Source organism: Oryx dammah, unplaced genomic scaffold (genome assembly GCF_014754425.2).
Source record: "Oryx dammah isolate SB20612 unplaced genomic scaffold, SCBI_Odam_1.1 HiC_scaffold_3, whole genome shotgun sequence".
Taxonomy (NCBI): Eukaryota; Metazoa; Chordata; class Mammalia; order Artiodactyla; family Bovidae; genus Oryx; species Oryx dammah.
In genome coordinates, this window is record NW_024070187.1 from 66406110 (window position 1) to 66550288 (window position 144179).

General features: G+C 39.4%; 2 protein-coding genes across 4 annotated transcripts in view; both read left to right on the forward strand.

Moving 5' to 3' along the window:
- The first annotated feature begins 10162 nt into the window (after nucleotides 1-10162).
- Nucleotides 10163-86289, forward strand: SLAIN2 (SLAIN motif family member 2). Of its 3 annotated transcripts, none has more exons than XM_040238162.1 (9): nucleotides 10163-10836; nucleotides 41970-42118; nucleotides 46715-46879; nucleotides 50155-50316; nucleotides 53134-53493; nucleotides 53861-53998; nucleotides 60448-60525; nucleotides 81475-81793; nucleotides 83272-86289. In XM_040238162.1, exons 1-9 carry the CDS (start codon nucleotides 10448-10450, stop codon nucleotides 83336-83338), a joined length of 1827 nt encoding a protein of 608 aa, XP_040094096.1. In that variant the 5' UTR covers nucleotides 10163-10447; the 3' UTR covers nucleotides 83339-86289. The 3 variants fall into 3 exon arrangements, with proteins under 3 accessions (XP_040094096.1, XP_040094097.1, XP_040094098.1); XM_040238164.1 differs by having other exon boundaries at nucleotides 10185-10403; XM_040238163.1 differs by lacking the exon at nucleotides 60448-60525 and having other exon boundaries at nucleotides 10181-10836.
- Nucleotides 86290-139208: 52919 nt separating this feature from the next.
- SLC10A4 (solute carrier family 10 member 4) overlaps nucleotides 139209-144179 on the forward strand; it is a 6028-nt gene continuing 1057 nt past the window's right edge. The window contains exons 1-3 of the mRNA XM_040238165.1: nucleotides 139209-139912; nucleotides 140664-140874; nucleotides 144058-144179. The exon at nucleotides 144058-144179 is cut by the window's right edge and continues 1057 nt beyond it. Of these exons, the coding sequence (XP_040094099.1) occupies nucleotides 139263-139912; nucleotides 140664-140874; nucleotides 144058-144179 (983 nt within the window). The 5' untranslated portion in view covers nucleotides 139209-139262. The remainder of the gene's footprint in view (nucleotides 139913-140663; nucleotides 140875-144057) is intronic.

Genomic DNA, 144179 nt, shown 5'->3' on the forward strand with positions numbered 1-144179 from the left:
CTCTGCTGGGTCTTCATTGCTGCCCAGACTTTCCCGAGTTGTGGGGAGCAGAAGCTACTCTCTAGTTGTGGTACAGAGGCTTTGCATTGCAGTGGCTTTTCTTTTTGTGGAGCATAGGCACTGGGGCATGGGGGTTTCAGTGGTTGTGGTGTGTGTGCTTGGGAGTTGTGGTTCCCAGGCTCTAGAGCACGGGATCAACAGTCGTCGTGCACGGGCTTAGCTGCTGTGGCATGTGGGATCTTTCCAGACTAGGAATTGAACTTATGTCTTCTGCATTGGTAGGCAGAGTCTTTATCATGGAACCATGAGGGAAGCACCTCTTCCTCGCCTTTTTTACTTTCGATTTCTCTTTCTTAAGCATGTCGATATTTACATGGTTCCAAAGTCAAAACTATGTTACAAGATAAACTCAGATAAATTCTATTTTGTTGATGAAAAATTAATCAGTCAATCTAAAGAAGAAATGGAAAACTTATTCAAGCCAAACTGAGGATTGTAACCTGGGATGAGCTCTTTAGAAAGCTCTGAGAACTGTTCTACCTGTTGCAAGTCAAAGCATAGTTATGTAAATTTTTTGAGATAAGAGGGCTGTATATTAAATGATATATTATTCACAGCTTATGCAATCCAAATCTGTAAGTACACAGTGATGGGTCTTTCAGACCCCTTTAGAACATCAGGAAGGAATGTTATCTTTAAAGGAGTTGTCTTCTTGGTCCAGACAGAATGTTGTTCTTTATGGTTGAGCAGGTGTTTCTGCTGATGGGGAGATTTGGTCAATGCACAATTTATATACACAGTGTACAGTGGGGGAGAGGGGAGGCCAAAGGGCAGAGAAAATTTTTTCCATGTTTAAATTTTTATCTTGCCAAAATTCATAAAATATGAATATTGTATCATAATTTCTATTTCCTTCACTCTATTTCCTCCTTTTTCATTGCGTGCATGAGCACAAAGTCACTTCAGTCATGTCCAACTCTGTGCTACCCTATGGGCTCTAGTTCATCAGGTTCCTCTGTCCATGAGATTTTTCCAGGCAAGAATACTGGAGTAGGTTGCCACGTTCTCTTCCAGAGGATCTTCCTGATCCAGGAATTGAACCTGAGCCTCTTATGTTCCTGCTGTGGCATGTGGGTTCTTTACCACAAAGTGACTAAGTGTTAGTTGCTCAGTTGTGTCTGACTCTTTGCGACCTTATAGACTATACCCTGCCAGGCTCCTCTGTCCATGCGATTCTCCAGGCTAGATTACTGGATGGGGTTGCCATTCCCTTCTCCAGGGGATATTCCTGACCCAGGAATTGAAGCCAGGTCTCCTGCATTGCAGGCAGATTCTTTACTGTCTAAGCCACCGGGGAAGCCCTCTTTACCACTAGCACCACCCTTCTCATTGGGCCACTGTTTTTCGTCTTTATCATTTTTGTGTTAGTCTTCCGTTGTTTCTTTCTGAAAATATAAGCACATATGTACATACTTTATATCTGTCCCTCCTGTTGACACTAAGCACCATTCTAAACCAGTTATCTTGGGGACCAGTTATCTTTCTCTTCCCTTTTACTGCACAGTCCTCCACTGTGTGGCTGCCTCATGATGTCTCAACCAGTCCCATACTGACAATGCTGGAGTTGCTTTCAGTCTTTTGTTATTACCGATAATGGCATAAAAATAGTAAATTGCCCTGTGCATATTTCTGTTTAATATTTTTTTCCAGTTTACTTTTGGAATATATTCTTAAAAGTGAGATGAGTGGATAACCCCCTTTTTAAACTGAGATGGTTCAAGTGGTTTTCTGCTCATTACAACCAACAAGTTGAGATTAAAATAGCTACCTATCCCTGAAGGCCTATCTGAAATCACACTTCTTCTGGGAAAACTCAACCCACTTCTATTCCCTTAATTCTTTCTTCCTCTCTCTCAAAAAAAAAAAAAAAAAAGAAAGAAAGAAAGAAAAAGATGAAAAACAAACACACAAAAAACGCCCTTGTATTCTCTCTTGTCCATATGGCTCACATGGCACTTTTCACAAGGTTCTGTGTATGCATAGTTATCTGTATACATTTCATCCCCTTAATTGGACAGTAAGCTGCTGCAGAGTAAGGGGCACAGTCCTTATATGGCCTTTATCTTCTCTGGCCCTTAACAGTGTACTTTGAACTAGTAACAAAGACCGAATGAATATATAGAGTGTAACCCAGCATACTACAGTGCCCATATAAAGCTGTCCATTTAGAGTTAAACCTTACTGAGACTTCTCTGGCTGTCCAATGGCTAAGACTTGGGGGTTCCACTGCAGAGGACACAGTTTCCATTCCTGTCTGGGGAACTAAGATCCCGCATGCCACACTGCTCAGCCAGAAAAAAGAAGGAAAAAAAAAAAAAAGCAATAGATTTATGCCTTACACACCCACCACAATAAATCTCATGTCAACTGAAAAGCTGAATGTAAACATTCTAGGAAACTATAAGAAAAAAGATCTGATGTTTAGCATTGTTTGGAGGTCAGGGAAAGGACTGTCTAAACTTTGGGCATTAAGCTAGATTGACCCAATAGAAATGAGCCTGGAGCTCTCTTGCACATCACTTTGTATCCTCTCACATAGCTCCAGCTCATATTCTCTGCTCATGGTACTAATCCTGGCTGGTTCACTGCTGGGCTGACCCTACAAGGGATGACTGAATGTTGTTGCTCAAATATAAGACTCCAGAGCCATGCCCATTGCTACAATCACTAGGAAGCTCTGGCAACTACATTATTGTGCTCAGGGAGCACATCAGCTTCTGTGTGGAGGTGGTGGCCTTTATTAGCCTTTTGACTAAGTGTAGGAGGAGTTGTTTTTTCTGCCTGAACTCAGGCTATGCCTATTCTTGGAGGGGACCTTGTGCAACATTATGATGTAGCTCTAAAGGTATCTGAGGTGGAGATGTAGAAGAGCATCTCTTTTATCCTGCCTGGTGGACAGGTTGGAGAAATTCATCACCTTCCATGCAGCCTGTAATTCTATTTATGAGAGCAATACACATTGCCCTGCCAGCCCATAGTACACATACCCTCTCTCTGCCAGGATCATGACAGTCAATACCATGATCTGTCCTTCTGCCCACGCACAGCAGAATCTTGGTGGTTTTCTCAAGATATCATATCATCATTTGGGTCCAATATTCAAAGGAGGAAAAGGGGACAACAGAGGATGAGATGGTTGGATGGCATCACAGACTCAATGGACATGAGTTTGAGCAAACTCTGAGAGATGGTGAAGGACAGGGTAGCCTGGCGTGCTGCAGTCCATGGGGTCACAGAGTCGGACATGACTGAACAACTGAAAGGCGAACAACATTCAAAGACCAGCAGGTACCTAAGCAGAACTGCGAACTGACAGCTTTGTGTCACAGAAGGTTGCCTAGATACCTGGCCACACCTCCTGATCAACTGAAAGGGGGTTGAAAAAATAGGTAATAGCAAAAGTGCAAGCGATCTGGGAGAATGGTGATGACTGAAAGGGGAAGCAAGTCTTCCCATAAGCAGGGGTAGACAACCATGCCGACAGACAGAGCAGCTCTGTTTGAACCAGGAGTCGTCTCTTCACGTGCAGGTGCTCTATCTGAAGCCAACCATACCCACTGATAACAGGAACAACCTGTGCCCGGCTTCTCATCTCCCTGCCAACACCCTACCCTCATTTCTCTAGACAAGGGTACAGATGTGAGATGAGGGCTATCTGGTTTCAGGGAACTTTGGGGAGATGGAATCTGTTTACAGATCGGCACAATGGTGGACTCTTGTGCATCAGGGACTCTGTAGAGCGGGCCCTGGTCCAGCATATCTGGTTACCAATGTGTCCCAAGGCTAGAAACACACAACCCAGCCAGGCAACAGGATCACTGGCCCTTTAAATGCAACTCTTCCTCCTACACAACCTGCTACTAAGCCTGCAAACACTTAATTTTAATAGAAACTCACCCTCTCATCTACTGTTGAGGCCACGCCTCCTGCTCTCATGTGTTTCCTTTGCTTTATACTTTGTCTTTTGATAACTGCGTGATGATGGACAGGGAGGCCTGGAGTGCTGCAATTCATGGGGTCGCAAAGAGTCAAACACGACTGAGCGACTGAACTGAACTAAACTTGTCTCCCTTATTTCAGGACCTGTTCAAATTTTCCTTCTCTCATGTATAGGCCTAGGACTCTTGCCATTAAATTCTGGCCTTTAAATCTTCATGCTTTGTTGACTGTGGTGGTATTACTGCTCTGGGTAAAAGACTCCCTCTTGTCAACTTCTTCCCCATAAAACTCCTATAGAACTGGACTAGTCTACCAGCCTTTCTCTTGGGTAAGAAGCTCAGATGCCGAAGCTTCATCTAAGTAAAGTACTGACTGGGGGCAGGAGGGACATGTCTTTGGGACCCTTCCTCCTGCTTCTCAAGTATCCGGAGTACTATCAGCAAAAGTGAAAGTGAAAGTCGCTCAGTCACGTACAACTCTTTTTGACCCCAAGGACTATATAGTCCATGGAATTCTCTAGGACAGCATACTGGAGCGGGTAGCCTTTCCCTTCTCCAGGCAATCTGCCCAACCCAGGGACTGAACCCAGGTCTCCTGCATTGCAGGCAGATCCTTTACCAACTAAGCCACAAGGGAAGCCCAATACTATTAGAGCAAATGGCCTACTAGGAAGTATTTTGAACAAGAGATGGAGGAATTACTTCCCTCTCTTAAGGAACAGATTGTTTCCATGTGTCAAGTCCCAGGGTCTCTGAGACTACAAAACTGGCAAACTTTAGAGCAAGAGGATCAAGTTGTTGGGTATCATGAAAGCAATAACCCTTGCTCCCAGTCCCCACTCCAGATGGTAGCTGACTGAGGTGTCAAAATTCTTGGAAGGAAAATAATGGAGAACTCATCTTGGTCATGAACTATGGGAGATTTGAGTGCAGATTCTAAAGTCAGACCACCTGGGTTCAAAACCAGCTCTACTACTTCTAGGAAGTTATTTAACATTTTTGTCTTGGTTTCCTCATTTGCAAAACAGAGATGATGATACTAATAGCTGCTGCCTCAAAGGACAATTGTGAGTTTTAAATGAATTATTATGTGTCATAAAAGTGGTCAATAATTGTTAGCTACTATTTTTTGTTGTTCTGTTTTCAGGGAGTTTTTTTGGGCCACATCTTGTGGCATATGGAACTTCTCTGACCAGGGATTAAACTAACAACCCCAGGAATGGAAGCATAGAGTCTTAACCAGTGGTCTGCCAGGAAAGCCCCTTGTTAGTCACTATTATTGGGCTAATTCAGAAAGACCTAGATATTTACAGAATTACACTTCCAGGGTACATATAACTTTGTTTATATAAGGGTGATGATGAATAAGAAAGGAAATTTCTAGATGTGCTTCAGTAAATTGAATAGTTGATTATGTCTGTCAGTCTGTGTGATATTCCAGGAGTATCCCAAAGACTTAGGAATAGAATTCTTTCAACTTCTTAGATAGAAGAGTAACTGTATAAATGTCTAGACAGCTTAATTTATTTAAGCCTAATCCAGCCCTTTATTCACAGTCTACTATCTCTCTAGCATCTCTAAGTTAGTCCTCAGAACAACCTATTTTAAATCCTAGACAGACAACTGGGACTTGTATCAACTTGGAGATTTGGATGATTCTTAATAAGTTTTCTCTTATCCTTGAATGGTAGGTTCCCTAGAACATCATTGATATTCAGAAGTGATTCACAGTCTTCTTTTCCAGCTTCACTGTTCTGCTGATATACTACTTTAAAAAAGGAAGAAATAATAAATTTTATTTAAAATCTTATCTTCCCTTTTGCTGCCACAAAAAGGGTGGGAGATTAAGTAATGTTTCATTTGGGGCTCAGACAATAGCTTCCGAAGACTATAAGAGTATGTTCACCTCTGCCCTCATCATGGGCCTTCCCATCTTTACATCAATATAATACATGCCCCCAACAGTGAGATAGAGGGCCACTCTTGACCACAGGACCTTCTTAAGGAAGTGATGCCTGACATCATGGCCACTTTTGAGGCATCCCATAACTGTAAGGCCTAATCAATGTTGACTGGAAAAATTTTAGGTCCAAATCCTGGGCTCCTCTTCTTTTTGTTCCCAAGATTTCAATTCAGAATCTCTTATATGCATAGCCTTTTAAAGTTCCTGAGATTCCTTCTTAAAGTAGTATGTGTCAAGACAGTAAAGAAAAGGCCCCAAGATAGACCAGAAGGAGGTAGATCTCGGGGGAAAATGCTGGTGAGGATTAGGTGCGAGAGAACATCTAGGAAATGACTAGCCCAGTGTGTGCCTGTGATGACAAAATGGATGTGCTAAATAGACAAGGTTTCTTCAAAGAATTTGAGCATTTTTAAAACAAATGCAAATATTTCTGTAAGTGCCCAGTAATTTCTAAACTCCTTTTGGGCATATGCTCATACATACACATACACATATTGGTTTAGGATTTTAGGACTGCTGAATATCTTTAAACCATTGAGTAATAGTTTTTCCTTAAATACTTTTGGTGGTTTGTAATATTTTCCACTTTGTTAGGAGTTTCGCCAAGAACTAACATGCAAGTAGAAGCAAGTTTTGGAAGGGGCCACACCTGCTTAGAAAAGAAGCAACTCCTTCATTCAGGAACAAAGCAAGCTTATCATAAAAGACAACACCTGAAGAGCTAGTTGGGCTAAATGTGATGCATACTACAGACACCTCCCAGCTTTACGCCTCATACTTACATGAGGTCACTTTTAGAGTGACTTTAAAAATATGCTGTAACAATTCAGAATCACCAGAGCAGACAGTATTGCAGTTAACCTGAAAGAGAAAGATAGTTTTAGGATGGAATGTAATATTCTTATCCTTATACTTCTCAGTGAAAACCTAAGATTTTCTCTCAGCAATTTGTAAGGGCTGTTGGCATTCAGGACATGTTGAAGATGACATGTGTGTATGACATGCTGCTCTTTTGGAAGAGGAAATATAATTAAGAAAAAATCAACCATTCAACGTTATTAGGAATCTCCACCTTAATGATCTGAAACATAACAAATACATTTATCTGAAATCCACTTGACCTAAGTCCATTCATTCATTCATTCAACATTTATTAACATCTACCATATCGTAGGCACTGTTCTTGGTACCAGGCATCAGTGAATCCTGTTTTCACACAGTTCATATTCTGCTGGGGAGAGATAGGCAATAACCTAAAGGAAGAAATAGATGATGTATCCGAGGAAAAATTAAAAGGTTAAGAGGGTAGGGAACAGTAAGGATGCTGTTTTGTGAGGGTCATAATAATGAAGATAGTGAACTCAGGTGGTTATATTTGAGCTGAGACCTGAGTGAAGGGAGATTAGTAATGTGACAGTGTGGAAGAAGAATTGACCCTGGATAGAGGGAATAGCAAGTGCAAAGTTCCTAAAGTAGAGATCTGCATGGCATGTTTGAAGAACATCAGAAAGGCCAGTGTGGCTGGACTAGAGTGATAGAAAGGAAGAACAGGGTACTCAATGAGATACCTGAAGAAGTTGCCAAGTATCCAATCTTACAGGAAAAGGAAAGGACCTGAGATTTTTAAGTATGTTAAGAATCAAGTAGAGGATCCCCAGCAAAGAAGTGGCCTGGTCTGACTTAAACAAAGGATCATCTGGTTACTATGTGCATCACAGATTGTAAGCAGCAACGTGGAACAACCCATTAAGAGAAAACCACAAGAAAAGATAGCAGCTTAAACTAGAGTTGTACTAGTGGTGGTGTGAGGAAGTATTCAAACATATTTTGAATATAAGGCCAGAGGTTAAGGTCAAGTAGGTGGTGCTATTGGTAAAGAGCCCACCTGCCAATGAGAGGTGTGGGTTTGATCCCTGAATTGGGAAGATTCCCTGGAGAAGAAAATGGCAACCCACTCCAGTATTCTTGCCTGGAGAACCCCAAGGACAGAGGAGCCTGGTGGGCTATGGTCCATAGGGTCGCAAAGAGTTGGAGTGACTGGAGCAACTTAGTTAGCACACTTGCACCATATTTATGGTATAGCTAGAATCTGCCACCCAGTCTTTTGATGACCCATTCATTCCTTCACATTGCCCCCTGAACTTCATAATGTTATATGAACTATTCTTTGCAAGGAATATATTTGGAATGCTCTTGTTACAGAACCTGGCTGGTTGAGATCTATTTTGCAAACCATTAAATGCAAGTGAAAGTGCTCTATGTAAAGCAACCATGATGTTTAACCCTGCGGTGACTAATTCAGATGTGCCAGGGACAGCAATGATATTTAGATGTGCATTATACAGGTAATATATACTGCTTCACAGTTACTGTGATGCAGACATTCTTTGACTAGGTGTACATAGCTAGGAAAATATTCTACTTGTTTATAGTTAGCAAACTTTGAAAATACTCAATGCTTTTTTTTTTGGCTATGAATAAACATCTATCTGGTCCTTGACCTGTCAGAATTTACATTCCTCATAACTTTCAACAAGCCAAATATTGAATGTCCACTGTGTCAGGCACTTTACTAGACCTGGAAAACTAAAATGAATGGTCCCTTTTCATCAGGTACAAAGACAAAAAGAATTGAAAGTGACTTAGAAAAAGAAGCAAATTTTTCAAAAGTGCAAATACCTGTTGAAAATTATTGATCAGGTAATACTGATCAATGTACATGAGTTTGAGCAAGCTCTAGGAGATACTGAAGACAGTGAGGCCTGCCATGCTGCAGTCCACGGGGTCACAGAGAGTCAGACATGACTTAGCAATGGAACAACAGCAATGCTACAGTAAACAGAACAACTAGATCTTCTTGGAATTGTCAGGAAAAGGTTTCCTAAATGGGTGAGCAGGAGTTTTAAGAAAAGAATCAGACTTGGCAAGTAGAATATTCAGTATAAGGGAAATACAGCGCAGGAGGACTAAAGGGTAGAAGCAAGTATGACAGGGAATGTGAGTCCACACCCAGGTGTAGCAGGACTGCGTCATTATTAGCAAAGGGTGGAGGAGGCAATTAGAGGAAAGCTGCAAACACAAACCAGTAGTGCACATCTGAGGTCTCAAGAGCACTGACTGTGATCAAAACAGAGTATGTGTGTGTGTCTCATTCATCTCCGACTGTTTGTGACCCCATGGACTGTAGCCCACCAGGCTCCTCTGTCCACGGGTTTCCGGAGCAAGAATACCGGAGTAGGTTGCCATTTCCTTCTCCAGGGGATCTCCAGGGGTCGAACCCAGGCCGCTTGTGTCTCCTGAATTGGCAGGCAGATTCTTTAACACTGCGCCACCTGGGACAAATTACAAACGGGTGCCACTGAAGACAAATTTTTAGTCATACTTCTCTCAGCGTTTATCAGTATTCGTCAACATGTTTATTAAGTACTTTCAATACACAACCTTTTAAAGGCAAGACACAATATGGAAAAGTTTTCAGAAGAAAACAATAGAAAGAAGAAATTATGCATCGACTGACAGACAAAGTTGAGAAAGGAGCAGTTTTCTATCCCTGCTTCCATGAGTGTGCTGAAAACAGCAGTGAAGTCGGGAAAATTGTTCTAGATAACGCCTTTATCTAATGCACAGTGTCTCTTCGTAGTAAGCACTCAACAATTTATGGTTATTCTTTTTTAGACGTCTCTTAACCATTTGAGATTTGGCTTTCTCATTTTCAGAAGAAGAAACGGGTCGCAGATGGTCTGCGGCTCCTGCCAGACCCGACAATCCCCTATTTCAAGAAGGCATCGACTAAGTATTTGCTAAACACACGAAGTAAAACTCTTTCCATGGGGCCAGGATCAGCGCCCACCAGAGAACCCGCTTAGAAGAACAGGAACGGACGCTGGACCCACAGGCGGTTGTTCAACCAACGCCAATTGGTGGGGCTAAGAGTCTTGACTTGCAATCTTAGTCCCACCCGCTGCCTGCTCCACACTCCCTCTCGTGCCCCGCCTGCGCCCGGAATCGCCCGTCTCATCCAGCAAAGCAGTGACCCGCCTCCGCCAACGCTCCGGACACGCCCCTTCCGGCTTAAGGCCCGCCCCCACGCGGCCCCGCCCCACCAGCCTCGCCCATGGCCACGCCCCTCCGCGAGAAGTGAGCTGGGTTGCTGGTGCCGGTCGGCGGCCGGTCCACCCACGACGCTCTGAGGTCACCCACTGGGCCGGGCTGAAGGGGGCGGAGGGACGGAGGGAAGATGGCTGCCGAGGCCGGATATTGGCGCCGCCTCCCCCAATCCTGGAGCCGGCGCAGATGAGGCGGCTCGGCTGGGTCCGGCGACGCTTGGGAACCGGAGCAGGAGGGACACAGGCGGTGGGGCCTGGCCCTGCTATATGCCGGCGCCTCGGCTAGAGTGAGCGGCGGCGGCGGCGCCTCTTTCCTGCGGCTCTTTGCCTGTCGCTGTGAGTCCGAACGGGTGGCGGGCGGCAGAGGCAGCGGGGCCGGGATGGAGGACGTTAACTCCGACGTGAACGCGGACCAGGAGGTGCGGAAGCTGCAGGAGCTGGTGAAGATGCTGGAGAAGCAGAACGAGCAGCTGAGGAGCCGCTCCGGGGCCGTGCAGGGCGCCGGCTCCTTCGGGCCCGGCAGCCCGGTTCGGGCCGGAGCGTCCACTCCCTCCTCCGGCACGGCGTCTCCTCGGGGCTTCCCCTTGGGCCTCAGCGCTAAATCGGGCAGCGGGGCCGGGTCGGGCCCGAGGCGGACGAGTAGCGAGGAGCTGCGGGACGCCACCTCCTTGCTGGCAGCGGGCGAGGGCGGCTTGCTGGACGAGGTGGAGCCGCTGCGGCCCGAGGAGCTGGAGCGCCTGTCAGGCTGGGAGGAGGAGGAGGAGAGCTGGTGAGCGCGGGGCTCCGGGCCGGGGCTGGGCGGGGACGGGGGTCCCCCGGTAGGACACCTCGCTTTGTGTAGCGGGGTCCGCTCTCTGACTCGTGGTTTTCTTGCTTTGGCAGCGGTAAGGTCAGCGAGAGTTGGGGATTCGAGGCTTGCGAGAGGAACAGGGTTTGTAGCTAGTTCTCCTGTGTTGGGGGACCCTCTGGGCTTTGGGCCCCGTTGGGGTCTGGGGACTGGCACAGCCTAGGAAGGGCTGCTCGCCGTGGGAGGAGTCGGAGATGGGAAACTGCTCTGTGGGAAGGGATCTTGCTTTGTGTGAAATCCTGGCTTTCGGATGCTGGCCTGGGTATTTTGGGTGTCGGGGAGGGGTTCTGCCTGATGAGGTGTCACCCGGTGCGGGGAGCAGACCAGGGTAATCGAAGTCCGCGCAGTGGTCAGCGTTTTGGACCAGTGGGAGTTGGGTACATTTCTGGCGGCGATGGGGAGACCGTGTGAATCAGCACTCCCCCTTGGGTAGTGGGGTGAAGCTTGCTTTGTGTGAAGAGGGCAGAGGATGGTGCCGCTTTGTGTAAGAGTCAACGGTGGAACAAGAGCCCTGACTCTCATTTTTTAAACAAGAATTAGGCTTGGCGTTTTCCTAAGCTGTGAAGTGACAGTTTTCCATCTTTCATTTCCATGTCATGCTAGAGGCAGAGAAAAAGAGCCCTATTTAAAAATGTGAACCGAACTGTATTGTCACAAGCTCCTCGATAAAATTGTGACCCACGGCATAATATCACTTCCATATATAGAGAGGACACGAGAGGCAGTTTCTTTCGTGTTTTATGACAATTGCATAAAAATATCTATGGGAAATTCTTAATTTGTCTTTTTTTTTTTTAAGTTTTCATCTTTTAGCTAAAGTATCTCTGTTCTTTGTTGAAATTGAAACTTCTAACTTAGTGAAATTGAAATCCTTCATAGACTCTGGTTTTGCAGGGCTGCAACTTTACTGAATGTCCTGATATAGTTGAGAGCTTTGCCTGGATTCAGGCCCTGGCTCTGCTACTCACAGCTGTATGACCTTGGGCAAGTTACTCTGAGCCTCACTTTCTTCCTCTTATTTGATGAAGAAAAATAATAGTTCTTTATTCTATAGCGTTGTGAAGATCATGTGAGGTAATCCATGTATCCTTTTAGCATGGGTCTGGTATATAAGCTCTCTGACACTAGCTGCTATTACTCTTAAGCCAAGTTGTTAATATCAAGAAATATTTATTTAGTGAGTGCTTCCAGGATCTTGTGGGAGATTCTTAAATTTGATCCCTGTTCATTAAGGCAGTTACAGTCTTGTTGGGATAGGGTTGCGAAGAGTCAGACCCGACTTGGCGACTGAACAACAAAATAAGAAATAGGCTGGGAAATACATTGTGAATTGCTTAAAAGATTGATAGGGACCGAAAGTACTGAGAGTGCTGAGAAATTGGGAAGAAAATAATGGTCTAAGGTAGTTGGGAAAACTTTGAGGAGAGGTGGAGCCTGAGGAGTGAGGTGCATTTTATGCTCTGACAACTGCCAGAGCAGAGTCAGAGATATTTGTAACTCTCGATTAGAAAGGTTTGAAATACAGAGATACTCTTGAATATATGATGTCAGGCCTTTATTATACTGCCAAGTGATACCAAATATAATTAGAACTGACTGTGGTAGTGACAGTTTTCATATTAGTGTGAAGTCATGTCCTCACAAAGGAATCCTAGGTATGTATACACTTTAAAAGAAGTGAGAATCATCTAAATACCATCGCATGCCTCTTCCAAGTGATGATGAGAATGATGCTCTTAATAATAACGAGGATTAGCTGCACTCATCCCCCATTTTAGATTACATACTCTTAGAACACATTAACTCTGCTTGGAGAGGCTGATTAAGTCTTTTGCTGCTTTGGTTTCTGAGCATAGGGTTTGTTCAAGTAAAGCAAGTCTTTTAAAATACTATGCCAGAAGTTTCTTTTGGCCAGTTGGTTCCTGGTTACATGTTTTGATGTTACAGATGTCCTACCCTTTTTCTGAAAAGATTTGTGTGAATTAAAAGTTTGAAAATCATGTTTAAAGTGTTTTTGGAGTATGTGTATGAAGTATTAAGTTATAAAGGGTGGTGGGTGTTAGCAGCAAGAGGAAGATTTGAAATCAGGAGTTTTTCTTAGCAAACTAAAAATCTACTTTCTGTAACATACACATTTCTTTCTCTTTCATTTAGGGAAATGTTTTTTTCCCCAAATGTATAACACAAAATGCCACTCCTGAAGGTGTTAGTAGATATTGTGTGAAAAAATAATTGTTGGTCTGAGATCAGATATATCTGGGGAAAAGGTTCAACAACAACGAAAAAGTTTTCTTTTATGCTGAATTTTTTTGATATCCTAGTATGTGTTGAATATAGTGAATCTCTTAAGTGGTATGGTTTGTCTCCTAAACTTATTTGAGCTCCCAAGGAACTAGTTTCTGTAGAACACATTTAGTAACCAGTATACTACTACTTAGTGGAGACGGAACTGGCAAACCACTCAGGTATTCTTGACTGGAGAATCCCATGGACAGAGGAGCCTGGTGGGCTGCAGTCCATGGGGTTGCAAAGAGTCGGACATGACTGAGTCACACACACACACACACAAACCCACTGTACTTTTAGCAGGGACTTTCACTCTTTTTAGATCCATCTTCATAATAAATACATTTTATACCACAGTTTAGTACACATATGTATCTGAATAATTGAAACAGTTTCACAAAACTATACTTTGTATATATGTTAAAGTGCTAGGATTTTCTGTTTCTTTAGGGTAAAAATGCTGGTTACAATTCACTGAGCTGATTTGGTGACCCATTAATGGTAATTATTAGTTTGGAAAATACTCTTATAGAACAACTCAGAAAAATCTAGAGAAGGAAACTTACATTATTGTGAATCCCAGTGTGTCATGCGATGCCAGGCAACGTATGAACAATTTTACACTTAATTGCATTTAATTTTTTATCCATTTATGAGGTAGGTATCATTTTCCAGGTAAGGAAACTTAATCACTCTCTAAGCATCAAATGGCAGACAGTAAATGATGGAGCCAGGATTTGAATCCAGGTCTTTATGACATCATAGCTTGTGTTGTCCCACTTTATTTTGCTTTCTCCAAGTATAATTCCTTTTCCACCTGAACAGCCCCTTACATTATTTGAGTACTACCATCATAACCCTACTAACTCCTCCCTACCACACACTGAGCACTCTAATCTCCAGAGTAAAACAACCTCAGTTTGTTTCCTTCTTGTTATTTAGCTCCTAAGTCATGTCCAACTCTTTTGCAATCCCATGGATTGTAGCCCACCAGCCTTCTCTGTCCATGGGATTCTCTAGGCAAAAATACTGGAGTGGGTTGCCATTTCCTTCTGCAGGGGATCTTTCTGACCCAGGGAGCAAAGCTGCTTCTCCTGCCTGGCAGGTGGATTCTTTAATACTGAGCCACCTAGAAAGCCCTTTAATCATTCCTAACTTAATGTAATTCTCTGATCCTTCAACCGTAGTCATTTTTCTCTTAATAAATTGTAGTTGTTCCTTGTCATTACATGTGTTATCCAGAACTGAACTTGGAATTTTAGATGATATTTGACCAGCGTGTGGTGGATATATTTTGCATGAGCTAAATGCTGTTATTTGGAACCAGGTATTTCATTAACAGTTTTGACTTCTGTTACTTAATGCTAATATGACCCAGTAGTTTCAATTACACGCTGTATTTTTATACATAAGTAGTTAAACCAAGTCTTCCTAACCCTGGTTTTCTGTAATTATTTTTTTAGCTTAAATATTAAGTTTTTGTTTTTTGTTAGTCTTGATTTAGGCATTTAATATTACCTATTCCTTCCAATTTTTTTGGGTCATTTTCATGGCTTCCCTAGTGGCTCAGACAGTAAAGCGTCTGCCTGCAATGTGGGAGATCCGGGTTCGATCCCTGGGTCGGAAGGATCCTCTGGAGAAGGAAATGGCAATCCACTCCAGTACCCTTGCCTGGAAAATCCCAGGGACAGAGGAGCCTGGTATGATACAGTCCATGGGGTCTCAAAGAGTCGGACGGGACTGAATGACTTCACTCACTCACTCACTGATACTTCATAGGAATACTTAATGGGTCTTCTTTCAGGTTGTTGATGAAATATTAGAATTATGGAATAAAGGGCTCTGAAGTATGCAGCGCAACTAGACTTCCTCCTGATTAACATCACTAGTCAACATACATTGTGGTTATTCAATAACTGTTAGTACTATTTCTTCTTATCAAGCCTATATGCCATTTTGCCTGTATGGATATTATGAAAGATTTTGCCAAATGTCTTGCTGTAATTAAGCTATATGGTGCCTACAGAGTTCTTACCTACAGTTAAGTGAACTTATCAAAATAGAAATTGCAGTTAATTTGATTTCACTTGTTCATGATGAATCTTCTGGCTTTTACCTTTTCTAACTTTACATTTTGTTTAACATAATTTTGAATTTTGCAAGAAATCTATCTGTGTGGAATTTCTAGACATGGCTTCCTTTTCGCTTTAGAAATTCTAATATTTCCTCTTATTCAGGCTTTTGACCCTTCCATAATATTTTGGATCAACAGCAGTAATTTGGTGATACAATTTCAGTTCTTTTCCATTATTTAGAAGAGTAGAGCTAACCTTGTTTCAAGCTGCCTTTCAGCTTACTATCACCTTGACTCAATTTGGACTTCAGTTTCCCTCAGTTTAGCCTCCCAACAAGTCCAGGTTCGTAGTTGAGTACTGTCAGCTGCATACACATTGCTTCTGTGCAGCAGATCCCCAGAGCCCTCCCATCCTGCGTGACTGAGACTTTACACTCACAGAACAGCAACTCCTTACCCCCAGGAACCCCAGCTCCTGGCAAGTACTGTTCTATGTACTTTATTTCTGTGAGTTTAGCTATTAGATGCCTATAAGTGGAATCACAAAGAATTTGTCCCTTTGTGACAAGCTTATTTCACGGAGCATAATTTTCTTAAGGTTCATCCATGTTGTAGCATATGATAGAGCTTCCTTCTGTTTTTAAGGCTGAATAATAGTCCATTCTATGTATATAACACAGCTTCTTTATCCATTCATCTTTTGGTGGATGCTTGCATTGCTTCCATTTCTTGGCTGGTGTGGAAAATGCTGTTATGAATGTGGGCCTACAAATAATCTGTGCAAGTCCTTGCTTTCACTTCTTGTGGATTCATAACCAGAAGTGGAGTTTTTTGATCAAATGGTAATTCTACGTTTAATTTTTTGAGAAGCCACTGTATTGTTTTCTACAGCAGCTAAGCCATCCCGCATTCCAACCAGCATTACACAAAGGTTCCAGTTTTTCCACATTCTTACCAATGCTTACTCCGATTCATTCTGAGTTTTTAAATTTTTGAATTATTTTTGGCTGTGCTGGGTCTTCATTGCTGCATGCGGGCTTTCTCTAGTTGTGGTGTGTGGGCTTCCAGTTGAGGTGATCTCTCTTGCTGCAGGCCACGAGCTCTATGGTGTGTAGGCTTCAGTAGTTGCAACACTTGGGCTCAGTAGTTGTGATTCACGGGCTTAGTTGCCCAACAGCATGTGGGATCTTTGTGGACCAGGGATTGAACTAGTGTTCCCTACATTGCAAGGTGAATTCTTAACCACTGGACCACCAGGGGAGCCTTCATTCTGAGTTTCTATATGGTGTGAGGTAGGGGTCCGACAATTCATTTTGCATGTGGACATCCTGTTGTCTCTGTACCATTTGTTGAGAAGACTTTTCTGTTCCCATTAAATTGTCATCACACCTTTGTCAAAATTCAGTTGCTTATAAATGTATGGGCTTATTTCTGGACTCTCAATTCTATTCTGTTAATCTTATCTATGACTATCCTTATTCCAGTACTACACAGCCATAATTACTATAGATTTGAAATTGGAAAGTGTGAGACTTCTGATTTTGTTTATTTCAAGATTGTTTTGGCTCTTCAGGGACTTTTGTATTTCCATATGAATTTTAGGATCAACTTGTAAATCTCAGAAAAAAAAAACACCTGGAATTTTGATAGGGATTATGTTAAACCTGTAGGTAAATTTGGGATTTTAACTACTGAGATCTTAACAATATTGATTTTTAATTTTTTTCAACTTTTAAAAAATTTTCCATGTATAAATGTTATGTTCCTTTTGTTTATTTTATTTTAGTCATTTTATTCTTTTTTGATGTCACTGTAAATGGAATTGTTTTTCTTAATTTCATTTTTGGACTCATTACTGCTGTATAGAAATACAGTTGATTTCTGTGTATTGATGTCATTGTCTCTTGCAGTCTTACCGAGGTTGTTTATTAGCTGTGATAGTTTGTTTTTTGGTGTGAATCCATAGTTTTTTATATCCATAAAAATAAAATAATAAAAATCCATAATTTTTTTTATATAAAATTACATCATCTGCTGATAGAGATAATTTAACTTCTTTTTTCCCAGGCTGGATGCCTTTTATTTCATCTTCCTGCCTAAATGCCCTGAAACTAGAACAGCCAGTATCATGTTGGGTATAAGCAGTGAAAGAAGACATCTGTCAATGGGATTTTTATTGTTCTTTTATTTTTAATAATTACTAACAATTATTTATTGCATTAACATATGATGGATACTATACTAAGCACTTCATATACTGTAATTCATCTTTTTAATAACCCAGTATGATCATTCTATTATTAATCCCCATTTTAAAGGTGAGGAAATTAAAGCTTAGATTAAATAACTTGCTTATAGTCACTCAAATATATGGACAAACTAGGATTGGAACACAGATACTCTGACTATATTGAAACATTTTCAACCGTGGTGTGTGTGCATGCTTAGTCATGTCCAACTCTTTGCGTCCCCATGGACTGTAGTCTGCCAGGCTCCTCTGTCCATGAAATTTTCTAGGCAGAATACGGGAGTGGTTTTCCATTTCCTCCTCCAGGGGATCTTCCTGGCCCAGGGATCGAACCCACAGCTCTTGTGTTTCCTGCTTGGCAGGCTGATTCTTTACCACTGTGCCACCTGGGAAGCCTTTACCTAATTCTAATTATCTGTATTTTTTTAATGTTACTTTTCATAGATTTGTACTGTTATTCACCTTTAGCTGTTCTGTATTCCACCTAATTTGTTTGATCATTTATCTTTTAACAACCTGAGCCCTAGGTACATTTTTGATTTCTTTATCTGACGACCTCTTTTGGTACTCGTTATTGTTGTGCTGAAGTGGCCTTTAGAGCCCCAGGAGTCAGACTGTAGCCCCACCCTTGTCAACTGCATGACCTTGTCAACCTACTCTCTGTGCTTGAGACTCTTCATTGTTTGTGGAGTTAATTATTATACCAGCCATATAGAATTAAATATCTGCAAAGCATTTACAAGTTCTTGGTACAAATTAAAAATACAAGTGTTAGGTTTGTCATCATCATCACCATTTTATTTTAATTCTACACTGGCCTGTCTTTGCAGTGAACTTGAAAAATTTAAACATGTACAAAAGTAGAATGAACAATGAAACGAACCCTTACTTATCACTCTCTTTAACAGTTACCAGCTCATGCCATTCTTGTTTCATTGTAGCATTAAAACCTCCACCTTTTGGACTGTTTTGAAGTAAATTTCATCTCAAGCATCATATCATTTAATTACTAAATGTTATAGTAGAAGATATGGACTCTTTTTAAACATAACTACAATACCAGTTTCCCATTTTTAATATCATCAAATGTGCTGTTAATGTCTTTAGATCATCACTATTACATCTTTTCTTTGTATGGAATTTGTATTAGGTAAGTAACATCATTCATATTTTTCTTTGGCCTATTGGCCTGTAGTCAGCTCCTGTAATATCATCATTAGTTTTATAATTAGTTAACATTTTTAATTAAATTTAGTTTTAGTGTCTCTGTGCTTTCATTTCTTAGTTGTTCTTTGGCAGGTGGAATCTTCCAGGACCAGGGATTGAACCTGTGTCTCGTGCATTGGCAAGTGGATTCTCATCCACTGTGCCACCAGGGAGGTCCCCTTAAAAGTTTTTGAGATTGGAAAACTAAATTGTTCCTCATATCCTGTTAAATTTGCTTTACTTTAAATCAGTTTTAAGTTTATGAAGACACTTTCACTCAGACTGCTCATCAATAAATTTTATTGATAAACTTTCCCCAGCTCAGCAATCGATAGGTATGTAGTTTTTACTTACTGTATTTTTTTTCTCATAGCCCTTCACTTCTGAGAATGGACTTTATTACCTGACCATTTTGTTTTATGTATCCTTTTTGTAGGAGACTGTTGGTAGAATTTGTAATTTAATATGATGAGCCCAGGTTTTTTTTTTTTTTTTTTGAGCCCAGGTTTATCAAGCAATTTAATTTGTATACTTGCCACCACTTATGATTTGGCAGTGGCTCACTGATTAAAATCTTAAAGTTTTGTCTTCTGGATTCTTCTGTACCAAGGAGATGTTATTTTAAAGTAACATGGTTTGTGTGTGTTTTAATTGAATCGGAAGTTATACATCAGATGACCATTTTATTCCCTTCTTAACTCTGGTTTCCCAGTGATTCTAACATGACTTTATATTTTCTTTTTTCTTCAATGGAACAAATTCTTAGAGCCTGTATGTGTGAGCAGCCCAGTGTTAGACATAGTGATGCATTTTCTTGCTTTCTTAAAAAATTGAATTTGACCAAGAAGGGCCACGTGATTGGTAAAATACATTACAGTCATTATTGTTTGAGCATGGTCTTTATACCAAGGCATTTTACGCATGTTAAATCATTTAATCTGTTTTGAATTGTAATTGTATTTATCTCCCCCCCTTTTTTTTCAATTAGGGTAAAATATACAAAACAAAAACTTCACCATTTTAATCACGTCTAAGTGTATAGTTCAGTGGCATATTAAATACATTTATGTTGTTGTGAGGTCATCTCCACTATCCTTCTCTAGAACTTTCTTTACAAATTGAAATTTTGTATAGACAGTAACTCCCCATTCCCCTATTCACCCTGCCTCCAGCCCCTCACCACCAACACCATTCTACAGTCTGTCTGTGAATTTGACTACTCTAGGTACCACATAGAAGTGGAATCATGTAGAATTTATCTTTTAGTGTCTGGTTTATTTCATTTATTGTTGTGTCTTCAAAGTTTATCTCGATCATATTGATAAGAAGGTGTCATGTTATCTTACTTGTCCTCTTACAAGTAAGGAAATTAAACTCGAAGTCACACAGCTAATATAGTTCATTGGGATTTATACCAAGCCTTAAAATCATACCTGATAAATAACATTTTATCTTGATTTGTTTAACCTGTAGATAGATTGATTTTTTAAGATTTATTCTGTATAACTCTGGAGATCATCACTAGGACAATAGGTATACATTGTTGTTGTTCGATTGCTCATTTGTGTCCGACTCTTTGCGAACCCATGGATTGTGGTATGCCAGGCTTCCTTGTCCTTCACCATCTCCCAGAGTTTGCTCAAACTTATGTCTGTTGAGTCGGTGATGCCATCCAACTCTCTCATCCTCTGTCATCCCCTTTCCCTCCTGCCTTCAGTCTTTCCCAGCATCAGGGTCTTTTTCAATGAGTTGACTCTTCACATTAGGTGGCCAGGGTATATATTAGAGGTAAGCAAATATTTAATTAATAGAAGGAAAATGTTCTAGTGGAGCTGTTCCTAGACAGTATGAACTGCCTTTAAAAAGTGTAACATTTAGCAGTAAAAGTTAATTGTCCTGTGGCAAGGGATGTTAGAAAGAGGTAAAAGTTGAATTTGATTACTTCTAAGTGTTCTTTTAAATTGTATTTCTGTGATTAAAATATTGTAGTCTTTTGGGAACATAAGATACCTTCAAGACAAAGTGCTAAGCTTAAATGTGGGAGAGATCTTTAAGCATCATGGAGTTTTTATAAATCTGTGGGACATTTCTTTGAATATCCTTAGTAATGGCAAATTCTTTTCCTGTTGAGGGTAGGTTTGAGTTTTGAAAACTGTCTAAAGTCATTATTATGCCTAGTGAATAAAAATGGGTTAGGAAGATATTTGAAGCTCTCAGCAGTTCACCTTTTTCCTAGATTTACTTGCTGTTGTCAGGAAATTTCATGAACGTTCAGGCCTATTACCTTTAAATCTTTGTTCTGTATAGAGTATCTTCTTTTTCTCTCTGAAATTCTAAATTTCCCACTTTGTTTACTTCCTCTTCAATGTTACCTACAACTGTTTATGTTTCTTTTTAGAGCACGTGTAACATCATAACCTCCTCTTTGGTCTGTCTTGTCTAGGTTGTGAGCATTTTAAGCAGAGGGAACAGTATCATATTCGTCTTTGTGTATCCAAAACAGACTGTCAGAATCTTGTGAGTTCAGTTATATTAAATTGAATCAATCTGATTGTCAATGATAAGTTGAAACTAGGTGAAGCTGAAAATAATGAGACCAGATTTTTTGCATGACTTGCATGCCCCCAATGCCAGTTAACAGTAAGGAATTTCACATGTAGCCTGCATAATGGCAGTATTGAAACTGTACTCTCCCATGAATTAATTAAAATACTGTCAAGATACATTGTCTTATCTCAAAAATCAGCTTCAAAATTGTCTCTTTGGTAGGATAACATATTTTATACGTCTTTGTATATTTTTTGATTTCTCAGTTTTCTGTTATGAACATAAGTTGCTTTTATAATTAAAAAATCCTGGTGATAAATCCTACTAATTGAAGTCAGTTTCATTAGTCTGTGGTCACATAGAGTAGGGATCGTAATACAACGTGATGGATATTTTTAGGTCACTTCCATGTCTCGGCTCTTGTGAATTGTGCTGCAGTGAACTTTGGGGTGCCTGTGTCTTTTCAAATTACGGTTTCTCTGAATATATGCCCATAGTATACCCATAGTGGGATTGCTGAATCATGTGGTAGTTCTGTATTTTTTTTTTAAGGAACCTCCATACTGTTTTCCATAATGGTTGTACCAATTTACATTCCTACCCACAGTGTAGGAAGGTTCCCTTTTCTCCACACCCTCTCCAGCATTTATTGTTGGTAGATCTTTTGATGATGACCATTCTGACTAGTGTGAGGTGATACCTCATAGTAGTTTTGATTCACATACCTCTAATAATTAGTGATATTGAGCATCTTTTTGTGTGCTTTTTGGCCATCTGTATGTCTTTGGAGAAATGTCTGTTTAATCTTCTCTTCCCTGCCCCTCCCCAACCCATTTTTTTGATTGAGTTGTTTGGTTTTTGTTTGTTTGTTTTATTGAGGTACATAAGTTGTTTGTATCTTTAGAGGTTAATCCCTTGTTGGTTACTTCATTTGCAAATATTTTCTCCTATTCTGTGGGTTGTCTTTTTGTTTATGGTCTCCTTTGCTATGCAAAAGCTTTTAAGTTTAATTAACTCCCATTCGTTTATTTTTATTTTCATTAGGAGGTGGATCAAAAAAAATTACTGTGATCTGTAGTCTGTTTTTATTGGGGGGAGGGATCCAAACAGCTTAATTTTCCAAGGATACCAGATAAAGAATTCTAAAGCTTGGAGTTCACATTCTGTGAGCCTTCTGGGTCACTGATGTTGCTTGCTCTCCTCAGTCTCATTTTTAGGACTACTGTTCATGCAGATCCCTGTGCCAGACTTCCTGAAGTACCTGGCTGGTGCTGATGCCCAGGTAGCTCAAAAAGACTCTTTTTCTCCCAGATCCCTGCCTTCTTGCCTTCTGTTGGGAGCATATCTATATATCAGTAAATTTGTTTAATTTTGACATGATTAAAAAAATAATTTGGATGGTAAATAGCATTAAATAATGTCTTAATGTAAATGCATTGAGTTATATTAATAATAATGTACTATTCCTAATAATGGTCTTCCCAGATGGCTCAGTGGTAGATAATCCTGCCAATGCAGGAGATGTGGATTCGAAGCCTGGATTGGGAAGATCCCCTAGAGAAGGAAATGGCAACCCACTCCAGTATTCTTGCCTGGAAGATCCCATGGACAGAGGAGCCTGGTGTGCTACAGTCCATGGGGGTCACAAAAGAGTCGAATACAATTTAGCAGTTAAACAGTAAAACAGCAACAAATTCATTATGATAATGACTTGTGCTAGCCAAGGCACTCGGCATGTTGACTCCTGTTAGGATAGTTTAGTAACAAAAGTGAACTTGTAAAAACATTTAGGTTTTAAATCTTTCAGTAATACAAGTTCTTATTTTGCGTGTTCTGTTTACTCAAAAATCACATCCTCTGTGATCTTTCATTTGGGAATCTAATGGAGGATGTGGGCACCTTTAGGAACAAACTAGATTATTTAAGAGGAAGACACAAAATGCAAAATATACAGTTTGCTTTAATCTTGGAAAAGGTTCAAATTCTGGAGTAAAATTGCAATTTCTTGACAATAGTAAAGAACTATAGGGAGGAAAATAAAAAGTGATTATATCTTCTTGAAATGTGAAAAAATAGTAGATAAGCAAGATAATGCAATACCATGAAGTTTGTGCAAATACTTAGAAATAGAGAAATAATGTTTAGTTAAAATTTAGAGGTTTAGAATTCATGAGGATGAATCAAACCATATCCCACTTCTAACAGTTTACTAGAAGGAGATTCCTCCCACGCATAACCCTCCACTACTCCATTCAGGAACTTCTGCTCATCTGTCTGTGAGAGAGTCAGAAAGTACCCAACCATGTGTGGCTGTTAAGGGTTGTTTTGTTTGAAAAGTATGAATTAGAAGCAAGGGGTGAGCCAGGCTAAGTCCACAAATAATCTGTGAGTCTGATAAACTTGAGGAATGGAATTTAATAGATGCTATCAAGTTAGTGAGGAGGTTTTAAGTATATGCATTTAGTGCCTAATTAGTGCTGTATTTTATAATTATAGAGATTATATTGTATGTCTCTATTAATAATTAGTAGATATAGAAAGAGTAAATTAATAGTTTTAGGATGTGACTATCTTTTGAGTGAACCTGCTAATTTCCCCCCTAGGAGGAAGATAATGGGTTTTTCATTGACTTGTCATAGTGAAACTCTTGTTTACCATTGGTTATTTTTCGCTTGGGCTGATCTGGAGGGGATTGAAAAAACAAAATCCTCCCAAGAAAGATGAATCCTAGAAACCTGAATCTGGAGGTTTGAAACTTGATGAATAGGTGCTGTAGGTTTCGATGGTAGTACTGCCTATGAGAGAGCTAACAAGTATTGTGTTAGGTACCATGCCTGGCCAGTGGTAGCTACCACATAAATGTTTGTTTAAATGACTGATTGTGGTTTTATACTAAGCCTTCAAGTGCTTGGAGTTTAACTTGGAAACATTATGAGAACAGAATTTGATTTTCTGTAAAACCAGCAGTGAGAGTTCTTAAAAAAAATTTATGTGGACTTGAATGTGAGAAAGTGAAAAAGTGAAAGTCACTCAGTTCTGTCCGACTCTTTGTGACCCCATGAACTATACAGTCCAGGGAATTCTCCATGCCAGAATACTGGAGTGGGATTTTCCCAACCCAGGGATCAAACCCAGGTCTCCCGCATTGCAGGCAGATTCTTTACCAGCTTCCAACAATGGGTACAGATAGATCAAAGGGTATGTCTTGCTGTTCTTTCTGAATCAAAAAGTACAGGGAAAAGAATGAGTGCCTCATTTGAGTTCAGTTCAGTCACTCGGTCGTGTCCGACTCTTTGTGACCCCATGAATCACAGCACACCAGGCCTCCCTGTCCGTCACCATCTCCCGGAGTTCACTCAAACTCACGTCCATCGAGTCGGTGATGCCATCGAGCCATCTCATCCTCTGTCGTCCCCTTCTCCTCCTGTCCCAAGTCCCTCCCAGCATCAATCTTTTCCAGTGAGTCAACTCTTTGCATGAGGTGGCCAAAGTACTGGAGTTTCAGCTTTAGCATCATTCCCTCCAAAGAACACCCAGGGCTGATGTCCTTCAGAATGGACTGGCTGGATCTCCTTGCAGTCCAAGGGACTCTCAAGAGTCTTCTCCAACACCACAGTTCAAAAGCATTAATTCTTCGGTGCTCAGCTTTCTTCACAGTCCAACTCTCACATCCATACATGACCACAGGAAAAACCATAGCCTTGACTAGACGGACCTTTGTTGGCAAAGTAATGTCTCTGCTTTTCAATATGCTGTCTAGGTTGGTCATAACTTTTCTTCCAAGGAGTAAGCGTCTTTTAATTTCATGGCTGCAGTCACCATCTGCAGTGATTTTGGAGCCCCCCAAAATAAAGTCTGACACTGTTTCCACTGTTTCCCCATCTATTTCCCATGAAGTGATGGGACCAGGTGCCATGATCTTCGTTTTCTGAATGTTGAGCTTTAGGCCAACTTTTTCACTCTCCTCTTTCACTTTCATCAAGAGCCTTTTTATTCCTCTTCACTTTCTACCATAAGGGTGGTGTCATCTGCATATGTGAGGTTATTGATATTTCTCCCAGCAATCTTGATTCCAGCTTGTGCTTCTTCCAGCCCAGAGTTTCTCATGATGTACTCTGCATAGAAGTTAAATAAGCAGGATGACAATATACAACCTTGACATACTCCTTTTCCTATTTGGAACCAGTCTGTAGTTCCATGTCCAGTTCTAACTGTTTCTTCCTGACCTGCATATAGGTTTCTCAAGAGGCAGGTCAGGTGGTCTGGTATTCCCATCTCTTGAAGAATTTTCCACAGTTTATTGTGATCCACACAGTCAAAGGCTTTGGCATAGTCAATAAAGCAGAAATAGATGTTTTTCTGGAACTCTCTAACTTTTTCCATGATCCAGCGGATGTTGGCAATTTGATCTCTGGTTCCTCTGCCTTTTCTAAAACCAGCTTGAACATCAGGAAGTTCACGGTTCACGTATTGCTGAAGCCTGGCTTGGGGAATTTTGAGCATTACTTTACTAGCGTGTGAGATGAGTGCAGTTGTGCGGTAGTTTGAGCATTCTTTGGCATTGCCTTTCTTTGGGATTGTAATGAAAATGGACCTTTTCCAGTCCTGTGGCCACTGCTGAGTTTTCCAAATTTGCTGGCATATTGAGTGCAGCACTTTCAGAGCATCATCTTTCAGGATTTGAAATAGCTCAACTGGAATTCCATCACCTCCACTAGCTTTGTTCGTAGTGATACTTTCTAAGGCTCACTTGACTTCACATTCCAGGATGTCTGGCTCTAGGTGAGTGATCATACCATCGTGATTATCTTGGTCGTGAAGATCTTTTTTGTACAGTTCTTCCTCTTACTCATTTGAGCAGGGTGAAGCAAAGCCTGTGAAGATAGAAGTTTGTTAAGGAACAAGTAAGAAAGTTGGCTTAAAACTCAACATACAGAAAACTAAGATCATGGCATCTGGTCCCATCACTTCATAGCAGATAGATGGGGAAACAATGGAAACAGTGAGAGACTTTATTTTTTTGGCTCCAAAATCACTGCAGATGGTGACTGCAGCTATGAAATTAAAAGACACTTGTTCCTTGGAAGAAAAGCTGTAACCAACCTAGACAGCATATTAAAATGCAGAGACATTACTTTACCAACAAAGCTCTGTCTAGTCAAAGCTATGATTTTTCCAGTAGTCATGTATGAATGTGAGAGTTGGACTATAAAGAAAGTTGAGTGCCGAAGAATTGATGTTTTTGAATTGTGATGTTGGAGAAGACTCTTGAGAGTCCCTTGGACAGCAAGGAGATCCAACCAGTCAATCCTAAAGGAAATCAGTCCTGAATATTCATTGGAAGGACTGATGCTGAAGCTGAAACTCCAATACTTTGGCCACCTGATGTGAAGAACCGACTCATTGGAAAAGACCCTGATGCTGGGAAAGATTGAGGGCAGGAGAAGGGGACGACAGAGGATGAGATGGTTGGATGGCATCACTGACACGATGGACATGAGTTTGAGTAGGCTCCAGGAGTTGGTGATGGACAGGGAAGCCTGGCGTGCTGCAGTCCATGGGATCACAAAGAGTCAGACAGGACTGAGAAACACATAGCAAAACTGGAATTCAAATCAAAGTACTGAGTCCATGATGATGGTCTTTCCATTTCATCCCAACCACTTATAATTGATTGCAAAGAGAACAGTCATATCAAGCTAAATGATTCAAGATCAGATTTGTTTAATTCCTCTTATAAAATATTTGTGTGCTTAGTTGCTCAGTCGTGTTCAACTCTTTGCAACCCCAGACTCCTCTGTCCATGGGGATTTTCCAAGCATGAATACTGAAGTGGGTTGCCATGCCCCCTTCCTGAGGATCTTCCCAACCCAGTGATCAAATCCAGGTCTGCTGCATTGCAGGCAGATTTTTTACTGTCTGAACCACCAGGGAAACCCTATAAAAGTAATATCAAAACAATATTTTTAAGCAGTGTAGATGTTTTATATCTACATTGCTTTTAAGAAAGTTAATTTACATTGCTTAAAAATAGCATTTTGATCTTACTTTCTTATATGAGAGAATTGATACTTTGGACCACATACTTCTATGTTGTGAGGGCTGTCCTGTGTATTGTATGATGTCTAGCAACACCCCTGGCCAGGCAGAAATGTCATACGTTGCCCGATGTTTCCTAGTGGCAAAATCACCCCAAGTATTGCACTAAAGCATACTTACATTGTCTACTTAATCAGAAATATTTAGTGCTGTATTGCAGGAATAAGTATCTGATTTAGTAACTTTGCTTCATACACATGTCTAAGTCATAAAATAGTAATATTCTGAACATTAGGAAAAACTACTGTGTGCCAGGCAGTTATCTTTGGGAATAAGAGTGGACCATAGAGATGATATGAATATTTCTGGCCCTGAGATGCTTGGAGTTTTATATGACAGAGAGTTAAATATGTATAACTTTTATGTATACATACAACTGCAGGCTTGAACAGTAGAGGACTAGATTGGGTTTTCTCTCAAGGACATTGTTAAATACTTTCACCATCCCCCTAAAATGTATTTCATGCATTCTAACCATCTTGCTATACAGTACAGTTTAATAATAAGGAACCCTCACATACTCATTCCTATCTTTCTATATCTGTCTTTTCAAAAGAAAAAGAGAAGAGAATGTCTGGACTGGCCTTAATGTTAACTTAAGTTCTAAAAGCAGAGTATAATGTATTACTTACTCTTTCTGCTCTGTCATGTAACATAAAGATATTAGCACTGTAATTACCTAATGTTTTAGGCTAGTCTATTGTTGAGGTTAAATCCTTATGTTTGAATATATGTTTATCTTAATATATGTATTTTGATTTCTTCTGTTCCTATTTGATTCGTGTTTTCACAAAGTGGACAAAATATTCTAATTTTACAGTAATCCAAAAATCTAATTTCAGAACTTGTAGGAATACTGCAAATAGGAGATTCTCTGAGCAGACAGTTTGGTGTTTATTATGTTGATGAATCTTTGTTACCAGTGTTTAGTAAATTCTAACTTGCTGCTTTCACATGTTTTCTCAGATATTTTTGCAGAAACCTTCCCAACACTAAGAAAAATATATATTAATTTTAAAAACCTAAGCTTGGTTGATAAACCATTAAAAGTCAGTATACATTATTATTGGGCTTCCCTGGTGGCTTAGATGGTAAAGAATCTGCCTGCAATGCAGGAGACCTGGGTTCAATCCCTGGGTTGGGAAGATCCCCTGGAGAAGGGAATGGCAACCCACTCCAATATTCTTGCCTGGAGAATCCCATGGACAGAGGAGCCTGGTGGGCTACAGTCCATGGGGTTGCAAAGAGTCGGACATGACTGAGCAACTGACACACACACACATACATTATTATTATTTAGGATTTGAAGGACATGTTGTTTGCTAAAAGTTAACTTTTTAGCCGTAAGAACCATGGTTTCTTAAACAGCTGAAGTCTTGTTTAAGGCCTTTCACAGATAAAATTAGCTGTTGACAAGCAAAATACTCTTAAGAGAATCAATATGAACCACACACACATATCATGAAATATATAGATGTGATACATGCTTTTGCTACAGTTTGCAGCAGCATCTGGTATAGTTTGAGACTTCCAGTCTTCCTGATGTCTTTTCTCAAAAAGAAACAACTCATTTTCTGATTGTTACACTCCCAGTTGATCTCATGGTTACTATTGTTTTCCAGCAGTACATGATTATGTCTCAACACTAGATGTTTGCCTTTTTAAAGAAGTAATTTCCAGCCCAGTTTTGTGGCATCCCAAGGAATATCAAAATGTTTTTATTTTCTTAAAATTAAAAAACTCATACCACATCAAAATGAGAATCAAGAGACTCATGAAATGAAAATGGAAGCATAGCATGTCACTGTCCAGAAGTTTGAGATTGACTACTTTAAAACTTTTCTTCAGTCTGTTCTACCTGCTCTGCCATTTTTTGATTCACCCTGTTGTGTTTTGCTGACATATTAGCAATTTATATTTGTATTCTACCCTGCAGCTGATGTCATTTTGGGGCTTCTAAACTGTTCTAAGACTTTATTAATGAATTTGCCTTGCAAATAATTACCACTGTTATTTACTAAAATTTCAAAAAGACTTTTATTGCATATAAAGTGAAGATACTTTTCTTCAATTGCATAATTACATATAAACTGAAGATACTTTCTTCAGTTGCATTGTGATTTTTTTCCCTTGTAACAGTAGGATCAATTACAGCTTTATATTTTGTGGTTCATAGGGCTTAGAAGAAAGCAGGGAATAGCAGAAGGCCATTAGGATGATTACTATATTGAAGTCTTTACAAGTATCTTTTGCATTTTTTAAAGTAATGGTATTAGTTGGAAAATATGATAGTTAAGAGCAATTGTTCTCAAGCAATCATGGTTTTGCCACTTAACAGCTGTGTCACTTTGGGCAAGTCATCTCACTGTGCTTCAGTGACCTCATTTATAAAACAGGGATTATAATAGTACCTGTCTCATAAGAGCTGTGCTTTCGGGGTGGCTTGGTGGTAAAGAATTCACCTGCCGTTGCAGGATATGTGAATTCAGTCCCTGGGTTGGGAAGATCCCCTGAAGAAGGAAATGGCAACCCACTTCAGTATTCTTGCCTGGGAAATCCCATGGACAGAGGAGCCTAGTGGGTTACAGTCCATGTGGTTGCAAAAGAGTCAGACATGACGAAGCAACTAAACAACAGCAACACAGTCCTAATAGTTTATTATATTTAGATGTGGTAGGACAAAAAATCTTGGGCTTCCCACATGGCACAGTGGTAAAGAATATACCTGCCAGTGCAGGAGATGCAAGAGATGCAGGTTCGATCCCTGGGTCAGGAAGGCCTCCTGGAATTGGAAATGGTAGCCTGCTCTAGTGTTTCTTGCCTGGGAAATTCCATGGACAAAGTAGCCTGGTGGGCTACAGTCCATGGGGTCAAAAAGAGTTGGGCACGACTGAGCAACTAACACTTTATTCAGGATCAAATACTTAATAGTCTGGAAATGTCATTACTATTGGAGGGAATATATATTGAGCTTTGTGAAGACAGAGGCTCTAATCTTTTGCTTTGAGTATGGCTTACTCAGTAAATAGAGAAGGATGATTTTGAGGTATTCAAATCTGATTTTCCTTAGCTTGTAAAAGTTTTCACACCAATCTGCAGAAGTGTCTCAGTAATAATTTTAATACAGCTTTTATTTTTACTTTAAGTTAAATCTTAACTTTATTAGCCTACTTTCAGCTGACTGCAACATGAAAAGTGATTATTGTGGTTATCTTAAATTCAGCAAAGTATCTCCAGTCTCCCGTCTACCCCCATCTTTTAATTATGTGTCTGCATAGAAAAGTCAGGAGAAACCTATGCAAACTATAAATATTAATAACTTCAGAGGACAGAATTGGTAGGGGGAAGATTATTATCACTTCTTGTTGTTCAGTCGTTAAGTCATGTTTGACTGTTTGACACTCCATGGACTGCATGCAGCACCCCAGGCTTCCCTGTCCTTCACCGTCTCCAAGAGTTGCTCAAACTCATGTCCATTGAGTCAGTGAAGCCATCCAACCATCTCATCCTCTGTCATCCCCTTCTCCTCCTGCCTTCACTATTTCCCAGCATCAGGGTCTTGCCAGTGAGTTGACTCTTAGCATCAGGTGGCCAAAGTGTTGCAGCTTCAGCATCAGTCCTTCCAGTGACTAAATTCAGGGTTGATTTCCTTTATGGATTCACTAGTTTGATCTATTTGCTGTCCAAGGTACTCTCAAGAATCTTCTCCAGCACCACAATTTGAAAGCATCAATTCTTTGGCACTCAGCCTTCTTCATGGTCCAGCTCTGACAACTGTACTACTGGAAAAACCATAGCTTTGACTATACAGACCTTTCTGGCTAACTAATGTCTCCTTTTTCATATGCTGTCTAGATTTGCAATAGCTTTTCTTCCAAGGAGCAATCGTCTTTTAATTTCTTGGCTGCAGTCACTGTCCACAGTCAGTTCAGTTCAGTCGCTCAGTCGTGTGCGACACTTTGTGACCCCATGGACTGCAGCACGCCAGGCTTCCTTGTCCATCACCAATTCCTGGAGCCTACTCAAACTCATGTCCATTGCGTCGGTGATGCACTCCAACCATCTCATCCTCTGTCGTCCCCTTCTCCGCCCACCTTGAATCTTTCCCAGCATAGTCTTTTCCAGTGAGTCAGTTCTTCGCATCAGGTGGCCAAAGTATTGGAGTTTCAGCTTCAGAATTAGTCCTTCCAATGAATATTCAGGACTGATTTCCTTTAGGATTGACTGGTTGGATCTCCTTGCTGTCCAAGGGACTCTCAACAGTCTTCAACCCCACAGTTCAAAAGCATCAATTCTTCGGCGCTCAGCTTTCCTCATAGTCCGACGCTCTCATACGTATGTGACTACTGGAAAAACCATAGCTTTAACTAGACGGACCTATGTTGGCAAAGTAATGTCTCTGCTTTTTAATATGCTGTCTAGTTTGGTCATAGCTTTTCTTCAAGGAGCAAGCATCTTTTAATTTCATGGCTGCAGTAACCATCTGCAGTGATTTTGGAGCCCCCCAACATCCCCATGGAAAAGAAATGCAAAAAAGCAAAATGGCTGTCTGGGGAGGCCGTACAAATAGCTGTGAAAGAAGAGAAGTGAAAAGCAAAGAGGAGAAAAGGAAAGAGGGCTGGAAGAAGCACAAGCTGGAATCAAGATTGCCTGGAGAAATATCAATAACCTCACATATGCAGATGACACCACCCTTAGGGCAGAAAGTGAAGAGGAACTAAAAAGCCTCTTGATGAAAGTGAAAGAGGAGAGTGAAAAAGTTGGCTTAAAGCTCAACATTCAGAAAATGAAGATCATGGCATCTGGTCCCATCACTTCATGGGAAATAGATGGGGAAACAGTGGAAACAGTGTCAGACTTTATTTTGGGGGGCTCCAAAATCACTGCAGATGGTGACTGCAGCCATGAAATTAAAAGACGCTTACTCCTTGGAAGGAAAGTTATGACCAACCTAGACAGCATATTGAAAAGCAGAGACATTACTTTGCCAACAAAGGTCCGTCTAGTCAAGTCTATGATTTTTCCAGTGGTCATGTATGAATGCGAGAGTTGGACTGTGAAGAAAGCTGAGCGCTGAAGAGTTGATGCTTTTAAATTGTGGTGTAGGGGAAGACTCTTGAGAGTCCCTTGGACTGCGAGGAGACCCAGCCAGTCCATTCTAAAGGAGATCAGCCCTGGGTGTTCTTTGGAAGGAACTCCAGTACTTTGGCCACCTGATGTGGAGAGTTGACTCATTGGAAAAGACCCTGATGCTGGGAGGGATTTGGGGGCAGGAGGAGAAGGGGATGACAGATGATGAGAAGGCATGGATGGCATCACTGACTCGATGGATGTAAGTTTGAGTGAACTCTGGAAGATGGTGATGGACAGGGAGGCCTGGCGTGCTGCAATTCATGGGGTCGCAAAGAGTGAGACACTGAGCAACTGAACTGAACTGAAGCATCTGAATGCAGAGTTCCTAAGAATAGCAAGAAGAGATAAGAAAGCCTTCTTCAGTGATCAGTGCAAAGAAATAAAGGAAAACAACAGAATGGGAAAGACTAGAGATCTCTTCAAGAAAATTAGAGATACCAAGGGAACATTTCATGCAAAGATGGGCTCGATAAAGGACAGAAATGGTATGGACCTAACAGAAGCAGAAGATATTAAGAAGAGGTGGCAAGAATACACAGAAGAACTGTACAAAAAAAAATCTTCATGACCCAGATAATTACGATGGTATGATCGCTCACCTAGAGCCAGACACTCTGGAATGTGAAGTCAAGTGGGCCTTAGAAAGTATCACTACAAACAAAGCTAGTGGAGGTGATGGAATTCCAGTTGAGCTATTTCAAATCCTGAAGGATGATGCTCTGAAAGTGCTGCACTCAATATGCCAGCAAATTTGGAAAACTCAGCAGTGGCCACAGGACTGGAAAAGGTCCATTTTCATTCCAGTCCCAAAGAAAGGCAATGCCAAAGAATGCTCAAACTACCGCACAACTGCACTCATCTCACACGCTAGTAAAGTAATGCTCAAAATTCCCCAAGCCAGGCTTCAGCAATACGTGAACCATGAACTTCCTGATGTTCAAGCTGGTTTTAGAAAAGGCAGAGGAACCAGAGATCAAATTGCCAACATCCGCTGGATCATGGAAAAAGTTAGAGAGTTCCAGAAAAACATCTATTTCTGCTTTATTGACTATGCCAAAGCCTTTGACTGTGTGGATCACAATGAACTGTGGAAAATTCTTCAAGAGATGGGAATACCAGACCACCTGACCTGCCTCTTGAGAAACCTATATGCAGGTCAGGAAGAAACAGTTAGAACTGGACATGGAACAACAGACTGGTTCCAGTTAGGAAAAGGAGTATGTCAAGGTTGTATATTGTCATCCTGCTTATTTAACTTCTATGCAGAGTACATCATGAGAAACTCCGGGCTGGAAGAAGCACAAGCTGGAATCAAGATTGCCGAGAGAAATATCAATAACCTCACATATGCAGATGACACCACCCTTATGGCAGAAAGTGAAGAGGTACTAAAAAGCCTCTTGATGAAAGTGAAAGAGGAGAGTGAAAAAGTTGACTTAAAGCTCAACCTTCAGAAAACGAAGATCACGGCATCTGGTCTCATCACTTCCTGGGAAATAGATGGGGAAACAGTGTCAGACTTTATTTTTTGGGCTCCAAAATCAGTGCACATGGTGACTACAGCCATGAAATTAAAAGACGCTTACTCCTTGGAAAGAAAGTTATGACCAACCTAGATAGCATATTCGAAAGCAGAGACATTATTTTGCCAACAAAGGTCCGTCTAGTCAAGGCTATGGTTTTTCCTGTGGTCATGTATGGATGTGAGAGTTGGACTGTGAAGAAGGCTGAGCGCCGAAGAATTGATGCATTTGAACTGTGGTGTTGGAGAAGACTCTTGAGAGTCCCTTGGACTGCAAGGAGATCCAACCAGTCCATTCTGAAGGAGGTCGGCCCCTGGTGTTCTTTGGAAGGAATGGTGCTAAAGCTGAAACTCCAATAGTTTGGCCACCTCATGCGAAGAGTTGACACATTGGAAAAGACTCTGATGCTGGGAGGGATTGGGGACAGGAGGAAAAGGGGACGACAGAGGATGAGATGGCTGGATGGCATCACTGACTCGATGGACGTGAGTTTGAGTGAACTCCGGGAGATGGTGACGGACAGGGAGGCCTGGCGTGCTGCAGTTCATGGGGTCACAAAGAGTCGGACACGACTGAGCGACTGGACTGACTGAAAATAAATAGTCTCTCACTGTTTCCATTGTTTCCCCATCTATTTTCTATGAAGTGATGGGACCGAATTCCATGATCTTAGTTTTCTGAATGTTGTAAAAACGTTTTTTTTTTAAGTTTTTGAAAACAAGTTTTAAATTTAAGCCAACTTTTTAATTTTAAGCCAGTTTTTTCACTGTCCTCTTTCACTTTCATCAAGAGGCTCTTTAGTTCTCTTTGCTTCCTGCCATAAGTGTGTTATCATCTGCATATCTGAGGTTATTGAATTTTTCTCCCGGCAGTCTTGATTCCAGCTTGTGCTTAATCCTGCCCAGCATTTCTCATGGTGCATATTATTTAAATAAGCAGAGTAACAATGTACAGCCTTGACATACTCCTTTTCTTATTTGGAACCAGTCTGTTGTTCCACATCCAATTCTAGCTGTTGATCCTTGACCTGCATACAGATTTCTCAGGAGGCAGGTAAGGTGGTCCTGTATTCGCATATCTTGAAGAATTTTCCACAGTTGATTGTGATCCACACAGTCAAAGGCTTTGGCATAGTCAGTAAAGCAGAAGTAGCTGTTTTTTCTGGAACTCTTGTTTTTTTTGATGATCCTGTGGATGTTGGCAATTTCATCTCTGATTCCTCTGCCTTTTCTAAATCCATCTGGAACCTCTGGACGTTCACGGTTCATGTACTGGTGAATCCCGACTTAGAGAATTTTGAGCATTACTTCACTAGTGTGTGAGATGAGTGTAACTGTGTGGTAGTTTGAGTATTCTTTGGGATTGCCTTCTTTGGGATTGGAATGAAAATGGACCTTTTCCAGTCCTGTGGCCATTGTTGAGTTTTCCAGATTTGTTGGCATATTGAGTGCAGCACTTTAAGAGCATCATCTTTCAGGATTTGAAATCGCTCAGGTGTAATTCCATCACCTGCATTCTTTTTGTTCATAGTGATGCTTCCAAGTCACTTCACTTTGCATTCCAGGATGTCTGGCTCTAGGTGAGTGATCACAGCATCATGATAATCTGGGTCACATAGATATTTTTTGTATAGTGACCATAATATATATTTTTAAATATATTACTAAAATTTTTACTCTTCCAAAATAGTTATATTCTTAGATTTTTTTAAAAAATCACAAGTCATAGTATACAGGCATGTGTAATGAATGGGTCAAAATATGATTGGTTATGATCAGTTTCTTAATATTCATATTGTTAGTATTCATATTCTTATATCTTTATTAGTTCTCTTTTAGCAATATACATAATGGTGTTTAATTCCTTTGTATTGATTAAGGGAAAATGCAATATCTTGAAAGGCCAATTATTTCTAACAGATTTTTTAATACCTTTACTAAGATAGAATTTACATAAAATTCACCTGTTTGTAGTATTATTTCCAGTATGTTTACAGAATAGTACAACCATGGCCATAATCTTGGATTAGAATATTTTCAGAATTCCCAAAAGAATTCTTATACCCATTAGCAGTCATTACCCATTTCTATTTCTCCACCCTCTCTCCTATCCCTAGGCAACCTCTAATCTACTTTCCATCTCATACTTTTGCCTATTCTAGACATTCCATATGAATGGTGTCATGCAGTTTGTGGTCTTTTGTGGCTGACTTCTTTAACTTAGTTTAGTATTTCTGAGGTTTATCCATGTTTAATGTTTTTATTGCCGCTAACAGTTTTTTACAGGTCTCTCTCTTCAACTTAGAAATACCAACTCAGAAACTTTAGACAGGATAAAAATGAATAAAGTAAGCTTCTTGTAATTCAAAGAAGGTTAGAGGTGGAATTTTCTTTTTGGTGGGCCATGTCTAAGTAGATGCAAAGATGCTTTTTTAAAACACCTTTCTTCACTATGTAGTACATAGAGGGGCACCTAATATAGTCTTATGAAAGATACTTAAGGAAGGTTCCCTTTAAGAAGTGACATTTAAGCTGAGATTCAGTAGAAAGTACTAATGGGCTGGCTGAAGTTGGACAAGGGAAAGGTAAGGGAAGCCCAAAGTGGAGTTGAGCGAGGGGAACAGCATATACCGATGACCTAGAAGCAAAAGTATTGGGCTTTCAAGACTAGAAATTGGTACCATATGGCTGTTATTTAGATTCGAGTGATGGAGGAGGGTGAGAAATGTAGCTTAAAAAAAAAGGTACTACAACAGTTAGATCATTGCTGTGTCTCAAGGGTCATGGGAACTGTATTTTGGAAAAGACTGTAAGGCAAAAGGAAACTGGCATAGTGACTTCCCTGGTGGTCCAGTGGTTAGGAATCTGCCTGCCAGTGCAGAGGACACAGGTTTGATACCTGGTCCAGGAGGATCCCACATGCTGCAGAGCAACTGAGCCCATGAGCCACAACTGTTGAAATCCATGCTCCTAGAACCCATGCTCCAAAGTAAGAGAAACCACCAGAAAGAGAATTCCTTGCACCACAACAAAGAGAAACTCCCACTCACTGTACTAGAGAATGTGCATACACAGCAAAAAAGACCCAGTGCAGCCTATAAATATGTATTTTAGAAAACTGGCATAGGATTTTAGTAGAGTAATATTAATAGTCAGATTCATATTTTAGAAAACAGTTCACTTGCAGTATATGGAATGAATTGGAAGGGAGCAAGATGAGAGATTTTGAAATTTTTTTTTAAAAAAAGGACTTTTCTTTTTCAGGATCCTTTTGGCCAGTCTGTATCCTTACATTTTCATGTAACTTTTAGAGTCAGGCTGTCCATTTCTATAAAAATGTCTGATGATATATTTTAGGCATTGTATTAATTTTGTTCATCAGTTTGGAAGAATTGGCATGTTAATGTTGAGTCTTCAGATCTGTGAACATGGTGCATCTGTCCCATTTATTTAGGGCTTCTTTAGTTTCTCTCAGCAATGTTTTATTGTTTTCAGTGTACAACTCTTGCAGTTCATTTGTTAAATTTATTCCTAAGTATTCTTTTTGATGCTGTTGTGAATGGAATTGCTTATTTCATGTTTGAATTCTTCATTGATACATAGAAGTATAATTTTTTTGTGGAGGGAGAGCTGTTGATTTTATATCCTATGACCTTGCCAAATCTAATTGATTTTGTTTGCTTTCAGTAGATTCTACAAAGGATTTTTTATGTACAGGATCATATTGTCTGTGAATAAAGACAGTTTTACTTTTTCTTTCCCATATGGATGCCTTGAATTTCTTTTTCTTGCCATATTGCACTGGCTAGATAACTCCAGTACCACACTAGATAGAGCTGATAATCCTTAACTGTGTTCCCAGTCTTCAGAGAAGCATTCAGTCTTTCACTGTTAGATCTGTTTTCTGAAAGATTTTGTATAGGATTGGCATTATTTTTCCTTAGTATTGATAAAATTAATAAGTGAAGGCATTGGGCCTGGACTTTTCTTTGCAGGGAGATTCCTCATTACTAATTCAATTTCTCTTTATAATCTCTTCAGAGTCTCAATTTTTTCTTGAGTCCCAGTTGATAACTTCTATCTTTCTAGAAATTTATGTCATACCTCCTTTGTTGGCATAATGTTGTTCGTGATATTCCTTACAATTCTTTTAGTATTGATAGCAGTGCTCACTCTTTCTTTCAGACTTTGGTAATTCACATGAAGGAAGCCATACACACAAAACATTGAATGATTTCATTTATGAAATGTCTAGAAAAGGACATGGAGCTGAAAGCACATTAGTTAATGCCTAGGGCTTGAGGTAGAAACAGAAAAGGGGTTTCTTTTTAGGGTGATATAAATTAATGATAAAATTACATGGTGATGGTGGTTGGAATAACTAAATACTAAATTTATCAAATTATACAATGGCTTCTATGGTACAGAGATTACACAGGTTGATTTTGTGGTATGTAAATTATATCTTGAAAAAGTTGTACTTTTTAAAAAAGTTGTAGGGTACTTTTCAGTTCAGTTCAGTCGCTCAGCTGTGTCTGACTCTTTGCGACCCCATGAATCGCAGCACGCCAGGCCTCCCTGTCCATCACCAACTCCCGGAGTTCACTCAGACTCACGTCCATCGAGTCAGTGATGCCATCCAGCCATCTCATCCTGGGTCGTCCCCTTCTCCTCCTGCCCCCAATCCCTCCTAGCATCAGAGTCTTTTCCAATGAGTCAAGTCTTCGCATGAAGTGTCCAGAGTACTGGAGCTTCAGCTTTAGCATCATTCCTTCCAAAGAAATCCCAGGGTTGATCTCTTTCAGAATGGACTGGTTGGATCTCCTTGCAGTCCAAGGGACCTTCAAGAGTCTTCTTCAACACCACAGTTCAGACGCATCAGTTCTTCGGCGCTCAGCCTTCTTCACAGTCCAACTCTCACATCCATAAGTGACCACAGGAAAAACCATAGCCTTGACTAGACGGCCCTCAGTCAGCAAAGTAGTGTCTCTGCTTTTGAATATACTATCTAGGTTGGTCATAACTTTTCTTCCAAGGAGTAAGCATCTTTTAATTTCATGGCTGCAGTCACCATCTGCAGTGATTTTGGAGCCCCCAAAAATAAAGTCTGACACTGTTTCCACTGTTTCCCCATCTATTTCCCATGAAGTGATGGGACTGGATGCCATGATCTTCCTTTTCTGAATGTTGAGCTTTAAGCCAACTTTTTCACTCTCCTCTTTCACTTTCAAGAGCCTTTTTATTCCTCTTCACTTTCTGCCATAAGGGTGGTGTCATCTCCATATCTAAGGTTATTGATATTTCTCCCAGCAATCTTGATTCCAGCTTGTGCTTCCTCCATTCCAGCGTTTCTCATGATGTACTCTGCATAGAAGTTAAATAAGCAGGGTGACAATATACAGCCTTGACGTACTGCTTTTCCTAACTGGAACCAGTCTGTTGTTCCATGTCCAGTTCTAACTGTTGCTTCCTGACCTGCATACAGATTTCTCAAGAGGCAGGTTAGGTGGTCTGGTATTCCATCTCTTTCAGAATTTTCCACAGTTTATTGTGATCCACACAGTCAAAGGCTTTGGCATAGTCAATAAAGCAGAAATAGATGTTTTTCTGGAACTCTCTTGCTTTTTCTATGATCCAGCGGATGTTGTCAAAAGGTACTTTCACCATCTTAAAAATATAGACACTACTATAAACTAAATGAATAAAGCATCAATAATTCAGAATCTATTAAAACGTGATCTCCCCTATACCACACGAATGGTAGCTTTTCTGTTTTTGTTAGTGGCACTGTATTACTTTCAGTCACAAAAAGCTAAAATCTGTAGAACAATTTTGGGTTTCTCCATCTTTTTTATTTCCTACCCTCATCATTAATCTTTCACCAAGTCCTGCTGATGCTACATGTATAAACTACTTGTCTCCCTATAGATCCTATATTTAATCCCCTTAGTGGCAATAGAGAATGCTCTTGCCTTCTGTTAACAGATAAACGGTAATGTAGCAAACTGTCTATTCCTCAAGAGAGGAAAAGGGGGAAACTGAATCAGTAACCCTTATGTGTGCAAACTATGTTCTGCCACTCTGTTCTCTTATTTCAGTGTCCCATCACTAAAATGATCCCTAAAAATAAAACACTTTGGCCCATATGATATTGGCACCAAATTATTTTTCAGTCAGGGAACCTTTGGTTGAAATTTCACAGTACTTTTAAACCTGCCAGAGGACATATAAGCTGTATTGTATGTAGCATGTAACTGAAAGCCTCTTTAGCAAAACCATGTGTTTCCCTAACCCTAAATTTTAAAGAAAACCCCAAACAAAAGTGCTTGCAGTAATTATACATATTATCTCCTTTGCTCACCTCTTACAAACACATAGACTTCTTTAAAATAACTGTTTGCATACTGAAAACATTTTTTTCACTCTGATACTTTTGAATTTCTTACATAGTTTACACGGGGATGATCCAGAGAGATGATATGAGTTGGGAGGGTGGTTCAGGATTGGGAACTCAAGTACACCCGTGGCTGATTCATGTCAATGTATGGCAAAACCAATACAGTATTGTAAAGTAAAATAAAGTAAAAATAAAAATTAAAAAAATAATAATACATAGTTTAATCAAGGGGGACTGGGTTCTGATGGACATAGCCAATTTATTGATGGCTAATATAATTTACAGTAGGTTGAGATTATCAAGTTTTCACTTGTCAAAACTTGAAAAATATTACTTCATTACCCTGTTTCTGTTAAAATTAAGTCACAGAGGCCCAGTGAGAGAGCTGAACTTTCACCTCTATCCAGCATCAGCAAGACAAGGAAGCAGTGAGAAATGGGGCCCTTTGTCTCCCTTTCCCCATTCTCCATGTGTCAGTAGGACCCAAGAAAGGAGCTGATTTTACATCACATCCATTGGAAATATAATAATTTTGTTTACATCATTAATTTCACCTAAAGTGTCTTAATTTGGAAACCACTCTGGTTAGAGTCCAGTTAACTTCACATTTTTCCTGTAGAGTCACATTTGAAATGAACATCAGTTGAAATGATCTGAACTCATTTGAGGAAAAACAAATCAAGTAGGCTTCCCTTGTAGCTCAGTCTGTAAAGAATCTGCCTGCAGTGCAGGAGACCTGCGTTCAATCCCTGGGTTGGGAAGATCCCCTGGAGAAGGAAATGGCAACCCACTCCAGTATCCTTGCCTGGGAAATCTCATGGACAGAGGAGCCTGGTGGGCCGTAGTCCATGGGGTCCCAAAGAGTTGGGCATGACTGAGCAACTAACACTTACTTACTTACTTAGGAAATTAAAGTCTCCTGTCTTCTTGAACCTTTTTGTTTTTATATACCTTCTCCAGGAACTTATAAAAGATGTCTTCTTTCTGCTTTACTGAAACTGAAGTAATGTAGTAAATTGGATCATATTGTTATTAAGGATTTTTTTCATTATTGCTTTTTTCTAATGTACCATCATTTGAAAAGAGGGCTACAGAGGGCTGCTGCTTAAGTAAAAGGAATGAATTGCTAATGATAAATTTTCGTGTGGTTTGTGGTAGGGAGGGAACTGGGAATTGGAAAGCAAGGTATTTATCTGCCTTCTAGACAAGACCTAATGATATGGTTATGTTAGGCAGTTAAGAACTACGAAAACAGAATAAACTATTGTAAAAACATGTTTCCTCATAGTTTTTGAATGAGAGTAAAAGAAAAATAAGACACACTTTAGAACTGGACAGTTGGCCTCCTTTGAGTTCACTTAATAGTTGAGATTTGATGGTTATAATATTTTCCTGTGTAGAAAATAGATGTGGGTGATTTAAAAATACTCCATCATTTTTTACTTCTCATCCCCCAATTTAAATCTGTTCAAAAGATCCCTTATTTTATAACCTTGTGTTTAGTAACTAACATTAGTCTTTTTTGTTTTTTGTTTTCTCCTAGGCTATATTCATCACCAAAGAAAAAACTTACACCAATGCAGAAATCGGTTAGTCCTTTAGTTTGGTGCAGGCAAGTTTTGGATTACCCAAGTCCTGATGTTGAATGTGCTAAAAAGTCTCTTATCCACAAACTTGATCAAACTATGTCAGGTATGTCTGTAATTTTTCTTGTAAATTCACCCTTTTGCTTTCTTTAATCAAAAAACAGATAAATGTTGAATGGTATATTTTTAGAAAGGCAGTTCCTTGCTTGGTGGTGTTTTTCAGATCACATTGTGCATGCTGTTGTGAGGTTTTGCCATATGCACATAACCCTGTTCTGTTATTTACTTAATAAGTTCTTTTTAAAAAAAATCTCTATTTATTTAGCTTCATGCTAAAAAATATCTTTGAAATAATGGATTTTATGACAAGTTTTTTTTTCTAGTGTAAGCTAAAACAAATGGTTATTTTAAAAAATGTTTTGTCTGGTATCATCTGAAATCATCTCACCAGCCTCAGGGAAATTCTGATGTGATGGAAAGAATCAGAGGGAGAACCTTAGAGACCTCCTTCTCACTCTATCACTTAGTTGCTTGTGACCCTGCAAGTTAACTTAACTCCGTTGAGCTCAGTTTTCTTATAAGGATGATGAAACCTTATAAGTGTTATTTAAGGATTAAATGATAATGTTTATGAAAGAGCCTTGCATGTTTTTCTGGCTCATGGTAGTGATTAGTAAACGCATTCATGCCTATTGTCTTTCTGTTTGCTTTGTTTTTTTTATTTGGCATTTTAGGTTTTAAATTGCTTTTATGCCCTGTTGTTTAATAGCATTCACAAAGCTAATAAAATATATGTCACTATTTATGGCATTTAATGTAGCATACTGGTGTGTTGGAAATATAGGAAAAATATTATTGACTCTCTCTTGGAATTACTGTCATTCTCCTAAAAATATCAGTTTCCAGGAATTTCCTGGATGTCTAGTGGTCAGTCCTCAGTGCTTTCGCTGCTGGTGCCTGGGCTCAGTTCCCGTTCAAGAAACTGAGATCCCACAGTTCACATGGCATGGCCAAAAAAACAAAAACAGAAGACCAAAAAAAGTAATAGTTTCCAGGAAAACTCCTGTAGTAAAAGATTGATGCATGATTACTAATTTGGAATAGGTTTTTGTTTTTCACTTTGTGTTTACTTGGCAGCTATGTCCTTAAGAGTACTTTTTTTGGCTTTATTGTTGAAGTACATGCTCTTTTTTTCAGGGTGTAAGCTGCAAGTGGTCAGGGGAGGCATGGGGAATGTACACAGTTAAACTGGCATATAGTAAAGTGTAGTTTGTCTTTAATGAGCAATGGTTATTATAAGAAAATAATGTATGGGATAGACATAGTGGAGAACACCAAAGCGGTTACACTTCAGAAGTAGCAATTGGAGTGACTAGCTTTTTGCTTTATTATGACAAAATTATTAAAGATAGTAGGAGCATGTAAGAGAAGATGTTACTCTTGAACTGAAACTAGGTGTAATCAAGTACTGGATCTGCATAACAATGCTTAGATCTTACAGCTGTGTGCACAGAGCAGTAGCTATAACTGTATATATTTAAAGGAAAAGTAATTTGGCTGTTTCAAGTTTGAAGCTTATAGTCCTAAACCTCTCTTTTCCCAGGTTGGAGGGAAGATTTTTTTTAATGTATTTTTTGATAAGGCACATCTTCCTAGAAACTTAGCTGTTGTATTCGAGAACAACAGTTTCTGCTCCTTCACACTCAGCTTCTCTTGAGTGAACTACCATGTGTTCCTAAGACATTCTTTTCTTGTTTATTTTTTAATGATAATGCATTATCTTTTTTACCCTGTCTTAAACACTCCCTAGTTTTCTTTTCAGTCTTTAAGGTTCTCCCTTCTCTGTTTTCTGCCCATCTTTTTTTTTTTTTTGGTGGTAAGACTTATTTAACATAAAATTCCCCACTTTAACTATTTTTAAATGTACAGTTCAGTGGCATTAAGTACATTCACAGTACCGTCGCCTCTATCTCTAGAACATTTTGTCATCCCAGACTATATTAGAGTGGAGAAGGCCAAAAGTGAACATAGGATGGTTTTGAGGAGGGTTGATGATGATAGCTGAGCAGTGTGCGTTGGGGGAAAGGGTCATAGTCGAGATGAAAAGGTGTGAAAGGAAAAAGGAATAAGCCACATATGAGGAAATGGGGGAGAAGAAAGTATCGGCATTGATTTCTGTGTTTCCAGCTAGTATGATAGGGTAAATGTTGTTACCGTTCTGAGATAAGGACAGCAGCTAAAATTTGTTTTAGCTCAGAAAGAATGAGTTTGGATTTGGACATGAATTAGTTTTGAGAATGAAAATGAGAAAAGAATGAGTTGGTTTTGGGGTACATTTGCCATACCTTCAGGGGAGACATTAAGTGGGCAGTGTATATGAGACTGAAGCCCATGAAAACTTGGGCTTAGAGATATAAGTAATGGGGATTTGGGTAATATAACTAATGTTGTGAGTATGATTGAAATTTCTCAAGAAAAAGAAAGTTAAAATTTGAATTGAGAATTTGCAGTGCTGGTAATTAAATAAATAACCAAATAGAGAATATGCTTCAAAGGAAATCAGAATGAAGAGGAAGGAACGAACAGCCCTATTCTGCTCAGGTTGATATATTGAAATCAGGCTATGTACTACATACTCAGTATGTTTAATGATGTCTTGTCTCATGGTGAATATGTGTAAAACTATACTACTGACCAGCTTACTGTACTATCCAACTTAACAGAAAACATGTTTGCCTCCTCTCAAAACCAGTGCTCTGCCTATAAGCAAACCAGAAACTTCAGAACCATCTTATTTTTTTTTCCTTTAGTAATCCTTTCAAGTTTTTAATATTTATCCCTTTCTTCCCTTTTTTGGTCACCTTTATTAAAGTGCAGTCTAATCCAGTTAACATTAGGATTTTGACCATTTATTTTCCCTGTGCTGATTAGATCACAGTACTCTTGCTCAGAAGTCCCTAATGGTGTTATCATTGCTACTGGACACATTTCAAACTCCTAAGCATGGTGTTCCAGGCCTCCTGTGACCTGGCCCCAGCTGGTTTTTCTTGTTTTGTCACTCACCGTGTACTTTACCTTTCTAGATTACTCACTGTTATTCCCTAAACACAGTATGCATTTTCACAAGACAGCTTTAGTTTGTTATAAACACAGATGAAACCATATACTTTGCTCAGTTCTAGTGTCCTATCAAATTACTACTCATCCATTTAAGATTTGCTCCACTGCCTCTTCTTCCAAAAAGCCTTACCTATTTTCTGTCGGTTGTAATGAATTACTCCTATCTCCTCGTTTCCATTAGCCTCTTTGCACTTTTTTGATACTACTCATTTCATTTTGCCTTGAAATCATTGTTTTTTCTCCCTGCACTACTTGGAGATAGGCCTGCTGATAAAAAGTACCATGTCACATCTGTGTATGTATTCTACATCATACTTCAGTAATGGTCATAAACATGAATAAATGGTAGATTTTAGAATAGAGTGGAGGAAAGAAAAAAATACTTTCATATATGTATTTATTTGGCTGGCTGCGTTGGGTGTCAGTTGCAGCACACGAGATCCTTCTTGAATCATGTGGGATCTTTCGTTGTGGTACACAGATTCTCCAGTTGTTGTATGCAGGCTCAGTAGTTGCGGCCTGTGGGCTTAGTTGTTCCGCAGCATGTGAAATCTTCCCAGACCAGGGATCAAACCTGAGTAACCTGCATTGCAAGGTGGCTTCTTAACCACTGGACCACAAGGAAAGTGCCCCCTAAAATATTTTAAGTATTAATTTTTCTTACATATAGTTGCACTTGAGATCTTTCATACTACTTTTATATTTTATACACATAGCACAGATGTTTTACCTTTTTCTAGCAGAAGTATTCTCTTTGGCCCAGAATATGGGAGTGGGGGGAACTTTTTTTTTTTTAAAGAATTCTTGCATGTTTGACTTTAATACGGCCTGAATAGTCAATGGACTTCCCTGGTGGCTCAGACGGTAAAGCTAAAGCTTCTGCCTACAATGTGGGAGGCCTGGTTTCAGTCTTTGGGTCAGGAAGATCTCCTGGAAAAGGAAATGGCAACCCACTCCAATATTCTTGCCTGGAAAATCCCATGGACAGAGGAGCCTGGTAGGCTACAGTCCATGGAGTCGCAAAGAGTCAGACACAACTGAGTGACTTCATTTTCACTAAATAGTCAATATTGTTTTATTTCTTCTAAAATCCAAACTTAGGAAAGCCTATGTTTAAAACTCATTATTTCATAGTTTTTTGTTGTTATTAGCAATATGTATTCAAAAAATGAGAAAACACAAATTGCTTTTATATTCATTTTATTTTTAAAGGCTATTCAACAGTGGGAATAAACTTCCCAACAAGACAGAAGTAACTTAATTTAGTAGTTAATAATTTATTGAGGAGATATTCTTCCTGTGGTATTATTTGGTTAGCCATAAAGTTCGTATGGGTTTTTCTGTAACATCTTACAATATTTTTGTTTGATGTGGCTCCTGTTTTATTTGCATAACCAAATTTAAGATAGTGGAGATATTGTGTTAGGATTATTAATGTGATATAGCGGGGGGGGGGGGGGCGCGTAGAAATGTTTCTGTATTTAAATTGAGATAATGAATTACTGAATTGCCTAACAGGAAATTTTTTGAAATGTTACTAGCGTTTTGTTCAATTTGATTTTTTCTCTTGTCATTAATGCAGCTCTCAAGAGGCAGAATTTGTATAATAATCCTTTCAACTCCGTCAGTTATACAAGTCCTTACAGTCCAAATGCCAGTAGCCCATACAGTAGTGGTTTCAATTCTCCGTCCTCAACCCCAGTGCGACCTCCTATTGTCAAACAGCTAATACTTCCTGGAAATTCAGGTAAGGAGAAATGAATTGAAGTAATTAAGAAATAGTTTTTAACTTATTGCCCTGCCTCAGAAAATAATTTATTCATCAGTAGCTCAAGTTCTTTTATTTATGAAACCTCCAACTGATTAGAGAAGATATTGTCAAGGAGCTACTTAGCACCAGGTGGTGCTGTACTGGGCACCAAGGATACAGATAAGCCAGGATACATCCAGTTTTCTTTAGCATATATGTAAAAATTTTTTTAATGTGGCTTGATTAAATAGGGTCATAAGTTTGATTCTCTTAACAAATGCTTGCTTGGGTTGTAAAAGCTACAGTTAAATAGGAGTTTTAATGAGCTTTGATATTATACTTTAATAATAGTATTAGACTGTATATGAATGTGCCAAGGGGGTGTTTAGAGCCATGAAGGGTATAGGAGAGGGATAGATTGCTATAATTGAGGAAAGAATGTTCTGCGTGGTTCTATGACTGAGACTGTTATTGTATAGCTTACTGTTCTTTAGATTTCACCCATTCAGTTACTCTTATTACTGCTGCTGTTATGATTAATTATTATAGCTCCCTTAAAAAGTATTAATCACCTCAAACTTTTGACCTGTGTACTTGCCAGTTTCATCACTTACTGATCCTGCTCTTTGCTCTGTACATAGGTTGTTAGTTGCTACTTATTTCACCCATGACTGTTGTACTAAAATGTTTGATCTACCATATTTGTTTAATATTTTTTAAAAATATTAAAAATTTTTATTCAAATACTATTTGAGACTGACCTTGTAGTACATTTTCTATTATGTGCACTATTTTTGATAATATAAATATTAACTATGTTTTGTATTCTTCTTGCTCTTTTTACATGCCATTCATGTTAGAGCTGACTCTTACAGTGAAAAATTCAGAAAACAAGAATTTCAAATACATCTGTATTAGAAATATTAGTAACAGTGTTGGGATTTTTCAGTTCTTCATTGGAAGTTGATCAGATGAAAGCATTTCCTTAGAAAGAAGTTATTAGGTTGGTGCAAAAGTAATCACGGTTTTGCATTGTTGAACTTTGCTGTTTGGTATTGGAATAGATTCTTAATGAATGTGGTTATGTTGTACATAATTTTAATGCACATTTCTCACTTTAGTTTTTTTCTAATGACTTATTACTTGCTGTGTATTTTATATTTATATTAGACTATGGAAATGATGATTGACAAAAGGCAAATTTAAGCAGTTTTCTTATTTGAGTTCAAAAGGGGTTGTAAGGCAGCAGAGACAACTTGTAACATCAGCAACGCATTTGGCCCAGGAATTGCTAACGAACATACAAGGCAGTGGTGATTCGAGAAATTTTGCAAAAGAGATGAGAGCCTTGAAGATGAGGGGCAGAGTGGCCAGCCATCGGAAGTTGACAGTGACCAATTGAAAGGGTCACTGAAGCTGATCCTCTTACAGCTACATGCTGCTGCTGCTGCTAAGTCTCTTCAGTCATGTCCGATTCTGTGCGACCCCATAGATGGCAGCCCACCAGGCTCCTTCGTCCCTGGGATTCTCCAGGCAAGAACACTGAAGTGGGTTGCCATTTCCTTCTCCAATGCATGAAAGTGAAAAGTGAAAGTGAAGTCGCTCAGTCGTGTCCGACTCTTAGCAACCCCATGGACTACAGCCTACCAGGCTCCTCCATCCATGGGATTTTCCAGGCAAGAGTACTGGAGTGGGGTGCCATTGTCTTCTCCATACAACTACATGAGAAGTTGCCAAAGAACTGAACGTTGACCATTCTATGGTCATTTCAAAGCAAATTGAAAGGTGAAGAAGCATGATAAGTGGGTGCCTCATGAGCTGACCACAAATCAAAAAAATCATACTTTTGAAGTGTTGTCTTCTCTTATTCTGTGTAACAACAATGAACCATTTCTTGATTGGACTGTGATGTGTGACGAAGAGTGGATTTTATATGACAGCTCGCAGCGATCAGCTCGTGTTTGGACTTTCAAAACTCATCGCAAAGCCAGACTGGCACCAGGAAAGGTCTGGTCACTGTTTGGTGGTCTGCTGCTCGTCTGATCCACTACAGCTTTTTGAATCCTGGCAGAACCATTACACCTGAGAAGTATGCTCAGCAAATCGAAGAGATGCACTGAAAACTGCAACGCCTGCAGCAGGTGGTCAACAGAATGGGTCCAGTTCTTCTCCATGACAACACCCAACCATATGTCGTACAAGCAACACTTCAAAAATTGAATGAACTGGGCTACAAAGTTTTACCTCATCCACTGTATTCACCTGACCTCTCACTAACCGACTACCACTTCTTCAAGCATCTCAACAGCTTTTTGCAGGGGAAATGCTTCCACAACCAGCAGGAGGCAGCAAATGCTTTCTAAGAGTTCATAAAACCCAAAAGCACAGATTTTTATGCTACAGGGATAAACAGACTTATTTCTTGTTGGCAAAACTGTGTTGATTGTAATTGTTCCTATTTTGATTAATAAAGATGTGTTTGAGCCTAATTATGATTTAAAATTCACGGTCCAAAACTGCAATTACTTTTTTACCAACCTAATAAGACTCTTTTGGATATGTATAGCCTTTATTCCTTTGAGCTGTCTTCCATACTCCTCTGGTTTATAGTGATAAAATGTGTTTTTTAATACAGTCATTTCCTTCATCCTGTCTTTGTGCTTCACTACTAAACATCAGAGAACTCCTTGGATCCCCATTACTAGTTTGACAAAGGAATTTTGTAAACATGGCATAATGTAGGAGAAACAAGCTTAGTGTTCTTTCTTTGGTTTGGTTCTAAATCTCTAAGGAATCCTGATTTTCCTCAAATTATAGTTTTCTTGTTTAGGAAAAGTAGTGGTTTTATTCAAGGGAAAAGATGATGGTGTTTGCTAATGACTGAATGGGAGGAGAAAACATGACGTAATTCATCTATTTATAGAGCAGTTTCATTGGCTACCTGGTAAAAGTTGGAATCCTCTAGCTTGTATTATTTGAACATTAATGCTTTCCCAGTACTGTTTTGAAAACTTAATTTTTCATAAGAATATGGATAAATTATAGCTATAAGAAAATGAGTTTTGTATTTGTCATTGTATATGAAGGAGTCTCTATAGCTGTCTTTATTCTTAATCAGGTCAGTTTTTAATTTTAACATCTGGGAATTTTATAAACAGAAAAGACAGAATAACAATAAACTGAATCAACCCAAAGATATAATATCAGATTAATTGCACCAGATGTTTATTCAGTTTTTGTTCACCAAAGTTTGAATCATTTTCTTTTTTAAGGTAATTTGAAAGGTTCATCAGACAGAAATCCTCCACTCAGTCCTCAGTCCTCTATAGACAGTGAATTAAGTGCTTCAGAATTAGATGAAGATTCCATTGGATCCAACTATAAGCTAAATGACGTAACTGATGTGCAAATTCTGGCTCGGATGCAGGAAGAGAGTAAGTGATTTAATGGTTAAAGCTTAGGTCTTTCATTATGGTATAATTTTGTTGCCCATTTTAATGTCTTACAGTGTTGTGGATTAGTAGTTTAATAAGAATAGAAATGTTGAAATTTCAGAGGCTTTTTCAGCATGTGCACTGGTTTGTTCATTCACTTGTTTTTAGAGTCCATTGTATGCTGAGCAGTTTGCTGTGTGAGTACTGAAGAAAAGCAGGCTTTGCTCTGCTGTGACTGGAAATCATACCCTGCATGTTACTCTGTACTGTAATTCACTAGTATGAGTGAGTGAAGTCGCCCAGTCGTGTCCGACTCTTTGCGACTCTGTAGACTGTAGCCCACCAGGCTCCTCTGTCCATGGGATTCTCCAGGCAAGAGTACCAGAGTGGGTTGCCATTTCCTTCTCCAATTCACTAGTATAGTTATCCTCTGTTTCCTTAGTATAGATTAGCATTTCTCAGCTGTTCTTTCATTATTACCTGTCCCCTAAGGAGCCTATTTAGATTTTTCTTTTCCTTTTTACTCACTTCCACTCCCAATAAATTTTAATACCACTGATATATTCTATATCTCTTTGTGTGTACTCTAAGAACCACAAACTGTTATCTCTTAAGATTTTTTTTCACACCCACAAAATCAGTTTTTTCTCCTTGGAGGCAAGTATATCATCTTTCTTACAGTGTATGGTGTATTCTGGTTAAATAGAGAGAGAGACCTTTATGAAATTGTGAAACTTGAAATTGTGACATTAAGTGAAACATGTGATATTGCTTTGCACAGTGGTCCTTGCAACTTTTTGGGTAACAGGTACCTTTGAGAATCTGATAGAAGTGTTGTCCCCAAAATATACATGTGCACAAATTTTTGTTATTTCAAGGGTTCATCAATGACTTGACTCTCATCTGAATATAAGATGATGATAGTATTATTCTTGCCTATACATTTTATTGTATGGGCTTAACTGAAGGAAGCAATCTCTCTAAAGTGATCTCTTTAAGCTTTACAATGAAAAGATCCTTAAAGCACAGGTTTCAGTCTTGACAGTTGGCTAAGGTAATGGAGCAGTGCTATAAAGTTCAGAAATTTTGTTTGTCCTTTCTTTTATGTAAGTTTTATCAAGCTGTAACATTAAGAAACTGCAGAATGTTGGTTTCTTACTCTGCTAATTCTTATCCCATTTTTATACATCTTCCCTTAGAAAGATAGAAAGGTTCTGTGCTTATCTGTCTTTAGCCCTAGAAACCAATAACATGTTACCCTTTTCTTCTGTAACTTTGTAGACATAACTCCTCACTTGTATGGTATTGTCAGCTAATGAGGGGTTGTTGTCACAGATGTGAAAAAAGAATAAAGAATGCTGCCTGTCACTTAGACTAAAGTTATTCATTTCTTCTTTGAACCCTGACTTTTTAGACTGCAATATTTTGTTAGAAATTCAGTCACGTATTTGCTATAGTTTTCATATTGTATGTTGGTAACACAAAATAGAAATTTTAGCCTTTCTTTAAAAATCCTTTCTAAGCTATTCACATGCGTAAATATTTCTTTTTCTGGTGAATTAAAAAAAGAAAGTAATACTGAAAATGTGAGTGATACCTCTTTGAAAACACCATCATTTTCTTTTTAAGAGAATGATTTTCCTTTTTGCAACAGTGTTTCTCCAGTTTCTTGCTAACAAAATTGTAAAGTAACAGATGTGGGCTTTTGCTTGGTTCAGCTCCCTCATTTTTAAGATGAGAAAAGCACAGTGCCCATAGTGGTTGTGATCTCCCTAAGACCCACTTGTTAATGGAGAACTTGCATTAGGATTGGGATTTTCTTTTCTAAAACAATACTCTTTTCGTGGGTCTGTTGTCTTTTGCTAGGTGACACCAAGTAATTTGTCAGTTACTACAGTGGTCTCCAAACCTGACCAAAGGGCTAGATGGGCCCTAGGAAACCATAGTGTTATAGGTACCCTGATACGATTCTCTTTCACTTCTTTGGGGAACCATGTAGATAACACTTTCTGTGTATGACTATATAACTTAGAAAGTTTGAGTACTACTCAAGAACAGACAGATCTTCTGGACTAAACTGCCAATGGTTAGCAGGATTGCCTTAAAATACTATCTGAATTCGACACTCTTTTTCAATTGTAATATTTTTCTCATTGAATATGTTTCACATTTGTTTTTATTCTAGAAGTTTTTATACAATTTGAAGGACCTCTTAGGTTGCTTGGGTGTTTCTGGAAAAACAAGATAAAAAGGGACTCCTTTGAAAATTCTTACTTGATGGTTTAGAATATAAGCTTATTTTATTGAAGTCCGTTAGCTTATGAAGCAATTGAAATTACATTTGTACCCAAGTATTGAATTCCGAAGAGTGGGTTAGAAGTTTCCTTCATCATCTTCTGAGTAAGATTAACCCAAAGGTTTAGTATCCAGGATGTTTATTTACTCACTGATGTATTCTTTACACTGGTTGGACAGGTAATTGTTTTCCTTCAATATTCCTTTAATGTTAATCTCAAATTTGGACTCCGTCTTTTGAAATAGAAGTATTTTTAAATTTATGGTTTTCTTTTTAATATAGATTTTGGATTCAAGAAGAAATGTTGAAATTGGGTAAAAGTTTATGAATTTCATGTAATTTAAAAATAGCTTTTTAGATGTAGTATATGCATCCTTATGTGTGGGTAAGTCTAAGATGAATCAAGTAAAAGGGAATTTTCCTTTACATGTTATATGCTATTTGTGTTTCTCAATGATAATCTTGTGCTTTTAAACCTTAAATGTTTAATACTAAAGAAATAACACATTCATTGTTGTCAGGTCTCCGGCAAGAATATGCAGCCACAGCGTCTCGGCGCAGTTCTGGTTCATCTTGCAATTCTACAAGACGGGGTACTTTTAGTGATCAGGAACTTGATGCACAGAGTTTAGATGATGAAGATGACAATGTGCATCATGCGGTATACCCTGCTGTTAACAGGTTTTCACCATCACCACGCAATTCACCTCGACCTTCACCTAAGCAGTCACCCCGAAATTCACCTCGTTCTCGATCTCCTGCTCGGGGAATAGAATATAGTAGAGTGTCCCCACAGCCTATGATTAGCCGCTTACAGCAACCTCGCCTTTCACTTCAAGGCCACCCAACAGATTTACAGACAACCAATGTTAAAAATGAAGGTAACTATAACAATGGAAAAAAATTGTCCTTCATATTTTGGTATATAGTAACACGTTTTTTACCAAGGGTTTGTATTTTAGATAAGTAGATCAAGAATTTTTACTTAGGTTAGTTTTGCTTTGCCATACTCATGAAGTGTTTAGATTTTGAGTTAAGTAATTTTTGATTCTTTTTTAAAGGTTCTACCCATTTATAGAAACTGTATTGAGTTATTTTTTATAAGAATGGTTTTTTTCCTGTTAGCTCTTCTAAAGTCTCCAGAACACTTAAAGAATGATTTTTGAATATTAATATTAATATTTTAATTTTCTCCATCCTAAAAAATGTTTTGACTTGTTTTTTTTAATTAAAATTCTGTTGTCATAGAAAAACTAAGACGCAGTCTTCCAAACCTGTCCCGAACATCTAATACACAAGTTGACTCAGTGAAAAGCAGCAGAAGTGACTCAAATTTTCAAGTGCCAAATGGAGGTATACCTCGCATGCAACCTCAGGCTTCAGCCAGTAAGTATCTTTTATGTATCAGTTATTTAAAGAAAAATGAAAATTAGAGTTTAATTTTGTGCTGAATAGCTGTACTATAGTAAAATGTAATGCTTATTAGTTCTATAAGATGATCATAGCTATATTAAATTATATATAAATTAAATATATATAAATATATATATTCTTTAAAAACCTTCTGTTCTGCAATACTGAACATTAAAAGTGACAGAATCTGGGAGGGTGGAAGGGGAATAGTCCTGAAATAGACCATTTAAAACCCAAGCAGCTTTCTTACTAGAATATTAATAAAAGCAATAATCGTCATATAAATATACAAATAAAGGCTTGCTAAATTCTTAATAAATATTTTACCAAAGGTAGAATTTTATTTAAAAAAAAAAAAAAGGGTTAAAAGTAACTTGATGGAAAGAAAAGCTGAAACTGTTGATTTAAGGAGAAATATGCAACATAAACAAGGATTAGAGAATCACACAGAAGGAATGCCTAAGACAAAGTGGCCAGACTGAGCCAAGAAGTGATGTGGGAGTAGATGGGCACTCTGTACTTTACAGAGTGATTTTAAAAGAATTGAACACTTTCCAAGAAGTATTGCTTATTAACTAAGGCAGATATGAGCATGTACTAAGCCCAGTTTTAAACAACTATCAGAGTTATTTCTGCAATCTTTAAAATGCTCAATATGCATGCCTTCTATCCCACAGTTCACATCAGCTTTGTAGTCTGATTTATTCAGTTCCTTTGTAACATATTTACTGTTTGTGGCTAAAGTGGTCACTGTGATGTGTTCCTTCATTTCCTCAAAGCTGTGGTGAAGAAGTGATACAAACAAGTTATTGACTGTCCATTTGTAACTTGTGTATTGAGTAACAACTTTGACAGCGTTCAATTCTTTTGTTAAGTCCCCTTGCATTCTTCGTTGGCTCTGTTGTGTTTAGCTGACTTGGTGTACTTTATATTAAGCTGCTATTATTTGGTGGCTCAAAAATTCAGTCTAGAAAAAAATTTTGGTTCAGTTTGAACCAAAATGACTTTTGTGATAATATTGATGTTTTCCTTATTTACGAATTGTAAATGATATTATTTATATTATAAAACTCACATTGTGCTATACCTTATATTCATCATTCTGTTTAATCCTCTGAACAAGCCTATAAAGTAGGTTCAGTTACTAATACATTTTTACAAACTAGGAACTGGAAGCTTTGAAAGGCTATGTAGCTTATCACTAGCTCATTCCCTAGAATTTTTTCCCTATAGGTGAATTATTTTCTGTTTTCCCTCAGAAGTTGATAATTAAAAATAGGTAAAGAAACATAGTGAGATTCTAATCACTAATTTACTTTTAAGTGGAATGAATATATGTATGCAGTTTCATAGTAGTATATTTCAGTATTTGAATAATGTATAGGCAGGAGAAATAGTAAGGTACCATCCTTTTTAAAAAATTGCATACACTTGTTTATTTTTATATTTGTAGTTGTGAAACTTGTTTATGATGAAAATGTCAGAAACATTTATTTTAGTATAGAGTCACACTGTTCACAGGATGTATTTGAAAAGTAGTAAATCCAGAATATTAGCAGGTTTAAAATTTAATAAAGTTCATTTGATAAAAATATTTAAAACTTGGACTTCCCTGGCAGTCCAGTGGTTAGGACCTGGCGCTTTCACTGCCATGGCTCTGGGTTCAGTCCCTGGTCAGGGAACTAAGATCCCACAAGCCACATGGTGCGGCCAAAAAAGAAAAAAAGTTAAAACTTTGTGTTTAAAGTCAGTACATTATGAAGCAAAATAAAATGTTACCTGTTTTTCTGAAAATTTTACATATATCTTTGATACATAATATATATGTATTTTAATTAGTGTGTGTGTTGGATGTAAAAAGGCTAATATGGTAATTATGTAAAAATATTATAATGGCAAGTTTTATACATGAATATCATTTTAAATATTTTATACAAACCAGTTCATATATTTGCTGCATTTTGTTTTCTTTTAAGTATTTTTCCAGCTCTTAAGTGGTAAAACTTTGGTTCTTACTTGCTGGTCTGCATGAACCTAACTTTGCAAGATTGCTGTTATTTCCACCTAAGGGACCACTTCTTTTGCCTTGTTACTATGCAATCACTATTTTTATATGCTTATTTGCTATGGCTGCATTATTGTGGATGCTGGCATTCAAATATGAATATTATGAGAGTTCTAATATACTTCATTTTGATAGCTGTTACCAATTCTTGACTTTTATATTTGGAAAATGTGAGTAACTTAAAAAGTTTAAGAAAACCAGAGCATTGCAAAGGTCATGAATACATGTAATTTTTTCAGTTTCTCCAGTTGAAGGAATGTTTGTCAGGGACAGTTTTTCAAAAGACTAGTAGTCCTTGTTTTCTAAGACCACTAGAGAACAGGTTTAGTAGAAGGCTTAATTTTCAGAAAAATATAGGAATTACTGGTTCAGAAATAAGAGAAGGGAGAAAAACCCAAGACAGTCAGCTGGTTTTGAAAAAGTAGTACATATTTACTTTTATATGTATTATCTCATTTGACTGTCACAACATCTCATTTTTTTATTTTTATAGAGAGGGAGCAGAGATCCATGTAAATTATATGTACAATGCAAAGTAACTAGAAAACTGGCAAAACCTAGCCAGATTAACTCTCAGCTCCTCTGTGTGTCTCCCGATTTCCTCCCAGTTACTGTTTGGATTACATCATGCTGACCCTAACTGCAAATAAGGAGGCACTGGAAAATATTCTTGGATGACTCTATTGGAGCATGATTTGAGGTTGAACTATAAATACTTTGTGAATTACCACAAAAGAATAAATTAAGTCTGTGTAACATTTATCATTTGCTTGCTTACATGTAACTAAGTGGAAGAACATATTTGCACAGGATACAGTGTACTCCTAGAGGAGAAATGTATAGGATCAGTGTTGTACTGAGGACCTCACACTGAGGAGGGAGTGTTCAGGGCAGTTGCCAGCTTGTGTGTAGCCAGACTGCCCTTAGGCCCATGGGGAAGGAATTCTCATCCAAATTTCACTTGTGACCCAAACACCAAAACACTAGAATTTTACACAATTATGAAACATGAAGTCGAAGTAAAATAAGTCATGTTAAATCTGTGTAGTGGCTAATATAAGAATGAGTGAAATACTTGTGGAACTTTTGTTTAAGGATAAGTAATATAATTATGTTGAGTCAGTTATCACAGAAACATTGATATTAAGTATAGTTCTTCTGACCTTTACTTCTGGAAACATTGATAGAATACATCTGGAATGGGGACCCAGAATCTATTTTTTAGAAGTGTCTCAGCTGACTCTGGGGCATAGTTAAGTTTAAGAACCACTGAATTGGATCTCAGCTGTGGAGGATCTTGAATATTTAATTGAAGTCTCCAGATTTTATCCAGAGATTATTAGTAATTATCACTTAATTATTCAGTAAATAATTAAGATGTTTATAGGGTATATGTTATGTTACAAGCATTGGGAATATAAATGTGAAAGAGAGAGCTCGTGCCCTTCAAAAGCAGGAAGTGATGGGGAAACAGAGGTATTACACTCATCAGTATAAAGAGGTTTTCTGGGAAGATACTGAAAGATATCTCAGCCAGCTCTGGAGGAGGTGTCACATGAGGGAAGAAAGTATAGGTTTTCCCAACAGTGGGACCAGGAATGAAATCTTAAGAATGACACCCTGATTATAGTGGTTTTGTTTGACTAAAGTGTGGGTCACAGGATGGTTAGTCGGTTCGGTGACAAGAATGAGAGATGGTAGGTAGGGGATAGATTGTGGGAATTTTAAAATACCATATTTGGAATTTCCTGGCACTCCACTGGTTAAGCCTCTGCACTTTCATTGCTGAGGGCACAGGTTCTAGTCAGGAAACTAAGATCCCACAAGCTGTGTGATGCAGCCAAAAAATAAGTAGGTAAATAAAATGAGTTTAGATTTCATCTTAACAAGCTATCATAGGCTTTTAATCAGGGTTCCTTCTTAAGAAATTGAATCTGATAGCAATGTGAAGAGTGGATTAAAGTTCTAGAAGGATTTGGAGACTTCAGTGTAGTATTCTTTATCATTTAAAAAGTGATTTTGGGAACTCCTTGGCAGTCCAGTTGTTGGGACTTTGTGTTTCCACTGCAGCAGGCATGAGTTGGATCCCTAGAGGGGAACTAGGATCCCACAAGCCACATGGTCAAAATAAAGAAATAAAAGTGATTTTGCCACTGGAAAATGGATCAAATTGATTGATAATTCAGATTAAAATTTAGTTTTTGTTCTTATTTGTGTAACATTATGTTTCTTTGTGGTATCATGAAAATCATTCATTTTATTCTATCTGTATCAGGCAAATTTAGAGTATACTGCCTGAACCTATTTACAGTTTGATTCTTTGCATTACCATTAGACAGTCATCACTTGTCTGTAGATGCTGTTCTTGTGACATCACCCATGAAACTTGAGGGATAAATAAAGTCCATTGGAGTCATTATAGCTGTGAATTTAAATAAGATCTTTCCAGAACAATTGGTAATAGATGATATTTTATATTTAAACCCTCATTTAAGAAATCTTAGTGGTTAATAGATATTGCCAGCATTTATGCGCAGTTGGTTACCCTTTGCCCTCATTTGCTCCACTACGAACACTGTGGCCTGCTTCTGTTCTTCATGTATATCTGGCACACTCCTACCTCAGGTCCTTACTACTGCTTTTCCTTCTGTCTAGAATGCATTCCCCCAACATCTGTATGGCTCACTTCCACTCTTCCTTCAGATCTTTGGGCAAATGTCATCTCAGGAGAAATATTTCTTAATCACCCTATTTATAATTGCAGCCTATGTCTCCTACTTCTTGTCCCCCTTTCCTACTTAATTTTCTCCTTAGCAGCTGTCACCATCTGGCAGGCCATGGATTTTACTCTTTGTTTATTGTCTGTTTCCCCTTCCCTAAACTCTTAGTTCCATGGAAGCAGGAACGTTGTCTAGCCAGCTATGTATTCATTATTTCTGAAACAGTACCTGGAATAAAGTACACAATTATTAGAAAGAAGGTAGGAATGAATGGGTGAGTGAGTGAATGAAAATATGAATTGGTAGAAAGCATGGATGAATAAATATATAAATGAAGAATATTTAATGATGATAGTGCCTGATATTTCTGTGGGATAGGTATGAGGTACTGCATTATAAAATTGATACTTTTTTTTAAGTTTGGAGAATTTTTTGCTAGTCCGTCTGGAAATATATTTAACTTAAACTGGCATACAACATTGAGTTGCAGTAGTGTGTTGTAATAAGTATTGGTAGAAATTGAAATCAAATGGGTTTGTTACTTTTTAAAAATGTTTCCTATTTGTGAAAATCCTATCACCATTGATTGGATTAAGCAATAGAGATAAAGAAAAATTCTCCTTAATTCTTTTTGGTGATGTATCAAGTAATACATTTATCCACAGATGACTGAATGCTGGCCAGATTTATGGTTTGAGATCTCTTTTGGGGGGCCTAGAGGTGTATGAAGTCTGATTTTCACATCACAGAATGATGTTTTAGAACCACTTACATAGATGACTGCACTGGTGGCTGTGGGACTCACCTGTTCATTGAAGCCATAGTGAGCTTTACCTCTGGATGTCTCTGAACTGCTGCTTAGTTGCCAGTTTTGAGAGTTTTACTGCAGTTAATAGATGAGGAGTTGTGAAGAAAGCTTAGAACAACTCCTTGAACACTTAAAAAACAGATGCTCTGATTCCTCCAAATCCCTCAACTCCAACACATACACACACACATCCCTACACCTCACCATCCATATGCATGAGTACATAGTCCAGATAACCAGGTCTAAAATGCAGCTAGTTAAATTCTACACCAAGATGTTGTTGAACATATTTAAAGCAACTAGATAGTTGACTCCCTTGAGGACCTGCCTGGTTCTGAGTTTTCTTCTCCTTTTTGAGTATGAGGATTACTATTTCACCTTAGGACAGTTCATCTAACAATAACTGCTTTGCCAAAGTCTGCTTTTTTGCACTGAACAAGTACTACATTTATTTATTTTTTTCTGTACTGTGTGCTTGTGTTCATCACTTTTACTTATTAGCTTTGTATTCTTTGCATCCTGTAGCATGTTTGCTGGTGGTTTTGTTTTCTCTGATATTTTGATCAGTTTACATGTTATAGATTTTCTCATCTATAAGAAACAATTTCTTAAAGTATGCACTTTGCACTAAGATTTCCATTCCCTTTCTTTTCTAACTTAATGCACTAAGCATCACTTTGATTCCTCTGATTTTAGGTTTCTGAGGTATTCTTGCCTATCTGTTTCTTGATAAATTTTCAAGTTGGTATTAAAATATTCAAGTTTACAGAAGCTATAGCCTTTATCTTGTCCTTCCAGGCAAATATTACAGTTCCTTATTTTTCAACAGCTTCGCAAAGGCTGAAAAATTTGCCTCGTACTTCCCTCAAAGCCAAACAGTTGCTTCAAACTTCATCTACAAAAAGAGGTAACTACAGCCTCTTACTAAGTTTTAAATTTCAGCAAACGATCAAGTTAGTTAAATCTTTCACCTTTCGGCATACCGAGTCAGTGATGTCTGTAGGGCACGTTTTAGTCTTTTTTTTTTTAAATAATAAAATAATGTGGATTCATTCTCTGTTACTTGGATAAATCCAGAAGAAACTAATTTTCTACAGAGGTATGTATTGAGTTGCAATTCTGAAAGGAATAAATGATATTTATTTATTATAGCTTTTCATATTAGAGAATTTATCATTTTTCTTACCTAAAACTGAGAGTCACTGTTTTAATTTTGTTAGATAAACTAATAAATGCTTTAAAATATATGAAATGCCAGACATTCTGTATGCAGTATTTTTTCTTCTGACTTTGGTGTTTGGATAAGTATACCTGTAGGATGAAATGGGCCTGTTTTCATATTAGAGATTGATTGAGGTTAGAGCAGAGTTATGGTTAACTGATGATGTTTGGAATATTTATGGAATGGTAGTTTTTATAAGAACTGAGTGTTGAAGAAATACCTGAAGGTTGGACATCAAAGCTATCATATTGGTTCCAGGAGATTGAATGTATGGACAGCTAGGAAAAAGTAGAATTGGGAGAAACACTGTGGGATTGGATAGACCAACAGTAATAAGAATGAATCGGACTTCCCTGGTGGGAAGTGGTTAATAGTCCATAATTCCGCTTCTCAGGGCAGGGTTTGATTCCTGGTCCTCCTGGTCAAGGAAGTTCCAAATGCTGAGCAGCCAAGAGAGAAAAAGAATGAATAGAAACCTCAGAGAATATGGGACAGAATAAATACAGGCAGTGAAGAAAAATATTTCCCCTGTCTGCATAGATTTCCTGACAGCTTCAGAACTCAACAACTAACAATATAAGGATAAAACACTAACAGAACATTACATGGAAGAGGAGGTTTGAGGTTTGATTTGTTGAAAAAACGATTTAGTTAATATGGCGACAGAAGTACTGAAATAGGTATCAATACTTCAGCAAGTTCATTAAAAGCGAATGATTTAGCGGATAAGTATAATTTAAGGAAATACTTTTAGATATTAGAATCCCAAGAAAATAGTCAAATAGAAAATAAGAATGTAGGAAAGTTTGTGTTTTGGATGTCAGAAGTTGATCTTAGGCCTCCAGTAGGGGTGTTTTCCGGTGCCCTCTGTCAGAAATAATGATAGACGGAATAGATTATGCTCTTTATTGAAGAAGAAGGTGACGTATTAAAGATCATTGTAGAAAATGTTCTTAAATTTTTTGAGGACCCTAGGCCTCTTTTTTGAGATTCCCAAATACTTTTGAATATTTTTAGGTATGGGAGGAAGGTGAAAACAGATGATCATAAAAGGATTGTAGTATCTACAAAAGGGCAGGAGAGTATATTAAGTTTATATATATTTTATTTTTTGGTATTTTCTACAAGCTGCTTCAATTTGGGGGCCTTAAGTTATATAATTTAAAAATTTTACTTGATTCTGTGTTACTCTTTATTAGATTGAAAGTGAAAGTGACAGTCACTCAGTAGTGTCCAACTCTTTGTGACTCTTTGGACTATATAGTCCATGGAATTCTCTAGGCCAGAATACTACAGTGGGTAGCCTTTCCCTTCTCCAGGGGATCTTCCCAACCCAGGGATTGAACCTGGGTCTCCCACATTGCAGGCGGATTCTTAACCAGCTGAGCCACAAGGGAAGCCATTATCAGATTGAGAAGATCGTAATTTCTGGCTGACTTTTTGGGGGAGGGGTGGGTAGGACCTATGGAGATTACATTATTTTTGTGATTCTGAGCTACCAAACTACCTACCCTCTGTGATAGCAGGAACACTGAGTCTCATAATTCCTGGTGCCTCTAGCTGTCTAGTTGACGTGGTAAAGGGAGAATAGTTTGTGCATGTGCATGTTTGATATTTTGTTCTTTTAATTTCATTTTGTTTAATCTCTTAATTATCTTAATTTAGACTCCCATATTTTCTGGTTGGTGTTGTGACTTGGTGATCACTTACACTATAAGTTGTAAACCAATTGAGAAATGGTTTATGACACGATTTTAAATACTAATTTAATTACTGGTAAAGCTGAATTGGAGAATCTCTCTTGACTGGAAGGCCAAAATGGATTTTCTAATTTCCCCTTATGTCTTGACTTTGTGAGAGAAAGGGGTCTGCTTTGGACTGTGGGATTCTCTGATCTTGGAGATACGTAAAGCAGACAGGACATATGTTTACAGGTAACTTTACAAACCTGCTCAGTAGAGAAACATGGACTAGATGGTAAATTGCCACATAAATCAAATGTTTCCTATCCTGGGGATGAACCTATAAGAAAGCTGATTTACTTATTTTAAGGGCTCAAAGAATTGTGGGAAGAGGAAGAAGTTTTCCTTAAACTCTTGGAAACTGATTTTAATTGCATTTAGTAGTGGCTGAAGTTTGAAGATGGGAAGAGAAGTAAAACTATGTTGCATGGCACAAAAGAAACACACCATAAACATTTGTTGATGAATACGATCATGCCACTAACTCAAGAAGGCTAGACACATCCCTGTTTGCCTTTTCTTCTTGCAAAGCTTTTGGCTTGCTTCATCCCATTTTTCCCTTTGAGAAGAGGGAAGAAACCCATTGTGTGTTTTTAAGACTTCATAGAAATGACTGCAAACTGCTTTGATAAAGATATGTTTTATCTACCTCCAGTTGTTGGAAAATCAGTGAAGTAGAGATAAACAGGGTGGGGACCTAACCAAGTTAGGGGAAGAAAATGACTAATTAGAAAAGTGAATGCAGAGATCAGGGCAAATTTAAATTTTTTCTTTTTTTAATTTAAATGTTTTTTATTTTAAAAACAAATTTAAATATTTTTTATTTTTATTTGGAAGAAAAGAAGCAACTAAGGAGTTTGTGATGGTACTTTTCTAATACTGCTTTAATGTTCTAATTCATTGTATTTTGAGATATTTAACATGAGATAAGCAATAGTTAATCAGAGTCCTTAATGATATGAACCCAGGAATTTTATAATTAATCTGGATCTAAAATTTAAAATTTCTTGTGTTCTCTTTTCTGTCAGTTAACATGTACTGAATCTGAATCAAACAGGATACATGCATTATATACTTTTCTCTTTTTTTCTCTGTTCTAGCCCCTCTTTACTTTTTCTTCTGTTAACAGTTGTGATCAAAGCCAGCCTCTGCCATAAACAGCTTTTCGAAGCAGTTAAAATGATAGGAGTTGCTCTTGCTCCCATGACTTTGTTCTATACAGTGGGAGAATGGGAAAGAAGAGCACAGAGGACTGTTCTTGGGGCTCCCTTCAAACACACATATTCTGTTAGACCATGTCATGCTGTTTTGGAATGATGATTGAATGGATTGTATTTACATTTAGACTTGCTAAGGCTTTCGTGATTTTCTAAGATTCTTTTTTCTTCTCTAGTTAAGTCTTAAGTACATCAATTAATTTCCTTTTCTGAGAAAATCCTATTTCAAAATTCCCTCCTCTGAAATTTCTGCCTTGATTTTCCTGATTAAATAGGACTGCCTTTTAGAATGTTAAAAATCTAATATCTGTGGTCTTAAAAAGATCACCTGATTCCAATTTACCCTCATATTTTTATTCCTCCCTAGCCCTCAAGTTTATAGATAAGGCAAAATGCTGCTGCCATTAGAGAAGGAAACATTTTTTACAATAGTGAAGCTACAGCTTAGTGCACCTCTTTATAAACTCTCTAGTTTTCCCTCAATTTATACATTAACCTTATTAAAGTATTTCTCTCCATATCTTGAGATTGTGTTAATAGAACATTTTGACTTCTTCTTTCATAAAGGAGTCCTTTCATTTATCTAAGAACTTAAAGATTAATACAGTTAAAAAGATTTCTGATGTATAAATCTATCTTTTAATCCTTGTTATTTTAAAATACAACACCAATTCAGAAAACCATATAATACATAGAGAACTTAATGAATTTCTATAAGGCAACAACCTTGTGACTACAGTTTGTATCAGGAGACTAGAACTTACTCCCTTAGATGCTCTACATCCATCTGCTTTCAAACACAATCCTCTCTTGACCCCTTTTCACCAAAGTAGCCATTCTCCCAGATTTTTATAATTTTTATTTTAGAACTTCCAGAAGTTCCTTACTTCTCTGTATTTGTCATCCAAGTAATCAAACTATAGTTTTGCCTCTTTACTATGTCTTTTTAAGTCTCCCTTAATTTATAGCTTTCCTCCAACTCTTTACTACCCCTTATTGTTTGAAGAAACCACCAAATCACTTGTCCTATAGATGTTCACACAGATTGGATTTTCTGTGATGTCTTTTATCAGGTTCCTCTGTATTGCCTATAAATTGGTAGTTATCTTCATGCTTAATTAGATTCAGTAATGTTATTTTTGGCAAGACTATCTCATTGGTGGTGGCACCTCTTCAGCCAAAGGTGCATACTGTGGGGTTGCCTGTTTCATGTGATATTAACAGGCACTGATGCATAATGCCTATATCCTTACTTTATTAGGAATTGCAGAATTGGGTTTTTCAATTCTGACATTCCTTTGTTTAAAATAAAAAAACTAGTATGCAGAGAAACTTCTTCTTATTCTTTGGTAAACTAGCACTAAAGGTTTATTTCAGTGCTTGTTCTTTCCCTTTATTTACCGGTTTGCAAAATAAAAAATTGGCAACCCAGAATTCTCCAAAGATAACCAGTATGTTTCTTTAATATGTATCATTATAAATGTATAGATTTAAACACATTTTTTTATTGTGTTTCAATCTATCCTGAGCATTTTCCCAACTTTGGTAGAAGCATCATCAAGTTGGTGTTCAGGTCTTTTTGACACAATCATGGTAGTCTTTGATAAAGTCTTAATAAACTGATATGACAAGATTGGCTCATCTTTTGCATTTCCTGCCACAGACCTGGATTTAGTTTTTTTCCAGAAAACCTTGATTTCTTTTGGTAGGAAGTGGAATCTCAGAACCAAAATCTTAGTTATTACTTATGCTCTTTGCTCTCTTGTTGGTCATTGTTTCTAGCTCTTTTCAGTTACCAGAACTGTATATGTGTAGGTTTGTGTATTTTTTAAGATTGAGAGCCTTAATGAGTTCATGCTAATACTTCCCTTTCAAATTTAGGGCTTTAGCCTCTTTTTTTTTTTTTTTTTTTAATTTTTTATTTTTTTTATTTATTTTTTTTATTTTTTATTTTTTTTAAATTTATTTATTTATTTTTAATTTTTACTTTACAATTCTGTATTGGTTTTGGCATAGATTGACATGAATCCACCTTCTATCTTTCTTTTATCCTGCTCTGAGAAGCCTATTTCTTGGAAACACATAGAAATAGAGTATCATGTAACAATTTTTCTCCCATGTTTTACACAGAATCTTCTGGGGATAAATAACATTAGTGTAATACACCATACAGTATGGTTACTAAAAGTTTATAGAACATAACTATTCCATATTCTCCTTTATGCCTCATCTAGAGATAGCTCTACATTTAAATAATATTTGATACTTACTACCAGTCTGTAGATATTGTCTCACCAGTCAGTTTTCTTATTTAAAGCTTATCCTCTAGTAGATTCCTTCTGAAGGAGTTATGGGAACAATATCCATTCTCTCATTTTTTGCATGTTGGTGACAGCTTGTTTGCTATTTTTATATTTGAAAGTCAGCTAGATATGAAATCTTTGGCTCATATTTTCTTTCCTTGAGTATTCTAAATATATGACTCTTATTTTTTGTCAGGAATAAAGACTTGTTTCTGTTACAATCATTTGATATTTCTATCTAGATGTCCAAAGGTTTTTTCTTCTCTTTAAAGGTCAATAATTTATGAGGATGCCTCTCTATGTTGGTTCTTCTGAGTTGATTTCCCCAGACTTGTGATGTGTTATTTCAATTTAAAGTTGCAGAGATTTAAGAATTTTAGACAAGTTCTTCAGAATTATAGTTTTCATTATTGTGTCCTTTTGCATTGCTTTTCTCTTTTTGTGGGTATTCTTGTACACATATTAGGTGTTCTTTGCCTTTCTTCTGTATTTGTTGCCTTCTCTTGAATCCATTTCATCTTTCTTAATTTCTTCTTGTTCTATAAAAGTTTATTTTCATTGTTTATTTCTCTTAAAGCACTCTGTTGTGTATAGTGACTCTTGTTGCTTCCATCTTAGACTTCACTTTGAAATGATTTATTTTATGTCTAATTCTTTTCTGTGTTCCACCATCTCACTTTTGAGTGTTTTTCATTATTTATTATTTATGTTCTTTTGTAGCTTGTAATTTTCATCTTTGTGTGTGTGCACATCAGTTCGGAGAAGGCAATGGCACCCCACTCCATTACTCTTGCCTGGAAAATCCCATGGATGGAGGAGCCTGGTAGGCTGCAATCCATGGGGTCGAGAAGAGTCAGACATGACTGAGTGATTTCACTTTCACTTTTCACTCTCATGCATTGGAGAAGGAAATGGCAACCCACTCCAGTGTTCCTTCCTGGAGAATCCCAGGGATGGGGGACCCTGGTGGGCTGCTGTCTATGGGGTCGCACAGAGTCGGACACGACTGAAGCGACTTAGCAGCAGCAGCACCACCACCACCACATCAGTTCAGTTCAGTTGCTCAGTCATGTCCGACTCTTAGTGACCCCTTGGACTGCAACATGCCAGGCTTCCCTGTCCATTGCCGACTCTCGATCCTTGCTCAAACTCATGTCCATCCAGTCAGTGATGCCATCCAACCATCTCATCCTCTGCCGTCCCCTTCTTCTGCTTTCAATCTTTTCCAGCACCAGGGTCTTTTCTTTCTTTTATTTATTTATTTTACTTTACAATATTGTATTGGTTTTGCCCTACATTGACATGAATCTGCCATGGGTATACATGTGTTCCCCATCCTGAACCGTCCCTCCCCATCCCATCTCTCTGGGTCATCCCAGTGCACCCTGTATCATGCATCGAACCTGGACTGGCAATTCATTTCACATGTGGTAATTTACATCTTTCAGTGCCATTCTCCCATATCATCCTGCCCTCGCCCTCTCCCACAGAGTCCAAAAGACTGTTCTATACATCTGTGTCTCTTTTGCTGTCTTGCATACTGGGTTATCGTTACCATCTTTCTAAATTCCATATATACCATCTTTCTAAATTCCATATATATGTGTTAGTATACTGTATTGGTGTTTTTCTTTCTGGCTTACTTCACTCTCTATAACAGGCTCCAGTTTCATCCACCTCATTAGAACTGATTCACATGTATTCTTTTTAATGGCTGAGTAATACTCCATTGTGTATATGTACCACAGCGTTCTTATCCATTCGTCTGCTGATGGACATCTAGGTTGCTTCCATGTCCTGGCTATTATAAACAGTGCTGCAATGAACATTGGGGTACATGTGTCTCTTTCAATTCTGGTTTCCTTGGTGTGTATACCCAGCAGTGGGATTGCTGGGTCGTATGGCAGTTCTATTTCCAATTTTTTAAGGAATCTCGACACTGTTCTCCATAGTGGCTGTACTAGTTTGCATTCCCACCAACAGTGTAAGAAGGTCCCCTTTTCTGCACACCCTCTCCAGCATTTATTTCTTGTAGACTTTTGGATAGCAGCCATTCTGACTGGTGTGAAATGGTACCTCATTGTGGTTTTGATTTGCATTTCTCTGATAATGAGTGATGTTGAGCATCTTTTCATGTGTTGGTTAGCCATCTATTTGTCTTCTTTGGAGAAATGTCTATTTAGTTATTTGGACCACTTTTTGATTGGGTCATTTATTTTTCTGGAATTGAGCTGCAGGAGTTGCTTGTATATTTTTGAGATTAATTCTTTGTCCGTTCAAATGAGTCAGTTCTTTGTATCAGGTGGCCAAAGGATTGGAGTTTCAGCTTCAGCATCAGTCCTTGTGATGAATATTCAGGACTGATTTCCTTTAGGATGGACTGATTTGATCTCCTTGCAGTCCAGGGGACTCTCAAGAGTCTTCTCCAACACCACACTTCAAAAGCATCAATTCTTCGGTGCTTGGTTTTCTTTATCATCCAACTCTCACATCCATACATGACTGCTGGAAAAACCATAGCTTTGACTAGATGGACCTTTGTTGCGTATGCATGGTAGACATATTTGGCAAGATTTCACCATTAGTAGAAGTATTCTTCTACTCTTTATTTTCTTATGTTCTTTTTTTTCATATAATAGCTTTATGTGAAATTTGGCCTCATTCTTTCTGTTGTTTATTGTTCTGTGAAATTGGTTTTCTAAACACTTAGGGAGTTTTAAGAGTTTCTAATTTATGGCTGTAGTGCTCCCTCTTCTGTTGTTTTAGGGAACTGTTCGAAAATAGGGCTATTTCTTTTTTGAGGTTTCTTGCTTTTATTCCCCTCCCTTATTTTAAAATTCATTCTTTTAAGTGTACGCAAAAAAAAAGAGTAGTACAATTAACCCTTGAACAACATCGGTTTGAACTGTGGGTTCACTTATACGTGGATTTTTTCCTCTACCCATGTGCTACAGTACTACACAGTCTGTAGTGGCTGGGTCCACAGGTGCAGAACCATGCATATAGAGGGCCAACTGCAAAGTTCTATGTGGATTTTCCACTGTGCAAATGGTCAGCGCCTCTAACTCCTTGAATTACTAAAGGTCAGTTCATAAGTTGAGCAACTGTTAACCACTGTCTGATTTTAGAGATTTTCATCACCCCATAAGAAATACAGTGCCTGTTAGCAGTCAGTCCCCATTCCCCACTCCTTGTAGGCACTGGCAGCCACTAATCTGTCTCTGGATTTGCCTGTGCTAAACATTTCGTATGAGTAAAGTCATACAATAGGTGATCTTTGCAGCTGGCTTATTTCACTTACCATAACATTTCCAAAGTTCATCGTATTTAGCATGTATAACTCTTGCCTGGAAAATCCCATGGATGGAGGAGCCTGGTAGGCTGTAGTCGCTATGAGTCGGACACTACTGAGTGACTTCACTTTCACTTTTCACTTTCATGCATTGGAGAAGGAAATGGCAACCCACTCCAGTGTTCTTGCCTGGAGAATCCCAGGGACGGGGGAGCCTGGTGGGCTGCCGTCTATGGGATCGCACACAGTCGGACACGACTGAAGCGACTTAGCAGCAGCAGTACTTTGTTCCTTTTTTATTGCCAAATGATATCCCATTGTATGGACACAAACCAATTTTGTCTATCCATTCATCAGTTGGTGGACATTTGAGTTGTTTCCCATTTTGTACCTATTGTGAATAATGCTGCTGATGCCACAGGATGTGTGTTGGTAGCTTATTTATTATCTATCAGTGTTTTTGTATATATGGAAGAAAAGCTAGTGAAGCCGATTCTCACAGGTTTCTTCTGCCTCTGTGTTTAATAAATATTCTCTTTATATGCTTAGAAAAATAATGGCAAGTACTGTATACTAATGAAAGAAGAAATCAAAGACTTTTTTTATGATTACTTGTCAGCCATAAAAAATTTAATATACCTTGGTGTCATATCTTATAAAACCTGCATAGGATAGTAGTCCCACAAATAAACTTTCTGAGTCTAGTTGAAAATTAAAATGTTAAAAATGATATTTTAACTTTTACTCCCAGAGGTGTTTCTCCTTTGGTATTACCAGTCTGGGAATCAGGAGACCTGGATTCAAGGCGTCATTTTCCTATTTATTTGGTCAGTTGATTTCTGTGATTGTGGCAATTTTCCTTCACTGTAGAGTGGAAGGGTTGTACTAGATGGTTACTACCATCTCTTTTAACAAGGATTCTTTAACTTTGTAATGAGAGAATCATATTTACTTCATCTCGATGGTTTTTAATAACCAGAAATTTTTTTTTTAAGTCCTTATTATGTCAGTAACCTGTTGCCCATCATTTATGGTGCGTAGGTTATTGAGGGGCTGGAATGAGTAGTGTAACTAGGATAATTGACAAGGAAGTATTTTTGTTCTTATTCTCTATTTATTAAAATAATTAATTGAATGGCATATGTTTTAATAAATATTTTGTTCCCCATTAGTCTTGGTGGCCAGTGTTTGGCATTATGTGTGTTTTTATTGCAAACTATATATTTATTGGACATTTACATATTTTAAAAAATTATACAATTAATGTAATTTGTAGTTTGGTTGACACATGACTGAAAACAACCACTTGATATGTCTAGTTTTTATATTGCAAGATAGTGTTTAATGTTGTGATAGATTATTTGTAAAATTCAGTGAATATTTATCAAGATAAATACAGTATACAGTTTAATCAGTTTGTTTTTTTAGAGTTAAGTGCCTGCTGAATTATAGAAAATAAACAGATTTTTATTAAATGCTTATTAAAAGACAAAAATGAATATTTGAAAAACAAGAATCCTCATATCACCCACCATTCCATTTTAGAGATGACTCTGACACCACAGTTAACATTCTTAGTCATGTCAGTTTTATAAATAGAATTCTAATTCTTGCTTGGAGCAGATAACATTCCTTCATTTTGTGCCTTGGTTCAAGTGTAATTCTTGATATCTAAAATGAGTAAAGAGAAATTATATCCTGCTGTCATAATTAATTTGGGCAATAGAGCTTAATTTACTTAATCCCTATATTTTAGTCAGTTTATCAGAACAGCCCAGGATACTGTCCTGAGTGGCACTGTTGAATATCTTCCAGAGAACTGAGCTGTAGCAGGCTGAAAGGCACTATATTCCCTGGGTATGGGAGGCATGGCTATGATTTGTCTTATAAATCCTGTTATATTTTACATTTTATCAACAGTTTGCTTATACATTACTCATTTGATCTTCACAGCTAACCTGATATTTGCTGAAACTTGTTTTGTTAGATTTACATCTGTGTATTTATTTTTCTTTCTTTTGGGGTTCAGTGCAAATGGTATTGCATTTAAAATTTATATTTCCATACACTTACTGCTGGCATATAGAAATACAATCGGTTTTTATATGTTTATCTTCCATTTTGTGACTTGCCTGAGCTTAGAATTTTTGGAAGATTTTATTTTTTGTCTGTTTTTTAGATTCCTTGGGATTTTCTGTGTAAACAATCATGGAGAAAGGTTTTTTTTTTCCTAACCCGTTGTTGTTGTTGTTCAGTCACCTAGTTGTGTCTGACTCTTTGTGACCCTATGGACTGCAGTACTCCAGGCCTCCGTGTCCCTCACTATCTCCTGGAGTTTGCCCAAGTTCGTGTCCACAGCATCGGTGATGCCATCCAGCCATCTCATCCTCTGACACTTTCTTCTCCTTCCACCCTCAGTCTTTCCCAGAAATGTGTTAGGTTGGTTAGGTTAGGCAAGAGTAATTACAGTTTTGTACTATGAATTTTAAATCATAACTAGGCTCAAACACATCTTTATTAATCAAAATAGGAACCATTACAATAGACACAATTTTGCCAATGAGAAATAGGTTTGCTTATTCCTAGAGCATAAAAATCTGTGCTTCAGGATTTGATGAACTCTTGGAAAGCATTTTCTGCCTCCTGTGGTTGTGGAACCATTTTCCCTGCAGAAAGTTGTCGAAGATGCTTAAAGAAATGGTAGTCGATTGACAGGAGGTCAGGAGAATATGGTGGATGAAGCAAAACTTTGTAGCCCAATTTGATCAAGTTTTGAAGCATCAGTTGTGTAATGTGCAGTCAGGTGTTGTCATGGAGAAGAATTGGGCCATTTCTGTTGACTGATGCTGGGTGCAAACATTGCTGTTTTTGCTGCATCTCATCAATTTGCTGAGCATACTTCTCAGATATAACAGTTTCGCTAGGATTCAAAAAGCTGTAGTGGATCAAACCACAGCAGACCACCAAACAGTGACCATGACCTTCTTTGCATGCGAGTTTGGCTTTGAGCAGTTCTTTGGATCTTCTTCTCAGTCCAACCATGAGCTGGTCGTCATCGGTTGTCATACAAAATCCTGGTTTCATCATACATCACAATCGGATTGCAAAATGGCTCATTGTGTAGAATAAAAGAAGACAGCCCTTCAAAATGACAATTTTCTGATTTGCAGTCAGTTCATGAGGCACCCACTTACCAAGCTTTTTCATCTTCCCATTTTGCTTCCTCTGCCAAACCACCACAGAACGGTTGACATTGAGACTTAGGCAACTTCTCGTGTGGTTAGTTGTAAGAGGACTAGCTTCGATGGTGTCTCTCAGTTGGCATCTTCCAATGGACGGTCACTATGCTGCTCCTCTTCAGTGCTCTCGTCTCCTTTGTAAAACTTCTTGAACCACCACTGCACTGTATGTTCGCTAGCAGTTCCTGGGCCAAATGTGTTGTTGATGCTGTGAGCTGTCTCTGCTGCTTTATGACCCATTTTGAACTAAATAAGAAAATCACTTGAAGTTGCTTTTTTGTCTAACGTCGTTTCCATAGTCTAAAATATAAAAAACAAAGAATAAGTCATTAGCAAAAAGCATAAAGCAAGAAATGTGCGTTAAAATGATGTGTAACATAACCACCTTTATTAAGAATGTATTTCAGTATCAAATGGCAAGTTTCAACAATGTAAAAAACTTCAGTTACGTTTGCACCAACCTAAGTCCATTGTTTTCTTATTTATTGCACTCACTGGAACTTCTAGCACTGAGTTGCATAAGAGTGATGAGAGCATATATCCTTACCTTGTTCCTGATCTTAGAGGGGAAGCATTCAGTCTTTCCTCATTAAGTATAATGTTCAGTTCAGTTCAGTCGCTCAGTCATGTCTGACTCTCTGCAACCCCATGGACAGCAGTATGCCAGGCCTCCCTGTCCATCACCAACTCCCAGAGTTTACTCAAACTCATGTCCATCACATTGGTGATGCCATCCAACCATCTCATCCTCTGTCATCCCCTTCTCCTCCCACCCTCAATCTTTCCCAGCATCAGGGTCTTTTCAGATGAGTCAGTTCTTTGCATCAGGTAGCCAAAGTATTGGTGTTTCAACTTCAGCATCAGTCCTTGCAGTGAATATTCAGGACTGATTTCCTTTAGGGTTGACTGATTTGATCTCCTTGCAGTCCAAGAGACTCTCAAGTCTTCTCCAACACCACAGTTCAAAAGCATCAATTCTTTGGTGCTCAGCTTTCTTTATAGTCCAACTCTCACATTCATACATGACTACTGGAAAAACCATAGCTTTGACTAGACGGACCTTTGTTGGCAAAGTAATGTGTCTGCTTTTTCATACGCTGTCTAGGTTGGTCATAACTTTTCTTCCAAGGAGCAAGTGTCTTTTAATTTTATGGCTGCAGTCACCATCTGCAGTGAATTTGGAGCCCCCCAAAATAAAGTCAGCCACTGTTTCCACTGTTTCCCCATCTATTTGCTGTGAAGTGATGGGACCAGATACCACGATCTTAGTTTTCTGAATGTTGAGCTTTAAGCCAACTTTGTCACTCTCCTGTTTCACTTTCCTCAAGATGCTCTATAGTTTTTTGCTTTCTGCCATAAGGGTGGTGTTATCTGGATATCTGAGATTATTATATATTGTTTATATTGTTATATAGTGTAAGTATAATGTTAGCTGTAGATTTTTTGGTAGGTGCTCTTTATCAAGTTGAAGTTCCTATTCCATGTTTTTCTGAAAATTTTGTCATGAATATGTGTTGAGCTTTGTCAAATGCTTTTTTCCATCAATAGGTGGGCTCATGTAATTTTTCTTCTTTAGCCTGTTATTGTGGAGGATTATGTTGATTGATTTTCAAATATTGAACTATCTTCGCATCCTGGAAAAACCCCCAGTTGATCATGGTGTATAATTTTTTTATATATCACTGAATTCTTTCTGTTTATATTTTGTTAAGAGTTTTATGTCCATATTCCTGAGGGGTGTTGGTCTTCAAGTTTCTTTTTTGACACTGTCTTTTTCTGTTTTGATATTATGGTTGACATTTCATAAAATGAATTATGATTTATTCTCTCCTCTTCTCTTTTCCGGTAGAGAGTATATGGAATTGGTGTTAATTCCTCTTTAAACATTTGGTAGATTTTTTCAGTGAAGTTGTCTGTGCCTGGAGGTTTCTCTTTCAGAGGATTTCGAGTTATGAAATTCAGTTCAGTCAGTTCAGTTTAGTCGCTCAGTCATGTCTGACTCTTTGCGACCCCATGGACTGCAGCATGCCAGGCCTTCCTGTCTATCACCAACTCCCAAAGCCTACTCAAACTTATGTCCATCGTGTTGGTGATGCCATCCAGCCATCTCATCCTCTGTCGTCCTCTTCTCCTCCTGCCTTCAATCTTTCCCAGCAGCAGGGTCTTTTCTAAAGAGCTGGTTCTTCACATCAGGTGGCCAAAGTAATGGAGTTTTAGCTTCAGCATCAGTCCTTGTAGTGAATGAATATTCAGGACTGATCTCCTTTAGAATTGGCTGATTTGATCTCCTTGCAGTCCAAGGGACTCTCAACGTCTTCTCCAACATGACAGTTCAAAAGCACCAATCTTCAGCACTCAGCTTTCTTTATAGTCCAGTTCTCAGAGCCATACATGACTACTGGGAAAACCATAGCTTTGACTAGTCGATCCATTGTTGGTTATCAGTTTCCTTTATAATTATACGGCCATTCAGTTTATCTGTTACATACCAGATGAGTCATGGTAGTTTGTGCATTTTGAACAGTTGGTTCTTTTCATCTAAATTGTCAAATTAACATGTGTAGAATTGTTCTCAGTACTCCCTTATGATCCTTTCAGTGTCTCCAGGGTCTGTAGTGATATCCCATTTCACTACTGATACTAATACTTTGTATTTTCTCTTTTTATTTTGTCAGGTTCGTCAGTTGTGAAAGAACTCTCTATTTCATTGATTTTTTTTTTCTTGTGCTCTTCTGTTTCAGTCTCATTAATTTTTGCTCTTTATTATTTTCTTCTGCTTGCTTTGAGTTTTTTTTACTCTACTTTTTCTAGGTTTTTGAAGATAGGAACTTAGATTACTGATTTAAGACTTCTTCCTAATTATGACCCACAAACTTTGATATTTTGTATTTTAATTTTTATTCAGTTCCATATATTATAAAATTTCTATTCAAGTGTATTATTTGGTTTTCAAGTGATTTTTAAAATCTTTACCTTTTAGTTATTGATTTCATTGTATTATGATCAGAGAAAGTACTCTTTATAATTTCAGTTTTTTAAAAACTTGGTGAAGTTTGCTTTATGGCCCAGGGTATACTCTGTCTTGACTTGGCTTCTGTGGACACTTGAAAAGAATGTATTTTCTCCTGTTGTTGAGTGGACTGTTCTGTTGATATAAATGTCAATTAGATCCTATGATTGGTGGTGGTGATGTTGAGTTTTTACATACGCTTGCTTGTTTTCTGTCTAGTTCCATTAGTTGAGAGGGAGATGTTGAAATCTCCAACTGTTGTGGGTTTGTCTATTTCTCCTTTCAGTTCAAAGTTTTTCCTTCACATGTTTATAGCTGTCTTTAGTATGTACACATTTAGGATTGGATTGTCTTGGTAATTTGACCCTGCTTTCATTATGTATTACCCTTCCTTGTCCTGTGTAATTTTCTTTTTAATGGTCTGATGTTACTGTAAACATCATGCTTTGCTTTTTGTATTGTTGGCATGATATATCTTTTCCATCCCTTAACTTTCAACCTCCCTATATTTTTATATTTGATGTGAGTTTCTTATAGACAGCATAAAGTTAGGTTATATTTTAAATGCATTTCTACCAAATCTGGCTTAATAATTGGTACAGATGGACCATTTACATTTCGTGTAATTATTGATATGCTTAAGTCTGCCATTTATTTGTGTTTTCTGTTTGTTTTCCCTATTTTTCATTTATCTGTTTTCTTTTTCTTGCATTCCTGTGGATTACTTGAACATTCTTTAGAATTCCATTTTGACTTACAGTGTTTTTTCCCTTTCAGTTTTATTGAGATGTAATTGGCATACAACACTGTATATATATAAGGTATACAACATAATGATTTTGATTTCCATACAGTATGAAATGATAGCCAATTAAGTTTAGTGAACATCCATCATCTCATGCAGCTACAAAACCAAAAAATCTTAAGATTCACTCTTTTAACAACTTTCATATATAACATACAGCAGTTAATTAAGTTCTGTCAATACATTCTATCCCTCGTACTTACTAGTCTTATAATTGGAAGTTTGTACCTTTTGACCAACTTTGTCTGATTTTCTCTCTCCACTATGGCAACCACAAATGACTTAAATGTAGTGTTTTTGAGTGCATATATTTGCATAGTTATTGTAGTGACTGTATTACATTATATATGCATAACATCATATATACATATCAGTATCTCATAGCTCAGTTGGTAAAGAATCCGCCTGTAATGCAGGAGACCCTGGTTCGATTCCTGGGTCAGGAAGATCCACTGGAGAAGGGATAGGCTACCCACTCCAGTATTCTTGGGCTTCCCTTGTGGCTCAACTGGTAAAGAATCTGCCTGCAGTGCAGGAGACCTGGATTCGATCTATTTGATCTCTGGGTTGGGAAGGTCCTGTGGAGAAGGGAAAGGCTACCCACTCCAGTATTCTGGCCTGGAGAATTGCATGGACTGTATAGTCCATGGGGTCACAAAGAGTTGGACACAACTGAGTGACTTTCACTTCACTTCACTGTTGATGTTATCATTTTATCAGTTCAAGTATGTAAACCTTACCTTTTTTCCTGTATCTTTACCCTCACCCTATTTGTAGTTGTCTTAAATATTTACTTTAATGTTTCCAATGACATTAATATTACAAATTTTTCTTCAACCTGCAAATATAATTTTGAAAACTCAAGGAGAGGGAAAGCCTATGTGTCTGCCTATATTTTTGTTTACCTTATTCTTTCTTCCTTTCTGGTATTCCAGGGTTCCATCTTCTTATCATTTTCTGCCTGTTTATAGAACTTGTTCAGCTGGGTTTTTTTGGCAGGGTGGTGGGGAGGAAATGGGTCTGCTGCCCACACATTGTCTTGGTTTTCTTGTCTTGAGAATGTCTTGATTTTCCCTTAATTTTTCTAGGATATTTTCTCTGGGTATAGGATTCTGGGTTGACATTTCTTTTCTTTCAACTCTTGACAAATTTATGCCACTTTCCTTCTAATCTCTGTGGGTTATGATGAGAAGTCCACTGTTATTAAAAATTCATCTTCCCCTGTAGGATATGTGTTATCTCTGTCTCTGACTTCAAGGTTTTTATTGTGTTTCATGTTCAAAAGTTTAACTGTGATGTGTTTTGACATGGATTGCTTTGGATTTATCTAGTTTAGTGTTCTCTTAGTTTTTTGAATCTGCAGGTTTATGTCCTTTAGCAAATATGGTGAGTTTTCATACATGGAAGTCATTGTTTCCCACTATACTTTTTGTCCTCTCTTTCTCCTTTCTTCCTAGTACTCCAGTGACATACAGATGTAAGCCTTTTGTAACCCTACAGGTCCCTGAAAATTCTGTTCATTTCTTTCTTTCCTTTTTTTAATTGAAGTATTAACAGTTGGTTTACAATGCTGTGTTAATTTCTGCTGTACAACAAAGTGATTCAGTTATACATATATATACATTTTTTAAAATTCTTTTTAATTATGGTTTTATCACAGGATATTGAATGTAGTTCCCTGTGCTATGCAGTAGAATCCTGTTGTTTATCCATTCTATATATAATGGTTTGCCTCTGCTGATCCGAAACTCCCAATCCATCCTTCCTCCGACTTCATTCCCCCTTGGCAACCACAAGTCTGTTCTCTGTGTCTGTTTCTGTTTCATACATAGGTTCGTTTGTGTCATATTTTATATTCTACATGTAAGTGATATATGGTATTTGTCTTTCTTTTTCTAACATATTTCACTTAGTCTGGTCATCTCTAAGTTCATCCATGTTGCTGCAAATGGCATTATTTCATTCTTTTTTTAAGACAGTACTATTCTGTTGTGTATATGTAACACATCTTGTTTATCCATTCATTTGTTGACCGATATTCAGGTTGTTTCCAGGTCTTTGCTGTTGTGAATAGTTCTGCTATGAACATAGGACTGCATTTATCTTTTTGAATTGTGGCTTTGTCTGGATGTTTGCCTGGGAGTGGGATTGCTGGATCCTATGGTAGATCTGTTTTTAATTTTTTGAAGATCCTCTGTACTGTTTTCCGTAGTGGCTGCATCAATTTACATTCCCACCAAAAGTGTAGGAGGGTTCCTTTTTCTCCACACCATCTCCAAGATTTATTATTTTGTAGAGTTTTTTATTATGGCCTTTCTGATGGGTGTGAGGTGATTGATACCTCATTATAGATTTGATTTGAATTTTTCTAATGATTAGTGATGTTGAGTATCTTTTCATGTGTGCATTGCCCATCTGTATGTCTTCTTTGGAGAAATGTCTATATAGGTCTCCTGCCCATTTTTCAATTGGTTGGTTGTTTTTTGCTGTTCAGTTATATGAGCTGTTTGTATATTTTGGAAATTAAGCCCTTGTTTGTCACCTCATTTGTAAATATGTTATACCATTCTTTAAGTTGTTTATTCATTTTGTTTATGATTTCCTTTGTTATACAAAAGCTTGTAAGTTTGATTATGTCCTATTTGTTTATTTTCACTTTTATGTTTATTGCCTTGGGAGACATTTTTTTTTTAAGTCTGTTTTCTCTCCACAAGCCACAGGGTGCAGCCAAAAATAATAAGAATAGAATTCCTAAAGTTTTTTTTTAAAAGTTCTATCTAGCTCTTCAAAAAATCTTTAATTCTCATCTCATGTTTATATTTTTTTTATATCCTTAAGCTTGTATGTAATAGTTTTTATAAACTATTACAGTAGTTCAGTAGCTCAGTCATCCCTGTGACTTCTTAATCTGTTTCTCCTAATTTTTAGCCTAGTTTTGGTTATCACTTTACAGTTTCTTTATATGTCTACTAGTTTTTATTGGTTAGTAGACATTGTGAAGTTTTACATTGTATGCCTGATTTTGTTATCTACTTTTAAATAGTGTGGACTTTATTCTGGTAAACAGTTATTTATAGATTAGTGTGATCCTTCTAGCAAGGATCAGCAAACATTTTCTTAAAGGACCAGATAGTAAATATTTTAGGATCATGGGTGATATGGTCTCTATTGTAACTGTTAACTACACTTTGTAGCTGGAAAGCAGCCATAGACAAGAAATATAAACATATGAATGTTGCCATATTCTAATAAAACTTTATTTACAAAAGCATTTTAGTTTCCCTTGAGTGGTAACTTGCTGATCCCTGCGTTAGTGGCTTTTTGTTGAGTTTTGTAAGAGTGGATTTAGAGTCGTTTTAGTCTAGAACTAGTTTATATCTTTTAGAGTGTCCCCTGATTGCCCTGAATATTTGGCAAGGATTCTCTGCTCTAACTGGTTGAAACTCAAACGTATCCTAGTCCTGTATAATCTTTGGAAACTGTTTAGTTTACTACATGCCTTCTTTGCTCAGTCTTACGGAGCTTTACTTGGTGCATGCACAGCTCAATATTCAGGCAGAGGTTCAAACAGACCTGAGTTATAGAGGTCTTCTGGAGCACCTCCCTCCTCTAAGGTACTTTGCCCCTCAGATTCCAATTTTTGTCTCCTCCTCAACTTAGCAAGATAATTTTGATATTCTCTGGATCCTCCTCCTTATTCTATAATCCAAAAAATCCACTACCATCCCCTCCCCCAAAAAAGCCAGAGAGCTCGTCACATTTATTTTCCTTCTTTCAGGAATTACAGTCCTGTACTGCCTGTTGTTCAATATTTGAAAATCGTTTTTATGTATCTTACCAAATTATAGAGGTGCTTATAGCAGGAGGGTAAGCCCTGCTTTTGTCAACATGGTTGGAAGCTCCTATTGTGGTTTTAAAATAAGTATATTGATTTCATTCCAAACTAGATTTTCTGGGGATGGTGCTTGGGCCCCTCTCCCCTCCTTTTAATGGTCCTTGGGATCTTGATACATAGTCAAGCTTTCTCTCTATTCATATCTTAGGCAAAGTAATTCAGGTTGAGAGAGAATAGGGTGACTCTGATTTCTTTCTCCCTTTTCCTCTGAACTCTCCTCCCTTACTCCCATCTATCATTAACTCTGAACCCCCACCCCAGAGTTCTTTGTTAGGAAAGCATGTTAAGGTAATATTTTTTATTTATATTATATGTAGGCATTCATAGGTATTTGAAGAAACCTTCCAGAGGTGATTTATCCAATTAGAATAAGCAGGAAAGGATGAATGAATCCCTCAACATCTGAGCTTACAATGCTAAGGGACCACCACAATAATAAAATTTATTTTGAAGTCTTATTTGAGAAAAATTACTTCAATTGCACATTTAATTCTTTTGTGTATCATTACTTGTTTTAATAATGTCTTTTAACTAACTACTTAGTAGAATTGACATTCCAGCAAAACATACCTTGTCTGTCCTATGACTTCATATAGTTCTTGATGTGCCCCTAGATTTTAACTTCCCTACTTGCTGAAGCACAGTAGAAGCAGGTTCAGTTTCTAAATTTTAAGTTACACTGTGGATGAGAGAGGACTTACTTTCCAGATACTTGATAAACATGTTTACATGATTGTTTCCTTGAGGGGAAAGTGTGTTTGAAATTCTAGTCAACCATCTAGTAGCCAGCACTTTTTTCACCTCTAGAATGTGGCTTAGGTTGGTTGCCATTCTGAAACAGAATGCTGCAGTGTCTTTTCTGTTATTGTGGATTCCTAGCTGACCTAGTTAAAAATTAAAACACTGTTATCAAGGATAGTTACAGTCCTCTGAGTAAGGACTTGGTTACTTACGAGCTGCTAGTGATCTTTATATAAATGTATATATTACCCCAGAAATACTCTTTACTCCTTGCATTTCTATAGAGTGAATTTTCAGGAATACAGAGGGACTGGTGCCCAGTCAAAAGCAGCAGTTTCACTTGCACTTGATTTCCACTGAAAACATTGATTTTTCTTTGCCATTCTGCAGTACCTTCTCCAGGTAAATTCCGCTCCCCTGCAGCACCATCTCCTTTGGCTCTCCGGCAACCAGTAAAAGCATTTAGTAACCATGGCTCTGGTTCTCCTGGTAGCCAAGAAACAACACAACTCATGCAAACCACTTCCTCACCTGGGCCTCCCATGGTTCAGAACACAGTCCCAGCAAATCCTCCCAGCAATATCAACAGCACTACTCTAACCAGACCTGCAGGGACAACTGTGATGAGAAGTGGCTTGCCCAGACCCAGTGCCCCTTCTGCTGGGGGTATACCAGTGCCTCGCAGCAAACTTGCACAGCCTGTTCGCAGGTAAGTGGCAAATACTGTTTTGACCTTCTTGAGTATAGGAAAGTGGGTAGACGGGAATTACCTTCAGTTCTGATAGTGAAGATCAGGAGTCCTAGTGGGTTCCCACTAAAATCATTAAAATTTGAATAAAACATTACTTTCAAGAAATTCTCACTTGGGACATTGGGGTATTATATCACTTTGATTCAGATTAAATTTGCCCAGATGCCTGGTATGATCAAGCATCTTGGTGAATTCCTAGGAAAAATTGTTAGAACCACTCCACCTAGTTGTGGTATTTGTTCGTTTTAAATATAATGATATTCAGTAAAGATATTAAAAGCATAGTAGAACCTACAATGAAATTTAAGATAAAACTTTAGCTGTCAGGTCTGAGTGTGTAATCCAGGAGGTTGGTTTTCAAATCTCACTACAGTTCAGAATCTTCTGTGGAATTTATATAAATATAGAGGCCTGAGTTTTGCCCACAAAGTAGATCTGGTGTGAAGCCCCAAATCTGTAGATATGCTGTTTTTAAATTTGTTTGTTTAATCTTCAGATGATTCTGAGCCTACCCAGATTGGGAGTCACGTATATGTAGTTATATCTGTACCTTTCACATATGGTGGTAAGGAATGTGCATACCACCATCATTAGGTGTTGAATGTGTTAAACTTGAAATATTTATTTGCATGAAAAAAGTGCTTTTTGTGCCTTAGGCATTGAAACTGAATTAACCATACTTCTTTTATTCTAAGATAATATATTACACTTTTGAGTTCAGTAGAGTACAACAGTTTTTCAATCCCTAGGTCAGGATGATCCCTTCGAGGAAAAAATGGCAACCCACTCCAGTATTCTTGCCTGGAGAATCTCATGGACAGAGGAGCCTGGTGGGCTTCAGTCCATAGGGTCTCAGAGTCGGACACGGCTAAAGTGACTTAGCACACACATCCACACCTTACTGAATTTTTACTACAGCATTAGACATATAGGTACTGTTATTATGCCTATTTTTCAGAGAATATTAAAATTTAATGAAGTTAAGTAATTTGCCTGCAACTTCAACTAGTAAGACCTACATTCCAAGTATGTCTGACTTCAGAGTCCTTTTAAGCACTATCCCATTTTGCCTCTCTAACGATGGTGACACTGTGCCACTAATAACACATTCATCAGTTTACCCCTCAAATAAGTAAGTAATAAGTTTGGTCATCCATTTAGTTGGAAAAGACAAGACAGTCTTTTCTCTTACTGCAGTGGCTATGTTAACAAAAAAGAGGTTAGTGCAGTTACCTGATGCCCTGTAAAACTTAAAAGTTGTGGACATGCCTGATGTAGAATGGTTGTGCTAATAGCTGTTTAGAGCTTTGATCTCGGCAGTCCCCTGGAACATTGGATTGTGTTGCAACCTACAAAGTAATTGATATGCATGGAAGATAGCATGGTAATGTTCCATAAAACCTTGCAAATCATTCTGTAAAATTGCTTTATTTCAGATCCTTGCCAGCTCCTAAAACCTATGGCAGCATGAAAGATGACAGTTGGAAAGATGGCTGTTACTGACCAGCAAAAACAAGAATGCAGAGGTCCACAGCTTCATGGATACCCCTCCACCAGACTAGAAGACAACTTTTATATGCAGACTGTTCAGATAAGACTCTTGGGATTTATAAAATCCCAGCCCTCTCTGTCTTAATTAGCACAAATTGACAGAGATGATCAAACAGCACTTTAATGACATTTAACATCAGATGTGTTTGGTAATCATACAATCACTCTCCATGGAATCACTTTTAGTTTTATTTAATAGCAACTAAATTGATTTTTTAATATTTGACAGAGGCCAATATCTGGGCAAAAAACCAATGGATGCCAAAGAGAAATGCCCATCTGTAAATGAGAGCATACCTTTGTGCACAAGGTGAATTCTAGCTATCCAAAACTTCACGTTCAACCTAAGTTACTGTATACATAGTATCAATAAATATTTGTGTTAATGAGAACTACTATTCTGACTAATTATCTAAAACGTTTGACTAGTACTCCAGGAAACTAGATTGAGATGGAAGGGGACAGGGTGGGAAGAAACCTGGGCTAGAGATTTAAAACACAATATCTAAATTTGGGAGAATCCTATAAATTATTTTTGCAGATTCATTAGAAAAATTGTCATTTTGTTTAATCTTAAGTTTTGGATGTAGCTCACATATCACCACCACCAAATAGTGTTAACCGTGCATCCATCATGTTGCATTGACACATCAGACTTTTGTGTGTTTGTTTTGATTGCCAAAAGGGCTTACTATCAGTTGTACAATCTTTCTAAACTTTATAGCTCCTGGCTCAGGAAAGATAGCCTTTGCTATTGAAGCCAACTTCTTCACATGCTGTTATCTGTTACAGGACTAAGAGATCTTGTTTTTATTAGCAGGTTTCCATGATGGGAAAGAGCAAGTAGTATATGTCTTTATTCTTGATATAAATAACACCACTTCAGTGCTTATAACCTGGAACAAAACCATACGATAAGGGGGAGGGGTGTAATCTATGCACTAATGTTCAAAAACTCTGGTAATGACAGTTGTATTGTTACTGTTAATTGACCTAGCAGCCTATTATGTGGTGGGAAGTTATAGCCTGCTGAATCCTATTTAAGTTGATCTGCTTTAAACTGAGCAACTGTTTCAAAACACACTTTGAAAATACTGTCCCTTTTAGATTCTGTCTGACGTCAGTTTTTGCATTTGGGGGTACAACTGAAACCTACTACATATGACTCTAACCTGTTAAACACTTGCTCTGTGATGGCCCTTATGTATATCCTAGAAATAACTAATTTGGATTTTATTTGACTATTACTAGACTAAAGCTTCCATCTTCTGCAGATTTCTCATTTTTTCATGGTGAGGTCTGTTTTTAAATATTTAATTTGTAGAGCTCTAAAATATTGGCAGTCAGGTCATTAAAGGATTTTAGATATTTGAATATACGTTCATCTTCTGTTAGTCAAAGACATTCTGTAAGTTGGCAAAAGAAATTGAGAGAGAAATGGGAAGCTTATATTCAGGATAGTACTGAGGTTTATAGATTGAAAGAAGGATAAAACTTTTAAGATCAAGACCGCTGTTCTGCCATGATGGACACCATGGTAGTCTTTATTAGCTTGACCAGTAAGGAGTCATTCAGTTAGCACAGCTGCTGGAAGTTTAAACTGCCAGTGCTAGTGTATTTTGGTGTATAATGCAAGGAAGAAATTTTATTCTTGGATTTGAGGGTGATGGGGGTGGGTCAGGAAAGGATGGCGCCAGAATTCCACATATAATGATGAACTTTAAAATGTTGCCTTTCAGAGGAAGATAATGCATCTGTTTTGAGTAGAGGGGTATCTCTTGTAAAAATCTAAGTAAGTAAAAGAACTAGCCACTGTCTCTTTTAAACCACGTATACACAAAAGGAAAAATAGGTCTCAGTTTTCAGTGCAACGTTGCAAAAAAAAAAAAAAAAATGCTGCAATCTAATAATTAAAAGGAATTTTAACTCTTATAAAACACCCATTACATTTTTAAGTTAGATTAGCAGTTTCAAAAGGAATATTCAGGTTATTTAACTTTTTTTTTAATGGCTGCATCAGAAAAAAAAATGTCTATTTTTCTTTAATTAAAATTTTCATCACTTGTTAGGAACTTGATGGATCTGAGTTAGGTAAAGTATTATTTTACCTGCTGTTATACTACCACAGACTATTGGCTTTTAGTTTCCTAAAGAGAAAAATTGCCTTTTTACTAGAAAGCCTTTGTGTATTGCCAATTTTTCTGTTTGGGAAAAATATAAGGATTCGCTGTGGTTACTCTTACAGATGAAATGTGGATTTGATAAACTAGTGCCTATGATTTTAACTTATGTTTGATATATAGTAGTAAGGGTTTTATGAATGTTGATTATTTTTTTGTGCCAACAGCCCAGAATTGTCACTTATATGTGAGCAGAAAGCTATGAGCTCTGCTTCCAAAGTTATTTAATTTTTCAGTGTTTGAATGTTATTTTTTGTAAGTGTGTTAATAAAAGTGTAAAGAATTGGAAAAATATAAATATTCTTAACTCAAGCATTTGCTGGATCATTTTTCTACAAAACTTGTTTGTATAATATAAAGCACTCTGAAGGGTTGGCTTTTTTTGGTTTTCATACCCTGAAAATCACATTTTGTAATACTGGGGACCATTCATAATTGTCAGATACTTTTTAAAATTATTATCTCAATACATCACTTTTATAAAAACGTTTTTCTGAAGGAAATAAGATACATATGTGTCCCCAGATGTTTGTATAACTCTGGAATGATCTAGACTATGTATATTTAACTTTTTATTGAATGTACAGACGTCCATTTTTGACATTACGCATGGTCCTTTTAGATCACATGAAGTTTGATTTGCAAACATTTCTATAGCCGAACTTGTATGTGTGGTTGCCTCCTTAATAAACAACCTGACCGTAATGTTTATTATTAAATTTATATTTGTTTTTTCAAGTGTTTTATTAATTTCTGGGTATGGTAAGATCTACCCTCCTTTTCGCCAGTTGCTTACAATTGATAATAATAAATATCTCAGTTGATTTTTTTTTTTCCTAAACGCAACCCAAGTCACATTGTCCTTTCGGACTTGATCTCTGTGAGGTTGGAATATATCATGCTGTATTCTCTCTGTCCTAATTACTTCATATATGGATTTTGATGGGTGAAATTTGTAGTTTTACTCAAAACTGGTACATTCCTATAACTTTTTAACTTGCTGTGAATTGTTATCTAGTTTAAAAAAGATAGCATACATAAACTAGCAAAAACACCATTATGTAAGAGGATCCAGGGACTTCCCCTGGTGGTCCGGTGGTTAAGAATTCCCTTTGCAATGCAGAGGATAGGGGTTCGATCCCTGGTCAGAGAGCTGGGATCCCACATGCTGTGAAGTCCACGTACCACAATGGAAGATCCCACGTGCCAGAACACTGACCCAGTGCAGTCAAATAAATCCTTTTTTAAAAACAACCTTAAAAAAGTATCCAGAAGAGGAAATTAATACCTTTTCAAACCAAATGCAATGGCACTCCACTCCAGTGCTCTTGCCTGGAAAATCCCACGGACGGAGGAGCCTGGTGGGCTGCCGTCCATGGGGTCGCGAAGAGTCGGACACGACTGAGCGACTTCACTTTCACTTTTCACTTTCATGCATTGGAGAAGGAAATGGCAACCCACTCCAGTGTTCCTGCCTGGAGAATCTCAGAGGCGGCAGAGCCTGGTGGGCTGCTGTCTGTGGGGTCGCACAGAGTCGGACACGACTGAAGCTACTTAGCAGCAGCAGCAGCAGTATGCATGTTTATTTAGTTGATCATGTGCATCTTTCTTTTATAGGTGAATGGGAAAAAAAAATCAAGAATTGTATACTGTTTTATTAGTTCCCTCCATCCCCTTTGGAAGTTTTCACCATTCTCTGTATTAAAATTGGTCTCACTAGTGAGTTGTAGAGACATGACACTTTCATGCTTGACTTTTCTCCCAAGTCAATCTAAAAGCTTTTAAGAATCTTTTTTTTAAAGAATCATTTAAAATTGAATGTCCTTATACTTGTAAATTCATGAATGAAAAGTTTACTTAAGCTTTTTATATACCCAGTACAACACAAAAATATATATGGTGGTTCTTGTGAATTATTTGCTATATCCAAGTTTAGCTTTGAGCTACAAAAGCAAAATAAATGATAGTGAAACTAACTTGGAGGAAAAAAGTGTGTTCATATGAGCATGAAGCCAAAGTTAGCAACCACTAACATATTTTTAATGATCCTGAATAAGTCTGAGCAGACGAAATGGCCTTCTGTTTACTGGTAAAAAAATGGAACACATTTTCCTCATGGACCTCTCTTAATACAACTCAGTTAAAAGCGTTAACTGTATTCTGATTTCAAACCAGTTCTTTACACTGGGTAACTTCGTGTTTTCTTTTTAGATAGAAGGGAAGAAAGCTTTGTTTCTAATGATTTTGAAAATAATAGGCTCATTACTTTTTACTTAACTGAACATATTAAGTAACATAAAAGGGGAAATGATCCCACATTTTACCTTTGGATCCTGCAATCTCTCCTCCCAGAAATAAAGATTTAAGTGCTGACCTTAACATGGTTATAAAATAATAGGTATCTCCCACATTTCAAAGGTTCACTTTTTTGAAAGACCTATTTGTACCTCTTTTTACTAACCAAAAGAAGTTCAAAGAGGATTTTTGCTTTTAACAAAAAAAAGGTGAAAGCAAAAATAGTGTTCAGTGTTTATTTTGCAGGAAACAGTGAGCCCAAGCCGTGAAGCCCCTGCACCAGGAGCTACTCAGCGTCTCAAGCCACCATAGCTTGGAACCATGTGAGCATCTGTGCTTTACTTGATTGGTGTCTCTGTTAGCAAGATGTGTCCTCAGATAATTGTTTCTTCACTTTATGCCATTTCAGCTCAGGAAAGTTTCATAGAAACGCTCTCACCTTCAGTAGTGGGGGAAACCTGTATTAAGTGGAAGGGTAAAAAGTCTTCTGTTTGAGATGAGGAAATACTTTTCACTTATACAATACTGACATGAGTTTCCTCTTGAAGCAGAGGTGTATATTAGCTCCTAAGCTTGACATATTTCTCGGTTCCTGATTATAGATATTCCTTGATTAAAAATAAATACATACACTGTATCTTTATAACATCAGCTGTCTTTATGAAAAATTATGTTTATTACAGAAAAATAGAGGAATAGTGCAAATTTATAAAGAAGAAAAAACACTTACTCCATAGGTAATAAGCCACTTAAATTTAAGGATGTTGTTCCCCACCCGCCCAATGAAATTGGGATCATATTCATGATTGACATTGTAACTTTTTCTTAACTCTGAGGTCACTGAGGACTCCTATCATTCAGATGAATTCTGCTAGGAGAAAAAAGTTCCAGAAAAAATGTACAAATATTCCCAAATTTTCCCACATGTGTATTTTCATATTCTTTATATAGTTTCTTTTCTTAACACTTGAGCCCCCCGCCCCCCGCCCCACACACACACATACACACACAGCCTACCAAGCCATGAATTGACAGGTTTGGTTGAATACAATTCCAGTTTCAAAACAAAACACCTCTGAAGAAATGGACACAGCCAAATAAAGAATCAAGATAGTCTAGATTACAGTCCTCAAACTTCAGAATCATCTGACAAGCTGTTAAAATGCAGATTTCTGCACCCTACCCCAAGCATGCCTATTTAAAAATAGAGCGCTGGCCCCTAGAATGAAACATCTAGGAATAGTATTCCCCAGCACAGGTCAGGTGCCCATTACTGGGCTTGTTGACTGTGGCAGGTGATTGGGGTTAAGTAAAAAACATGTATCTCTTGTGAGAAACCATATGGATAGAAGGAGGGAAGAGCATTTTCCCTAAAAGTGGTGCTGTCACCAGTAAGTAGGCCTTGTCTTGAGTAAACAAAACAATAGGTACACACCAAAAATGTCTGTGTGTACCATATAGAATGGTTGTTTGATGTCAGTGGTCATGTTTCCTCACTACATTTGTGGTGAGAGGGCAGGTTCTGATAGTATTGGATCCCTTGGTTCATGTTCATGCAGCCCAGTATCATTCCTGACCTTGAATTCCACGAAACACCTCGTATCCTTATTATAAGTTCCCCTTAATACACTGATTGACTTAAGCTAAGGTTCTGTCATCTGCCACCTGAAGGAAGAGTTAATGTGTTTTTTAAATTTGCACATAGAATATATACAGAAAAGTGTACAAAACAAATGTTCAGCTGAGTGAATTACTAAGTAACTGCATGTATAACCACCATGCAGGCAAGAGTTAGACTCTTAAGAGTACCCAAAAAGCTCTCCTAATGCCATCTGCCAATCACTACTTCCTTCCTCTTCAAAGATAACAGGTATCCTGACTTCCAACATTATAATTTAAGTTTTGCCTGTTTTTGAACTTTATCTAAATGTAACCAGAGAAGCTGAAGCTCCAGTACTTTGGCCACCTGATGCAAAGAGCCGACTCATTGGAAAAGACCCTGATGCTGGGAAAAATTGAGGGCAGTCGAAGAAGGGGGCAACAGAGGATGAGATGGTTGGATGGCATCACTGACTCAATGGACATGAGTTTGAGCAAACTCTGAGAAATAGTGAAGGGCAGGGAAGCCTGGTGTGCTATAGTCCATGGAGTCACAAAGATCGGACACAATTTCGCAACTGAACAACAAACCAGACACTGTAATTTTTTTCTGCCTGTCATTTAGATTAAAGGCTAAAATGGTATTTCTCTGACTCAAGAACTAAGCAAAGATAATGTGAAATTCACCCATATTGATATTACTGTAGTGTGTTCATTCTAATTGTTATATGCCATTGTATATATCACAATTTGTCCATTCTAATGTTGAAGAGCAATTGGGTTGTTTCCAGTTTAAGTCTCTTAAAAATATTGCAGATTTGGACTTCAGAGATAATTGAGACAGAGCAAGCTCTCAAAAGCTTTTTTCTCCTACTGACAACTAAAAATTTTGGACAAAATGCATAAGGTACCTACCTGTGGACACAGAAATACAAACAAAAGCAGGTGGTCTGGGAGGAGCATCAGACCTGGAGAAGAGACTCAGAGAAATGAGTGGTTTTTTTTCTCTTTTATCTTGGCCCTGTCCTCAGACAAGGCACCCAGCAGAGCTGTCATGATGGCTCCTCTGATAGGTTAAACCAGAGAAAATTCTGAGGGAAAACCTATGAAAGGAACCATGCCCCTGCCCCGCCCAAAAAAAAAAGGGAAAAAGAAAAAAGCTCTTGGAAGCTACAGCTTGTTGGGGACTTTTGCTTTTCTTTCATGATTTGTCACTGTTAAGCACCCCATTAAGCCCTGGTAGCAAGCAGTGCCAACAGTTAAAATTGATGGAACCCCTATTTTTCTGATAGAGAAAATGGAAAAAGAACCTCAGCAGTCTAAAGAGTGAGAATAATCTCCATTTTTCTCTACTTTTTGTCCTAAAGGTGAGCTGAGTTGTGGCAACTGCACAGTGATAGTGATGGAGTTAAAATTCTGAGAGAACCTTTGTATCTGGTCAGAGGAAAAGCAAAGGCACCTTTTGGGGTAAGGAGGAAACTAGAAAGAGAGCCCGGAGAAAGGGGTCCTTTATTGTGTTTTAATCCAAACTAATCAGTGTAAGCTCTAAGCTTACCCCTGCACTACACATACTCAGACCCAAAGCAGCACAGCCAAGCCTTTGAGAACTGAACTAATTGAAAGCGCTGATTAGGACGCAGCATAACTACTGAGCAGTGCATGTGTGAGGATGATGCCACGTAGCGCAACAAAACCTTTGTAAACTAAACTGACACTGGCACCGCAGGCTGCAGGAGATGGAACAGAAGTTGCATTCTGAGCTTGCCTGGGTTGGTTGGTTAAACAAACAAAATCGACATTCTCCAGAACATTTTAACAGGACCTAAGGAGAAGGCAGTGGCCCCCCACTCCAGTCCTCTTGCCTGGAAAATCCCATGGACGGAGGAGCCTGGTGGGCTGCAGTGCATGGGGTCGCTGAGGGTCAGACACGACTGAGCAACTTCACTTTCACTTTTCCCTTTCATGCATTGGAGAAGGAAATGGCACCCCACTCCAGTGTTCTTGCCTGGAGAATCCCAGGGACGGGGGAGCCTGGTGGGCTGCCGTCTCTGGGGTCGCACAGAGTCAGACACGACTGAAGTGACTTAGCAGCAGCAGCAGCAGCAGAGTCTCAAAGTATTTAACATAATCCACAATTATTCAACATACAAAGAACCAGAAAAATGAGATCAATTCTCAAGAAGTTAAGACAGTAAATGTCAACACCAAGATGGTCCAGATGTTAGAATTTTCAGATTTTAAGGCAGCCATTATAACTATAATATGAGATAAAGGAAAACAAACACCCTTGAGATGAATGAAACTGTAGAATCTCTCAACAAAATAGAATTTTTTTAATGGAAATTTTAGAACTGAAAAAATAATCTGAAGTTTTAAAAAGTTGCTAGATGGATCCAATAGCTAACTAAAGATGACAGGAAAGTCAGTGATACTGAAGAAAGATCAATAGAATTTATTAAACCTGGAGAGCAGAGCGACAAAAGATTGGAAGAATAAGCACAGCCTCAGGAACCAGAGGACCAGTATCAAAAGGCCCAACATTTGTTTCACTGGACTCTGGCTCTCAAAAAGAAGTCTTTTGTAGGGACTTCCGTGATGGCCCAGTGATTTAAGAATCTGCCTGCCAGTGCAGGGGAGACGGGCTCAATCCCTAGTCTGGGAAGATCCCACATGCCATGGAGCAGATAAGCCCATGAGTCACAACTGCTGAGCCCACACTCTAGAACCCATGCTCCTTGATGATACTCCTCCTGCTCTTTGCCTCTTCTTTGTGGAGCCTTACAGTAAGCCCCCTACATATGAATGAGTTCCATTCCAAGAGTTTGTTCATAAGCTGGCTCTATCACAACAGTGTTAGGATACCAGAAAGGAAGAGAAAGAGATAGGTACAGAACAATTATTTGAAGAAGTAATGAAGGAAAGTTCCCAAATTTGATGAAAGACATAAACTTACAGATTTCAAGAATCTCAGTTAACTGAACCTATCTGGGTTGTTAAAACCACACTAAGACACAATGAAGTGAATTAAACTTCATAACTCAAAACTCAGAAATACACATACAGACATAATTACAATGCTGACACCAGAGATAAAGGAGAAAAGTCTTGAAAGCAGCTAGATTGAAATGCATTATGTATAGTAGAACAACAATTTAAATGATCACAGATTTCTGTGAGTCCATAAGATAGTGAAGACCTTTAAAGTGGTGAAAAAGAATAATCAATTCAAATTTCTACACACTGGACAGTAATCACAGGAAAATGACATTTTCTGGTGAGGGAAAACTAAGACTTTATATAAATCTGCAGACTTGAAGACAGTGATGCCAGAGGGAAATTTAGAACAGCAAGAACAAAGGAAAAGCAGCATAAATGTTCATTCAGTTCAGTCACTCAGTCGTATCTGACTCTGCAACCCCATGAACTGCAGCACACCAGGCCTTCCTGTCCAACACCAACTTCCAGAGTCCACCCAAACCCATGTCCATTGAATTGGTGATGCCATCCAACCATTATCCTCTGTCATCCCCTTCTCCTCTTGCCCTCAGTCTTTGCCAGCATCAGGATCTTTTCTAATGAGTCTGCTGTTCGCATCAGGTGGCCAAAGGATTGGAGTTTCAGCTTCAACATCAGTCCTTCCAATGAACACCCAGGACTGATCTCCTTTAGAATGGACTGGTTGGATCTCCTTGCAGTCCAAGGGACTCTCAAGAGTCTTTTCCAACACTACAGTTCAAAAGCATCAATTCTTTGGCACTCAGCTTTCTTTATAGTCCAACTCTCACATCCACACATGATCACTGGAAAAACCATAGCCTTGACCAGACGGATCTTTGTTGGCAAAATAACGTCTCTGCTTTTCAATTATGCTGTCTAGGTTGGTTATAACTTTCCTTCCAAGGAGTATGCGTCTTTTCATTTCATGGCTGCAATCACCATCTGCAGTGATTTTGGAGCCCAGAAAAATAAAGTCAGCCACTGTTTCCACTGTTTCCCCATCTATTTGCCCTGAAGTGATGGGACTGGATGCCATGCTCTTAGTTTTCTGAATGTTGAGCTTTAAGCCAACTTCATGTGGGTAAAAATAAAAATTTCTAAGTTCTTTAAAATTTGTATGACTGTTGAAGGCAAAAGCTGTAACTTTGTCAAAAGTTTTCAGTGTATTTATCATTAATACATATGACAACTGTAAGAATAAAGAGAACTGTAGAGCTGCAAGTTAGTATTTTGTCACTTACTCTAAATAGACTAACTCTATTAGACTAATAGACAAAATACTAACTCTGAATAGACTGTGAAAGTTTAGCTATGTATATTGTAATCCCGAGTGTGTGTATTGTAATTAAGAGAGAGAGAAAATAGATAAGTTATAATTTAGTTCAGATAGTCTAAAAGAAGGCAGGAAAGGTGGAATAGAACAAAAAAGAGGACAAACAGAAAACAAATATTAAAATGGAAGACTTAAATCCAACTATACCATTCTTAACGTTAACTAAATTATTTAAGCACACCAGATTAGATTTTCAGATTGCCTAAAAAGACCCAATAAATATATGCTGTTATAACCCCAGTGCAAGCACAGAGGTCCTCACATATGGATTAAGGAGACAAAAGAGGGAGAACCAGAGAGATGGCAACTTGAGGACTCAGCTCAACATTGCCAGAGGAATGCAGACATGAACCAAGGAATGTGGACCATCTCTAGAAGCTAGAAAATCAAAGCCACACATTCTTCCTGGTTCAGATAAAAGCCTACCAAGGCCTTGATGTTAACCCAGTGAAACTTGTTTCAGACTTCTGGACTCCAGACCTGTAAGAATAAAGAAAGTGTTGTCTTAAGCGTGCTTATTTAACTTATATGCAGAGTACATCATGAGAAATGCTGGGCTGGAAGAAGCACAAGCTGGAATCAGGATTGCCGGGAGAAATATCAATAGCGTCAGATATACAGATGACACCACCCTTATGGCAGAAAATGAAGAGGAACTAAAAAGCCTCTTGATGAAAGTGAAAGAGGAGAATGAAAAAGTTGCTTAAAGCTCAACATTCAGAAAAGGAAGATCATGGCATCTGGTCCCATCACTTCATGGGAAATAGATGGGGAAACAGTGTCAGACTTTATTTGGGGGGGCTCCAAAATCACTGCAGATGGTGACTGCAGCCATGAAATTGAAAGACGCTTACTCCTTGGAAGAAAAGTTATGACCAACCTAGATAGCATATTGAAAAGCAGAGACATTACTTTGCCAACAAAGGTCTGTCTAGTCAAGGCTATGGTTTTCCCAGTGGTCATGTATGGATGTGAGAGTTGGACTGTGAAGAAAGCTGAGCGCAGAAGAATTGATGCTTTTGAACTGTGGTGTTGGAGAAGACTCTTGAGAGTCCCTCGGACTGCAAGGAGATCCAACCAGTCCATTCTAAAGGAGATCAGCCCTGGGTGTTCTTTGGAAGGAATGATGCTGAAGCTGAAACTCCAATACTTTGACCACGTCATGCGAAGAGTTAACTCATTGGAAAAGATTCTGATGCTGGGAGGGATTGGGGGCAGGAGGAGAAGGGGACAACAGAGGATGAGATGGCTGGATGGAATCACCGACTCGATGGACGTGAGTCTGAGTGAACTCCGGGAGTTGGTGATGGACAGGGAGGCCTGGTGTGCTGCAATTCATAGGGTCACAGAGTCAGACACGACTTAGCGACTGAACTGAACTGAACTGAAGCCACTAGGTTTGTGGTAATTTGTTATAGCAGCAACAGGAAACTGATAAGAGATCTCAAATCAACTATCTAAGCATTTACCTTAAGAAACTACAAAGAGAAGCCAAAGGAAAAAAATTTAAGAGCAGACTTCAATGAGAACTCAAAAACAATTGAGGAAATCAGTGAAGTCAAAGGACTGCTATGAACTTTCTTGTACATGTGCATGCGTTTCTGTTTGATGCACTTATGTTTATAAATGGAATTGCTAGATAAAGTGATGTGCATATGTTCAGCATCAACAGACGTTTTCCAGGCTGTTTTCCACAGTGTTGTGTCAGCTCCCATTCTTACCCACAGTGTATGAATGTTCCCATTGCTCCACATCCTTGCTAGTGTTTGGTATTGACAGTCCTTTTTACTATTTTTTTACCTTTTCCCCTTTACTTTAGTCATTCAGAGTACATTGTGATATCTCTGTGGGTTTAGTTTTCATTTCTTTGATAATTCATGATGGTTGTGTACTTTTTCACATGCTCGTTGATCATTTGGAAATCCTCTTGAAATTTGTTCCAATAACTTGCCTGGTTTTATTTTCTTTGTATTTGAGTATACAATGCTGTGTTTACAATGCTGTGTTAGTTTCTGCTGTACAGTGAAGTGAATCAGCTATATGTATACATATGCCCCCTCCCTCTGGGACCTTCCTCCCACTCTCGCATCCCCACCACTCTGGGTCATCACAGAGCACTGAACTGAGCTCCCTGTGCTATACAGAAGGTTCCCACTAGCTAATGTATTTTGTACATGGTAGTGTATATATGTCAATTCTAATCTCCCTGTTCATCCTACTCACCTTCCCCTTCTTACCTGTGTCCACATATCTGGTTCATCTGTACCATTTTTCTAGATTCCATATTATGTATTCACATACAGTATTTGTTTTTCTCTGATTTTCTATTGAGCTTTCTTTAACTGATTAGTAGGAGTTGTCTCTGGGTTTCCCTGGTGGCTCAACTGATAAAGAATCTGCCTGCAATGTGGGAGACCTGGGTTTGATCCCTGGGTTGGGAAGATGTCCCTGGAGAAGGGAAAGGCTACCTAATCCATGTATCCTAGATAAGTAAAAATAGTTTTGAGTGAAGTTTTTCATGGTTCTTTTTAATGAATGAATAATAAAATGTGATATCCCTTTCATTTCATATATTGATATTTGGGGTTTTGTACATTCTCCCTCTCCCTATCCCTCTCCCACTTCTCCTCCCTTACCAGTTTTACCAAGTGTATCTCAATTTTTAAATTGCAGCTATTAATTTGATGTGTCCCAAGGCCCAATGCAGGGCTTCCCTAGTAGCTCAGCTGGGAAGAATCCACCTGCAATGCAGGAGACCCCGCTTCGATTCCTAGGTCAGGAAGTTCCCCTGGAGAAGGGATAGGCTACCAGTCCATAATCTTGGGCTGCTTTGGTGGCTCAGATGGTAAAGAATCTGCCTGCAAGGTGGGAGACCTGGGTTTGATCCCTGAGTTGGGAAGATACCTGGAGAAGGGAACAACTACGCACTCCAGTATTCTGGCCTGGAGAATTCTATGGACAGAGGAGCCTGACGGGCTACTGTTCATGGGGTCACAAAGAGTCAGACACGACTGAGCGACTAAGCGCAGCACAGCAAGTCCCAATCCTTGGTCCACTGCTCTGTCTATACTCAGTGGTTCTTGGTGTCAGTTCAGTTCAGTTCAGTCGCTCAGTCACGTCCGACTCTTTGCAACCCCATGAATCGCAGCACGCCAGCCCTCCCTGTCCATCACCAACTCCCGGAGTTCACTCAGACTCATGTCCATCGAGTCAGTGATGCCATCCAGCCATCTCATCCTCTGTCGTCCCCTTCTCCTGCCTCCAATCCCTCCCAGCATCAGTCTTTTCCAATGAGGCTCTGCATGACATGACCAAAGTACTGGAGTTTCAGCTTCAGCATCATTCCCTCCAAAGAACACCCAGGGCTGATCTCCTTCAGAATGGACTGGTTGGATCTCCTTGCAGTCCAAGGGACTCTCAAGAGTCTTCTCCAACACCACAGTTCAAAAGCATCAATTCTTTGGCACTCAGCCTTCTTCACAATCCAACTCTCACATCCATCATGACCACTGGAAAAACCATAGCCTTGACCAGAGAAATCATCTATTATGTGTCTAGATTCAGACTGATCTCCTGAACTCAAGATTTACTTACCCATCTGCTGATTCGGTATCTTCACTTGGAAATCCAGTAGAAATCTCAGGGTGTATATGTGCAAAAACAAACTTCTGATCTTGCAAGCCTGCATCCATCTTGGCTGATGGCAACAGGATGAAAACTTCAGTCATTCTTGGTAACCCTTCTGTCTTTCTGTTTGTGTCTCTGTCTCTCTCTCTCTCACACGCTCACAATATAAGCTTCACAGGAGCAGAGATCTTTGATTTATCATTGTACATCAAGTGCCTAGAACAGTGCCTAGCACATGGTAAGCACTTAAATATTGAATGAACGCATTGTTGGTGAGAATGTCTTGAGAGAGTGGTTTGTAACACTGAACAAAATTTACAGTGTAAGTTAAAATGTAGATAGAGTGATTTCCAGGGCTTCCCAAGTGGTGCTAGTGGTAAAGAGCCTGCCTGCGAAAGCAGGAGATGTAAGAGATGTAAGAGGTTCAGTTCCTGGGTCAGGAAGAGCCCCTGGAGGAGGGCATGGGAAGCTACTCCGCTGTTCTTGCCTGGAGAATCCCATGGAGAGAGGAGCCTGGTGGGCGACAGTCCATAGGGTCGCATGGAGTTGGACATGAAGCAACTAAGCACACATGGTGATTTCCAAGAATGTATCTTATACCTGCACATGTGCTCACGTAGTTGTACATATAGGACCTTTATTATAGTGTTACTTGTGGCAAAGGCTGAACTTGAATGACAAGCAACAGGACACTGGTTAAATTATGATATGTTATTCACTGAAATATCATGCAGCCAATCACGAAGACCAAGATATAAGAGCTCTGTATAATTATGTGGCATGATACCCAAGATACAGTGTTAGAAGCAAAAACGAAGTACCAAACAATGCCATTTGTGGCAAAAGAGGCTTGTGTGTGCTATTCACTTGATTAGCAATGACTTTCTCTAGAGGAAAACAAAAGAAACTGGTGACTGACCTGTGGAGAGGGGAACTAGGGACTCTGTTTACAGTAGTAAAAACACTCATTTTACCAGAAATCTTTCTTGTACTTCTAAATTCTTCACCATGTGCATATGTACACCCAGTGGCTTTTCAAAAAGTAAGAGAAATGTAGCTCTTCTTCTGACTTCTCCAAATCTTGCCAAAAACTTACCTGACTTTTAGTTAAATGAATAGAATCTGGTTTGTGGGACATGCTCTTAGATATTTGGGCCACAAAAGGCACTTTCATAAATTTTACTTTAGTGTTGTGCTTTGGGCTTTATCCAGAGTTTTATGAAGAACAACCACAAAAGCTACTTCTCTCTGGTGTAAAATTATCAAGGGCATTGTTCATTCTGTGGTTCAACATCCCCTGTATAAGGGCTTGTTGTGACAACTTTATTCTAGAATGCAGTACCTGAAAGATCATTGTGTCTCTTGAGGAACTGAGGGTGGCCCTTTTGATTACAAGACCTTTGTGCTTTGTCATATGCTTTGCATTTTTCTTCGTTTGCCAGAAAGTGTAGATTTCTTAGGTTGGTGTAAAATTAATTGCAGTTTCAAATCTTAAATTTTGAATCATTATAACTAGGCTCAAATACACATTTATTAATAAAAATAACCATTACAATCAACACAGTTTTGCCAATGAGAAATGTTTGCTTATTCCTATAGCATAAAAATGCATGCTTCAGGATTCAGTGAACTCTTGGAAAGCATTTTCTGCCTCCTTCTGGTTGTAGAAACATGAAGTTGTTGAGATGCTTTAAGTGGTAGTCAGTTGGCAAGCAGTCAGGTGAATATGGGGGGTGAGGCAAAACTTTGTAGCCCAATTCATTCAACTTTCGAAGCATTGGTTGTGCGATTTGCGGTCAGGTGTTGTCGTGGAGAATTGGGCCGTTTCTGTTGACCAATGCCGGCTGCAGGTGTTGCAGTTCTCATTGCATCTCATCAATTTGCTGAGCAAACTTCTCAGATGTAATGGTTTCACCAGGATTCAGAAAGCTGTAATGGACCAGACCAGCAACAATGACCATGATATTTTTTTGGTGCAAGTTTGGCTTTGGGAAGTGCTTTAGAGCTTCTCAGTCCATCCACTGAGCAGGTCATCTCTGGTTGCTGTATAAAATCCACTTTTCATCATACATCACAATCCCATCGAGAAAGGGTTTGCGGTTGTGTAGAATAAGAAGACAACACTTCAAAATGATGATTTGTTTTATTTTCAGTCAGTTCACAAGGCACCCACTTATTGAGCTTTTTCACCATTCCAATTTGCTTCAAATGCCCAATGACTGTAGAATGGTTGACATTGAGTTCTTTGGCAACTTATGTAGTTAAGGTCAGCTACAGTGACGAAGCTCTCAGTTGGTCACTGTCAACTTCTGATGGCTGGCCACTACACTCCTCATCTTCAAGGCTCTCGTCTCCTTTGCAAAACTCCTTGAACCACCACTGCATTGTATGTTCGTTAGCAGTTCCTGGGCCAAATGCATTGTTGATGTTGAAAGTTGTCTCTGCTGCTTTACAACCCATCTTCTTAGAAAATCACTCGAATTTGCTTTTTGTCTAGCAGCATTTCCGTAGTCTAAAATAAATATAAAATACACAGCAAATATAAGTCATTAGCAAAAAAAATAGTGAGAAATGCTCATTAAAATGATGTATAAACAACCACATTTATTTAAGAATATATTCCAATATCAAATGGCAAATTTCAACAATGCAAAAACAAAAATTACATTTTCACCAACCTAATATATATGAATTTATTTCTTTATAGTCCGTCTTGGTCCAAAAAAAAAAAAAGGTGATTTACATAAATAAAAGAAGTTTTTACTGGACAAGAAAACATGAAGCTGAAGAAAATAGAAGAAACCTCATGTGGCATGTTTTCTTTCTTTTCAGAATACTGATTGTGTTTTTGTTTTATAATACAACTATTCTCTTAGAGGTAAGGGGAGCATGATGAAATTTTTAACCTAAATACTAAAATTTTCCAAACATTTTCATTCTTCAGCAAGCCAGAAAGGCTTCTGTAGGTTTAACTTACTTACTGTGCACTGAGAAAACAATACTTCTGATTATATAATTTCATAATCAAGTTATACATGTTGGTTTATAGTAAATAAAAGAGAATATGACTACTAAAGTGTAAGCAAAATCTGTAAAATCGCTTATCTTTGTCTTAATTCCTTTAAAATAACATGAAAAAGTTTTAATTAGAAAACTTGATTTTCTATGTTAGACATCCTTGTTTTAATATACACTCCAGAAAACTGTGGGGGAGAGGGAAATCTTTCTTTGAGAATTGGCAACTTGGTCAGCAGCTAGTTAAGAGTATTTATACTTAAACTTTATCTTTTAGATAAAATGAAGTGCTTGTAGATTATTCTCTTGTAGATGCCACCAAACCAGGTAGACTCATAAATACCAAAAAAGAGTTCTTTTTAACACTGACTTTCTCTTTTATTAATCTGTTTTTCTCTGTATTTAGATACAGTTGGCATGTAGCATTATATTCATTTCAGGTGTATGACATAATGATTTGACATTTGTATATATTGCAAAATGACCACCATAGTAAATCTAGTTAACATCCATCACTATACATAGTTACAGATTTTTCTTGTGAAGAAAACTTTCAAGTTCTATTCTTTCAGCAACTTTCAAATATACAATACAGAACTATTAGCTATGCTGCTGCTGCTGCTGCTGCTAAGTCGCTTCAGTCGTGTCCGACTCTGTGCGACCCCATAGATGGCAGCCCACCAGGCTCCCCCATCCCTGGGATTCTCCAGGCAGGAATACTAGAGTGGGTTGCCATTTCCTTCTCCAATGCATGAAAGTGAAAAGTGAAAGTGAAGTCGCTCAGTCATGTCCGACTCTTAGCGACCCCATGGACTGCAGCCCACCAGGCTCCTCCGTCCATGGGATTTTCCAGGCAAGAGTACTGGAGTAGGGTGCCATTGCCTTCTCCGATTATTAGCTATAGCAACTTTCAAATATACAATACCGTATTATTAGCTATAGTCCTCAAGTTGTACATTATATATCTACAACTTATTTATTTTATAACTGTGGGTTTCCACTCTTTAATCCCCTTCACCCATTTCACCCACTTCCCACACTACCTCCCACTTCCCCTCCGCACCTCTGGTAACCAGCAATCTGTTCTCTGCATCCATGAACTCAGTTTGTTTGTTCATACTTTGGTTTGTTTTGTTTTGGATACCACATATCAGTGAGATCATACAATATTCGTCTTTCTCTGGCTGACTTATTTCAGTTAATATAATGTCCTCAAGGCCCATCCATGCTACTGCACATGGCAAGGTTTCCTTCTTTTTTATAGCTGAAGAATACTCCATTGTGTATGTATATGTATATACATTTTTCTTTAGCCATTTATCCATTGATGGACACTTAGGTAGCTTCCAGAGCTTGGTTATTATAAATAATGCTGCAGTGAACATGAGTGAGTGAAAGTCACTCAGTCATGTCTGACTGCGACCTCATAGACTGTATGTATAGTCCATGGACTTCTCCAGGCCAGAATGCTGGGGTGGGTAGCCTTTCCCTTCTCCTAGGGGATCTTCCCAACCCAGGGATCAAACCCAGATCTCCCACATTGCAGGCAGATTCTTTACCAGCTAAGCCATGAGGGAAGCCCAAGAATACTGGAGTGGATAGCCTAGCCCTTCTCCAGGGGATCTTCCCAACCCAGGAATCGAACCTGGGTCTCCTGCATTGCAGGCAGATTCTTCACCAACTGAGCTATGCAGTGAACATGGAGGTGCATAACCTTTTCAAGGTAATGTTTTGTTTCTTTCAGATAAATACCCAGTAGTGGGATTTCTGGATCATATAGTAATTCTATTTTAAATTTTTTGAGGAAACTCCATACTGTTTTCCATAGTGGCTGCACCAGTTTATTAGTACATTCCCATCAACAAGTACACAAGGGTTCCTTCCACATCCTCAGCAATACTTATTATTTCTAGTCTTTTTGATAATAGCCATTCTAACAGTTGGTAGGTGATATGTCATTGAGGATTTGATTTGTATTTTTCTATTGATTAGTGATTTTGAGCATTTTTTCATGTGCCTGTTGGTCATCTTTGGAAAAATATCTATTCAGATCCTCTGTCTTTGAAAAAAATGTCTTTCAGATCCTCTGCTCATTTTTTAATAGAATTATTTGGGTTTTTTGCTATTGAGTTTTATGAATTCTTTATATATGTTAGATATTAACCCCTTATTATGTATGATTTGCAAAATTTTTCTCCCATTTGGTAGGTTGACTTTTCATTGTGCTTTATGATTTCCTTTGCTGTGAAGAAGCTTTTTAGTTTGATGTAGTCTCACTTGTTTATTTTTGCTTTTGTTGCCTTTGCTTTTAGTGTCAAATCTAAAAATCACCAAGACTGATGTCAAGGAGTTTGTGGCCTGTGTTTTCTTATCATAAGAGTGTGACAGTTTCGGGTCACGTTCAAATCTTTGATCCATTTTGCGTTAATTTTCATGTATGGTAAGATAGTGGTCCAGTTTCATTCTTTTGCATGTGACTGTCCAGTTTTTCCAACACCATTTATTGAAGACACTGTCTGCATTGTATGTTTTTGTGCTCCTTTCTTATAAATTAATTGACCCTATATATGTGGGGTATTTTTTTTCAAGAATTTCTGTTCCATTGATCTATGTGTCTGTTTTTAATGCCAATACTATACTCTTTTGATTACTATGATTTTGTAATACAATTTGAAATCAGGGAGTATGACGCCTCCCGTTTTTTTTCTTCTTTCTCAAGACTGTTGTGGCTACTCAGAGTCTTTTATGGTTCTATACCTATTTTAGGGTTTTTCTGTTTCTGTAGAAAATGCCTTTGCAATGTTGATAGGAATGTATTGAATTGGTAGATTGCTCTGGGTAGTGTGGACATTTTAACAATATTAAATCTTCCAATCCATGAGCACAGACTATCTTTCCATTTATTTGTGTCTTCTTCAATTTCTTTCATTAGTATCTGATGAAAATCTTTTTCGGATGCTTTCATAAACAGAAGATGCTGATTATGATGTGAATATTGCTTAATAATTTAAGCTCATCAGTAAAACCAATGACTATTCTGTGTTCAGTAAATGTTCTCCTATTGCCAGAAATACAGCATTGAAGCCACCTTTACAAAGGTGCTGTCTTTTTTCCTGTGAATGCAAATCAAATTATCATAATTAGAATTACATAGAAGAATATTCAGTAAGTTCGAAGTTCTTCACTATGTCTATTTTTACATGGATACCAGATTTCTATTTACTTGTCTTTGGGACAGTTATTTCACAGGCCTCCTTTGGCATTCTTCTTGATTTTTCACTATGTTTAAATGTTCAAATAGCTAGAAATCCAATATCCAGTAACTGGGGAGGGACGTAGGAGAGGGGGAAAGTGCTGCTGACTGGAGTGCTCATTAAGACTAGTGAAGTGGACAGATAGCACAGGAATTGAATGCCTTACCTTTTATACTCATTAATCCTGATTATATTATAATGAATATATAGAGTGTAAACTCACAGAAAACTTTCCAATCAGTCTTTGATTACCTGTTCTGTAGGAGGCATGACATCAGGCCCTGTAGGGGACACCTGCTCACCAACCTTGCACACATTTACATGAATCCCCTGCCAGGTCCAAAACGCCTTCCCTCTTCAAGGACATTTTGCTGCTGAGGTTGTTGGCCTTTTTTTTAGTAATTAACTGTGCCTTCTCTTTCTGTGGATAATATTTATACTGTGATTTTTAATATCATTTCCAAAAAAACCAACTTTTTATGCAAGGAAATAGAGGAAAACAACAGAATGGGAAAGTCTAGAAATCTCTTCAAGAAAATTAGAGATACCAAGGGGACATTTCATGCAAAGATGGGCTCGATAAAGGACAGAAATGGTATGGACCTAACAGAAGCAGAAGAGGTGGCAAGAATACACAGAAGAACAGTACAGAAAAGATCTTCACGACCCATATAATCACGATGGTGTGATCACTCACCTAGAGCCAGACATCCTGGAATGTGAAGTCAAGTGGGCCTTAGAAAGCATCACTATGAACAAAGCTAGTGAAGGTGATGGAATTCCAGTGGAGCTATTTCAAATCCTGAAAGATGATGCTATGAAAGTGCTGCACTCAATATGCCAGAAAATTTGGAAAACTTGAACCGTGAACTTCCAAATGTCCAAGCTTGTTTTAGAAAAGGCAGAGGAACCAGAGATCAAATTGCCGCTGGGTCATTGAAAAAGCAAGAGAGTTCCAGAAAAACATCTCTTTCTGCTTTATTGACTATGCCAAAGCCTTTGACTGCGTGGATCACAATAAACTGTGGAAAATTCTGAAAGAGATGGGAATACCAGACCACCTGACCTGCCTCTTAAGAAATCTATCTGCAGGTCAGGAAGCAACAGTTAGAACTGGACATGGAACAACAGACTGGTTCCAAATAGGAAAAGGAGTACATCAAGGTTGTATATTGTCATCCTGCTTATTTAACTTATATGCAGAGCACATCATGAGAAATGCTGGGCTAGAAGAAGCACGAGCTGGAATCAAGATTGCTGGGAGAAATATCAATAACCTCAGATATGCAGATGACACCACCCTTATGGCAGAAAGTGAAGAGGAGCTAAAAAGCCTCTTGATGAAAGTGAAAGAGGAGAGTGAAAAAGTTGCTTAAAGCTCAACATTCAGAAAAGGAAGATCATGGCATCTGGTCCCATCACTTCATGGGAAATAGATGGGGAAACAGTGTCAGACTTCATTTTGGGGGCTCCAAATCACTGCAGATGGTGATTGCAGCCGTGAAATTAAAAGACGCTTACTCCTTGGAAGGAAAGTTATGACCAACCTAGATAGCATGTTAAAAAGCAGAGATATTACTTTGCTAACAAAGGTCTGTCTAGCTAAGGCTATGGTTTTTCCAGTGGTCATGTATGGATGTGAGTTGGACTGTGAAGAAAGCTGAGCGCAGAAGAATTGATGCTTTTGAACTGTGGTGTTGGAGAAGACTCTTGAGAGTCCCATGGACTGCAAGGAGATCCAACCGGTCCATTCTGAAGGAGATCAGTCCCTTGTGTTCATTGGAAGGACTGATGCTGAAGCTGAAACTCTAATACTTGGGCCACCTGATGCGAAGAGTTGACTCATTGGAAAAGACTCTGATGCTGGGAGGGATTGGAGGCAGGAGGAGAAGGGGACAACAGAGGATGAGATGGCCGGATAGCATCACCGACTCGATGGACATGAGTTTGGGTAAATTCCGGGAGTTGGTGATGGACAGGGAGGCCTGGCATGCTGTGATTCATGGGGTCACAAAGAGCTGGACACTACTGAGCAACTCAACTGAACTGTACAAAGTTGAGAAGATGCTATTTTCTATTCTAAACACTAGGGGGAGACCTTGTTTTCTCTTGAGGCACTGGAAACTTACTCCCAGTCGGCTAGCTCTGAATTCAATTTATCTTCAACACAAGTGAATTAGTGTGAGATTTTTATATTTATAAAAATAAAATGAAGATACATGACAACTAAATACAATGTAGTATCTCCTGAAAGAGAAAAAGAACATAAAGCAAAAAACTAAGGAAATCAGAATCACTGATGGACTTTAGTTATTCAGTTCAGTTCAGTCGCTCAATTGTGTCCAATTCTTTGCAACCCCACGGACTACAGCACACCATGCCTCCCTGTCTATCACCAACTTCTGAAACCTACTCAAACTCATGTCCATCACATCAGTGATGCCATCCAGCCATCTCATCCTCTGTCGTCCCCTTCTCCTCCTGCCTTCAATCTTTCCCAGCATCAGGGTCTTTCAGTTCTTCGCCTGAGGTGGCCAAAAGATTAGAATTTCAGCTTTAGCATCAGTCCTTCCAGTGAATATTCAGGACTGATTTCCTTTAGAATTTACTGGTTGGATCTCCTTGCAGTCCAAGGGACTCTCAAGAGTCTTCTCCAACACCACAGTTCAAAAGCATCAATTCTTCAGTACTGGACTTTATAGTCCAAGTCTCACATCCATACATGACCACTGGAAAAACCATAGCTTTGACTAGACAGACCTTTGTTGGCAAAGTAATGTCTCTGCTTTTTCATATGCTGTCTAAGTTGGTCATAACTTTCCTTCCAAGGAGTAAGCGTCTTTTAATTTCATGGCTGCAGTCACCATCTGCAGTGATTTTGGAGCCCCCAAAAATAAAGTCTGACACTGTTTCCACTGTTTCCCCATTTATTTCCCATGAGGTGACGGGACTGGATTCCATGATCTTAGTTTTCTGAATGTTGAGTTTTAAGCCAGTGTTTTCACTTTCCTCTTTCACTTTCATCAAGAGGCTTTTTAGTTCCTCTTCACTTTCTGCCATAAGGGTGGTGTCATCTGCATATCTGAGGTTATTGATATTTCTCCCGGCAATCTTGATTCCAGCTTGTGTTTCTTCCAGTCCAGCGTTTCTCATGATGTACTATGCATATAAGCTAAATAAGCAGGGCGACAATATACAGCCTTGACGTACTCCTTTCCCTATTTGGAACCAGTCTGTTGTTCCATGTCCAGTTCTAACTGTTGCTTCCTGACCTGCATACAGATTTTTCAAATGGCAGGTCAGGTGGTTTAGTTATTAATAATGTATTAATATTGGTTCATTAACTGTGAAAAATAGATCATACTAATGTAAGATGTTAGCAAGAGAAGATAGTGGGCATCATGTATGTGGGAACATAGTATGTTTGTAACGGTTCTGTAAGTCTAAAACTGTTTCAAAATAAGTGTATTCTAAAAAATGCATTTTAGGGGACTTTGCTGGTGGTCCAGTGCAGGAGGTGAAGGTTTGATTCCTGATCAAGGAGTTAAGATCCCATGTGCCTTGTGACCAAAGAACCAAAACACAAAACAGGAGCAATACTGTAACGAATTCATTAAAGACTTTGAAAGTGGTCCACATTTTAAACATATTTGAATAAATTTAAATATATACATATTTAAAAGTGAGACCAGAACCTAATTTCCCATCTTTTTCAGAACCAGGGAAAATACTCTTAAAGCAGTATATTTTTTAGGCAAGTTGAGTACTAGAGATAGGAACTTTGTTAAATGAGCTATAAATATGTGAGGATGTAATTAAATAGTACATTTAAAGAAACCTAACAAAAGTCTGCTTAGTTTTCTTGAGGAGCTATCAGAGAGTTCCTCTTTGATATGTGTTGCTACACGGCAACCACCTAGCAAGAAGTTCTGTCAGTCTTAGTCAGACCTCTCTCATATGCTCTTGGTTCTATTTCTCATAGGAAGTCTTACATTTCTATTTTCTCTCTCAAACTCCAAACCTGTGTTCCTGGATTCACGGCTCCTTTCCCTCTCCCTAGCCTTCTCCTTACTCCCTCTTTAGGAATGATGTATTCCTTTAGATGGTGCAGCCCCACTTCCTATCTAAAGCCTCAGATTCCTTCTGGGTGGTGGGAGGGCGTGGGGGTCTGTGGTGGTCTGCAGAGTATGTGTCGACATTCTTGTCCTTCTTCACTTGGACATAAGGTAGAGTTGCATGTCCCTGTCTGTCCCTTGCTTCAGCCAATGGAACATGAGCAGAAATGACACTTTATTTCTGGACAGAAGCCTTTTATAGATCATCTGTAACTCTCCATTTTTCCTTCCCCTATCAGAGAAAACACTGTCATTCCAGATGATAAGGAATACCTCTGCTTGCAGGCTTCAGTGGGGAGCCCCAGACAACCCATGGGACATACATACAGCTTGGGAAAGGAAAATATTTTTGTGTTTATAAGCCACTGAGATTTCAGGGTCGTTGAACAACATAACCCAGCTCGTCCTGACCATCCACCAGCTCTCCCAGCAAAGCATATTGTAACCTTCCCTGTTTTGCATATGAATAAACAGAAGACTGGAAGATTAATATCACTCAGCTCCAAATTTAGACCCAGGAAGTACGGTTCTGGCGTCTGTGCCCTTCATAACCATCCCACAGAAACTCTGGAGTCTCCCTTCCCTTTTCTTGCCCTGAGCAGTCGTCCTGCTGCTCCTGTCTGCCAGGTGGCTTCCTCTGCCTGCTGTATTGCTGTTGCCTGGAGACTAGCCTGTGTTAAAACCCTTCCCTGGATCCGTGGCTTTTCTTCCTTAGTTTACTCTCTCATTTTGTGGAAGCTTTCTAAGAGGCTCATAGGCAAGGAAACATGGGAGGTTAACTTTTGGAGGGCTTGAATTTTAAAGAATAGTTTATTCTTCTCTCATTGTGATGGTTAATTTTATGTGTCACCTTGGTTGGGCCACAGTATCCAGATATGTGTCCAGTGGTTTTCTGGATGTTTCTCCGAGAATGTGTTTAGATGAGAGTCAACAAACGTAAACAGCATATTAAAAAGCAGAGACATTACTTTGCCAACAAAGATCCATATGGCCAAAGGTATGGTTTTTCCAGTAGTCTTTTATGGATGTGAGAGTTGGACTGTAAAGAAGGCCGAGCACCGAAGAATTGATGCTTTTGAACTGTGGTGTTGGAGAAGACTCTTGAGAGTCCCTTGGACTGCAAGGAGATCCAACCAGTCCATCCTAAAGGAAATCTATCCTGAGTATTCATTGGAAGGACTGATGCTGAAGTTAAAGCTCCAATACTTTGTCCACCTGATGTGAAGAGCCAATTCATTAGAAAAGACCCTGATGCTGGGAAAGGTTGAAGGCAGGGGAAGAAGGGGATGACAGAGGATGAGATGGTTGAATGGCATCATTGACTTAGTGGACAAGACTTTGAGCAAGCTCCGGGAGATGGTGAAGGACAGGAAAGCCTGGTGTGTGCCGTCTATGGGGTCACAAAGAGTCAGACACTACTGAGCGACTGAACAACAACAACAAATATTTGTGTAGCTGGATGTTCTGTCAATCTCTGCTTATTTGTAGTGATGCTATCATCTAGGAATGCCTGAGGCATTCATGTAGTCTGTGTACTACTTCTGGGGACCCCCACTGACATTTTCCTGACTGGAGCCAGTGTTGTGGTTATTCTGTCCCTCGTGGTTCTTGCTATGATCAGAAGACACATTAAGCAAACACCATGAGGAAACTTTGAAGCACAGGATGTATTATTCACAGATCCTGGAGGTTACATGGCACACCCAGTGGCCACTCACAGAGGTCAAAGGTAGACAGAGAGGGAGAGGGTACAGATCTGAGGTTCTGTCTCAACTGGGGTCTGAGAGTAAGGTGACTAGTAGATGTCTAGTCATCCTTGGTGGTCGGCTCGTGCTTAACAGAAGAAGGCTGAAAAGCAGATTGGAAGCCTGTGCACAAGAGCGGGATTTGTCTTCCTTTAGTGGGACCTGGCTGGGAGACCCCAGGATCATTATCTTTTGACTCTAACTGCCAAGTTCTGGGAACCAAATGGAGGAAAGAAGGCTAGGGTAGCACAGTATGCTGTGTGCACACGTTCACCGATCATTTTTGCTCCTTGTATTTGTACCCTCCGCTGGCTCTGCTATCCCCCACTACACACAGTCTTTTACCCTCTCCAGAGTGGAAACCTCTAGTTCCCAGGAGATTGTCTCCAGACCTAACCTGGGGAATAGATCTGCACATTAACTCCTCCTCGTCTTCCTCCAGTTTCTCCTCATCCTTACTCTTGCTCCTTTTCTTCTTCTCTGGAAAAAACAACAAAACAACAACTTTACTGAGATATAATGTGCATACAGAGAAATGCACTGATTTTCAGGGTGGACCTACCTACCTAACTGCTTCTCAAACAAAAGCAGATGTTTGAGATGGCCCATCCTTCACACCATCTTTGTGAAGTATGTGGTACTGCCCATTCTTGAGCCTGGGGGGTTCTGGGGTGCGAATTGAGTTAGTAGTGTGATCAAACCCCCAGTCTGAGTCAGGGGACTGGTTCTGGCTACTCATTCTCTCAGAAGACATATCTTTCCCTTCTTTTTTCCCTTCCCAGTGCCAGGACTGAGACAAACAAGTTGTATTTCTTCATGGTTTGCCTTTGTTAAGGGCAGAGAGTTTTCTGTCCTACTTTTGTGAGGAGGGTGTGGCCCTTCAGGTTCCTGACTTTTTGTGAGGGTCTGGCTTTCATCTCCCATCCCCAGTGTCTTATCCTCCAGAAGCCCCCATGCAACTTCACCCTAGGGTTTTGGGTTCCTCAGTTCAGTTCAGTCGCTCAGTCATGTCTGACTCTTTGCAACCCCATGAATCACAGCACTCCAGACCTCCCTGTTCATCACCATCTCCCAGAGTTCACTCAGACTCACGTCCATCGAGTCTGTGATGCCATCCATCCAGCCATCTCATCCTCGGTTGTCCCCTTCTCCTCCTGGCCCCAATCCCTCCCAGCATCAGAGTCTTTTCCAATGAGTCAACTCTTCTCATGAGGTGGCCAAAGTACTGGAGTTTCAGCTTCAGCGTCATTCCTTCCAAAGAAATCCCAGGGTTGATCTCCTTCAGAATGGACTGGTAGGATCTCCTTGCAGTCCAAGGGACCCTCAAGAGTCTTCTCCAACACCACAGTTCAAAAGCATCAATTCTTCGGCGCTTAGCCTTCTTCACAGTCCAGCTCTCACATCCATACATGACCACAGGAAAAACCATAGCCTTGACTAGACGGACCTTAGTCGGCAAAGTAATGTCTTTGCCTTTGAATATACTATCTAGGTTGGTCATTACTTTTCTTCCAAGGAGTAAGCATCTTTTAATTTCATGGCCGCAATCACCATCTGCAGTGATTTTGGAGCCCCCAAAAATAAAGTCTGACACTGTTTCCACTGTTTCCCCATCTATTTCCCATGAAGTGATGGGACCAGATGCCATGATCTTCGTTTTCTGAATGTTGAGCTTTAAGCCAACTTTTTCGCTCTCCTCTTTCACTTTCATCAAGAGGCTTTTTAGTTCCTCTTCACTTTCTGCCATAAGGGTGGTGTCATCTGCATATCTGAGGTTATTGATATTTCTCCCGGCAATCTTGGGTTCCTAGTTCTTGCAGATACTTTCAATAAAGCATGGGCTTCAGCACTGGTTCACGATTCTATGTTCCTGATAGAAAGGACAGTTATTGTATTTAATTCAACAGCTCTGGTATTTCGTAACTAGAGGAGTTTTTAGGATATTTATTCCATGGTATTGCTGGGAACAATTTATCTTGTTAAATCCTATTCACCTTTACAGGCTCAATTCAAAGGTCACCTCTATTATAAAAGCCTCCCATATTTTCCTGGACAAGTGGACCTGCCTCTGAGCTTCTGCAGTCCCCTGTGACACTCCCCCCTCCAGGGCTGTAACTCACTTAACTCTCTTGGAGGCCTGCTTTATCTGTGTGCTCACACCTCTCTCTCCACTGCCTGTTACGAGCTCTTCAGGGAAAACACTTCCAGATGCACCTCTTAGTGTCTGCAGCTAGCTTAGAGCCTGCCACCTGAAGGGTAATTAATACTGAATTAAAAGCAATTAATAATGTGCTAGTGCCATAGTTCAAATTCTGATGTGGTTCCTGTCACATTTGAAAAGAGGTATTAGATATCCCGGAGAAGGTGATAGCACCCCATTCCAGTACTCTTGCCTGGAAAATCCCATGGACAGAGGAGCCTGGTAGGCTGCAGTCCATGGGGTCGTGAAGAGTCGGACACGACTGAGCGACTTCTCTTTCACTTTTCACTTTCATACATTGGAGAAGGAAATGGCAACTCACTCCAGTGTTCTTACCTGGAGAATCCCAGGGACGGGGAAGCCTGGTGGGCTGCCGTCTATGGGGTCACACAGAGTCGGACATGACTGAAGTGACTTAGCAGCATTAGGCATCCACATATTTAATGCAAACCCATAAATGCAACCCACTCCAGTATTCTTGCCAGTAGAATCCCATGGACAGAGGAGCCTGGTGAGCTACAGTCCATGGGGTCACAAAGAGTTCATCACAACTCAAGCAACTTAGCACGCACTTGGCACACACATGCGCAAGCAGGTGCCTCCATTCTGTCCCTGAAACATGCCAAGCTCGTTCTCCTCTCAAGGTCTTTGCATTACTGTCCTCCTGCTGGGAACATTCTTCCCCTGGATGTTTACATGTTTACCACCCTTCGCTTCTACTGATCTCAACTAGGCTGTTACCTCCAGAGGAGACGAGGCTCCCCTAACCACCCCCGCCCACGTGCCCAGTCACAGTATACTGTTTTCTTTTCCTAATAGTATTTATCACAACATATAATTCTTTTTTTTTAATTTATTTTTTATTTTACTTTACAATTCTGTATTGGTTTTGCCATACATTGACATGAATCCACCACGGGTGTACATGCGTTCCCAAACATGAACCCCCCTCCCACCCCCCTCACCACAACATCTCTCTGGGTCATCCCTGTGTACCAGCCCCAAGCATGCCGTGTCCTGCATCAGACATAGACTGGCGATTCGATTCTTACATGATATTGTACATGTTTCAATGCCATTCTCCCAAATCATCTCACCTTCTCCCTCTCCCACTGAGTCCAAAAGTCCACTATACACATTTATGTCTTTTTTGCTGTCCTGCATATAGGGTCATCTTTGCCATCTTTCTAAATTCCATATATATGTGTTAGTATACTGTATTGGTGTTTTTCTTTCTGGCTTACTTCACTCTGTATAATAGGCTCCAGTTTCATCCATCTCATCAGAACTGATTCAAATGTATTCTTTTTAACGGCTGAGTAATACTCCATTGTGTATATGTACCACAGCTTTCTTATCCATTCATCTGCTGATGGACATCTAGGTTGTTTCCATGTCCTGGCTATTATAAACAGTGCTGCAATGAACATTGGGGTACATGTGTCTCTTTCAATTCTGGTTTCCTCTGTGTGTATGCCCAGCAGTGGGATTGCTGGGTCATAAGGCAGTTCTATTTGCAATTTTTTAAGGAATCTCCACACTGTTCTCCATAGTGGCTGTACTAGTTTGCATTCCCACCAACAGTGTAGGAGGGTTCCCTTCTCTCCACACCCTCTCCAGGATTTATTGCTTGCAGATTTTTGGATTGCAGACATTCTGATTACAACATATAATTCTATAATAAACTAAAATTAACTTTCTTTTTTGTGTTTAAAAAATAAACACATAAATGCCTTCTATGTAGTAGCATCCCCAGAACCTAGAACAATGCCCCAAATAATTTGTTGACTATCTGCCTAGCCTGATATGTACAGGTGCAAGAGATTTTAAAACAATGAATAACTGGTCCTCACAGGTTCATTGAAAAGTTTATTTGATCAAAAATTGATCTTCTTTAGGACAGAAGTATCAAATAGATGACATCTTTTACAGTGCATTGACCAAAGAAATACTTGTGACCAAAATGATGTGGTCTTTTATATTTGCTTCAAATTATTCCAGGAACAAAAATCCTTATAATTGCTGCTGGGTACATGAAGGTTCACTCTGCTAGGCTCTCTACTTGTATGTAAGTTTGAAATTTTTTGAAATAGTATCTAAAATAAAAGGTAAAATGCATTTTGGGCTTCAGTAGTGGCTCAGATGGTTAAAAAATCTGTCTACAGTGCAGGAGATCCAGGTTTGATCCTTGGGTCAGGAAGGTCCTCTGGAGAAGGAAATGGAAAACCACTCTAGTGTTCTTGAATGGAAAATCCCATGGACAGAGGAGCCTGGCAGGCTACAGTCCATAGGGTCGCAAAGAGTTGGACATAATTGAGTGACTAACACTTAACACTTTCAAAATGCATTTGGCAAAAAAGGGGGGCAGAAATTATCTTCATTTGGATCACTTTTGAGATTTTTCTATGGCTGTTGTGGACAAGTAGTACTATCTGCCCCTTTCTAGGCCAAAATCATCTAAGTTATACTCTGTAATTCTGGAGACCTCATTGGCCATTTAATCATGTGTTAGGGCAGATTTGGGAAAAGGCAATGACAACCCACTCCAGTACTCTTGCCTGGAAAATCCCATGGACGGAGGAGCCTGGTAGGCTGCCGTCCATGGGGTCGCTAAGAGTCAGTCATGACTGAGCGACTTCACTTTCACTTTTCACTTTCATGCATTGGCGAAGGAAATGGCAACCCACTCCAGTGTTCTTGCCTGGAGAATCCCAGGGACGGGGGAGCCTGGTGGGCTGCCATCTCTGGGGTCGCACAGAGTCGGACACGACTGAAGCGACTTAGCAGCAGCAGCAGCAGCAGGGCAGATTTAACCTTGTTTCCCACGTACAGCCCTGGCTTTTCTATAGCTCATACCAGCTTTGCTCCATTTAGTCATGGAGTTAGTTCAGACCCTTTGAGGTGGAATTTTGGTTCAGCCCATCCGCTTCTAAAGGATGCACACCTGCTTATCCCTACACCTTGGGCGAAGTAGCTTGTGTGCCTGGTAGGAAGGAGGATGAGATTGTAGGTGAGGGAGAACACAAGGCAGTGGGGTCTAGAAATGAGGTGGCACACAAGCACCACGGGCTGAGGAGAGAGGGTCGACCGAAGCGGTGGGGAAAAGGCAAAGTGGAAAGCCTCAGAAACATCTTGGACCAGGCAGTGGCACCCCACTCCGGTACTCTTGCCTGGAAAACCCCATGGACGGAGGAGCCTGGTGGGCTGCAGTCCATGGGGTCGCTACAAGTCGGACACGACTGAGCGACTTCACTTTCACTCTTCACTTTCATGCATTGCAGAAGGAAATGGCAGCCCACTCCAGTGTTCTTGCCTGGAGAATCCCAGGGACGGGGGAGCCTGGTGGGCTGCCGTCTGTGGGGTCGCACAGAGTCAGACACGACAAGTGACTTGGCAGCAGCAGCAGCTTTGATATTCCATCCAGCATCTGCTTTGCCAAGAACTGGTCTGAAAAGATGCAATTCCTCCCTTATCTTGGTGAGAAATCTTGGTAAAAATGGGGGAGGGAAGGAGGCTGGAGGTGGCTTTTTTTTTTCCTGGAACAAGAGCTTACTAGACAAGGAACACAGGAAAGCAGAGCATAGATTTCTCCTTCAGCTCTAGGAATGTTACAATCTCTGTGGCCCAGGGACCACACTGCCTTTTGCCCACCTGCTCTGGGAAGCCAGGTCATCATAAAAGCTCTAGATGCTAAATAAACGTTCTTTGGAAGTGGTCTGACCTAGTCTAGCCACACATGTGCACAGCTTCCAGCAGTGAGCCTTCAGCTCTGGTGTGCAAAGGGTTTGTTAAAAATGCTTGCCAGCCCTCCCTCAGAGGTTCAGATTCATCAGATTTGATGCAGGGTCCGTGTATCTTACTTCCTCATTTAGCACCTCCAGTGACCTAATAAAGGAGATTTGTGGATCACTCTTTTATACAATTGGCTTTTAGTAAATAATGATAATAATTACCAGTTACTAAATGTCCACTGTGAGCTAGGCATTGTGCTAATCCCCTATGTATATTATTTTTCTTAGTCCTCACAACAGTGCAGCAGCTAGTCCAGTACAGTTATTAGAGGAGGACATAGATTCAGAGAGCAGCTGAAATTTGTAACTGGTGAGTCCTGGACTATAAATTCAATGGACTCTGATTTCAAAGCCTGTGCTCTTTCATCAAACTGTGAATCCTCTGTTGATTCCCTAATACCTTGCTACTCAAAGTGTGGTCCTTGGAGGAGCCTGGGAGTTTATTGGCAATGAAGGATCTTATGTCCCAGACCCTGGGAATTAAAATCTGTCTTTTAACAAGATCTCCAGGTGATGTCTATAAACATTAAAATGTGAGAAGCACAATTCTCATCTATTTTATTTATTCATTTTTACCCCTATCTCATGGACTTCCCCTGTGGCTCAGCTGGTAAAGAATCCGCTCACAATGAGTGAGACCTGGGTTCAATCCCTGGGTTGGGAAGATCCTCTGGAGAAGGGAAAGGCTACCCATTCCAGTGTTCTGGCCTGGGGAATTCCATGGACTGTATAGCCCATGGGGTCGCAAAGAGTCAGGCACAGCTTAGTGACTGTCACTTTCACCCCATCTCGAGGGCTTCCCAAGTGGTGCTAGTGGTAAAGAACCTGCCTGCCAATGCAGGAGACACAGGGGACTCAGGTTTGATCTCTGGGTTAGAAGGGTACAGCAAACCACTCCAGGACTCTTGCCTGGAGAATCCCATGGACAGAAGAGCCTGGCGTGCTATGTATGGTTCATAGGGTTGCACAGAGTAGGAGATGACTGAAGCAACTTAGCATGCACACACGCCCCCAGTCTCATGCCAATATAAATTAGAGGCATAGTCTCCTATTATATATATCATGGAAATATATCTAGGGAATGTGATTCATATTGGTTTAATTCATCCATTCAACTAGATTTAACTGAGCCTTTTTTTTTTTTTTTTTTTGGCAGGTTGGTTAAATTTTGTTCATTTTTCTCCCCTGGTTGCACCATGTGGCTTGTGGATCTTAGTCCCCCGACCAGGGATTGAACCAAGGTTCAGCTTAAAGCACCATATCCTAACACCTGAGCCACTAGGGAACTCCCTGAACCAGTTTTATTATTCTCACCCAAACTGTTACAATTATGCCCTATTTGTTTTCTCTGCCTCCAGTCTCTCCCATCTTCTATCCATTTTGCAAACAACTTTTTAAAAAAGCAGTGGAACATCTTATAAAAACAAAATTTTGGTGATAGATCTACCATAATTAAAGTGCAGCTACTTTGGTTGAAGTGTGTTTTGTACACGTATGTGTGTAATGGGATGGTCCAGGCTCTGTCTTCTTACCTACCCCCCTTCCCAAGACACCTTCCCTGAACCCCCAATGTCACAGAACGCACATGACCATTCTTGCTCTAGCATTTCCCAGCTGTGATCAATTACGAAGCACGTGGTCAATAATTTAGTAATAGTTAAAGTACCAAAGTTTGTGATAAATTTAGTTTAAAATCACCTGCATTTCAGTATGCTTTCCTGAAGATGAAAACCCCCATATCAGTTACATGCAGGAAAGTGGAATGATATCATCAAGGATGTCATGGATTCAGGCTGGCCTTCAAATTACTACCAGAGTTTTATTAAAAAATATCACTCTCTTTGCTTAGAAGCTCAGTTCCCCACAGCCTATAGATTTAAGACTTTGGGGAAAGTGGATTCCTGACCTTCAGTGCCCGCCTCTGGTCCCTCCTGGGTCCAATAGTTCTTCCTCCTTTGTGCTCTTTGCTGGTCTTTGGTACTCTGGGTTGGGCCCTGTATCATCTTTTTACATTTGCTGTGAGTTGCAGAAATCTCATCTAACTCACTTTTATACTCTCAGGCCCTGGAAAACAATGGGATGACAAGTTATTTCTGCCTTTTTTTTTTTTAACTGATGCATAGATGATTTATAATGTATAAGTTTCAGGTGTACAGCAAAAGGGATTCATATACATATATATTCTTTTCTCAAATTCTTTTCCATTATAGCTTATTAGAAGATACCTGAGTGTAGCTCTCTGTGCTATATGGTAGGTCCTATGTTGTTTATCTATTTTATACATACTAGTGTGTTTCTATTAATCCCAAGCTCCTAATTTCCCCCCCCCACCCCTCTTTTCCCCTTTGGTAACCGTAAGTTTGTTTTCTATGTCTATGAGTGTATTTCTTGATTTGTAAATAAGTTCATTTGTATTATTTTTATAGATTCCACATGTAAGTGATATTGGAATATATGATATTCCTCATATAAGCGAGGAGGAGGCAATGGCACCCCACTCCAGTACTCTTGCCTGGAAAATCCCATGGACAGAGGAGCCTGGTAGGGTGCAGTCCACGGAGTCGCTAAGGGTTGGACATGACTGAGCGACTTCACTTTCACTTTTCACTTTCATGCATTGGAGAAGGAAATGGCAACCCACTCCAGTATTCTTGCCTGGAGAATCCCAGGGATGGGGGAACCTGGTGGGCTGCCATCTGTGTGGTCACACAGAGTCGGACACGAGTGAAGCGACTTAGCAGCAGCAGCAGCAGCATATAAGCGATCATATGATATTTGTCTTTGTCTACTAACTTCATTTAGTATGATCTCTAGATCCATCCATGTTGCTGCGAATGTCATTATTTCATTCTTCTTATCACTGAATAATATTCCATTGTATATATATCACATCTTCTTTATCCATTCAACTGTTGACAGATACTTAGATTGTTTCTGTGTCTTGGCTATTGTAAATAGTGTTGCTATGAACATTGGAGTATTTCTTCCTTTTTAAATGGAGCAAAGCTACCAAAGAAAGCTACCTTATATTTTCTTTCCTTTGTTCAAGGTGACACCTAGACATATCCATTTGAGTAAAAATAAACTAGAACATGATCCTCAGGGCTCTAATTTACCATAAAGATTTTTCAAGTTCTAGTTTTTCTGTATGAACAAGAATTATTTATGTTGATTCCCTAAAGAAGCAGCAGTACTTTATCACCCCAGTCATTTTCCATTTGCGTGAGATACACATCAGAAATTTCCTCCTTTGTACTAAACCCAACAGTGCACAGAGCCAAGCTTTTTAAATGGTAATTCATTAGTTTGGAAATAGGAAGGGACAAGAGGTAATTGATCTGTTTCAATTTGCTCTGGCAGGGGACAGCTTTTATTCCTTTGCCCCATGGCCCCTTTTGATTTGTGTGTGTATTTTCCAGACTTTCTTACCTTTTTTTTTTTTTTCAATTCAATGGGGAGCAAATTTTAGATTATTTTAAATCACAAATGCAGACCTCTCAGTCTCAACCTCTTCTTTCCTATTATAACTAAATATAGAAATTAGGCAATACCATGGTCTCCCTCCCCTGCCTGGCTCCATCTCTGCATTCTGCCCAACCTTCTTTATGCTCTGCTTCCCCTCCCCCACAGAGATTTTAATTTTGTTAAAACGTTTTTACTGCAGCTGTGACTCAAGCAGCTCAGCTAGCCGCAGAAACACAATGTCATTTAATATTCCAGTCCACAGCCCAGACAGTTTCACTTCAGGTCATTTGGAGCAGAGCTGTGGCGACGGCTTTATGACAATGATTGGCAACACCCTGCTGCGGAAATCAGGCAGCCTGGAAACCCACCAGTGTGCTCTGCACACATTTCTGCTTTCACACCAGACTGCAAATCACAGCCAATTTAACTGAAGTGAGCGTGGTCACCAGATGACAATATCTCTTGACTCGCCCTGTGTTGGATGGATAAGACACATCCATTCATTAACCCATCACCCATTCATTCAGCTATATTCAGAGTGGGTCTCTTCAAGACAGGAACCACGACAAAGCAGTGCTCCACGACAAAGCAGTGCTCAGGACACAAAACCGCACTAGCTCAGCTCCCACTGCTACAGACCTGTGTCTACTGGAGAAGGTAGATGTCAAAAAAATATTACAGGTTGGGGAGGCCATAACGGTAACTTGGGGAACCAAAGAAGATGACACTCGACTCACAGGGAAACCAAAGGTGAGTTCTAGGGCCTCACAGAGGAAGTGAGATATGAAGTGAATTTTGAAGGATGAACTGGCTATTACCAGATGAAGAGAAGGAGTAAGTATATTTCTGGCTACAGAAAAACATAAATAAGAGCAAGAAACTGATGATGGCAGTGCCATTAACTGAGGTCAAGAATAGGGGTCTGGGGTGGAGAGAATGAATTATAGTTTATGCCATGTTTGCAGTATCTGTAGTGGATTTGGGACTAGAAGTAGAGATTGGAGGGTCATTCTCTACAGTTCAGGGCTAAAGGCAAGTGAATGAATTAAGTCCTCTAAGAATGTGTAGAGGGAAAAAGAGCCCCTGACTAAATCCTAGAACAGCAAGGATGTGACAAGTATCACACAAGAGAGTCTGAAGAAAAGTATAAATGGAAAATAGAAGTGTGTGGTGGAGAGAAGGCACTGTTTTTATAGAAGTTGTCTTCCTCATTTTTACATCCCTAATACCTGATCAAACCAGTCCATTCTGAAGGAGATCAGCCCTGGGATTTCTTTAGAAGGACTGATGCTAAAGCTGAAACTCCAGTACTTTGGCCACCTCATGCGAAGAGTTGACTCATTGGAAAAGACTCTGATGCTGGGAGGGATTGGGGGCAGGAGGAGAAGGGGACGACAGAGGATGAGATGGCTGGATGGCATCACTGACTCGATGGACGTGAGTCTGAGTGAACTCCGGGAGATGGTGATGGACAGGGAGGCCTGGCGTGCTGCGATTCATGGGGTCACAAAGAGTCGGACACGACTGAGCGACTGAACTGAACTGAACTGAATACCTGACATTCATCCAGATATCTGATAAATGAATGATTTTAGACATTATCCAATTCAATCTTATCTAAAAATGAGGATGGGAAAGCCAAAAGTTATATAATTAAGATATCCTGTCTTTTTTCATTTTTACTACGATGTATCTAGGTATGAAATTATTTCTGTTTACCATTCTCAGGACTCACTATGCTCCCTTAACCTGGAATCATTTTTTTCCAAGTCTGGAAAATCTTTAACTATTACATTTTGAAATATTACTTCTTTGCCCCCATCTCCAGCCTCCAGAAGTCCTTCTGGAATGCCCATTAGATGTAATGGAGGTTTTCCAGGATTCTGTTATGGGCTTGTCTGTGTCTTTAAAAGGATGATGTTATCTTTTATGTAGCATCTCTCGGTGTTTGTTCGTAAAAGAAAGATTTTCACTTTGCAGAATCAATCATATCAGAAAGTAGAGGCAGGTGTGACAGTTGCTATATATCTGACTGCTAATTTACATCTACTCCCAGTTCTCCGTCTTAGGCTTCAGAACCAAAGTTCGTTTACATATTGGACTCCAACTGGTCTAATACCCAAACATCCAGCATCCAATGTATTTATCTATTTATTTTATTTTGGGGCAGAATCTTAGTTCCCCAACAGAGGCTCAAACCTGCATCCCCTGCAGTGGAAGCACGGAATCTTAACCATGAGACCTCCAGGGAAGTTCCTACCCAACATATTTAAAACCTAGTCTCATACTTGCTACTTTGCCTATGATATGTAGCTCAGTTAATGTTATTACCATCCACCCAGTTTTCCAAATTAGAACCTAATTTTGCTTTTGAGTCATCTCTCTCCGGCACCACAATTGTATCTTTTCTCAATTTCCATGCTTATTCTCCAGATAAGTTGCCACTAATTTCCATTGGCATTACCATAATAGCCTCCTAGCTTGACTCACTTCTTAACGCCTGTTTCTGTCCATTTACCCTGTTTCTGGAATTGTCTTTCTGAGTCTTGAATCTGGATATGTAATTTCCCTGCATAGAATACTTAGCTGACTTTCTGCTGTCCACAAAATAGAATTCAAGATCTTTACATGACAATAAAAAATTAAAAACAAACAAAAAGCCCTTCATAGCTGTCTCCTGCAATGTAGGAGGCTCCGGTTTGATTCCTGGGTTGGGAAGACACCCTGGAGAAGGGACAGGCTACCCACTCCAGTGTTCGTGGGCTTCCCTGGTGGCTCAGATGGTAAAGAATCCACCTGCAACATGGGAGACCTGGGTTCAGTCCCTGGTTTGGGAAGATACCCTAGCGAAGGGAACAGCTACCCACTCCAGTGTTCTGGCCTGAAGAATTCCATGGCCAGAGGGGCCTGACAGGCTACAGCCCATGGGGTCACAAAGAGTTGGACACGGCTTTCCAGCTTTCACTTCACATAGCCTCTACAGAATTTACCTCCCCATCCATCTTTCTGTATGTTTTTTCTTGTCCTGGCCACTTGTGTACACTCCCTGTGCTTCTGTGGAAGTCATGTACCCATGACTTTGTTCAACCTCTTCTTTGGAATGTCCTTGCCTTCCTTCACACAATCAAAGTCTAGACACTTGTTGGTTAACCAGGCTTAGACTCCACAGCCAGAATTCATCACCACCATCTATCTCTATTTGAACTTGAATATATACAATTCATTACAATATGCCGTGCATTGTAATTGACTGTTTACTTGGAGCAGCAAAGTCCTTGAGAATATGAAACAGATCACATATCTACCTACCTCTATCATCCTGTGTGTGTGTTAGTCACTTAGTTGTGTCTGACTGTTTGTGACCCCATGGACTGTAGCCCACCAGATTCCTCTGTCCATGGAATTCTCCAGGCAAGAATACTGGAGTGGGTTCCATTTCCTTCTCCAGGAGACCTTCTTGACCTAGGGATCAAACCCAGGTCTCCAGCATTACAGGCAGATTCTCTGCCATCTGAGCTACCAGGAAAGCCCTCTACTGTCTTGAAAATTGTTGGGAGATTATACTCAGTTTTGAATTAGAGCCTTTATAATACAATATTACAGGACTTCCCTGGTGGTCCAGTGGCTAAGACTCCCTGGTCAGGGAACTAGATCCTGCATGAAGCAACTAAGACCTGGTGCAACCAAAATAAATAAATAAATATTTTTAAAAATACAATATTACAAAAAGAACTCTGAAATTTTCAGAATCCATGTCTACTAACTATCAGTTCAGTTCAGTCACTCAGTCATGTCCGACTCTTTGGGACCCCATGAATCATAGCACGCCAGGCCTCCCTGTCCATCACTAGCTCCTGGAGTTTACCCAAACTCATGTCCATCGAGTTGGTGATGCCATCCAGCCATCTTATCCTCTGTTGTCCCCTTCTCCTCCTGCCCCCAATCCCTCCCAGCATCAGAGTCTTTTCCAATGAGTCAACTCTTCACATGAGGTGGCCCAAGTATTAGAGTTTCAGCTTCAGCATCAGTCCTTCCAATGAATACCCAGGACTGATCTCCTTTAGGATGGAGTGGTTGGATCTCTTTGCAGGCCAAGGGACTCTCAAGAGTCTTCTCCAACACCACAGTTCAAAAGCATCAGTTCTTCAGTGCTCAGCTTTCTTCACAGTCCAACTCTTATACTACTAATTACAGACAATTCCAAATCTAGAGTAATAGGAGAAGCATATATATATATATACATACACACACATACTATTAAAATATATGTCATACACACATATATACTTATATGTGTCATATATATTACAAAATATCAGATTTCCTGAAAAGTTATTTATATTTGACCAGTTCGGAGAGAGTCAGAACAAGTATGATAAAAACTACTAGCACCAGTTTATAATCCCCCCATCTCCAGCCCCTGTAAGTCCTTGCAGCATGATTTTGAGAAGTGGTAAGGGGGATGCAGGGACCTTGTCTACTCTCACCCAACTAATACTCTACACAAAGTAGGGCAGTAGATCGCAATGACAGATACTGGAAAGCAGCATCTATTGGTAATAATTCTCAGATCTATTGGATGGCAAGACTAATTCAATATTGAGAGTGAGAAAAGAATACATGAAATATAAAATTGTTAACAGACCACAGTCTTGTCTTAGGATCATATGAAACCAGTATTCATTGTTATTCCACGAACACATATCATTACTTACCAAGGTTAAATTAGTAAGAGGTTGTTTTTATGATTTGCTTTTTGTGTGATTGGCAGGATGCTTAAAATTATTCCAAGAGAGCCAGCTTTGAAGAAAGTTTCAAAACAATACTTCCCAAATTCAAAAATGTTAACATTTTTCTACTTTATATGGGGTGATGGAAAAAAAAGTATTTTTAACTGAAATTCAAACTAATTAGTGGTGTCTAATTTTAATAAAACATTTTTGTTTTAAATCTCATTTTTGCTATTTATTGTGTTTTCTGTTTAACAAGAGGTAATCTTTCAGTTGGGGGCCTTTAAAAATATCACTGGAGCTTTTCATGTTTAGATCAAATAATTCTCAGTTTAATATCCTGCTAGAGCTTTGTAGATACTGTTTCTTTCTTTTCAGTTATCAGATGACAAATGCCTCCTGATACAAGCCTTTATGCCATACAAAGACCGCTATGTGAAGTCCCCAGGAAAGTCTTCTATGTATCAGAAGCCCATTGAAATATTAGGACTCCAAGAAAGCAAGACTTCTCACCTTTCTGTTTAGTTGATAGTGGTAAGAAAGTTAAAGAATAGGTGAGAATAAGTGAACAAGGATGGGACTCGTTAAAGAATGGAAGTTTAGCAAAGAAAAGAAAAAACAATCTTCTCATGTAAAGCAAACCCCTATTGTTAAATCACTGAGAACGTGAGTGGAACGCTGATGGCCCTTCTGATACAGACTTTGAGATAACACACAAAGGAGGACCTGGATTAAATCAACTCTCAACTGATGCCTCCTGTAGGGACTAGGAAGTGCGCATTGGATCACATGATCCATGAGCAGATGAGATGGTATTTTTACAAAGATGATTGCTGAATGAGATCTGACGTGTTATCAGAGCAAGCAAGATAGGCTGGGAAAAGTCATGCGAGGACACAAGGACTCAAAGCCTCAGACGAAGTAGCAGAATGTTTGGAAGCAAAAGCTGCACAAACCAGTACTGAGATACCAAGATCCTTCCCACACAGGAACTAGGTGAGTTATGCCACTCTAATGTATTCAGTAACAGTTAAGATCACCTCCCAGTATGGGAAGCTGGTAATATCTAGATGACAGATTATACTATATTAACAACTGCTTATTTTGTGCAATAACTTAATGCAGCCCATTCTTCCCCTGGCTGCATGAGATTGGGCTGCAATCCAGGAATGTGAGTTACACCAAAACTAACCATATAATAGCCAAATGCCACCTGTAAAATTACTAAACAACTAATTCCCAATCTTTTCACACTTTCACACTAGGTGAAAATGGTTTTATTATTCAAGGACTCCTTCACTTGCAACTTGAACTGGCTCGCATAAACAGGAAGGTGAGGAGTATTGTTGGAAAGAACCCAAAGAGGAACCTGCCTGCATTTTCTCTCTTCACCTCTCATCAGCTTTATTTAGGCTTTTATTTTTGGCTTTATTCTCCCAAGCTGGGTGGTTTTACAAAATGGAGCTATGGTTAGTATCACTTTCTGGGTTCACAACTTGCCAACTTCTTAACAACAGGGCTTTTCCTTGTGATTCTCATTTAAAAAAACATCACAGGAAAAGGCTTTAATTGACCTTGTTGTTGTTTGGTCGATCAGTCGTGTCTGACTCTTTGCAACTCCATGGACTGCAGCACACTGGGTTTCCCTGTCCTTGACTGTCTCCTGGACTCATGTCCATTGAGTCAGTGATGCCATCCAACCATCTCATCCTCTGTTGTCCCCTTTTCCTACTGTCTTCAATCTTTCCCAGCATCAGGGTCTTTTCTAATGGTGGATCAATTTCTACTTACTGAACCAGTCACTGAGGGTAAGAGGTTGGTTCCTGGGGTCACATCATATACACACTTTATTGTTTACAAAATCAACTCTTTGAGTTGGATGAGGGGAAAATAACAGAGAGATGATGGTTGTGTGTGAGTGATGCTGCTGGCCACTGAGTACAGTGGGTCCAAGCCCGGAGAAGACAATCTGCTGTACCTGAGGTCCCAGTGCTTGTCATGGCCTGATAACCTGGAGCAAAGGTCCAGAGAGTCATTTCATATAACCTGACCCTGAAATGCAAGCTGGTCACTTCCTCTGGTGCTCAGAGGAAGAAACAGCCCTGTGTTCCAATACTGGGGTGATGTGTCATTGTGACCTTCATGAAAAAAAATTATTATACTGTTATGTGTATCTAAAGGATTTTCAAGGACAATTCTGCACATAGTGAATTTCTCCATACAAGCTGACAGTAAAACCTACCCCTGCCTAGGATTTCTCCAAGCTACTAAGGGTCTGGAGGTCCATCCCTAAACCAGTCCCTGATAACTCAGAGATGGGGTCCTTAGGAAGGCAGTGGCTTCCATTTGAACTTTATGACAACAGCTGTTGAACATGCAATGCCCTCCCCCTCCCCACTTCCACACCCCCACCCCTGCCCAGATCCTCCCACCCGAAAGGAAGGTCTATCTCCCAGGAGAAAAGGGGAGGAACTCTGGGGAGCAAAACAACTGGCCATATGAGTTGGGCGAACATAAATACCTTCCTCCATGGACATCTTGGACTTCACCTCTGTCCACTGGTCCTCCCTGGGGCTTCCTCCTTGGCTTTCTGTCCCTCTTGAGAGCCACTCTGTGTCCAATTAACACATCCTTCATTCCCAGACTACTTCCTGCTATAGTGTTTGTGAACATCAATGTCTTCCTTCCACTCTATGCGACTGGACTTCACTACAGAACATGTTTAATCAGAAACAACAATAGCAGTGCTTCTCTCCACCTGGAACCAGGCCATGTTCCTCAGGAGACAAGGAGGGGCCTTGCAGTCTCCTCTTCATCACTCCCCAGGCACCACCCTTGGCCCAAGCCTATTACCTCCCCTTTTCCCATTTAGTGTATTTCCTGCGATTTGGGGGTTGCTTCCTAGCCACATGGTGCTCCTGGCCCTCAGAAGCCACCACTTCATTTCAGCTTTTTCAGTTCAGTTCAGTTCAGTTCAGTTTTCTAATCATCCTCTTTCTCCAGGTGACGATGCCTGATAAAATATTTGGGACATCTATATTAAAAACTTTATTGTTTACCCAATATTCAAATTTTACTGGGCATCCTGTACTTTTATTTACTACATCTGGCCACTCTACAGTGAGGCTTTTATAAATAGTGCCTCTGCCTGCAGAGTCCAACGGGTCACCCATACATTCCTGAGCAGGTTTTAACATGTCTGCATGCACCAGGTGGAGAAGGCAGTGGCAGCCCACTCCAGTCCTCTTGCCTGGAAAATCCCACGGATGGAGGAGCCCGGTAGGCTGCAGTCCATGGGGTCGCTAAGAGTCTGACACGACTGAGCGACTTCACTTTCAATTTTCACTTTTATACATTGGAGAAGGAAATGGCAACCCACTCCAGTGTTCTTGCCTGGAGAATCCCAGGGACGGGGGAGCCTGGTGGGCTGCCGTCTATGGGGTCGCACAGAGTCGGACACGACTGAAGTGACTTACCAGCAGCAATAGCATGCACCAGGAGTGACAATCCAAGCCCCCACCAACTCGAAATATTCAGGCTTTCATGCCAGTTATATAATTGTAACATGGGTATCCTCCCCTTTTCCAAAGTTCACTTCACACCACTTTACTTTTACAAAAGACCTACACATTAGTCTTTGTTTTCGCTAACCAAAAGCAATCCAAAGAGGATTTTCACTTTCATTAAAAAAAGTGAAAATTGTGTTGGTTTTGCAATAACCGTTACAGAAGCATTGAGTGCTCCAAGCAGTAAGAGTGGACCCAACAAACCCCTTCCTGGTAATGACACTCCTCATCTCAGCATCAGGCAGCCAGAGCTGTGAACTCTGTCTGATCATCTGTGCTTTATCTTGATTGATTTTGTACGTCTGTTGCAAGATGTGTCCTAAGGTAATTGCTTCTTTGCTTTATGCCACTTTGGTTTATTGGAACCTCTGCTTTGGGAGAGTGGTGAAACCTTTACTGTAGACCAGGATTTTAAGTGTGGAACGCTTTTTGGGCACAGAAGATAGTCCCTGGTTATATCTGTCATTAGCTAGTTATTGAAGTATAATTAACACTGTTAGAAATTGACATTTATCCTGGAAAATAGGCTTGATTATACAAATCAGGCAAAATCACCAGGCCATGTTGTTCTTAGATACAAACCAGCTGAGAGGAATATTCCAACCAACTCTCCTGTTTGATGGATTCTATTAGAAGAAAATTTTCCTGCTTCCTTTCAACAAAAGTGGTCAAATGTTATTGTAATTCAAGTTGCTTCAAGGAATTAAGAAAACTTCCCTGTTTTATTGATTAAAATGCAATATAGCTATATACTCGATCTACTTATTTGACAATTTCAGTTTCTATGAGGGGGTGGTGGTTGAGAGTAGAGATAAAGCAAATATAAGAATACAAAAATCATCCATCATCCACTATATTTTGTATACATTGGTCCAGTCCTTTTGAATGCAAATATATAAATATTTTTAAAGAAATTGGGACCAAATTGTGTCTACATTCAGTTGTGTAATTAATTTTCTTCATTTCAGATTATTAAGCTTTTTAATAGTTGTATACTGTTCTATTATATGAATAAAGCGTAATATGCTCAATCAATTGCATATTGCTGAATATTCAGGTTATTTCTAAATTTCTTTTCTCTTACCACAATCTTATTTTAGCTTCCTGAATAAACTGTCTGCAATTCAGATGATTTCTCTAAGTCAGCAGGGTGAGGCCCTCTAGTTTCTGCCTGCCCAATATCCATATTTCCTCCATCTGTTAAGAGCGCCCAGTATTTCTTTGGGGAATCCCTGACCCAAATCTGAGTTCATGTGTCTCATGTGGGGATGAGACTACCCCAAGTTCAAGGGAGAGCATTCCCCTTTTTGGCTACAATGTGTTTTTTGGGGATGGGCACAGTTCCTGGGTCAAATTTACCCCAAGACTTTTATGAAAATCATTGGGAAGTAAGCTTTCTCTTTCCGTGGGTGGTTCTGAGCTGGTGGATATTTCTGGAAAAAAAGCCCCCTAGAGAGAAAGTGAACATTAAAATAAAGATGACATAGAGGAAAGTAGAGCTGAGAAATGGACAGAGACTGAGTCCTCACTGTAACCTGGGAGCCAGCCACACCAGGGGATTTTTCATTCTCATGAGTCACTAAACTCCCTTTTTGGCTTAAAGCAATTTGAGTCAGGGTTTCTGGCACCTCACTTGGAATAATTCAAAAATTTTTTTAAAAATGTCAAGCAGGACTGTATTATCAAAGTGCTTTCCCCAGAAGTTGTATCAAATACCGACTCACCATCAAAGGTGTGCTTCTATGGCATTATCACAATTAAATGTTACTTTGATACTCTATTTGACTTTTTTTTGAAGTTTCATATTGCATGTTTATTTAAATATTAGTGGGGTAAAACTTTCCCTATTTAAAACTCTTCCTATTTAATAGAATATAATTTGTCTATTATAAATTGTATCTTTGGCCTATTTTTCTGTATCAACCTATGGCCTATAGATTGATTACATGATTTTCACTTTGATACATGTAGAATGTATTTTTCCTCTGGATTTTAAACTATAAAATTTTTTTTATTTTTCTGATTATAAAATATATGTATAATTTTGAAAAACACAGTAAAACACAAAGAAGAAAATAAAAATCCCTTTTAATACTGGAGAGGCAATGGCACCCCACTCCAGCACTCTTGCCTGGAAAATTCCATGGACGGAGGAGCCTGGTAGGCTGCCATCCGTGGGGTCTCGAAGAGTCAGACACGACTGAGCGACTTCACTTTCCCTTTTCACTTTCATGCATTGGAGAAGGAAATGGCAACCCACTCCAGTGTTCTTGCCTGGAGAATCCCAGGGACGGGGGAGCCTGGTGGGCTGACGTCTATGGGGTCTCACAGAGTCGGACATGACTGAAGCTACTTAGCAGCAGCAGCAGCAGATTATTGGAGAAATTCCAAGTTTACATATATATAAAATATATTTACTAGAATATAAGTGTACGTTAATATGTGTTTATAGCTTTATCAGTTAAGATTATGTCAACACATAATTTCTCTTTTGTCTTTAAATAGTCCTCAAAATGGGTCTTAGACTTACCGAGAAAAGTCATGAACTCACATTTCAGGAAAAAAATGTCCATATGTAAAAGAACTAACTTTATTTCAGGAGAGTCTCAGACTCATCCGTGGACTCCAGATTAGGAACTCTGGTTGTAAGCACTATTCTTGGCATCTGCATAGTAGTCTCTTGTCTTAGTACATTCGTATTTATTTATTTTTAAAAAATTTCTTTAATTGAGGCATAGCTGGTTTACAGTGTTTCAGGTATGCAACAAAGTCAGTTATATATATCTATATATCTTCTTTCTTAGATTCTGTTCCATTATAGGTTACTTCAAGATATTGAATACAGTTCCCTGTGCTATACAGTAGGTCCTTGTTGTTTATCTATTTTGTATATAGTAGCTTGTTGTTGTTATTGTTGTTTAGCCACTCAGTTGTGACTATTTTGCAACCCCATGGACTGTAACCCCTCCAGGCTCCCCTGTCCATGGGATTTTCCAGGCAAGAATACTGGAGTGGGTTGCCATTTCCTTTTTCAGGGCATCTTCCCAAACTAGGGATAGAACCCACGTCTCCTGAATTCCAAGTGAATTTTTTTTTACTGCTGAGCCACCAAGGAAGCCCTGCCTGTTAATCTCAAATTCTTAATTTATCCCTCCTCTGCCCCTTTCCCTTTTGGTAACCATAGATTTGATTTCTATGTCTGTGACTGTATTTCTGTTTTGTAAATAAATTCATTTGTATCATTTTGTAATATTTCACAGAGAAGTGATATAAATTTTTTTTCTATCTGACTTACTTCACTTACTGTGATCATCTCTAGGTCCATCCATGTTGCTACAAATCGCCTTATTTCATTCCTTTTTAATGGCTGAGTGATATTCCATTGTATATATGCTATATGTATCACATCTTCTTTACCCATTCATTTTTCAGTGGACATTTAGGTTGCTTCTGTGTCTTGGCTATTGAAAATAGTGCTGCAGTAAACACTGAGGTACATGTATATTTTCAAATTAGAGCTTTCCTCTTTCCAGATATATGCCCAGGAGTGGGATTGCTGGATCATATGGTAACTCTATTTTAGTTTTTAAAGGCAATTCCTATTGGCTCAGGTGGTAAAGAATCCTCCTGCAATGCAGGAGACTTGGGTTTGATCCCTGGGTTGGGAAAATCCCCTGGAGAAGGAAATGGCAACCCACTCCAGTATTCTTGCCTGGAAAATCCCATGGACAGAGGAGCCTCGAGGGCTACAGTCCATGGGGTTGCAAAAAGTCAGAAAGGACTGAGTGAATAACACTTTCACTTTCCTGTTTAACTACATCATATCCGGTTTAGGACTGACTTTGGGATCCAAAAGCTTGGGTTCAAAAAGCCTGACTCTGTCCCTACTAGGAGGTGACTTGGCAAATTCTTTCTTTCGACTTCACAAATTTCTGACCTCATTAAGCCTGTTATAAAAACCGAATGAGATGATCCATGATTAAAAGCTCAGCAGATTGTCCTGAATGTAAGCACTCAAGTGGCTCTCATTTTTTAAAAAAAATTCCCTGATTGTTTGCTTAGGATAAACACCCACAAATAGAATTGCTAGATCAAAGCAGATGCACATTTTTAGGGTTATTGTCATCTACACCAAATTTTCTTCTAGATAGGATACACCACTAGCAGGATGAGAGGGTATGCAGATGATAGAATCCTTGGCACCATAATATAGTATCATTTATGTCAGTCTTTTCTTTTATTTATTTATTATTATTATTATTTTACTTTACAATATTGTATTGGTTTTGCCACACATCAACATGAATCCACCATGGGTGTACAAGTGTTCCCAATCCCAACCCCCACCACACACCATCCCTCTGGGTCATCCCAGTGCACCAGCCCCAAGCATCCTGCACCCTGCATTGAACCTAGACTGGTGATTCGTTTCTTATATGATATTATACATGTTTCAATGCCATTCTCCCAAATCATCCCACCCTCTCCCACTCCCACAGAGTCCAAAAGACTGTTCTATACATCTGTGTCTCTTTTGCTGTCTCGCATACAGGGTTATCGTTGCCATCTTTCTAAATTCTATATATATATGTTAGTATACTGTATTGGCATTTTTCTTTACTTCACTCTGTATAATCGGCTCCAGTTTCATCCACCTCATTAGAACTGATTCAAATGTATTCTTTTTAATGGCTGAGTAATACTGCATTGTGTATATGTACCACAGCTTTCTTATCCATTCATCTGCTGATGGATATCTAGGTTGCTTCCACGTCCTGGCTATTATAAACAGTCCTGTGATGAACATTGGGGTACATGTGTCTCTTTCAATTCTGGTTTCCTCCGTGTGTATGCCCAGCAGTGGGATTGCTGGGTCATAAGGCAGTTCTATTTCCAGTTTTTAAAGGAATCTCGACACTGTTCTCCATAGTGGCTGTACTAGTTTGCATTCCCACCAACAGTGTAAGAGGGTTCCCTTTTCTGCACACCCTCTCCAGCATTTATTGCTTGTAGACTTTTGGATAGCAGTCATTCTGACTGGCATCAAATGGTACCTCATTGTGGTTTTGATTTGCATTTCTCTGATAATGAGTGATGTTGAACATCTTTTCATGTGTTTGTTAGCCATCTGTATGTCTTCTTTGGAGAAATGTATATTTAGTTCTTTGGCCCATTTTTTGATTGGGTCATTTATTTTTCTGGAATTGAGCTGCAGGAGTTGCTTGAATATTTTTGAGATTAGTTGTTTGTCAGTTGCTTCATTTGCTATTATTTTCTCCCATTCCGAAGGCTGTCTTTTCACCTTGTTTATAGTTTCCTTTGTTGTGTAGAAGCTTTTAATTTTAATTAGGTCCCATTTGTTTATTTTTGCTTTTATTTCCAATATTCTGGGAGGTGGGTCATAGAGGATCCTGCTGTGATTTATGTCGGAGAGTGTTTTGCCTATGTTCTCCTCTAGGAGTTTTATAGTTTCTGGTCTTATGTTTAGATCTTTAATCCATTTTGAGTTTATTTTTGTGTATGGTGTTAGAAAGTGTTCTAGTTTCATTCTTTTACAAGTGGTTGACCAGTTTTCCCAGCACCACTTGTTAAAGAGATTGTCTTTAATCCATTGTATATTCTTGCCTCCTTTGTCAAAGATAAGGTGTCCATAGGTATGTGGATTTATCTCTGGGCTTTCTATTTTGTTCCATTGATCTATATTTCTGTCTTTGTGCCAGTACCATACTGTCTTGATGACTGTGGCTTTGTAGTAGAGCCTGAAGTCAGGCAGGTTAATTCCTCCAGTTCCATTCTTCTTTCTCAAGATTGCTTTGGCTATTTGAGGTTTTTTTGTATTTCCATACAAATTGTGAAATTATTTGTTCTAGCTCTGTGAAAAATACCATTGGTAGCTTGATAGGGATTGCATTGAATCTATAGATTGCTTTGGGTAGTATACTCATTTTCACTATATTGATTCTTCCAATCCATGAACATGGTATATTTCTCCATCTGTTAGTGTCCTCTTTGATGTCTTTCACCAGTGTTTTATAGTTTTCTATATATAGGTCTTTAGTTTCTTTAGGTAGATATATTCCTAAGCATTTTATTCTTTTTGTTGCAATGGTGAATGGAATTGCTTCCTTAATTTCTTTTTCTATTTTCTCATTATTAGTGTATAGGAATGCAAGGGATTTTGGTGTGTTGATTTCATATCCTGCCACTTTACTATATTCATTGATGAGCTCTAGTAATTTTCTGGTGGAGTCTTTAGGGTTTTCTATTTAGAGGATCATGTCATCTGCAAATAGTGAGAGTTTTACTTCTTCCTTTCCAACTTGGATTCCTTTTATTTCTTTTTCTTCTCTGATTGCTGTGGCCAAAACTTCCAGAACTATGTTGAATAGTAGTGGTGAAAGTGGGTACCCTTGTCTTGTTCCTGACTTTAGGGGAAATGCTTTCAATTTTTCACCATTGAGGATAACGGCATCTAATTGGTTCAGTTTAATTTCTTTGGTCTTTTCGTTGTATGATCTTGTATATCTATTCATAGCATTTGTGCTTTTTTTCCTATTGTATTGTTTGTTCTTGTTAATTTATAAAACTGTTTTATTAAATTAATATTAGCTCTTGGTTTTATAAAAGTTGCTAATATTTTTTCTTATTTTGTAATTTGCTTTTAATTTTTCAATGCTTTTTTGACTATAACAAAGTTTAAAATTTTTATGGCATCCTAGCTGTTGAGTTTCCCATTATGATTTTTTCTGTTACTTTTTTGCTTAGGAACATTTTCCCTATCCAAAGATGAGATAAATACTAGCTAATATTTTTCTCCAGAAATTTTGTTCCATTATTGTTATTCATATTAACTCTTTAATCCATGTGGAATTAATTTGGGTGTATGGTATGTAAGAAGGCTCAAAATTTATTTTCCCCCAGCTGGCATTTTCCACCTATGGTGTCATCTTTCCCATCTATGTATTTTCTCCCTTTTGGGTGGGCCAGACTCTCTTTGGCAGCAGTAAGAGTAAAAGGTAGGGCAATAGAGGATGTTCAGTGACCCACAGCAGCCTGCCATTATCACTGCACCTGGAGAGCGAGCTCTCTTTTCCTAATCCTAGGGTTTTTCCTAAATAGTGAAAAAGATCAGAAGGAAGAGGGGAGGCAAGAGCATATGCTTTCTTTACAACAACCACACAAGCAGGAGAGACGACAGGTGTGCATTCCCCAAGAAATCCTTGAGGCTGCAGGTTTAGCATGATCCTCCTGCTGATTTACAACCCAACCCATCTCTTCTGCTTTTCACTCTTCATCCACTGCAAAAATTCTCTCCCATATCCCTCCCCAGTTCCCAAGAGGAGTTAGTTGGATGGGTTGGCCTGCCTCTAGTTACTGCTTATTTAATTTGATTGTGGATTTTAATACCATTAGCACAAATTGGAGTGGTGTCTGCAGAGTCAGGCTTCAGCTCACTCTCTGCCATTTGTGTTCTTGGCTTATCTTTTCCTGTGGTTTCAAGAATGTAAAGGTTCCACAGTGCCTCCTCCTTATCTTGTCTGTTTGTTCATATGTCTCCTAGTCACTTAACTGAAGTATTTGGGTGGCATTTTTGTTTGTTTGTTTATTTGCACATAAGCCAAAATGAAAACTTGGAATTTTTTTGGTCACATTCTACTTCCTTCAAAGCTCTACAGATGTTATGGCATTGTTTTTTTTAGGTTTACTATCTGGGGACAGTTTGAGGGTATATTATTTTCCTAAATGCTTGCAGAAGCACTGCTCTTGTGGATTTATGGTCTAATGGAGAGGAAATAAATTATTTGTGATAAAGAGTGTAATATGCCATGAACTTAATCATATTTGTTATGTGTGTGTGTATGCGCGTGCTAAGTCGCTTCAGTTGTGTCGGGCTATTTGTGACTCTATGGATAGCAGCCTGCCGATCTCCTCTGTCCATGGGACTCTCCAGGCAAGATTATTGAAGTGGAGGAGTGGGTTGCCTCTTCCAGGGGATCTTCCCCACCCAGAGATCGAACCTGCCTCTCTTATGTCTCTGGCATTGGCAGGTAGGATTTTTACCACTAGCGCCACCTGGGAAGCCCCATATTTGTCATAATCTCTTCCATTTTCACAAGATTTGAGGAAGAGAAAATATAAACATATTTATATTTTCAAAAGGCAAAGGAGAAAAGGAAAGATATATCCATTTGGATGCAGAGTTCCAAGGAATAGCAAGGAGAGATAAGAAAACCTTCCTAAGTGATCAATGCAAAGAAATAGAGGAAAACAATAGAATGGGAAAGGCTAGAGATTGCTTCAAGAAAATTAGAGACACCAAGGGAATATTTCATGCAAAGATGCACAATTAAGGACAGAGACAGTATGGACCTAACAACAGAAAATAGTAAGAGGTGGGACGAACACTCAGAAGAACTATACAGAAAAGATCTTAATGACCTAGATAACCACCATGGTGTGATCACTCACCTAGAGCCAGACATCCTGGAGTGCGAGGTCAAGTAGGTTTTAGGAAGCATCACTATGTACAAAGGTAGTGGAGGTGATGGAATTCCAGCTGAGCTATTTCAAATCCTAAAAGATGATGCTGTGAAAGTACTGTACTGAGTTCAGTTCAGTTCAGTTGCTCAGTCATGTCCAACTCTTTGCGACCCCATGAACCGCAGCACGCCAAGCCTCCCTTTCCATCACCAACTCCTGGAGTACACCCAAACCCATGTCCATTGAGTCAGTGATGCCATCCAACCATCTCATCCTCTGTCGTCCCCTTCTCCTCCTGCCTCTAATCTTTCCCAGCATCAGGGTCTTTTCCAATGAGTCAGCTCTTTGCAGCAGGTGGCCAAAGTATTGGAGTTTCAGCTTCAACATCAGTCCTTCCAATGAACATCCAGAAATGATCTCCTTTAGTACGGACTGGTTGGAACTCCTTGCACCCCAAGGGTCTCTCAAGAGTCTTCTCTAACACCACAGTTCAAAAGCATCAATTCTTTGGCACTCAGCTTTCATTATAGTCCAACTCTCACATCCATACATGACCACTGGAAAAACCATAACCTTGACTAGATGGACCTTTGCTGCACTCAGTATACCAGCAAATTTGGAAAACTCAGCAGTGGTCACAGGACTGGAAAAGGTCAGTTTTCATTCCAATCCCAAAGAAAGGCAATGCCAAAGAATGCTCAAACTACAGCACAGTTGCACTCATCTCACACACTAGCAAAGTAATGCCCCCAATTTTCCAAGCCAGGCTTCAACAGCACGTAAATAGAGATCTTCCAGATGTTCAAGCTGGATTTAGAAAAAGCAGAGGAACGAGAGATCAAATTGCCAGCATCAATTGGATCATCAAAAAAGCAAGAGAGTTCTAAAAAAAAACATCTATTTCTGCTTTATTGACTATGCCAAAGCCTTTGATTGTGTGGATCACAACAAACTGTGGAAAATTCTTAAAGAGATGGGACTACCAGACCTCCTTACCTTCCTCCTGAGAAATCTGTATGCAGGTCAAGAAGCAATAGTTAGAACCAGACATGGAACAACAGGCTGGTTCCAAAGTCGGAAAGGAGTACATCAAGGCTGTATATTGTCACCCTGCTTATTTAACTTCTATGCAGAGTACATCATGGGAAATGCCAGGCTGGATGAAGCACAAGCTGGAATTAGGATTGCCAGGAGAAATAGCAATAACCTCAGATATGCAGACGGAGAAGGCAATGGCAACCCACTCCAGTACTCTCGCCTGGAAAATCCCATGGATGGAGGAGCCTGGTGAGCCATCTATGGGGTCGCACAGAGTTGGACAAGAATGAAGTGACTTAGCAGCAGCAGCAGCAGCAGATATGCAGATGACACCACCCTTATGACAGAAACCAAAGAGAAACTAAAGAGTCTCTTGATGAAAGTGAAAGAGGAGAGTGAAAAAGCTGATTTAAAACTCAGCATTCAAAAAATACTAAGATCATGGCATCTGGTCTCATTACTTCATGGCAAATAGATGGGTAAACAATGCAAACAGTGACAAACTTTATTTTCTTGGCCTCCAAAATCACTGCAGATGGTGACTGCAGCCATAAAATTAAAAGATGCTTGCTCCTCAGAAGAAAACTATGACCAACCTAGACAGCATATGAAAAAGCTGACATTACTTTGCCAACAAAGGTCCATCTAGTCAAAACTATGGTTTTTCCAGTAGTCATGTATGGATGTGAAAGTTGGACCATAAAGAAAGATGAGTGCTGAAGAATTGATGCAAGGAAATCGAAACAGTCAATTCTAAAGGAAATCAGTGCTGAATGTTCATTGGAAGGACTGATGCTGAAGCTCCAATACTTTGGCCACATGATGCGAAGAGCTAACTCATTGAAAAAGACCTTAATGTTGGGAAAGATTGAAGGCAGGTGGAGAAGGGGATGACAGAGGATGAGATGGTTAGATGGCATCACCAACTCGATGGACATGAGTTTGAGCAAGCTCCTGGAGATGGTGAAGGACAGGGAAGCCTGGTGTGCTGCAGTCCATGGCATTGCAAAGATTTGGACACAACTGAGCGACTGAAATGAACTGAAATATAAACATAAGAACTCAGTGCACCATTGGGAAATGGAAGTCACCCAGTCTCCTCTGATGTAGAAAATGGGATAGAGACAAGTTTCCAGGAGGAAGAATTCACTCTAGGATCTTGGCTCCATACAGACTGAACCTGAACTAAGACTTCAGCCTAGAAATCCCTGCTATTGGCTTTCACAGCTCAACTGGCTATCAGGTTATAGTCACTTCAGTCAGCCAGCTGCCTTCTCCATGGCTTCTTGATATGCAGGGAGGTCCCTTTCCTTTGCAGATGCACCCAGGGACTCACATAAAGTTGTTAAGTCAACACTCCCAAGAACTCTGCATTTGATTTGTTTTCTGGATAAACCTGGCTGAAGCAGGGAAACTCACCACTTTATTTCTGTTCAGTTCTTTAATCCTAAAGCCTGGGCTATACTCAAATCACTCCATAAATCTATGACCACTGAAGTAGCCTTTCCCCATCTGCCAAAAATTCCCAAACATACATTTTTCACGGAGACTTTTCTTAGCAGAGCTCTTCCCTTGCAGTGCTTTAACACCATATCCCGATGAACACTGAGTCAGGTGCTTGTGGATTTAACTGATGAGGCTATTTCCCTGTGCCTCGGATTCCTGGTGTGGAAAAATCGAGCTAACAGGATCTCTCCCAAGGCTCTGCTGAGAGAAAATAAAATGAAATAATTCATACGCACTTGCACAAGACCTGACTCAACCCCCACCAATATATTTTATTACTTTCTACGTTGTCAGAACACAAGTATTGTGTCTTGCTACCAGAGAGCCATTCCTATGAAGTCAAGCATCCCTCGCAACACTCGGTGTTGCAGGCGCTTTGAACAGTCTATATGATGTATGTGCGTGCACAGACCAGCTTTCTCTCTCTCTCATGTGTCTGGATGTCCAGATTTCATTATGAAAGAGTCAGAGCCCATCAGAGAACTTGATCAGCAGCCAGGCACGGTTTTTTTCTTCTTGTTGTCCTTTGTCAGGTCTATGTTCCGCCCCTGGCTACACTCTTACAGAACCACTTACTGGTGATTAAAAGGAGGGACTCGGCCGGCGAAGGCGGGGCCTGCTGGCGCGGGGGGCCCAGCGATTGGGTTCACCCTCGGGGGCCGCGCTTTCTTAAGTGCCAGCCAGCGGGCGCCGGCCAATCTCCCCCCAACCCCCGCCGCCCACTCCGCCCCACCACAGCCGAGGACCAACCGGCCGCCCCAGACGTCAGCCGCACGCAGCAGAGCCTTGCAACTGAGTCCCGTTTGGCAGCTGCGGACGGGCGGACAGACAGACGGACGGCGGTGGCGATCGAAGGAGCAGGGAGGCCCGCGCGGCGGGAGGGGAGAGACGTCCGCAGGGCAGGCAAGAGCCAGACCCGCTGCCTCCCCCGACAGAGCCATGGACAGCACCGACAACGCCACCCTGCTCTTCGGTACCGACAACGCCACCCTGCTCTTCGGCAGCGACAACGCCACCCAGCTCTTCGGCCCGTCCACGCTGCTTCCGGACAATTACACCTTGTCGCCCACCGCTAGCAGCCTGAGTCCCGGCCCGGACGCACCCCTCGGACCGGCCTCCAGCGCCGGCCCCGGCCCCGTGCTCAGTGTGGCACCCGGGCCCGGAGTCAGTTTCAGCCCCGGCCCCACTCCGACCCCGGCGCCGACGGCCGGCAGCTTCGCGGGCGGCGCGGGTGGCCCAAGCCCGACCCTGTTCGCTCGGCCCGAGGCGGCCCACGAGCCCGCGTTCTGGGACACGCCGCTGAACCACGGGCTGAACGTGTTGGTGGGCGCCGCCCTGTGCATCACCATGCTGGGCCTGGGCTGCACGGTGGACGGGAACCATTTCGGGGCTCACGTCCGCCGGCCGGTGGGCGCGCTGCTGGCCGCGCTCTGCCAGTTCGGCTTCCTGCCGCTGCTGGCCTTCTTGCTGGCGCTAGCCTTCTCCCTGGACGGCTCGGCCGCCGTGGCGGTGCTCCTATGTGGCTGCTGTCCCGGCGGGAATCTCTCCAACCTCATGTCCCTGCTCGTGGACGGCGACATGAACCTCAGGTACGGAGCTGCTTACGGTCCCTTGGGCGGCTATCTAATCGCCGTCAACCGCGTTTACAGCCACGGGTTCAAGACCAAGGAGGGAGGAAGTAGAGGCGGTTAGCATGAGGTGCGGAAGAGCTGCAGAGAAACTGGAGATGAGGGTGATGTACAGGCAGAAGAGGTAGGGTTCGAGGGGAGATCTTGATGGGAGCAGAGGTTCTCTGAGGTCTGGGGGTCTCATCTACAGCTCTCTCCCCACCCTCCCTGACTGTTACACTGTCAGTGCAGGTCTGGGCCCCAGAAGACAAAGGGAACTGGGAAGTCTGAAGCCAGGACTCCCGCGAAATGTAAAAGCAAAATAGGACTATTGTCTCCAATAAAGAAAGTAATCTCATATATAAGGTTGTGATTGAGGTCAGTCCAACAAGTAGTATCCGGCAGCTTTACCATGTCCCTCAGGGTGCTTTGGAGGATTAGAAAAGATAACAAAAATATTCCTTGCCCTCACAATCATCCAGAGGGTAACCAGTGCAGTAGGCTGCAGAAAGAGAGCCACAGTCCTGAGATTTTTTTTATCTCTTACCTGAAGTTCCTAGTTCAACTGGGCTTAGACATGCTGCTCTCTTGGTGCTCCCCTGAGATGAAGCAGGTTCACCCCTGACTTCAAACTGGGGGGCTTGCAGTCTCCCTCTTTCTCCTTTATCCAGTGTGCAAGCAAGGCTCTTTGGCTCAAAGCTGTTCCAACTCCTGTCCATTCCCTTTCCTGCAGCATCATCATGACCATCTCCTCCACTCTCCTGGCCCTGGTCTTGATGCCTCTGTGCCTGTGGATCTACAGCCGGCCTTGGATCGACACTCCCCTGGTGCAGTTACTACCCATAGGGACAGTGATCCTGACCCTCTGCAGCACTCTCATCCCCATCGGTTTAGGCGTCTTCATTCGCTATAGATACAGCCGGGTGGCTGACTACATTGTGAAGGTAAGGTCACTCTTCCCTTTGCCTCCTTTACATTCGTAGAGGGTCCTTGGTCTCCGACCCATGGCTGAAATGGTGAGAAGTTTGGAAAAGAAGGATGAGGAAGAAAAGGACTGGGCAGCCCTTGCATGGATAAACTTAAAAAAATTATGCCAGGAAGATAACTTCCATCCCATCTTTTGGAACTTCAAAAATAACAGCTTTAATTAATATACAGATAACTATCAGTACCCATAGGTGGAAACAGATCATGAAGAAAAAAGATGACAGGGCAATTAAACGGCAACATGTTTTTCACTCAGAAGTCATATATTACTAAAAACCAAAGCAGGTGAAATAAAATGACTTTAATTGGATTTGTGCAGTATTTTAGAAAGGCATTACTCTGTTCTTTAAAAGTGGAACTCTAATTCTGAAAAACTCTAGCAGATTCCTTTAAAATGTTTTATTAGTTTTCTAAAAGTAACTTTACACTAATAAGACCAAAGATAATTCAAAAATTACATTGTGGAATATAATAGAATACACAAAATAAAATTAGGTCCTGGGTAAATAATGCAAAATATATTACCATTACTAAACTTGTGTTTCTTTTTCCTTCTCCATTGCAATATATCATATGATTTCTAAAGCTAGTGAAAGGATAAGATTTCTATTATTTTGTGCTATATTTCCAATATTGCTTTATTTTTAAAAAGTGATGCTTTTTGTAGTAGAGATTTTGAAATAATTGATTGGAGGAAAAAGATTTAAATATTTGTAAATTAACTTTCTTTGAAAACTCAAAAACAGTAGTAAGTAAGAGTAAACCATGAACAGGATTCTCATTTTAAGAAGTTAAATAAAGTACATAACTAATTACTATAAAATGTATATGCAAATTCCTTTAGAAAACAAAGAGAAAAAGTCTCACCCTAATGTTTAAATTATGTAGATTAAGATGACAATCTTTTGTGTTTTACTTATTTTATTTATTAAAATAATCTGATTAGACAGAGGGGCTAACTTTAATATGAAAAATAGAGGGCTCTTTTCAGTACATATATTCAACCTTGAGTAAAAAAAAAAATGCTCTGTAATAAACATATATTCTTTGAATGTAATAATTGCAGGTGGATTCTTTACTGTCTGAGCCACCAGGGAAGCCCAATAAATATATATGTACATGTAAACATAAATATTTTAATGTTAAACATATTATACTATAGATCATTTTGAGAGCATTAAGAACTTACTAAGTTTGATCATTAAGCTAATAGTATTAATGTGATGCATTTACTATAAAACCTTAGGAATTCTAAGAGAAAGTCAAATACCCTATTCCCATGCTAAAAATAGATAAATATATTTAAATAACAGACAATCCAATAAGACTATGTAGCTTAAAGTTAAAGCTGGACTTATTTCTTAACTAGCACACTCATAAGATCTGCTTCATAATATTTTTATACTTTTGCAAACACTTTAGAATGAGTATTCAATGTCAAATGATTTAAATGATTTAAAATGGTACAAAGGGAATGATTCAGAGCCACTATTTTCACAATAAAGAATCAGATTTCGTGTCAAAACTTTTGATGTAGACACACTTTGAAACTTAATATAAGAGAAGTTTTGATTGGTTCATTTGTAGCATGGGTATCTTATAATCTTATTTCAGTACCCTTTTTAGGATAGATTTTTGACCAGCCCAGATAAATTTTGAATGATTTTTTAAAGAGTATATGCCAATCCCACAGACTCCAAAGGATTATCTTCCCACATATATCTGTGAAGCCAGAAGCAACACTTAAATGGCTCTGGAACTGTTTTCTTCCTCACAAACACCCACCCAACCCTCTGCCCCACTGAAAAAAAACAAACTGCCAGTCTGAAGAACAAGAAGAATTTCTAGGTTTCCATCTTACTATTTACAAGCCTGTCTTTCATGAGTGAAATGTATCAGTCAGACATCAAGATGACATACTGTTTTATAGTCAATTGTTTTGTATCTAAAATCTTTCTATTATATATAATAATTCCTAAGAATCATTAGAGACAGGTGGGAGGTTTCTCATCAACAGATAAAAAGAAGGGAGTTGCAGAACTACAAAGAATTCCTCACATCTTACGTTTACATTCTTTTCTCTAACCTAATCTGAGTTGGTAATTGTTGGGTATTACTAACAGTTCTCTGAGATATAAAGTATTTTGAAAGTTAAAAATATTGGACGCTCAGTTGCATAAATTAATAGTCTTTTATCTTCTGTGTAAAACCAGAACTAATTTCTTATGGAAAACATGGAGTCCTGTTCAGGGGAAGTAATATCCATCTGTCTACTCCATTCATCAGACTATACCTGTTATATTGGGCTCAGTTCTAACCACCCTGTTTTTAAGAGGCACGTTCACAAATTAAAGAAATGTTCAGAACGGTTGGGCTTTCTAGGTAGTGCTAGTGGTAAAGAATCTGCCTGCCAATGCAGGAGATGCAAGAGATGTGGGTTCGATCCCTGGGTCCGGAGGATCCCTTGGAGGAGGAAAGGGCAACCTACACACAGTATTCCTGTTGGGAAAATCCCACAGATAGAGGAGCCTGGTGAGCTACAATCCATGGGGCTGCAAAGAGTCAGACAGGACTGAGCACTCAAAACAAATCGGGACTCCAGAACAGTTATGGGATGGAGGCTGAAAACCTGGGACAATCTGCCCCCAGAGAGGAGTAATAACCTTCCCCTCATAACTGTTTTTTAAACATTTGTAGGCTGTTATTAGGATGAGTAGTCTGTCTGGTCTGTGTGGCTCCTGAGTGCCTATCCAAGACAGGGGCTAGCAGTTATAGAAGGCACATTGTCACTAGACATAAGGACAGGTCGCCAAACAGAGCTATCTGACATGGCCTGGATGCCTCCTGAGGTGATCTACCCATTCTCAAAAATAATGTCAAAAACTTTGCATTCTGTGTAGGAGATCAGACTAGATGGCTCTCCTCTTCCAAGAGTCCAGGGTCCCGTTGTCTGAATTCCTCTGCAGCCATCTTATCATTGTTGTCTTTAGGGCATACCCTGCTGGCATTGCACCACCTTAGTTTCCCCACCAGGGACTGAACCCATACCCTCTGCTTTGGGAGTGCGGAGTCTTAACCACTGGACCACCAGGGAAGTTCCAAAAATTATTTTTGATGGCTTCTCTATTTTCTTTTACTAGATTTCCCTCTGGTCTCTGCTAATGACGCTGGTGGTCCTTTTCATATTGACCGGCACTATGTTAGGACCCGAACTGTTGGCCAATATTCCAGCAGCTGTTTACGTGGTAGCGATTTTTATGCC

Bases quoted from the DNA above. Each gene is read 5' to 3' on its own strand.
- SLAIN2 (XM_040238162.1), top strand. From the start codon at position 10,448: ATGGAGGACGTTAACTCCGACGTGAACGCGGACCAGGAGGTGCGGAAG. The intron at 42,119-46,714 runs GTATGTCTGTAA...TCATTAATGCAG, and splicing joins ACTTGATCAAACTATGTCAG to CTCTCAAGAGGCAGAATTTG. The intron at 53,494-53,860 runs GTAACTATAACA...CTGTTGTCATAG, and splicing joins AACCAATGTTAAAAATGAAG to AAAAACTAAGACGCAGTCTT.